General features: G+C 36.6%; 3 protein-coding genes and 2 long non-coding RNA genes across 22 annotated transcripts; 3 read left to right on the forward strand and 2 right to left on the reverse strand.

Annotated features, from left to right (window-relative positions):
- Window positions 1-47,364: 47,364 nt before the first annotated feature.
- Window positions 47,365-57,476, forward strand: RNFT1 (ring finger protein, transmembrane 1). 2 transcript variants are annotated; one of them, XM_017666934.3, is made up of 9 exons: window positions 47,365-47,537; window positions 48,322-48,769; window positions 48,963-49,039; window positions 50,124-50,224; window positions 51,608-51,761; window positions 52,379-52,537; window positions 53,144-53,209; window positions 55,900-56,001; window positions 56,619-57,476. In XM_017666934.3, exons 2-9 carry the CDS (start codon window positions 48,373-48,375, stop codon window positions 56,751-56,753), a joined length of 1,191 nt encoding a protein of 396 aa, XP_017522423.1. In that variant the 5' UTR covers window positions 47,365-47,537; window positions 48,322-48,372; the 3' UTR covers window positions 56,754-57,476. The 2 variants fall into 2 exon arrangements, with proteins under 2 accessions (XP_017522423.1, XP_017522422.1); XM_017666933.3 differs by having other exon boundaries at window positions 47,367-47,537; window positions 48,319-48,769.
- RPS6KB1 (ribosomal protein S6 kinase B1) lies at window positions 54,307-95,077 on the reverse strand. 12 transcript variants are annotated; one of them, XR_012130643.1, is made up of 16 exons: window positions 94,857-95,072; window positions 86,653-86,702; window positions 85,522-85,642; window positions 83,957-84,025; window positions 75,980-76,127; window positions 73,908-73,965; window positions 72,366-72,466; window positions 70,490-70,580; window positions 70,222-70,312; window positions 69,628-69,735; window positions 69,293-69,355; window positions 69,032-69,109; window positions 66,375-66,482; window positions 63,801-63,913; window positions 55,704-55,830; window positions 54,523-54,658 (listed from the first exon to the last, which is right to left on the reverse strand). XR_012130643.1 is itself a non-coding variant. In XM_073235315.1 (15 exons), the coding sequence occupies exons 1-15, from the start codon at window positions 94,995-94,997 to the stop codon at window positions 54,442-54,444; spliced, it is 1,557 nt and encodes a 518-aa protein (XP_073091416.1). In that variant the 5' UTR covers window positions 94,998-95,073; the 3' UTR covers window positions 54,307-54,441. The 12 variants fall into 12 exon arrangements, 9 of the variants coding, with proteins under 9 accessions (XP_073091416.1, XP_036859942.1, XP_073091418.1 ...); XM_073235315.1 differs by lacking the exon at window positions 55,704-55,830 and having other exon boundaries at window positions 54,307-54,658; window positions 94,857-95,073; XM_037004047.2 differs by lacking the exons at window positions 54,523-54,658; window positions 55,704-55,830 and adding an exon at window positions 61,922-62,835 and having other exon boundaries at window positions 94,857-95,071.
- LOC118969564 (uncharacterized) lies at window positions 60,887-67,997 on the forward strand. 2 transcript variants are annotated; one of them, XR_012130645.1, is made up of 4 exons: window positions 60,887-61,000; window positions 64,080-64,179; window positions 64,564-64,830; window positions 67,057-67,997. It is a non-coding gene; the product is annotated as an uncharacterized lncRNA (long non-coding RNA). The 2 variants fall into 2 exon arrangements; XR_005057476.1 differs by lacking the exon at window positions 60,887-61,000 and having other exon boundaries at window positions 64,043-64,179.
- A 67-nt stretch (window positions 95,078-95,144) lies between the features above and the next one.
- On the forward strand, window positions 95,145-120,962 carry TUBD1 (tubulin delta 1). Of its 5 annotated transcripts, none has more exons than XM_037004060.2 (9): window positions 95,145-95,266; window positions 96,354-96,569; window positions 98,147-98,294; window positions 99,213-99,429; window positions 100,164-100,395; window positions 103,239-103,403; window positions 110,293-110,433; window positions 111,747-111,930; window positions 120,477-120,962. In XM_037004060.2, the coding sequence occupies exons 2-9, from the start codon at window positions 96,398-96,400 to the stop codon at window positions 120,577-120,579; spliced, it is 1,362 nt and encodes a 453-aa protein (XP_036859955.2). In that variant the 5' UTR covers window positions 95,145-95,266; window positions 96,354-96,397; the 3' UTR covers window positions 120,580-120,962. The 5 variants fall into 5 exon arrangements, with proteins under 5 accessions (XP_036859955.2, XP_036859954.2, XP_036859953.2 ...); XM_037004059.2 differs by having other exon boundaries at window positions 95,251-95,386; XM_037004058.2 differs by lacking the exon at window positions 95,145-95,266 and adding an exon at window positions 95,273-95,485.
- Window positions 100,319-110,334, reverse strand: LOC118969570 (uncharacterized). The gene is made up of 3 exons (XR_005057482.2): window positions 110,201-110,334; window positions 102,286-102,357; window positions 100,319-101,337 (listed from the first exon to the last, which is right to left on the reverse strand). It is a non-coding gene; the product is annotated as an uncharacterized lncRNA (long non-coding RNA).
- Window positions 120,963-121,896: the final 934 nt, after the last annotated feature.

Below are 121,896 nucleotides of genomic sequence, written 5' to 3' on the forward strand. Positions count from 1 at the left end.
GTAAGGGAAATTCCATAATGCTATCAGCAGATTTCTCAGCAGAAACTTTGAAGGAGGGGGTGGCAGGAAATAGTTAATGTACTGAAAGAGAAGAACCTACTACCAAGAATTCTCTATCCAGCAAGGTTATCATTCAGAATTGAAGGATAGATTAGAAGTTTCCCAGATAAATGAAAGTTAAAAGAATTCACCATGATTAAACTGGCCTTGCGGTATATGTTAAAGGGACTTCTGTAGATGGAAATGCTCTTAAGCTTAAATATTTTCAACAGTGAAAATAAACCTACAGTAAAGGTAGTAGACCAATTATTTACTAATCAAGTATGAAGTTAAAACAGTAGTAAAATCAACTACACACAATATCAGTCAAAAAAATCTACACAAAAATGTAGATTATAACAAAGTATGGAAGAGAAAGAAAAGGAAAAAAGAAGTAGTTTTAGATTGTGTTCAAACTAGAGCAACCATTAACTTAATATAGACTGATATACATATTTAGGAAACTATTTATGAACCTTATGGTAACCACAAACCTAAAGCCTATTAATAGATACACACACACACAAAAAAATTTTTTAATCCAAGCACAACACTAAAGAAAACCATCAAATAACAGAAGTATAAGAAAGGAAGAAAGGAACAGAGAGGAACTACAGAAACAACCAGAAAACAATCAATAAAGTGGCAATAAATACATACCTATCAATAATTACCTTAAGGGTAAGTGGACTAAATGCACCAATCAAAAGATGTATATTGGCAGAATGGATAAAGAAACAAGACCCACCTATATGTTGCCTACAAGAGATTCATTACATACCTAAAGACACACACAGACTGAAAGTGAAGGGATGAAAAAAGATATTTCATGCAATTAAAAGGGAGAAAAAGCAGAAGTACCAGTATTTACAGCAGACAAAATAGACTTCAAAACAAAGAAAGTAACAAGAAACAAAGGACATTACTAATGATAAAGGGACCAGTCCAACAAGAGGATATAACAATTGTAAATATCTATGCACCCAATATAGGAGCACCTAAATATACAAAACAAATACTAAACGGCCTAAAGGAGAAAATAGACAGCAACAGGATCATATTAGGAGACTTGAATATCCACTTACATCAATGGACAGAAAATAAATAAGGAAAGAGAGGTACTGAACACCACCCTAGACCAGATGGACTTAACAGATATATACAGAACATTCCACCCAAAAGCAGCAAGATACACATTTTTCTCAAGTGCACATGAAACATTCTCCAGAACAGATCACTAGGGCACAAAAAGAGCCTCAATAAATTTTAAAAGATTGATATTGTATCAAGCATCTTTTCAGATAACAATGGCATGAAAGTAGAAATCAATTACATGAAGGAAAAAAAACATGAACACATGGAGGCTAAACACCATGCTTCTAAATAATCAATGGATCAATGAACAAATCAAAGAGGAAATCAAACAATACATGGAGGCAAATGAAAACAAAAATACAACAGTTCAAAATATGTGGAATGCTGCAAAAGCAGTTCTAAAAGAAAAATACAAGCAATACAGGCCTGCCTCAAGAAACAAGAACAATACCAAATAAACAGTCTAAACTCACAACTAAAGAAACTAGTAAAAGAAGACAACTGAAACCTAAAATTAGTAGGAGGGACATAATAAAGATCAGAGCAGAAATAAATAAAAGAGAATAAAACACAGAAAAAACGTGAAACCAACAGCTGATTCTTTTGAGGAGATAAACAAAATAAACCCCTAACCAGACTAATGAAGAAAAAAAGAGAGAAGTCATAAGTGAACAAATCAGAAACAAAAAGGAACAGTTGTAATTGATACCACAAAAATACAAAGAATTATTAGATAATTCTATGAAAAATTATATGCCAGTAAGTTGGAAAACCTAGACAAAAGGACAAATTCCTAGAAAAGTACAACTTTCTAAGACTGACCCAGGAAGAAACAGAGAATCTGAACATATCAATTAACAGTAATGAAATTGCATTGGTAATCAAAAAACTTCCAACAAACAAAAGTCCAGGGCCAGTTGGCTTCATTGCATTAAAAAAAATAGAAGAGGAGGGAATACTTCCAAACTCATTCTATGAGGCTGGCATCACTCTAATACCAAAACCAGACAAAAAATGCTATAGAACAGAAAATTTTAGACCAATATCCCTGATGAACATAGGCACTAAAATCTTCAACAAAATATTAGCAAACCAAATTCAAAAATACATGAAAAGGGTCATCCATCATCCCCAAATGGGATTTAGTCCAGAGATGCAACGATGATACAATATTTGTAAGTCAATTAACATGATACACCATATTAACAAAAGGAAGGATAAAAACCTTATGATCATCTCAATAGATGCTGAGAAGGCATTTGACAAATTCAACATTTACTCATGATAAAAACTCTCAACAAAATGGGTATAGAGGGTACATAACTCAATATAATAAAGGCCATATATGACAAACCCACAGCTAACATCATACTCAATGGTGAAAAGCTGAAAGCTTTTCCTCTAAGATCAGGAATAAGACAAGGATGTCCACTTCCACCACTTATTCAACATAGCACTGGAGGTCCTAGCCATGGCAATCAGACAACACAAAGAGAAAAAAGACATCCAAATTGGTAAAGAAGAAGTTAAACTGTTACTATTTGCAGATGACATATTTTACATAGAAAACCCCACAGACTCCACCAATAAACTATTAGAAGTAATAACTAGATTCAGCAAAGTTTCAAGATACAAAATTAATACACAAAAAAATCTGTTGCATTCTTATATACCAACAATGAGCTAGCAGAAAGAGAAATCAGGGAAACAATTCCATTTACAATTGCATCAAAAGAATAAAATACCTAGGAATAAACTAACCAAGAAGGTGAAAAACTTGTACTCTGAAAACTATAAGACACTCATGAAAGAAATTAAAGAAGACACAAATAAATGGATACTTATCCCATGCTCATGGATAGGAAAAATTAATATTGTCAAAATGACCATCCTGCCTGAAGCAATTTACAGATTCAATGTAATGCCTATCAAAATACCAATGGTATTTATTTTTTCAATGAACTAGAGCAAATAATCCTAAAATTCATATGGAAACACAAAAAGATCCCAAATAGCCCAAGCAATCTTGAGAAAGAACAAAGCTGGGGGTATTATGCTCCCTTACATATTCAAGCTATACTACAAAGCTACAATAATCAAAACAGAATGGTCCTGGCACAAGAAAAGACCCACAGATTATTGGAACAGAATAGAGAGCTCAGAAATAATCCCACACATATACAGTCAATTAATATATGACAAAGGAGCCATGACTATACAATGGGGAAATGATAACAGCTTCAATAAATGGTGTGGGAAAACTGGACAGCTACATGGAAGAGAATGAAACTGGATTACTAACTCTATAAACAAAAGTAAACTTGAAACAGATTAAAGACCTAAATATAAGACATGAAACCATAAAACTCTTAGAAGAAAACAGGCAAAAATTTTTGAACATAAGCATGAGCAATTTTTTTCAGGACACTACTCCCCAGGCAAGGAAAACAAAATTAAAAATGAACAAGTGAGACGGCATTAAATGAAAAAGCTTCTGTACAGCAAAGGACACCACCATCCACAGAACAAAAAGGCAACCTACAGTATGGGAGAATATATTTATAAACAATATATTTATCTGATAAGGAGTTAACATCCAAAATTTATAAAGAACTCATATGACTCAATACTAAAAAACAAATAATCCAATTAAAAAATGGGCAGAGAACCTGAAAAGACATTTTTCTGAAGAAGAAATATAGATGGTCCACAGACACATGAAAGGATGCTCCACATCACTAATCATCAGGGAAATGCAAATCAAAACCACAATGAGATATCACCTCAATGGTCAGTATCCAAAAGACAAGAAATAACAAGTGTTGCAAGGAGGTGGAGAAAAAGGAACCCTCCTACAGTGTTGGTGGGAATGTAAATTTTGATTTGAAAAGATTTATGCACCCCTATGTTTATCACTGCACTATTTACAATAGCCAAGATATGGAAGTAACCAAAGTGTCCATCAATAAATGGATTAAAAGACATATAGATACCATTCAGCCATAAAAAAGAAAGAATTCCTGCCATTTGCAACAAACTGGATGGACCTAGAGGGCATTATACTCAGTGAAAGAAGCCAGGTGGAGAAAGACAAATACCATATGATTTCACTTATTTGTGGAATCTAAAAACAAAACAAAATGAACAAAATGGTAGCAGACTCTTAGACACTGAGAAATGACTGGTGGTTACCAAGGGGGAGGTGTTGGGATGCGTGGGTGGGGGAAGAAAAAGGGGAACAAAATCTCAACCATAATGTAAGCTGGTTATGGGAATGGAAGGGCAGCATGGAGAATATAGTCAATGGTTTTATAACATCTTTCCATGTTGACAAATAGTAGCTGCGCTAGTTGGGGTGAGGACTTCATAATGTGTGTAACTGTTGAATCACTGTGTTGTACACTTGAAACCAATATAATATTGCATATCAACTATACTTCAATTAAAAAAAGAACAGCACTGTCCAACAGAAATGTAATGTGAGCCACGTGTAATTTCAGGTTTTTAGTAGCTACATTAAAAACAGAAGGAAGCAGATGAAATTAATTTAAAAATACATTTTATTTAATAAATATACTCAAAATATTACCATGGCAACATGTAATAAAAAAACTATTTTTGATGCTCTTTTTTGTACTAAGTTTAGAAAACTGGTGTATATTTTACACTTACAGCACAATTCAATTCAGAATTGCTACATTTCAGTGTTCAAGAGCTATATGTGGCTAGTGACTACTATACTGAATGACAAAGATCTAGCGGACAGTCCACAGTATATGCAAGTTACAGATTCAAATGTATGATTTCCCTCCACCCACACTGCCTTTTTTTTTTTAAAGAAAACCCATATAAGTGTACATTGGCACTTCAAATGGGGTGGAAGGATGCAATCCAAGTTGTTAAAATTGTTTTGCCAGCCAGACAATTGAGATTAGGGATTAAGGGAGACTGTATTTCTTTACACATTCTTGTATTGTTTACCTTCATATGAATGTATGTTAATTTTTAAATTATTTTTAAAAACTAATTAAAAAGCATAAAATAAAATAAAAAGGAGATGTGAAAAGCTCCTAACCAAGGTTACTTCTGGCATCAGTATGCAGGAAGAATTTTACTTAAAAAAAAATTTATTGCAGTATAATTGACATATAACATGATATTGACTTCAGCTGAACAACATAATGACTTGATATTTGTATATTTTGCCAAGTAATCACCACAATAAATCTAGTTACCATCTATCCCCATACAAAGTTAACTTTTAGGATTTACTCTCTTGACAGCGTTCAGGTATGCACTACAGTATTGTTGACTGTAGTCACCATGCTATATATTACATCCTCATGACTTACTTATTTTATAACTAGAAGTTTGCACCTTTTCACACCCTTCACCTGCTTGGCCTACCTCTCAACTCCCTCCCCTCTGGCAACCACCATTCTGTTTCTTGTACCTGTGAGTGAGTTCTGTTTTGTTCATTTCATTTTTCAGATTCTACATATAAATGAAGTCATACAGTATTTATTTCTCTATCTGACTTATTTCACTTAGCATAATTCTCTCACAGTCCATCCATGCTGTTGCAATGTAAGATTTCATTCTTTTTATGGCTGAGTAATTTTCCACTGTGTGTGTGTGTAAGTGTGTGTACACAAACATATCTTCTTTATCCATCCAGCCATCAATGAACACTTATTTCCACATCTTGGCTCTTGTAAATAATGCTACAATGAATTGCATGCATCTTTTCAAATTAGTGTTTTTGTTTTCTTTGGATAAATATTCAGAAGTGAAATGGCTGGATCATATGGCAGTTCTATTTTTAATATTTTTGAGTAACCTCCATACTGTTTTCCACATTGGCTGCACACACTTCTATTCCCACCAATAGTGCATTAGAGGTCCCTTATGAATTTTAATTTTTAATGTAGGTCTTTTTGCATGATTTTCATCTCTTAAACTCTAACCACATATTACTTCACAATTTTTAAAAGTTACTTTATATAAAATAAGTATTCATTTCAAATATTTACTTCCACATACCTTTATTAAGTATCAGCTCTGATAGGCTCAGACTCATTAAGCCACAACAATTTTTAACTTATAGAAGGTATGGAAAATATTTTTGAACATGCAGACAGTTTTGTGCTCCTTTCTTATTCCAAGGCCATTCTCCTGCTCCAAATTATTCTATCAGGGAATGCAATATAAGGGATCAGCTTGCCACTTGGAAACCTAATATTACTCAGTAAACTAAAATGTGATCATCTAATCCTCTTCCCACTTCTACAGTAACTGTCATTTTGTTGTAGGGGATAAAACATGAAGATACTAAATATCCTGAATCTTTCCTCATCAGTTTACAGGACACCTATGATACTACTTGCCCAGCAAACCTCTATTCCCATCCATACTGTTACTAACCTTACACCTTGGCCACAGTTAATTCTGGAGGTGGGCATATGACTCAAGCTAGCAGCAGAGAAGCACATCTGGGAATATGTAGATTCTGGACCCAAAGAGTTGAGCCAATCTCTCTCCACTGGCTGCTGAAGCTATAAATAAAAATTCTGGAGCTATTAACAGCTTTGTTTCTCTTTGGATGGAACAAAGAAGCAGAGACAGTCACTCTGCAGAGAGAGAAATGAAAGAAAGTTGCTCAGAAAGGAGCAGAGATGGAAAAGGGGCTCTGATGAATTTTACACCTTGGTGCTAGTTTTTCCAGAGGTTGATCTTTTTCTCTGCTCTGTCTTCAGCATTATTTTTCTCTGCAACGCCATTATCCTTCAATAAAATCTTCTTTTACAATTAAAGGCAGTTGAAATTGGGTTTTCCTTAATATATAACCAAATAATCCCAGCAAATACAAAGGAAGACAAATGTAGAATGACCCCGGTTTTTTAAACTTATTTTCCATTTCTTTCTAGCATGGTATTGTGTAACTTTAATAATTTTTATTGAATCTGAAATTTGCCTGTTCTTTTTAGAGGCACTAGTGTTTGTATATTAAACATTCATTCTTCTACTTCCCTTCCGAAGAAAAAAACTATTTGTTCAGTTATTCACTCCATTCCCCCATGTAGCGCACTAACTCAGGGAAAGATGATCCATCCTGTTGCCATGCATGGCATTTCCCTAGCAACTGTGTATTAATACCAATTATAGCATAAGGAAAGACTTTTATGCCATGGTTCAAGGAGAAGTTTTTATCTCCTACAGGACATAAACAAGGAAAATTGCTGTTTCAGCTGCTGCTGGCAGCCATCTTGCCACCACGAAGCAAGCAAGCATGAGGACAGAGCTGACAAACTGACAGCAAAGCCAAAAGAAACAAAGAAATAGAGCTAGCATCCTGATCATATAGTGCATGGATTCTCTCTGCTTCTGGAATTCTTCTTATGTAAAATAAGTAAGATAATAAATTCCCAAATTGCTTATATCACTTTGAGGTGGATTTTCTGTTATTTGCAGCCCCAAACATCCTCATTTTCATCTTAAGCATTCTGTAGTACCCATTATATATAGCAATGAGAAAAGAAGGAAGTATAAGCTATTGTCTTTCTCTGAAGAGACTTAGGATCCAATTAAAAAGGATGGATTAATAAAAAATATTATGTGATAATTTAGGTAACATGTTAAGTCCTAAATGAGTAATGTGGATAAATAGAGAAAATTTAATCCCTTCTACTGAGGTTTAATTTTTTTAACTTTAATGAAAGTTTTTCATTTATTGACAGTCTGATTCTTTCAAAAAGCTGTTTGCTCTATTTTCATGATGTCCTATTTCTTGCCTTATGGATTATTTTCCTTTCTGTCCTTGAATATTTTAAATATACTTATTTTAAGGCATGGAAATGAGAATTCATGATAGGTTCACAGAAAAATAAGCAGTGCAATTTGGCTGGAAATTTTTGCTCATCCATGCACCAGCATCACTGGCATCACCTGGGAGCTTATTACAAATGCAGAATCCTGGGCTCCACACTAACACTACCAAATCAGAACCTGCATTTTTAACAATTTTCCTGGTGGGGTTATTCATTTGCACATGAAAGTCTAAGAAATCCTGCTAAAAAGGAAGAGAAAGCAATAGATAGGGAGGTCAATAATACTCCTCTGCTTTGGTAGTTTTAAATTTTAGTCCTCTGTAGTAAATGGAAACAACTAGTCTGGATAATCTCTACTATATTTTTCTTAAAGACTGATAAAAGCATTTATTTATTAATTCAGAAAGTACTTATACATTTACAAAGCTCTCAGATGATTACCACTGCAATTATTTTTACAACAGTTACAACTCTAATGTAAACAAAGCCAGTTATCTGAACTGTGTGCTGGTACCGATAAGTGGAAATTTATTCATCAACACAAGAATGGGTAAATAAACTGTGGGGCATCCATACAATGTATACTACTCAGCAATAAAAAGAAAAACTATGAATCTCAAACAGTATGAATGAATTTCAAAAATATTATGCCAAATGAAAGAAGTCTTGCACAAGAGTACCAAATTCCACAGCAACTAAATCTATGCTGAAAAAAATCAGAACAATGATTGTTTTGGGCAAGGGTTAAGGATAAGAATTGACTGGGAAGGAGCATACATAATTTTTTGGGGTGATGAAAATATTCCATATCTTGATAATGGTTAGGGTTACATGGCATGAACATAGTTGTCAAAACCCACTGAATGCATACTCAAGATTTGTGCATTTCACTTTATATGAAAATGTTGAAAAGACAAAATCAAACCCTAGTTAGCAATTTGTATAATGAAGTGTTTAAAGGTGGAGTATACTGATGTATGCAATTTGCTTTGAAATGCAAAAATAATAAGGTGGTTTGATGGATAGATGGACTAGCTGGTTATGGCTAGGAATAACTAGTTGCATTAAAAATAAATATACCAAAATGTTACCTGTAGAATATAGATTGGGCAGGTACAGTATATGGGTATTTGCTGAACAATTCTTTCATCTTTTCTCTGTATTTGAAAATTTTCATAATAAATTGGGGAGAGAAGAAAACTGCAGTAAGACATAATATCATAGCAATTTTGTTTAAAAAATGTAAAATGTGTTGTAGAGGATATATTTGCATACGGTAGATAAAGATATGAGAGCTATACACAACTGCAGAAATTGTCAAGCTGATCTTAAAATTCATATAGAAATGTAAGGGACCCAAAATAGCCAAAACAATCTTGAAAAAGAAGAAACAATGGTGGAGGACTGACCCTTCCTGATTTCAAAACATACCACAAAGCTGCAGCAATCAGAACAGTGTGGTGCTGGTATAAGACAGATACATAGACCAATGGACTATAATTAGACCCCAAAAATAAATCTTTACATTTATGGTCACTAACCTTCAACAAAGGTACCAAGAAAATTCAGTGGGAAAGAGACAGTCTTTCAATAGACTGGATATCCACATGCAAAAATATTACTTTGGATTCCTACTATACCCCATATATAAAAATTAACTTAAAAGGGATCATAGACTTAGAGTAAGAGCTTAAACTGTTGAACTCTTAGAGAAAAAAAAGAAGTAACTTTTCATGACCTTGGATAGGGAATAGTTTTTTAGTTATGACATTAAAAGCACAAAGGCCAAAGGAAAAAATAGATAAATTACACTTCATCAAAACAAAAAACTTTAGTCTTTCAAAACATCATCAAGAAAATGAAAGACAATGTACAGAATGGGAGAAAATATTTGCAAATCATAGATCTGATACAGAACTTGTATCCAGAACATATAAGGAAATCTTAAACTCAATAATATTTTTAAAAACCCAATTATAGAGGGCGGAGCCAACATGGCAGCATGAGTAGGACAGTGGGAATGTCCTCCCCAAAACATATATATTTTTGAAAATACAACAAATACAACTAATCCTAAAAGAGAGACCAGAAGACACAGGACAACAGCCAGACTACATCCACACGTGCGACAGCCCAGTGCCTGGTGAAAGGGGTAAGATACAAGCCCCGGCCCGGCAGGACCTGAGCACACCTCCCCCCAGCTCCCGGCGGGAGGGAGAGGGAGCCCAGGACTGCTAAACACCCAGCCCCAGCCACCCGCACCAGAGCGCAGACACAGTGCATGCATGGAGGGCTGAAAACTAGGGAAATAGGGCAGCAAGATCTCTGAGAGGGTTCTGAAGCTGATGCCCCTGTGACATAAAAAGTGAGTGCTTTTTGAAAGTCTTTAAGGGACAGGGACATAACAGCTGGACAGAAACAACAAAGGTCACAGTCCAGTGGCTGGAAATTACAGGGAAAACCGGGTGCACTAACCCCCTGGGCAACAGCTCTGAGACCCCTCACAGAGGTAAACAGCCAAACAACCCCCCCACCCCACCCCCCCGTCCATTACCCCTCTGGGCGCTACGAAAGCAGACAAGCAGCCTAAGGCAGGCCCTGCCCCCTCAGAAAGGGAGTTTTCTCCATATTGGATGGGCAAGACACAAAGACCCAGTCTACACACAATTACCCAACACAAGCCACTAGGGGTCGAAGTTGTCCCAGTAAAAAAGGTCAGTAGCAAGTGAAAAGTTTGGGCCTCCCAGCTGACAGTCAATAGCACCTGTCAACATGAAAGGCAAAAAAATATGATCCAGACAAGACTAACCCAGACAGCTTCAGCATCTGCTACATCTTCCCCTGAGAAGGAACCTGGGGAGATAGATTTAGCCAGTCTTCCTGAAAAAAGAATTCAAAACAAAAGTCATAACCATGCTGATGGACTTGCAGAGAAATATGCAAGAACTAAGGAAGGAGAATACAAAAATAAATCAAGCGCTGGAAGGACTTCAAAACAGAATGGACGAGATGCAAGAGACCATTAATGGACTAGAAAACAGAGAATAGGAACGCAGAGAAGCTGATGCAGAGAGAGATACAAGGATCTCCAGGAATGAAAGAATTCTAAGAGAGCTGAGTGACCAATCAAAAAGGAACAATATATGCATTATAGGGGTACCAGAAGAAGAAGAGAGAGAAAAAGGGATAGAAAGTGACTTTGAATAAATAATTGCCAAAAACTTCCCCAAACTAGGGGAAGAAATGGCCTCTCAGACCACAGAGGTACACAGAACTCCCATGACAAGTGATCCAAGGAGGGCAACACCAAGACACATAATAATTAAAATGGCAAAGATCAAAGATAAGGACAAAGTATTAAAGGCAGCCAGAGAGAAAAAAAAGGTTACCTACAAAGGAAAACCCATCATGCTATCATCAGACTTCTCAACAGAAACCCTACAGGTCAGAAGAGAATGGCATGATATACTTAATGCAATGAAACAGAAGGGCCTCGAAACAAGACTACTGTATCCAGCACGAATATCATTTAAATATGAAGGAGGGATTAAATAATTCCCAGACAAGCAAAAGTTGAGGGAATTTGCCTCCCACAAACCACCTCTACAGGGCATCCTACAGGGACTGCTCTAGATGGGAGCACTCCTAAAAAGAGCACAGAACAGAACACTCAATGTATGAAGAAGGGAGGAGGAGGAATAAGAAGGGAGAGAAATAAATAATCATCAGACTGTGTTTATAATAGTTCAATAAGCGAGTTAACTTAGACAGTAAGGTAGTAAAGAGGCTAACCTTGAACCTTTGGTAACCACGAATTTAAAGCCTGCAATGGCAATAAGTACATATCTTTCAATAATCACCCTAAATGTAAGTGGACTGAATGAACCAGTCAAAAGACACAGAGTAATAGAATGGATAGAAAAGCAAGACCCATCTATATGCCACATACAAGAGACTCACCTCAAACCCAAAGACATGCACAGACTTAAAGTCAAGGGATGGGAAAAGATATTTCATGCAAACAACAGAGAGAAGAAAGCAGGTGTTGCAATTCTGGTATCAGACAAAACAGACTTCAAAATAAAGAAAGTAACAAAAGACAAAGAAGGACATTACATAATGATAAAGGGCTCAGTCCAACAAGAGGATATTACCATTATAAATATATATGCACCCAATACAGGAGCACCAACATACCTGAAACAAATACTAACAGAACTAAAGGAGGAAATAGAATGCAATGCATTCATTCTAGGAGACTTCAACACACCACTCACTCCAAAGGACAGATCGACCAGACGGAAAAAAAGTAAGGACACAGAGGCACTGAACAACACATTAGAACAGATGGACCTAATAGACATCTATAGAACTCTACATCCAAAGCAACAGGATACACATTCTTCTCAAGTGCACATGGAACATTCTCCAGAATAGACCACATACTAGGCCACAAAAAGAGCATCAGTAAATTCCAAAAGATTGAAATCCTACCAACCAACTTTTCAGACCACAAAGGCATAAAACTAGAAATAAACTGTACAAAGAAAGCAAAAAGGCTCACAAACACATGGAGGCCTAAGAACACGCTCCTAAATAATCAATGGATCAATGACCAAATCAAAATGGAGATCCAGCAATATATGGAAACAAACGACAACAACAATACTAAGCCCCAACTTCTGTGGGACACAGCAAAAGCAGTCTTAAGAGGAAAGTATATAGCAATCCAGGCATATTTAAAAAAGGAAGAACAATCCCAAATGAATAGTCTAATGTCACCATTATCGAAATTGGAAAAAGAAGAACAAATGAGGCCTAAGGTCAGCAGAAGGAGGGACATAATAAAGATCAGAGAAGAAATAAGTAAAATTGAGAAGAATAAAACAATAGCAAAAATCAATGAAACCAAGAGCTGGTTCTTTTAGAAAATAAACAAAATAGATAAGCCTCTAGCCAGACTTATTAAGAGGAAAAGAGAGTCAACACAAATCAACAGTATCAGAAACGAGAAAGGAAAAATAACGACAGACCCCACAGAAGTACAAAGAATTATTAGTGAGTACTATGAAAACCAATATGCTAACAAGCTTGGAAACCTAGGAGAAATGGACAACTTCCTAGAAAAATACAACCTTCGAAGACTGACCCAGAAACAGAAAATCTAAACAGACCAATTACCAGAAATGAAATTGAAGCGGTAATCAAAAAACTACCGAAGAACAAAACCCCCGGGCCAGATAGATTCACCTCAGAATTTTATCAGACATACAGGGAAGACATAATACCCATTCTCCTTAAAGTTTTCCAAAAAATAGAACAGGAGGGAATACTCCCAAACTCATTCTATGAAGCTAACATCACCCTAATATCAAAACCAGGAAAAGACCTCACCAAAAAAGAAAACTACAGACCAATATCCCTGATGAACGTAAATGCAAAAATACTCAACAAAATATTAGCAAACCGAATTCAAAAATACATCAAAAGGATCATACACCATGACCAAGTGGGATTCATCCCAGGGATGCAAGGATGGTACAACATTCGAAAGTCCATCAACATCATCCACCACATCAACAAAAAGAAAGACAAAAACCACATGATCATCTCCATAGATGTTGAAAAAGCATTTGACAAAATTCAACATCCATTCATGATAAAAACTCTCAGCAAAATGGGAATACAGGGCAAGTACCTCAACATAATAAAGGCCATCTATGATAAACCCACAGCCAACATTATACTGAACAGCGAAAAGCTGAAAGCTTTTCCTCTGAGATTGGGAAACAGGGATGCCCACTCTCCCCACTTTAACATAGTACTGGAGGTCCTAGCCATGGCAATTAGACAAAACAAAGAAATACAAGGAATCCAGATTGGTGAAGAAGAAGTTAAACTGTCACTATTTGCAGATGACATGATACTATACATAAAAAACCCTAAAGACTCCACCCCAAAACTACTAGAACTGATATTGGAATACAGCAAAGTTGCAGGATACAAAATGAACACACAGAAATCTGAGGCTTTCCTATACACTAACAATGAACCAACAGAAAGAGAAATCAGGAAAACAACTCTATTCACAATTGCATCAAAAAAAATAAAATACCTAGGAATAAACCTAACCAAAAAGTGAAAGACTTATACTCTGAAAACTACAAGTCACTCTTAAGAGAAATTAAAGGGGACACTAACAGATGAAAACTCATCCCATGCTCATGGCTAGGAAGAATTAATATCATCAAAATGGCCATCCTGCCCAAAGCAATATACAGATTTGATGCAATCCCTATGAAACTACCAGCAACATTCTTCAATGAACTGGAACAAATAATTCAAAAATTCATATGGAAACACCAAAGACCCCGAATAGCCAAAGCAATCCTGAGAAAGAAGAATAAAGTAGGGGGGATCTCACTCCTCAACTTCAAGCTCTACTATAAAGCCATAGTAATCAAGACAATTTGGTACTGGCACAAGAACAGAGCCACAGACCAATGGAAAAGACTAGAGAATCTAGACATTAACCCAGACATATATGGTCAATTAATATTTGATAAAGGAGCCATGGACATACAATGGCAAAATGACAGTCTCTTCAACAGATAGTGCTGGCAAAACTGGACAGATAGATGTAGGAGAATGAAACCGGATCATTGCCTAACCCCATATACAAAAGTAAACTCAAAATGGATCAAAGACCTGAATGTAAGTCATGAAACCATTAAACTCTTGGAAAAAAACATAGGCAAAAACCACTTAGACATAAACATGAGTGACCTCTTCTTGAACATCTCTCCCCGGGCAAGGAAAACAAAAGCAAAAATGAACAAGTGGGACTATATTAAGCTGAAAAGCTTCTGTACAGCAAAAGACACCATCAACAGAACAAAAAAGGAACCCTACAGTATGGGAGAATATATTTGAAAATGACAGGTCCGATAAATGCTTGACATCCAGAATATATAAAGAGCTCACATGCCTCAACAAACAAAAAACAAATAATCCAATTAAAAAATGGGTAGAGGAACTGAACAGACAGTTCTCTAAAAAAGAAATACAGATGGCCAACAGACACATGAAAAGATGCTCCACATCGTTAATTATCAGAGAAATGCAAATTAAAACTACAATGAGGTATCACCTCACACCAGTAAGGATGGCTGCCATCCAAAAGACAAACAACAACAAATGTTGGCGAGGCTGTGGAGAAAGGGGAACCCTCCTACACTGCTGGTGGGAATGTAAATTAGTTCAACCATTGTGGAAAGCAGTATGGAGGTACATCAAAATGCTCAAAACAGACCTACCATTTGACCCAGGAATTCCACTCCTAGGAATTTACCCTAAGAATGCAGCAATCAAGTTTGAGAAAGACAGATGCATCCCTATGTTTATCGCAGCACTTTTTACAATAGCCAAGAATTGGAAGCAACCTAAATGTCCATCAGTAGATGAATGGATAAAGAAGATGTAGTACATATACACAATGGAATACTACTCAGTCATAACGGCAAATCCTACCATTTGCAGCAACCTGGATGGAGCTAGAGGGTATTATGCTCAGCGAAATAAGCCAAGTGGAGAAAGAGAAATACCAAATGATTTCACTCATCTGTGGAGTATAAGAACAAAGGAAAAACTGAAGGAACAAAACAGCAGCAGAATCACAGAACTCAAGAATGGACTAACAAGTATCAAAGGGAAAGGGACCGGGGAGGATGGGTGGGTAGGGAGGGATAAGGGGGCGGGGAGAAGAAAGGGGGTATTAATATTAGCATGCATGGGGGGGTGGGAGAAGGGGGAGGGCTGTACAACACAGAGAAGATAAGTAGCGACTCTACAACATTTTGCTATGCTGATGGACAGTGACTGTAAAGGGGTTTATAGGGAGGACCTGATATAGGGGAGAGCATAGTAAACATAATATTCATCATGTAGGTGTAGATTAAGATAACAACAACAACAAAAAAAGCAGTTCCTGTGTGGTGACCTCCAATGAGTTCTACACAATGGTATAAAGGGCATATAAAAGTGTAGGCACCCCTATGTTTATCGCAGCACTATTTACAATAGCCAAGAATTGGAAGCAACCTAAATGTCCATCGGTAGATGAATGGATAAAGAAGATGTGGTACATATACACAATGGAATACTACTCAGACATAAGAAGTGGAAAAATCCAACCACTTGCAGCAACATGGATGGAGCTGGAGAGTATTATGCTCAGTGAAATAAGCCAAGCGGAGAAAGAGAAATACCAAATGATTTCACTCATCTGAGGAGTACAGGAACAAAGGAAAAACTGAAGGAACAAAACAGCAGCGGAATTACAGAACCCAAAAATGGACTAACAGGTACCAAAGGGAAAGGAACTGGGGAGGATGGGTGGGCAGGGAGGGATAAGGGGGGGGGAAGAAGAAGGGGGGTATTAAGATGAGCATGCATGGGGGGGAGGGAGAAAGGGGAGGGTGGGCTGCACAACACAGAGAGGACAAGTAGTGACTCTACAACATTTTGCTAAGCTGATGGACAGTAACCGTAATGTGGTTGTTAGGGGGGACCTGATATAGGGGAGAGCATAGTAAACATAGTATTCTTCATGTAAGTGTAGATCAAAAATTAAAAAAAAAAAAGAAAGAAAGAAAGAAAAGGGGGATTACTCCTTGATAGGATAAAACTATTGGTAAATCAAAGATCAATGCATGCTTTAAATATCCTTAATGTTGATCACTTAAAGGGTGTCAGATGATCAGCAATGGAGGTATTCTTTTCTGATAATATTCCTTTCTCTTAATAAAAAAAAAAAAAAAAGCAGTTACTGTGTGCTGACCTCCAATGAGTTCTGCACAGTGGTATAGAGGGCATGTGTCAAAGTGTGGGCAAAGGGTCTGTTTCTTTCTTTGCAGAAGATCAAGGCCTAACTTGGATACCCAGAAAATGAACTAAGATATGATATGAGGAGGAGCTTCCAGCATCAGCACTCTCTGGAGGACTTGTGCCGGGGGATGATCATCAAAAAGCCTCCACAGGGATCCGGACCATGCCGCGGTTGTGGCTGCATCCAGCCCACCGTCTCCTGGACTTGCCATAGGAATGAGGAGGGAGATGTCTAGGCTGGCATGTGCATACAGTGAGACAACGAATTTGACCGGATCTGTACTGCTGGAACTCAACCAGGAGTTGGGAGGGGTGCAAGTTGTAGCACTCCAAAATCTCATGACTATAGACTATCTATGGTTAAAAGAACATATGGGATGTGAACAGATACCAGAAATGGGCTGCTTTAATTTGTCTGATTTTTCTCAGACTGTTCAAGTATAGTTGGACAATATCCATCATATCATAGATAAATTTTCACAAATGCCTAGGGTGCCTAAATGGTTTTCTTGGCTTCACTGGAGATGGATGGTAATTATAGATTTGCTTTGTTTATGTCACCGTATTCCTATTATGTTAATATGTGTGTGCAAATTAGTTAGTAGTTTAAAACCTATACATACTTAAGGTACTCTACAAGAAGATATGTCAAAGAAATAATCAATCCTCCTATGTTTCCTTCCATATGCTACATATATAGCTTTTCTTCTTCCTTCCTAATTACAACCCTTAAATAGAATTCGTGCCTCGTATCGAATTTACCAAGTATCATAATTCCTCCAGGTGGTAAAGATACCTTGAGACAAGTGCTGGGCATAGAAGCCACAGGGCATAAATCTGCAAAGAAGTAAAAAGCTAACCTTTTCAAACAATATGGCTTCTCTCTCACTTACCAACTTTACATTTCCCTGTATGGCCCCGGAAGATGACTGGTTAGCCAGAGACGGGTAAGATTCCTCAAGGGAGGAACAACCTAAGACAGGCACAGTCGCAGGGGGGCCATCAGGTGAGAATTTGGGGATCAACAGAGGTGAGACTCAGAACCTCACCCCCCCTGCTTTGAGAGAAATCTTCTGCATCCGTGGATGTCTTGCTGCCCTTGTCTAGCCTGGATTAATACTTAGTCCATAGGCACACACCTGATCATCTGATCATCTACATTTGCCCTCTTACAGCACTAAACTATGTTTTCTACCTTTATCTTGCATCTATCTACCACTTCAACATTTTATTGAAAATAAAAATAATAATAATAATAGGAGAAATGTGGGATCAACATATAAATCAAGTACAAAAATCAAACGAATATTCATATTTGACCTGATTGTTTATAGGTCATATTGCATGATCAAAACCGAAAGTTTCTGTGATGAATGCCCTTGTACTGTTCACCATGTAAGAATTTATTCACTATGTAAGAATTCGTTCACCATGTAAGAACTTGTTCGTTATGCTTCAGAAGATTGGAGACTGACGAGAATTAGGCTTGAGATGGATTAATGATTGTACATTGAGCGTTGACCCTCCTATACTGAATTTTATTGTTGTTAACAACCATTTGATCAATAAATATGAGAGATGCCCTCTCAAAAAAAAAAAAAATAATAATAATAATAATATTAATAAAGGGAGAAATGTGGTATCCACATATAAATCAAGTACAAAAATCAAACGAATATTCATATTTGACCTGATTGTTTATAGGTCATAATGTGTGATCAAAACCGAAAGTTTCTGTGATGAATGCCCTTGTACTGTTCACCATGTAAGAATTTATTCACTATGTAAAAATTCATTCACCATGTAAGAACTTGTTCGTTATGCTTCAGAAGATTGGAGACTGATGAGAATTAGGCTTGAGATGGATTAATGATTGTACATTGAGCATTGACCCCCCTATACTGAATTTTATTGTTGTTAACAACCATTTGATCAATAAATATGAGAGATGCCCTCTCAAAAAATAAAAATAAATAAAATAAAGCAGCTGCTCTCTAAGATAAAAAAAAAAGTGTAGGCAAAGGGTTTGTTTGTGCCTATATAGAGGATCAAAGCCTAATTTGGCTACCCCGAAAATGAACTAAGATACGATATGAAAAAGAACTTCCAACATCACCACTCTCTGGAAGACTCATGCCAGAAGATGATCATCAAAAAACCCCAACAAAGATCCACGAGCTGCTACAGGAGTAGATGCACTCATCCCACCGGTTCCTGGACTTGCCATGGGAATGAAGAAGGAGATATCTAAGCTGGCCTGTGCATACAGTAAAACAACAAATTTGACTGGATCTACACTGTTGGAACTCAACCAAGAATTAGGAGAAGTGCAAATTGTAGTGCTCCAAAATCTTACAACTACAGACTATTTACTGTTAAAAGAACATATGGGATGTGAACAGTCCCCAGGAATGGGTTGTTTTAATTTGTCTGATTTCTCTCAGTCTGTTCAAGTTCAGTTGGACAATATCCACCATATCATAGATAAGTTTCATTAAATGCCTAAGGTGCCTAACTGGTTTTCTTGGTTTCACTGGAGATGGCTGGTAATTATAGGTATGCTTTGGTTATGTAACTGTATTCCTATTATGTTAATGTGTGTGTGCAATTTAATTAGTAGTTTAAAACCTATACATGCTGAAGTTACTATACAAGAAGATATGTCAAAGAAATAATCTTCCCATGTTTTCTTCCGCCTGCTACTTCTATAGCTTTTCTTCTTCCTTCCTAATTACAACCCTTAAGTAGAATTCGTGCCTCATATCGAATTTATCATGTACCACAATTCTTCCAAGTGGTAAAGATACCTCAAGACAAATGCTGGGCATAGAAGCCACAGGGCATAAATATCAAAGAAGTAAAATACTAACCTTTTCAAACAATAAGGCTTCTCTCTCACTTACCAACTTCACATTTCCCTGTATGGCCCCGGAAGATGACTGGTTAGCCAGAGACGGGTAAGATTCCTCAAGGGAGGAACCTAAGACAGGCAGTCGCAGGGGGGCCATCAAGTGAGAAACTGGGGATCAACAAAGGTGAGGCTTAGAACCGCCCCCCCCCCCCCATTCTGAGAGAAATCTGCTGCATCCGTGGATGTTTTATTGCCCTTGTCTAGCTTGGATTAACACATAGTCTACAGGCACACACCTGATCATCTACATTTGCTCTCTTACAACACTAAACTATGTTTTCTACCTTTATCTTGCATCTACCTACCACTTCAGCATTTTATTAAAAATAATAATAATAAAGAGAGAAATGTGGTATCCACATATAAATCAAGTATAAAAATCAAACGAATATTCATATTTGAACTGTTTATAGTTCATAATGCATGATCAAAACCAAAAGTTTCTGTGATGACTGCCCTTGTACTATTCACCATGTAACTTATTCACTATGTAAGAATTTGTTCTCCATGTAAGAACTTGTTCGTTATGCTTCAGAAGATTGGAGACTGACAAAAATTAGGCTTGGGGTGGATTAATGATTATACATGGAGCATTGAGTCAACTATACAGAATTTTATTGTTGTTAACAACCATTTGATCAAAAAAATAGGAGAGATGCCCTCAAAAAAAAAAAGAAAAAAAAGTACACACTTCCAATTGTAAAATAAATAAGTAACCGGGATGTAATGTATAGCATAAGGAATATAGTCAAAATATTGTAACAACTTGGTATGGTGATAGCTGGTACCTAGAATTATCATGTATATAAATGTTCAATCACTGTGTTGTACACCTGAAACTAATGTAATACTGTGTGTCAACTACCCTTCAATAAAAAATAATTATCTAAAAAAAAAACCCCAATTATAAAAAAGTATCTGAAAAGACATTTCCCCAAAGAAGAAAGGGACAATAAACACATGACAAAATGCTCAACATCTCTAGCCATCAGGGAAATCCAAAACAAAACCACAGTGAGACACCCACTATTATGGCCATAATAAATAGATAATAACAAGTATAGGAGAGAATATGAAGAAACTGGAACCCTCACACACTGCTGGTAGGAATGTAAAACAGTACATCTTCTTTGGAAAATAGTCTAGCAGTTCCTCAAAAGGTTAAACATAGTTTCCATATGACCCAGCAATTCATTCCACTCCTACGTGTACACTCAAGAAAAATAAAAACTTATGTCCACATAAAAACTTACACATGAATGTTAATAGCAGCATTATTACTCACAGTCAACAAGTGGGAAACAACTCAAATGTCCATCAGTTAGTGAATGGATAAACAAATGTGGCACATTCATACAATGCATAAAGTACTGATACATGCTTCAGCATAGATGAACTTTGAAAACATGCTAAGTGAAAGGAGTCAACTGCAAAAGGCCACATATTATATGATTCTATTTACATGAAATGTCCTTAACAGGCAAATCCATAGCAACAGAAAGTAGGTTGCTAGTGGCTGGGAGGATGAGAGAATGAGGAAGGAGAAGTGCCTATTAATGGGTCCTTGCTTCTTCATGGAGTGAAGAGACTGTTCTAAATTTATAATGATGACGGTTACACAATTATGTAAATATATTAAGACCCACTGAATTGTGTACTTCAAAAGGGTAAATTTTATGCTATATGAATAATACCTCAATAAAGCTCTTATTTAGAAACACACTGAGGGTTTGTAGTATGGCACCGAGGTGACTTTCAGATTTGTGCTCATAGGAAGAGGAGGAAAAACTGCAAGTGCAGTAACTGCTGCTAAAGAAACACCAGCAGTTTCTAATTTTATACTATCCTATATTTTGCTGTGACTTTCATAGCTTTCGATAATGCTATAGTAGAGACCAAGACAGAAATGCCTTTTCTATTTTATTATAACAGCTAAACTGGGAAATAAGCTCATCAATTGCTTTTTTAAAAAGGAAATGAGCTAAAAACAACACAGATGTAAGTGGAGCTTAAATAAACCTTTGCTCAGCAAGATGAATGTGTTCACAGGGGAAGGAGCATTTGATAGTAAAAATAGTTTAAAGTGTTACATTATTTCAAAAGGCATTTTGTTTCATTTATTATATACAATAATTATAAAATTATTATAAATTTTACCATCATTTTAAAACAGGTGGTAAATCTGTTGGATAGTGAAAAGAAATGACATCTTGTTTCCAGTTTCCAACTTCATCCAGTCAATCTCTTTATTCCAAGTTATTTTCTATTGTGGGAGGATATCAAATTTAAATCAAATTGAAAGTAAAAAAGCATGTGACTATGTTCATAAATTTATGTTTTAGTATTATTGTTTCATAGCTGTTTTATGAAGAATATTTCAAATTAATCTATTATTTCTGGATCTGAACAAATCAATAGTTTCTTTTCTTGAACAAACAGCTTTTTCAAGACCTATTTACAGAAAGAATCAAAAATTGTATGTAGTTACGATACAAAGATTTAAAATAAATTGTAACACTTTCATGAGAAAAGATCTGTAACTGCATTTAAGGAATGTTATTAAGTTTAATTTGTGAACATAAATAATAACTAAGATGTACAGCACTTACCATGCTGCTAGACTATTCTAAATGTAATACATAAGTGTGTATGTATGTATGGATACATACACACACATGTGTGTATATTTATGTGTGTGTTGCTCACAACTATGTAAATAAAACTTCCTCACAACCCCATTTTATTTTGGGAGAGAAGAAACTGAGACAAAGCAAGGTTAGGTAATTTGTCCAAGCTGAATCCAGGGAGTCAGGCACCACAGTCCATGTTTGAAATAATTTATGTATATATCAAGAGCTCTGAGGAGAACATTAACAGCCAACAGAGCCTTCCCTGTCCTCTTCTGAACGGCCTCTAATATAAAACATCAAGTGCTTCCTTTGGACATATGACACATCTAAATTTTATTGTAAAGTTTTTCTATAAGAAAGGAGGCAACATCTTACTACACGGATGGACAGTGACTGTAATGGGGTGTGGGGGGGCACCCGATAATATGGGTAAATGTAGTAACCACATTGTTTTTCATGTGAAACCTTCATAAGAGTGTCTATCAATAATATCTTAATTAAAAAATTGTTTAAAAAAAAGGAAGCAACAATTTTGTTTATCAACCTTCTTTGATCTATGACAAAACTCTCTAGACTTAATGAATCCAAACAACTTTTTCAATCTAAAGCACAATACTTCAGGATCAAATACAAATACTTTAAAGAAGAAACATTGGGGATTGCACTGAGGGAGGATCAGGAAGTACTGAGGAACAGGAAGCACAAGGACCAGCAGCCAGGATAAGAGCGGCTCCCCTGGAGATTTCCCTCTCACGTGTGATGCCACCCGCCACCCATTTCTCCATCCCCCTGAACAGGAATCTGAGAATGTGCCAGGGCTGCCCACGGTCTTGGCCAGGCAGGCCTTTGTACAGATAGGATCCATTTGCAATAGGGACAGATGTCTTCCATTTTATGCTACCCACTCCCTGCCCATCATCAGGGCTAAGAGAGAAGGTATTTTTCTAGATGAAGTACAGGCATCACAAACAAAAGTTGTGGAGTTGAAGAAAAAAATGCATTGAAAATAGGTTAATAAATCCTTCTTAAACACTTTCCACATGGTTAACCACTGAGTCACATGACAGAAATAAATTTTTAAACAAGAAATGTATTTACTTTAATAATCTGGATTTTTAACTAAAAAAAGCAAAGGAAGACATACTTCTTAATATTATAAAGACAATCAGCTTCTTACAACTAACTACTGAACAATTCCCAAAAGACATTTTTATTTTGAGAGAGACCAAAATTGCCTCCCTGTACCGACTCTAGAACCAGATTGCTCTGACATTTTTCGTAAAGCATTCATTTAAAACATGCCCATCTTGTGCTATCTTCATCTGATCAATAGTGAATGCCTAGAATTCTGTGTTAAGAATGAATCATTAGTGCAGTGAGGATTTAATAATATGGGATTTAAAGATATTTATTAAATATCTTTAATTAATTAATATTTAATAAAACTGTTGAACCACTGTGTTGTATACTTAAAACTAATATAAGACTGTATGTCAACAATACTTCAATTAAAAAAAAATAAGGAAACTGAGGCTGAGCTCAGGCAGAACAAGTTTGATATCAAATGTCAGTATCTGCCATAAGTGTGAGCAGATGGAGTGGCAGCACAAGTGTTATATATCTACCATCCCTGAATTAGTGGATATCGGTTTAAAAAAGTCAATTGTAGTTTATATTCAGTGCTTAAAGCAAAACTGGGAATATAATGTACATGTGCCAAAACAATAAAGACCATTTTTAATAAAAATAATACCATTTAACAAGCAACAACAAATGCTGGTGAGGATGCAGAGAAAGGAGAACCCTCCTACACTGCTAGTGGGAATGTAAATTAGTTCAACCATTGTGGAAAGCAGTATGGAGGTTCCTCAAAAAACTCAAAATAGAAATACCATTTGACCCAGGAATCCCACTCCTAGAAATTTACCTTAAGAAAACAAGATCCCAGATTCAGAAAGACACATGCACCCCTATGTTTCTCACAGCACTATTTAAGACAGCCAAGACATGGAAGCAACCTAAGGGTCCATCAGTAGATGAATGGATGAAAAAGTGGTACATATACACACTGGAATATTATTCAGCCATAAGAAGAAAACAAATCCTACCATTTGCAACAACATGGATGGAGCTAGAGGGTATTATGCTCAGTGAAATAAGCCAGGAGGAGAAAGACAAGTACCAAATTATTGCACTCATTTGTGGAGTATAACAACAGAGCAAAAACTGAAGGAGTAAAACAGCAGCATATTCTCAGAACCCAAGAATGGACTAGCGGTTGCCAAAGGGAAAGGGCTTGGGGAGGGTGGGTGGAAAGGGAGGGAGAAGGGCATTAAGGGATATTATGATCAGCACACATAATGTAGGGGGAAACATGGGGAAGGCAGTAAAGCACAGAGAAGACAAGTAGTGACTCTATAGCATCTTACTATGCTGATGGACAGTGACTGTAACGGGATATGTGGTGGGGACTTGATAATAGGGGGGAATATAGTAACCACAATGTTGCTATGTGAAACCTTCATACAATTGTATATCAATGGTATCTTAATTAAAAAAAAGAAGTGCAGGGGGCGGAGCCAGGATGGCGGCGTGAGTAGAGCAGTGGAAATCTCCTCCCAAAAACACATAGAGCTATGAAAATATACCAAAGAAAAATCTTCCTAAAATAGAGACCACAGGACACAGGACAACATCCAGACCACATCCACACCTGCAAGAACCCAGCGCCTTGCGAAGGGGGTAAGATACAAGCCCCGGCCCGGTGGGACCCGAGCGCCCCTCCCCCCGGCTCCCGGCAGGTGGAAAGAAACCGGAGCGGTTTTTTTTTGGCAAGTGCTTTTTGGAAGCCTTAAAGGGATGGGCCCCCGTTGCTAGGGAGGCAGGGTGGCGGGACCAGTGAGCAGGTGCCTGGGACCGGCGCCTGAGGACAAAGAATATCCCGCGTTTCTCCCTGCGGGACCGGCGGGCGGGTGCCTGAGACCGGCGCTTGAGGACGGAGGAAATCGCTCGTTTTTCCCCTTTTTTTTTTCTCTTTTTGGCGAGTGCTTTTTGGAAGCCTTAAAGGGACAGGGACCCCGGTGCTAGGGAGGCAGGGCGGCGGGACTGGTGAGCGGGTGCCTGGGACCGGTGCCTGAGGACAAAGAATATTGCGCGTTTTTCCCTGTGGGACTGGTGGGCGGGTGCCTGAGACCGACACCTGAGGAAGGAGGAAATCGCGCGTTTTTCCCCTTTTTTCTCTCTTTTTGGTGAGTGCTTTTCGGAAGCCTTAAAGGGACAGGGACCCCGGTGCTAGGGAGGCAGGGCGGTGGGACTGGTGAGCGGGTGACTGGGACCAGCGCCTGAGGACAAAGAATATCAAGCGTTCCTTCCCTGCGGGACCGGTGGGTGGGTGCTTTTTGGAAGCCTTGAAAGGACAGGGACCCTGGTGCTAGGGAGACAGGGCAGCAGGACCAGTGAGCGGGTGCCTGGGACCGGCACCTGAGGACAAAAAAAAAAAAAAAAAAAAAATCGCATGTTTTTTCCTTTTTTTTTTCCTTTCTGTTCCCTCTCTCATTGCTGCTGTTGTTGTTTTGGTTTGGAGAGTGCTTTTTGGAAGTCTTAAAGGGGCAGGACAGGTCACTTAGACCAGAGGCAGGGAATCTGGGGATCTTTGGGCACTCTAACCCCCTGGGCAGCAGGGAGCACAGAGGCCCCTTACGGAGATAAATATCCTCCCGGCCGCTCCCCCTCCAACGGGGCTCCACCATTTTGGAGGAACAGCCCCAGCCAGGCCAAGCCCACAGCAACAGCGGAGATAAACCCCAAAGCAACTGGGCAGGAAGCAGAAGCCCTGTCTGCGCACAGCTGCCCAGCACAAGCCACTAGAGGTCGCTATTCTCCCAGGAGAAGGCCACAAACCAACAAGAAGGGAAGCTCTTCCAGTGGTCACTTGTACCAGCTCTGCAAACTATCTCTATCACCATGAAAAGGCAAAACTACAGGCAGACAAAGATCACAGAGACAACACCTGAGAGGGAGACAGACCTAACCAGTCCTCCTGAAAAAGAATTCAAAATAAAAATCATGAACATGCTGACGGAGATGCAGAGAAAAATGCAAGAGCAATGGGATGAGATGCAGAGAAAAATGCAAGAGCAGTGGGATGAGATGCAGAGAAAAATGCAAGAGCAGTAGGATGAAGTCCGGAAGGAGATCACAGATGTCAGGAAGGAGATCACAGAAGTGAAACAATCCCTGGAAGGATTTATAAGCAGAATGGATAAGATGCAAGAGGCCATTGAAGGAATAGAAGCCAGAGAACAGGAACGTATAGAAGCTGACATAGAGAGAGATAAAAGGATCTCCAGGAATGAAACAACACTAAGAGAAATATGTGACCAATACAAAAGGAATAATATTCGTATTATAGGGATACCAGAAGAGGAAGAAAGAGGAAAAGGGATAGAAAGTCTCTTTGAAGAAATAATTGCTGAAAACTTCCCCAAACTGGGGGAGGAAATAATCGAACAGACCATGGAATTACACAGAACTCCCAACAGAAAGGATCCAAGGAGGACAACACCAAGACACATAGTAATTAAAATGGCAAGGATCAAGGACAAGGAAAGAGTTTTAAAGGCAGCTAGAGAGAAAAAGGTCACCTATAAAGGAAAACCCATCAGGCTAACATCAGACTTCTTGACAGAAACCCTACAGGCCAGAAGAGAATGGCATGATATACTTAATACAATGAAACAGAAGGGCCTTGAACCAAGGATACTGTATCCAGCACGACTATCATTTAAATATGATGGTGGGATTAAACAATTCCCAGACAAGCAAAAGCTGAGGGAATTTGCTTCCCACAAACCACCTCTACAGGGCATCCTACAGGGACTGCTCTAGATGGGAGCACCCCTAAAAAGAGCACAGAACAAAACACACAACATATGAAGAATGGAGGAGGAGGAATAAGAAGGGAGAGAAGAAAAGAATCTCCAGACAGTGTATATAACAGCTCAATAAGCGAGCTAAGTTAGGCAGTAAGATACTAAAGAAGCTAACCTTGAACCTTTGGTAACCACGAATCTAAAGCCTGCAATGGCAATAAGTACATATCTCTCAATAGTCACCCTAAATGTAAATGGACTTAATGCACCAATCAAAAGACATAGAGTAATAGAATGGATAAAAAAGCAAGACCCATCTATATGCTGCTTACAAGAAACTCACCTTAAACCCAAAGATAAGCATAGACTAAAAGTCAAGGAATGGAAAAACATATTTCAGGCAAACAACAGTGAGAAGAAATCAGGGGTTGCAGTCCTAATATCAGACAAAATAGACTTCAAAACAAGGAAAGTAACAAGAGATAAAGAAGGATACTACATAATGATAAATGGCTCAGTCCAACAAGAGGATATAACCATTCTAAATATATATGCACTCAATACAGGAGCACCAGCATATGTGAAGCAAATACTAACAGAACTAAAGACGGAAATAGACTGCAATGCATTCATTGTAGGAGACTTCAACACACCACTCACCCCAAAGGATAGATCCACCAGGCAGAAAATAAGTAAAGACACACAGGCACTGAACAACACACTAGAACAGATGGACCTAATAGACATCTATAGAACTCTACATCCAAAAGCAACAGGATATACATTCTTCTCAAGTGCACATGGAACATTCTCCAGAATAGACCACATACTAGCTCACAAAAAGAGCCTCAGTAAATTCCAAAATATTGAAATTCTACCAACCAATTTTTCAGACCACAAAGGTATGAAAGTAGAAATAAATTCTACAAAGAAAACAAAAAGGCTCACAAACACATGGAGGCTTAACAACATGCTACTAAATAATCAATGGATCAATGAACAAATCAAAATAGAGATCAAGGAATATATAGAAACAAATGACAACAACAACACTAAGCCCCAACTTCTGTGGGATGCAGCGAAAGCAGTCTTAAGAGGAAAGTATATAGCAATCCAGGCACACTTGAAGAAGGAAGAACAATCCCAAATGAATAGTCTAACATCACAATTATTAAAACTGGAAAAAGAAGAACAAATGAGGCCTAAAGTCAGCAGAAGGAGGGACATAATAAAGATCAGAGAAGAAATAAACAAAATTGAGAAGAATAAAACAATAGCAAAAATCAACGAAACCAAGAGCTGGTTCTTTGAGAAAATAAACAAAATAGATAAGCCTCTAGCCCAACTTATTAAGAGAAAAAGAGAGTCAACACAAATCAACATAATCAGAAATGAGAATGGAAAAATCACGACAGACTCCACAGAAATACAAAGAATTATTAAAGACTACTATGAAAACCTATATGCCAACAAGCTGGAAAACCTAGAAGAAATGGACAACTTCCTAGAAAAATACAACCTCCCAAGACTGACCAAGGAAGAAACACAAAAGTTAAACAAACCAATTACAAGCAAAGAAATTGAAACAGTAATCAAAAAACTACCCAAGAACAAAACCCCGGGGCCGGACGGATTTACCTCGGAATTTTATCAGACACACAGAGAAGACATAATACCCATTCTCCTTAAAGTGTTCCACAAAATAGAAGAAGAGGGAATACTCCCAAACTCATTCTATGAAGCCAACATCACCCTAATACCAAAACCAGGCAAAGACCCCACCAAAAAAGAAAATTACAGACCAATATCCCTGATGAACGTAGATGCAAAAATACTCAATAAAATATTAGCAAACAGAATTCAACAGTATATCAAAAGGATCATACACCATGACCAAGTGGGGTTCATCCCAGGGATGCAAGGATGGTACAACATTCGAAAATCCATCAACATCATCCACCACATCAACAAAAAGAAAGACAAAAACCACATGATCATCTCCATAGATGCTGAAAAAGCATTTGACAAAATTCAACATCCATTCATGATAAAAACTCTCAGCAAAATGGGAATAGAGGGCAAGTACCTCAACATAATAAAGGCCATATATGATAAACCCACAGCCAGCATTATACTGAACAGCGAGAAGCTGAAAGCATTTCCACTGAGATCGGGAACCAGACAGGGATGCCCACTCTCCCCACTGTTATTTAACATAGTACTGGAGGTCCTAGCCACGGCAATCAGACAAAACAAAGAAATACAAGGAATCCAGATTGGTAAAGAAGAAGTTAAACTGTCACTATTTGCAGATGATATGATACTGTACATAAAAAACCCTAAAGACTCCACTCCAAAACTACTAGAACTGATATCGGAATACAGCAAAGTTGCAGGATACAAAATCAACACACAGAAATCTGTAGCTTTCCTATACACTAACAACGAATCAATAGAAAGAGAAATCAGGAAAACAATTCCATTCACCATTGCATCAAAAAGAATAAAATACCTAGGAATAAACCTAACCAAGGAAGTGAAAGACTTGTACTCTGAAAACTACAAGTCACTCTTAAGAGAAATTAAAGGGGACACTAATAAATGGAAACTCATCCCATGCTCATGGCTAGGAAGAATTAATATCGTCAAAATGGCCATCCTGCCGAAAGCAATATACAGATTTGATGCAATCCCTCTCAAATTACCAGCAACATTCTTCAATGAATTGGAACAAATAATTCAAAAATTCATATGGAAACACCAAAGACCCCGAATAGCCAAAGCAATCCTGAAAAAGAAGAATAAAGTAGGGGGGATCTCACTCCCCAACTTCAAGCTCTACTACAAAGCCATAGTAATCAAGACAATTTGGTACTGGCACAAGAACAGAGCCACAGACCAGTGGAACAGATTAGAGACCCCAGAAATTAACCCAAACATATATGGTCAATTAATATTTGATAAAGGAGCCATGGACATACAATGGCAAAATGACAGTCTCTTCAACAGATGGTGCTGGCAAAACTGGACAGCTACATGTAGGAGAATGAAACTGGACCAGTGTCTAACCCCATATACAAAGGTAAACTCAAAATGGATCAAAGACCTGAATGTAAGTCATGAAACCATTAAACTCTTGGAAAAAAACATAGGCAAAAACCTCTTAGACATAAACATGAGTGATCTCTTCTTGAACATATCTCCCCAGACAAGGAAAACAACAGCAAAAATGAGCAAGTGGGACTACATTAAGCTGAAAAGCTTCTGTACAGCGAAAGACACCATCAATAGAACAAAAAGGAACCCTACAGTATGGGAGAATATATTTGAAAATGACAGATCCGATAAAGGCTTGACGTCCAGAATATATAAAGAGCTCACACACCTCAACAAACAAAAAGCAAATAACCCAATTAAAAAATGGGCAGAGGAACTGAACAGACAGTTCTCCAAAAAAGAAATACAGATGGCCAAGAGACACATGAAAAGATGCTCCACATCACTAATTATCAGAGAAATGCAAATTAAAACTACAATGAGGTATCACCTCACACCAGTAAGGATAGCTGCCATCCAAAAGACAAACAACAACAAATGTTGGCGAGGCTGTGTAGAAAGGGGAACCCTCCTACACTGCTGGTGGGAATGTAAATTAGTTCAACCATTGTGGAAAGCAGTATGGAGGTGCGTCAAAATGCTCAAAACAGACCTACCATTTGACCAAGGAATTCCACTCCTAGGAATTTACCCTAAGAACGCAGCAATCAAGTTTGAGAAAGACAGATGCACTCCTATGTTTATCGCAGCACTATTTACAATAGCCAAGAATTGGAAGCAACCTAAATGTCCATCGGTAGATGAATGGATAAAGAAGATGTGGTACATATACACAATGGAATACTACTCAGCCATAAGAAGTGGAAAAATCCAACCATTTGCAGCAACATGGATAGAGCTGGAGAGTATTATGCTCAGTGAAATAAGCCAAGCGGAGAAAGACAAATACCAAATGATTTCACTCATCTGAGGAGTATAGGAACAAAGGAAAAACTGAAGGAACAAAACAGCAGTGGAATTACAGAACCCAAAAATGGACTAACAGGTACCAAAGGGAAAGGAACTGGGGAGGATGGGTGGGCAGGGAGGGATAAGAGGGGGGAAGAAGAAGAGGGGTATTAAGATTAGCATGCATGGGGGGAGGGAGAAAGGGGAGGGTGGGCTGCACAACACAGAGAGGACAAGTAGTGACTCTACAACATTTTGCTAAGCTGATGGACAGTAACCGTAATGTGGTTGTTAGGGGGGACCTGATATAGGGGAGAGCATAGTAAACATAGTATTCTTCATGTAAGTGTAGATCAAAAATTTAAAAAAAAAAAAAAATGAAAGAAAGAAAGAAAGAAAAGGGGGATTACTCCTTAACAGGATAAAACTATTGGTAAATCAAAGATCAACGCATGCTTTAAATATCTTTAATGTTGATCACTTAAAGGGTGTCAGATGATCAGCTATGGAGGTACTTTTTTCTGATAATATTCCTTTCTCTTAATTAAAAAAAAAAAAAAAAAAAAGCAGTTATTGTGTGCTGACCTCCAACCAATGAGTTCTGCACAGTGGTATAGAGGGCATGTGTCAAAGTGTGGGCAAAGGGTCTGTTTGTTTCTATGCAGAAGATCAAGGCCTAGCTTGGATACCCAGAAAATGAACTAAGATACGATATGAGGAGGAGCTTCCAGCATCAGCACTCTCTGGGGGACTTGTGCCGGGGGATGATCATCAAAAAGCCTCCACAGGGATCCGGACAATGCTGCGGTTGTGGCTGCATCCAGCCCACTGTCTCCTGGACTTGCCATAGGAATGAGGAGGGAGATGTCTAGGCTGGCATGTGCATACAGTGAGACAACGAATTTGACCGGATCTGTACTGTTGGAACTCAACCAGGAGTTGGGAGGGGTGCAAGTTGTAGCACTCCAAAATCTCATGACTATAGACTATCTACGGTTAAAAGAACATATGGGATGTGAACACATCCCAGAAATGGGCTGCTTTAATTTGTCTGATGGTTCAAGTACAGTTGGACAATATCCATCATATCATAGATAAATTTTCACAAATGCCTAGGGTGCCTAAATGGTTTTCTTGGCTTCACTGGAGATGGATGGTAATTATAGATTTGCTTTGTTTATGTCACCGTATTCCTATTATGTTAATATGTGTGTGCAAATTAGTTAGTAGTTTAAAACCTATACATACTTAAGGTACTCTACAAGAAGATATGTCAAAGAAATAATCAATCCTCCCATGTTTCCTTCATATGCTACATCTATAGCTTTTCTTCTTCCTTCCTAATTACAATCCTTAAATAGAATTCGTGCCTCATATCGAATTTACCGAGTATCATTAATTCCTCCAGGTGGTAAAGATACCTCGAGACAAGTGCTGGGCATAGAAGCCACAGGGCATAAATGTGCAAAGAAGTAAAAAGCTAACCTTTGCAAACAATATGGCTTCTTTCTCACTTACCAACTTTACATTTCCCTGTATGGCCCCGGAAGATGACTGGTTAGCCAGAGACGGGTAAGATTCCTCAAGGGAGGAACAACCTAAGACAGGCACAGTCGCAGGGGGGCCATCAGGTGAGAATTTGGGGATCAACAGAGGTGAGGCTCAGAACCTCACCCCCCCTGCTTTGAGAGAAATCTTCTGCATCCGTGGATGTCTTGCTGCCCTTGTCTAGCCTGGATTAATACTTGGTCCATAGACACACACCTGATCATCTGATCATCTACATTTGCCCTCTTACAGCACTAAACTATGTTTTCTACCTTTATCTTGCATCTACCTACCACTTCAGCATTTTATTAAATATAAAAATAATAATAATAATAGGAGAAATGTGGGATCAACATATAAATCAAGTACAAAAATCAAACGAATATTCATATTTGACCTGATTGTTTATAGGTCATAATGAATGATCAAAACCAAAAGTTTCTGTGATGAATGCCCTTGTACTGTTCACCATGTAAGAATTTATTCACTATGCAAGAATTCGTTCACCATGTAAGAACTTGTTTGTTATGCTTCAGAAGATTGGAGACTGATGAGAATTAGGCTTGAGATGGATTAATGATTGTACATTGAGCACTGACCCCCCTATACTGAATTTTATTGTTGTTAACAACCATTTGATCAATAAATATGAGAGATGCCCTCTCAAAAAAAAAAAAAAAGAAGTGCAAACAAGATAAAACAAAATAATAATAATAATATCTCCTCAAATGAAAAATAATTGAAATTACTCTCCAAACGTTTAGGGAATGAATAACTGAGAATCAGCCACATCACATAAGGGTGAAAGAAGGAAAGAACAAGAATTTGTGTTCAAAAGAAGCAAACTGAGCCAAGATTTAAAGAAATTAAGAGATATAAGGGGTACAAGGAAAGGAAAAAAACATTCTATGATGAAAGGGAGACAGGTACAAAAGATTTAAAAAAGTAATTTTTTATCTAGAGTAAACAGTATTAAGAAAAAATATCCCAAACTTGGAAATAGGTAGAAGAGATTACTGGGCCCTTCTAATAGAATGCAGGATATAATTTAACAGATCCTCTAGGAATTATCTGATTGTGTATGGGCACGCATCTTAATTTGACTTCTATTGACTAGGCTATTTTAGAGCTTTGTGGGGTAGTGGTTAATTGTAGATAACTGATAACAAAACAATTGCAATTCCTATCAGAAAGCAATAGAGAAAATGATTCCTGTCCTTGGCAATACAAGTACAAATCCCCTGGTAGAGATTTAATTGTTTTTCATTTGGTAAGAAACATAACCCCAAATATTATGTCTCTTCCCTTGGAGGAATTTACATTTATTAGCAAATTTATTTCAGCATTCCTTTGACTATGTAAATTCTCTGTTCCTTGAATTTTTCTTTGAACCAGTCTAAATATCTTACATGTTCTTTCATGAGTTGAATAAAACATTTGAAATATTTTAGTTTTATTTTTTAATAAGGGCCATGTTTTTAACTTTTTGAAAATTATATTCTAGCAAGAGTTTGTGTAGTAAAGTAATAATAAGCTAGATAAGCAGGAAAAAAGAGTTGTAGAGGACCCAATAATAGGTTACAAGAGGACGCAAAGGTTAACAAGGTTATTTAGTTAACAAGTTATTTACTCTGTTCTAAGATGATGAAATAGTGACTGAGCATTTATTACTAAGCTTGTACATTTGTGCCTATGTGGACTATGTAGGTGTCACCTTTTCAAAAGCAATTCTGAAGCTGTAAGGTTCATAAAGAAGTAGCAACTTGCCTATAATTAATGCTAGAGAAGTGGGGAAACAAGTAGAATATAGTAATGTGGAAGCTGAAAGATTGGAAAGAAAGATTACAGTTGAAAACAATCCATAGTGTAGAATGCTGCAAAAATATCAACTAATACGAGGTCTGAAAGGCGTCCATTCATTTAATTATTCAGCAAGTATTTATTGGCTACTAGTATATGCCAAGAACTGTATTAGGCATGGGAATACAGTAATTAACAGAACCAAAATAGTCCCTACTGACATTGAGAATAGCGGAAGAGACAGACATTAAGTAGCTAATTTAAGAAATAAGTATTTAGAGATTCCAGTGCCTATCAAGCAGTAATCCACTAAAGACTGTCTCTACTGCTGATTAAAATGAAATACTCTTAGTGAAGTAAACAAACAACTACCTGAGCATTCTGAAAACTAAACAAAAGCAGTATTAGGGAGAAGAGTCAAACTTGGTAAAGGGGCCCGTACACAAGTGAATGTCTCCTGTGTGTGCATATGTTTTATGTAAAGTGGGTGCCCAGTGAAGCTGTGGTATGGTAGTACAGGCAGCTAAGACTCCTAGAGAAACACTGTCTCTGTAGACAGAGGAAGTGAGAAAACGGGTCCCTGGGTTCCAAGTGTTACGGGGGAGAACTCCTCTTTTTTCCTCTGCTTCTCTTGCTGTGGCATGGGCAACTAAAACTCCTTGAGAAACACATCATTCTAACTATTGGACAGAGGCCGGAAAGTTGAGGGGAATTCCAGAGAGAAGAGAGCTGGAGAAAGTGTTCTCCTAGTTCTGTGTAAGAATCAGCATATATCCAGGACTCATTTCTGAGGTACATGCACACAGAACACTCCAAAGCTGAAGAGCAAAGTCCCTGACAACTGAATATAAAGCAAAGCACAAGTCTGAGGCTGGGCATTGCTCTCCCGGGTAGAGTGTTTTTCTAACATCATCCAAGACCTCATAGGCATTTTAGGTTTCAAGATTATTTCATGTCCTTCAGTCATAGGAACAGCTTTAATTAATGTCTGATAGCAAGCTAGTGATTGCCCCTCAAAAGGGAATTCTCTAGACCAAAGTCCCAGTAGTCAACACTGGAAGGTGCTCACAGGCTCATGCACAAATTGAGTTCACAGGCTAAATCCCCACTCCATGCCACACCACACCTATTGCACAGAGAACTGGTTCACATCAGCTCTCCAGCTCCTACTCTGTATAGTTTGGATTCAGGTAATCTTAGTTCCCATTTAGCATGTCCAATCAATACTGTTTGAAAGACAGATTTATATGCATTTTGTGTTTTAGTACTAAGTAGATGAAATGTTCCCCATTCAGATACAATGTTCATCCCCATAATATAGTTGGGTAAGAGATGCTAGCACTTCACATAGAGCCTGTCCAACCACACCAGTTCTCTTCCAAACTTTCATCTTAATCCCATCAACCCTTACATTTCTAGCTGTAGCCTCCATTAGGACTTCTTCAATAGGTTCTGGTTTTATAATATTAACCAGAGGAAGTGTTTCCCAGTCAGACATAATATTCATTCCCAAAAAGACTCAGAAATTGAGTGTTTACATAATTTCTTTACATAAAGCCTATTTAAACATTTCAATTGTTATAATCCTATCAACTCTATTATTTGTATATTCTGTCACTCTGACTATAGTCCAAGTTAGGGCTTCATAAATAGGTTTCTGTACCATACTGCATGAGGGTCTGTTGTAAAGGGAGTTCCAGAAATTTCTCTACCCCCTGACCATTTTACCCACACAAGAACATTGGTTTTGGGAGTCAGGCCAGAAGACTCTGGCCCCTGATAAATCTTTACTTACCTTGATTAGCCTACCTAACCATCACCCCTGCCAAATTTGGGAAGGTTTCTCATCATAATTTATGCCTTTTGTCCTTTGTAAATTCCTCCAAACTGAAATAAATGGACCAGATTTGTTTGGGGCCTTTTAACGTTGGAGGACTAGCACTTCACAGTGGCTTTTAGTCAGTCCACCAGTCTGGCTGTTCCCTAGGGAATAACCTCCTATGTGTCTGGATAACCTACAGCCATCTGTGATTTGTTCAAAGGTGAGCTTCAGGGCCTGTATCAACCCAGACAAATTCCTCCACTCTGCAACACTTAAAACCAAAGTTGCTGCTCCTAATTTAGTTTGTTTTCACAGTCCACTTTTGGTAAAGGTTCTTCAGGAAGCTTGTGGTACTGCCTTACAAAATGAGACAGGTCCTTCACACTACATCCCCTGGTTTCAGCAGTTTTTGGTTTCTCAACCCTCCACATTGACTACCCTGCTAGTAACCAGAGATATTAGAGGTCATTTATGTTGTTCTGGCATATTTCTTCCCTTTGCAGGCAGCTTTGCAGATAGTGGTGGAAGCTCAGGCTGACCAAAATCTGAGCTTGGTCTAGCATCAGGGTCTGACCCAGCACTTTCTTTCATTTTAGCTATTACAGATACTAAAAACCAAGGGATTATATGGTTAGCATGTTTCTTCTTACTTTGCATTTTCTTAAGTATCCAATAAGCCAACTCCTCAGGAATCAGGTCTATCACCATTTTTAAATTCCACTGGTAATTTTTACCTTTAGTAACTGATTGCAGTATAGCTACAGTTTCATACCATGACTGAGTGGTAGCCATCCAGAGATCAGATGTTCCTTATCCCCCACCCTTTCATCTTTTCTCTTCACAAACAACATATTTACCTGAGCCAGGGGCCATTCTAGCAAATCCTATTTCTTTAATATTAACTAAAGGAAAACTGTTTCTCTACCCAGAGAACACTTCAGACATCAGATCTGTGGAACTTTTCCCACCACACCACTAATTTTCCAACTCTCTGGACACCAAGTGGGTGTTCCATAATTTAACCCAATTATATTCCAAGTAGTTAGTGTCAGATTCTACATACCTAAGGACTCAGTCCCACAAGATTGCCCTCAATTCAGATGCCAGTCAAAAGTAATGACACCTAGGGTACCAACGCTTTTGTCTAACTTGGCTACAAAGTCAGGGATTCCCATAACCACTCCTTAAGTTTGATATTTTGCTAAAATGGCTTGCAAAATTCAGGGAAACATTTACTTGTGGTTACCAGTTTCTTATAAATGACATAGTAAAGGATACAGATGATTAGGTACATAGGGTGAAGTCTAAAAGTATCCCTGTGCAGGAGCACTGCCCCAAAGAGTTGGCATACACCACATACTCTTCTGGTACGTGGATGTGTTCAGCAACCTAAAAGTTCTCCAAACCCTGTAGTTTAGGGATTTTAATGGAGGCTTCATCATATAGGCATAATCAATCATTACCTCAGTCTTCACTCTCTCTCCCTTTTCCTGAGGATGAGAGGGTAGGACTGGAAATTCCAAGCTTCTAAGCATGGGTTGGTATTTCTGGTGATGAGCCCCCATCCTAAAGGGTTTTAGGATCCAACCAAGAGTCACTTTGTTAGAACAAAAGATGCTCCTAACATCCAGGAATTTCCAAGGCGTTGATGACTTCTATGTAAGATGCTCTTATCACCCCCATAGCTCAGGAATTTATAAGGGTTTTAGGAGTTATGCTAGAAACCTAGGGCAGAAACCAAATATATATTCCTTATTATGTCACACAGTTATTAGCATTATACTCAATTAAGGTAAAAATGAGCTTAAAAAGAACAGAAATACATATGTAAGTTCTCTACAGGGAAAAAAATGATGGAAAAGAAACAAATGGAAACTTTAAAACTGAGAAATATATCTGAAATTAAAATTTTTACTAGATAAAATAACAGAATAAAGATGACAGAGGAAAGAATCAGTGAACTTGAAGATAGAGCAACAGTAATTATCTGGTCTAAAGAAGAGAGGAAAAGATGTTAAAAAGAAAATGAAGAGAGCTTCTGGACCTAAAGGACAATATCAAATTATCTAACATTCATGTCATTGGAGTTCCAGAAAGAGAGGGGTATGAGTTTCCTGTGAATGCTCTATCAAATCACCATAAACTTAGAAGCTTAAAACAATAGAAATTCATTCTCCCACAGTTCTGAAAACCAGATTCTGAAATTAAGATGTCAATAGCGGTGTATTCCCTCTAGAGGTTCTAGGGGAGAACCCACTCCTTGCCTTCTTTCAGATTCTGTTGGCTATGAGCATTCTTTGGCTTGTGGTCATCTCTTTGCTCCATTTTCACATTGCCTTCCCTGTGTCTCTGTTATCTTCTTTTCCCTCTCTCTTATAAGCACATTTGTGATAGTATTTAGGGCCCACCTGGAAAATCCAGGGTAATCCGTCACCTCCAAATCCTTAATTTAATTACATCAGCAAAGAGCTTTTCCCAAATAAGGTAGTATTTATGAGTTCCAGGACTAAGTCTTGCTATCTTTGGGTAGCCATTGCTCAATCTACTACAAGATAAAGAGTTTGATGCACACACACACAAAATTTGAAGAAATAATCCCAAATTTGGTGATAGGCATAAATTTAAATATTTGCTAAAATTCAAGAAGTTCAGTGAATCTCAAATAGGATAAACCATAGAAAACCACTCCAAAACACATCATAATAAAACTGCTAGATATACAAATGTCAAATCATTATGTTGTACACATGAAACTAATATAATGTTGTATGTCAATTATACCTCAATTAAAAATACACTGCTATAAACCCAAATAAAGAAAAAATACTGAGAGTAGCTAGAGGAAAATACTTTATTACATAAAGGGAACAATGATTTGAATGACAATGGATTTCTCATTAGAAATTTTAAAAAGTAAAAACAATGGGATATCTGTAAAATGCTGAAAGAAACTGTCTACACAGATTTTGACATCAAAATATCCTTCACTGATGAAAATAAGATAAGACATTATCAGAGAAAAAGAAAAATAAGAGAATACATGGCCAGCAGAGCTGCTCTCAGAAATCCAAAAGGAAATTTTTCAGGATGAAAGGAAATGATACCAGTGGGAAGCTTGGAACTTTAGGAATGAAAGAAAAGCAAAAGAAATATAAATATCTAAATAAATGTAAAAGACTATTTTTCTTCTCTTAAGGTCTTTAAAATATGTATGTCCATTATAAGCAAAAATTATTAACACTGCCTGATGTGGCTTTCAAGGGACATAGATGCAATAAACCTGACAATTATAAAAGAAGGAAGAAAAACAAAGGAACCTATATGGATATAAGACTTTGGTATTTTACTTTAAATGATAAAAGATAAGCTCCAAGTAGACTGTGAAAAGTAAAGGATGTATATTATAATCCTTAGAGCAATCATTAAAAAACAGCACATCTCCAGGAAGATATACAAACAAGCATATAGAAAGATGCTCAACATCACTAACCATTATGGAAATGCAAATCAAACCCACAATGATAATATGCCAATTATATCTCAATAAAGCTGGATAAAAGAAAACCACATTGAGATAGTACCTCATATCCATCAGATGACTACTATCAGAAAAAGAAAGATAGAAAGAAAGAAAAGAAGGAAGGGAAAAAGAAAACAGGTGTTGGTGAGGATATGGAGAAATCAGAACCCTTGTGCACTAGTGATGAGAATGTAAAATGGTGCAGCTGCAATGGAAAACAATATGGAAGGTCCTCAAAAAATTAAAAATTGACACAGCAAATCCACTTCTGGGTATATATTTAAAAGAACTGACAGGAGGGTCTCAAACAGATATTTGTTCATCCATATTTATAGCTCATTATTCACAATGTCCTAAAGGTGAAGGCAACCCAAGTGTTCTTCAAGAGGTGAATTGCATGAACTAAATGTGGTATATACATACAATGGAATATTATTCAGCCTTAAAAAGTAAGGAAACTCTAATATATGCTACAACTCAGAGGAATTTTGACAACAATATGCTAAGTGAAATAAGTCAGTCACAAAGACAAACACTGTATGGATCTACTTATATGAAGTATCTAGAGTAGTTATAGTCATAGAAACAAAGTAGAATAGTATTTGCCAGGGGCTGGGGGAGGGAGAATGGGGAGTTGTGCAGAATGGGTATAGAGTTTCAGATTTTTCAGATGAAAAAATTATAGAGATTGGTTGCACAACACTATGAATATACCTAACAATATACTGAACTATACACTTAAAATAGTAAAGATAGTAAATTATATGTCAGGCACATTTTACCACAATTAAAAATAAGAAGCTGAAAAATATTTATAGAGAGAATCAAAATCCTAAAAGATAAATACAATGGAATACTAAAAATATCCAAACAATCCAAAAGAAGGCAGAAAAAGTGGAACACAGAAACAGAGGTAACAAACAGAAAACAATCTAAGTCCAACCATGTCAATAATTACACCAAATGTATAAGGCCTAAACATATCAATTTAAAGCAGAAATTGTCAGACTGAATTTTTTTTAAAAGATTCAGCTAAAATAAAATAAATGCTCCGTGGACAGGTGAAGAGCGGGAGGATGGGAAAAGATATAACATGAAAACACTAAGCAAAAGAAATGGAGTTGTTAGATATATTGTCATCAGTAGACAGGGATATCACATAGTGTTAAAGGGATCGAGTCACCAAGAAGACATAAGAATCCTAATTGTGTATGTGAAACCTTCATAAGAGTCTATATCAATAATACCTTAATTAAAAAAAAAAAGAATCCTAATTGTGTATAGCCTAAAAACAGATCTTTAAAATACATGAAGTAAAAAATGAAAGAATTAAAAGGACACATGGCAAAACTCATAACTATACTAAGAGAAACACATCTCTTAGTAATGGATAGAATAAATAGAAAATAAGCAAAGACTGAGAAGATCTGCACAACACTGTCAACCAAATCAACCTAAGAAAATTGTAGAGCACTTTACCCAACAACAGAATACATATTCTTTTCAAGTGCACGTGGAATATTTATCAAGACATAAGATTACTTTAGGTCATAATAGAATTCTAAAGAACTGAAAAAATAAGAAGTATGTTCTCTGAATTTATCAGAATTAAATACAAAACAAAGAAAGTTATCTGGAAAAGTCACAAATATTTGGTAATTAAACAACACACTTCCAAATAACCCCCAGGTCAAAGAAGTCATAAGAGAAACTGGAAAATATTTTGAATTGAATTAAAATAAAAATACAACATAGAAAAATGCATGATATTCAACAAAAGCAGTGCTTAGAGAGAAATGTATAAAATTATGTGTTTATACAAAAATGAACAAATGGAACTACATCAAACTAAAAAGCTTCTGTATAGCAAAGGGCACCATCAGTAAAACAAAAAGGCATCCTACAGTATGGGAGAATACATTTATAAATGACATATCCGATAAGGGGTTAATATCCAAAATATATAAAGAACTCACACACCTCAAGACCCAGAATGCAAATAACCCGATTAAAAAATGGGCAGAGGATCTGAACACTTTTCCAAAGAAGAAATTCAGATGGCCAACAGGCACATGAAAAGATGCTCCACATGGTTAAACATTAGGGAAATGCAAATTAAAAGCACAATGAGATGTCACTTCATAACAGTTAGGATAGCCAACATCCTAAGGACAAGCAACAACAAATGCTAGCGAGGTTGTGGAGAAAGGGGAACCCTCCTACACTGCTGGTGGGAATGTAAATTAGTTCAACCATTGTGGAAAGCAATATGGAGGTTCCTCAAAAAACTAAAAATAGAAATACCATTTGACCCAGGAATTCCACTCCTAGAAATTTACCCTAAGAAAACAAGACCCCAGATTCAAAAATACATATGTTTCTTGCACCCCTATGTTTCTTGCAGCACTATTTACAACAGCCAAGACATGGAAGCACCTAAGTGTCCATCAGTAGATGAATGGATAAAAAAGTGGTACATATACACACTGGAATATTATTCGGCCATAAGAAGAAAACAAATCCTACCATTTGCAACAACATGGATGGAGCTAGAGGGTATTATGCTCAGTGAAGTAAGCCAGGCAGAGAAAGACAAGTACCAAATGATTTCCCTCATTTGTGGAGTATAACAAAGCAAAACTGAAGGAACAAAAGAGCAGCAGACCCACAGGCTCCAAGTAGGGACTGGCGGGTTACCAAGGGGAAGGGGATGGGGAAGGTGGGTGGGGAGGGAAGGAGAAAGAGATTAACAGATATTACCATCAGTACACATAATGTAGGGGGGGCACAGGGAAGGCAGTATAGCACAGAGAAGACAAATAGTGACTCTGTGGCACCTTACTACGCTGATGGACAGTGACTGCAGTGGGGTGTGGAAGGGATTTGATAATATGGGTGAATGTAATAACTACAATGTTGCTCATGTGAAACCTTTATAACATTGTATATAAATGATACCTTAATAAAAAAATTATATGCTTATAATTAGAAAAAAATCTCAAATCAATGATCTAAACTTCTACCTGTAGAAACCAGACAAGGAGTAAATTAAATCCAAAGCAAACAGAAGAAAGGAAATAAAAAGGAAAATTCAATAAAATTAAAAATAAGAAAACAAAAAAGAAAAATAATTAAAATATCAGTAAAATCTATAAACTTGTAGCCACATCTAGGGAAAAAACAAAGAAGACACAAATTACCAAGAGTAGGAATGAAAAAGTAACATCATCACAGACACTAAAGATGTTTAAAAGGTAATAAAGGAATATTACAAACAACTTTATGCCAATTCATTCATAGGCACAAATTATCAATGGTCACTCAAGAACTATATAATCTGGATAATCCTAATGAAAGAAATTAAATTTGTAGTTGTAAACCTTTCCATAAAGAAAATTCTAGACTAGATGGCTTGCCCAGCAAATTCTACCAATCACAGAGTAAGAAATAATATTAACACTAATTCTATACAGTCTTTTCTGAATACAGACAAGGAGAAACATTTCAGTTCAGGCCGGCATGATCCTGTTACCAAACCCAGAAAAAGACATGAGAAAAAAGTAATACTGACCTCCCACTGGCTCAAGAAAAAAGGCATAACTGCAAAACCTACCACACTTAACCCAGTTGGTTCTATGTCCTTACAACCTTTTCAATATCATTCTTCTTGAATCCCTTCACTGAGGATTTCAAGACCTTATTTTATTATTATTATTTCTATATCCTTATTTCTATTATTATTATCTATTATTGCTACTTGTGATAGTCTAACTGAACTGGCATTGTTGTAAGCTATTGTCATGTGAATTTTCTGGAAAACACAAATCTGGTCATGTAATTCTGCTGCTTAAAACTCAATAGCTTTACTTTGACCATTAGAATAAACTATAGAATTCTTAAACAAGAAGCACAAAAATCTTTAATTTTCTAGCCCCTACTTAACTTATTCTTCCCTCATATGCACCCTATTCTTTCACAAAAACTAAAGCCTTCAAAGAGTAATATTTCAATACCACAACTTTCCACATATTATGCAACATAATGGTTTATAGGAAATACGTATTTGATCATTCAGATGACCAAACATATATTTCTCAGATATATTTCATCTTCATCCACAGTTCCCAAAAGCACTTCAGAGCTGTAAAGTTGAAATAAGTGCCTTATTACTGACAATGACTTTTGGACCTCACCCAAGGGCAGGGACTGGTTGCCACGAGGACCAACATATGATTAGAGGGTTGGAACTTTCAGAACCCGCACCCCCACCACCTCCAGGGACAGGAGAGGGTCTGGAGGTTGAATGAGCCAATGGCCAATGACTTAGTCAATCATGACTACGTAATGAAGCCTCCAAAAAAACCCAAGAGAACAGCTTTTTGGCACTTTCAGAGAGCTTGGGGTATCAGAACACTTCCACAGGACACGGAACCAGGCCCCAAGCTCCACAAGGACAGAAAATCCTTTGGGAACTTATGTATCCTATTTATTTCCTCATCTAGCTACTGATTCATATCCTTCATGATATCTTTGAATAAACTGGTAAACATATGTGTTTCCTTGGGGTCTGTGAGCCACTGCGGAAAATTAATTGAACCTAAGGATAAGGTGGTTGTAACATCCAAACTGTAGTCAATTGGTCAGAGCTTGTTACCTAGGTAACAGCCTGGGACTTGGAAGTGATGTCTGAAGTGGGGGATGGGGACAATCTTGCAGGACTGAACCCTTAACCTGTGGAATCTGATGTTATCTCCAGGTAGATAGCGTCAGAACTGAGTTAAATTCTTGGATATCCTGCTGGTGTCTGAGAATTGTTTGGGGATGGGGGTGTGTGGGTGGGCACACTGGAATTGGGTATGAGAACTGATTTATATTGTTTCTCTCTAGAATGTTCTATTATTGCTGTGTCCTAGCAAATTTCAACTCATACTTCAAGATTCATCTAAAATACCACATATTTAATGAAGCATTTCTTGCTTGACAAAATTAAATGCTCCCCCTTCTTGCTTCCATTTCATCTCACACAACCTTCAATTACAGTGTTTATTCCAAAATATACTATAATTATTTGTTTGGAAACTTGTCTAACCACTTGTTTCACTGGGGGATGGTGATTACGTGTCTTTTTATGTCTCTCCAACATTTAGTACAATTCTTGACACTTAGTATTCATCAACTGGTTTTTTGAATTAATCAGTTAAAATAGCCATTTTCAATACTCAAGATGCCCATGGAAAGGGAATTTATCAGATAAGTCTGCCACTATCAAATCTTGTCATCAAGTCAGGACTCTTCTTCAAATGCTACTTTTCAGTCAAGTTATTTGAGTGGAATACAGTTTCAAGCATACTAGTAAATTTTCCATATGCACTAATACACCTTTATGTGTTTTGAATATGCTAAAATGAGAATTTAAACATTACATTAATGTGTATAAATGTACTAAATTTACAAATGTACCAGATGTACTAAAATTACCAATGTACTAAAACATACTGATGCCCCATTGTGGCTATCACTGGATTATGTGAGATTTTCTTTGTTTTCTAAATTCTCATACAAGTTTAAAATAAAAATATCCATGTTGTAGTTGGAATGGTACAGTATACACAAAATAGTCTCCTTAAAAAATTCACTACAGACCACAGCTTGGCCCTCAGACTTTGCTACAGACTGAATGTATATGTCCCTAAAAACATTAATACGTTGGTATCATACTCCCAATATGATGGTATTAGGAGATGGGGTGTAAATGAGATGCCTTGATAAAAGAGGTGCCTTTATAAAAAAGATTCCAAAGAGCTACCTCCACCCTTCCACTATGATAGGACACAGCAAGGAGACAACTTTAGTCTATGAACCAAGAAGCAGGTACTCACCAGACACCAAATCTGCCAGCACCTTGATTTTGGAATTCTCAGGCTCCTAAACTGTGAGAAATAAATCTGCTGTTTATAAGCCACCAAGTCTATAGTATTGTAGCGCAAACAGACTGACCCACAAACTAATTTTTGAGGAAAGAGTTACATTAACCAAGCTCAGGAAACCTATGAATGAAAAAAGCCAGTATCTCAACCAACAATAAGAAGCAGAATACTCTGTGTGTGTGTTGGGGCACGGGGGAAGGGGTGAAAAAACCACCTTTTTAATTAAGGGAAATGGCTTGGTAACAGAACTAGTCTGATTTAAGCACAGCCTCAAAGTGGGTAAATGAGATTAAACAGTGGATTCAGATGTAGCCTGATATAGGAGAAAATAAGGTACAATTTCATGGTTAAGGAGCCTCAAGGATCACACCGGCCACACTATCTTGGGCAAAGTTGTTAATGGTTTTAAATCAGGTAGCGACCAATAAAAAGACAAAGTATCACTTTTCCCACTATTCAACTCATAATGTTTATGTAAGTAAGCAAATGTATCCTCCCTAGTGAGGAAAGACAACCCTTCGTCTAAGTTAGTTCAGTCCACATGGCACGGAATGTTTAATTTCAAGAACTGTGAAAAGACTGTAAGTTATTTACTTGACGTCAATTTCTATAAATTAAAGGTGAAAAGCTTGCGGTTCAAAATGCAAAGGCCATTGGTAGTTGTGGGGTACAATGGACATGCATGCAATACATTCAGTATTTAAAATACTTTTTGGCTGGGGCGCAAGACGCAGGGTTTTTTTTCTTTCGTTTTAAGCTTTTTCTTAATAACCCTCCCATTTTAGAACAGTTTTAGATTAACCGAATTTTATAGAAAAGACAGTACAGAGTTCCCTATACCCCATACAAGACATGTCTTTAAAATCTAAGTTCCACTTCCACCTCCATCTAATCTCTTCCCCACTTCTCTTTGCTTCTGATCTCAGGTTTAGGCAGGATCTAGATCACAAACTGCAACTTCAGGACAGTAAGGAAAGCCCAGCTCAGTTAAGACTTCACCGTCAGCCACTTGGGTCAGGACTTAAACTCGCTAAACCCTAACCCTCTCGCCCCGCCCAGCCCGGCTCCGGCTCAAACGCGCCCAACTCCTCGCTGACGTGGCTCCTCCGTCTCCCATAACCGGCAAGAGCGCTAAGCAGGACCAGGGCAATGGGCAACCTTCGGAGAGGAGGAGGCTCCCGGGACCCTAAAGACCAGCTGCGGGCGGGACTAGTACAGTCCACTTCAAGCCCCTCCTCCGACGGCAGGTTCTCCAAATCAAAACTTTTTTATCTCAAAAAGCCAGATCTCCGAGGCGTGTAGCGGATTACACATGTACGTGCACCAACGTGACGGTGGATATTTGTTCCACGCAGGCGCCTTCAGGCAGTCCTGAGGCGCTGCCAGTCCCCTCCACAGGCGAACGCGCCTCGCGCCCGCTCCGCACCTGGCAGCAGTCCGCGGCTCTGCGCGTCGCGCGGGGGCGGGCCCGCGGCGGACGGGACGCGCGCGCGTGAGGACGTCGGGGAGCGGGCGCGCCGCCGCCGCCGCCGCGCTGGCCGGAGTTACCGGTAGTGGGGTTTGAGGGCGATGTCCCTCGTCGAAGGCCTCGACGCAGCTTCTCCCACCCCTCCTGCAGTCTCTGCCGGGTCCTTCGTCCACTCCTCGTCATGAGAGGTCAGGCCTGGGGAAACGGGCGGAGGAGGCGAGGGGCCGCGGCAAATGGGCTTCGGGGAGAGTAACTGAGGCACTAGGAACTCGAACATGGGGAAAACTCTGTCCTGGGGATCCCGGAAGAGTTGTTTGCGTTTACTTTTCTTACTTGCTTTTTTCTCCCTTTCTTGATCTTGCATGGAGGGAAGTGGGAAGGTTGTGTTTTCATTTACGGAAAAGACACTGAAACTACCCCGTCCAATGTTGGTTGAGAAAATAAATAGCACCCGTGGCGTCGGAGTATCGGTGAAAGCCTTAGTAAAAAGGCTGTACCGTCTTAGAGTAACAGGAAAAAAAAAACAAACCTAGGAATGAAATAGAATGACCCAGAACATGTCCTGACGTTACCCCGAGCTTTCTTCTCCAGAAATGGCAGTCTGGGATACTGGGATAAGGCTCTGCGTTTCGTCAGCTGAGGTTACGACTCATATCCCTGAAGGCTGCCCACGCTGGTCATTTAGGGCTCCTTCCCTGCCGGTGCTCTTTCCTGACGACTCCCTCCAGCCCACACACACCCCGGTGGTGGCGTTCTTAACGGGTAGACCATGGAACTATCCTTACTCAGACTGTAGTCACCTAGAAATTGCACGGTGACTCCCCAAATCTCCCAATTTTGAAAATATTTAGGTAGCATTCTTTTTGGGAATGAGGTACCTTTCCTTTAGTGAATAAAGGATTCCTAGTGAGCAATATATTGCCTGGATTTAACTGTTCATTAGAGTATTTTCTGTTCTTTGATTTTTAGCAGACAGAGCCCTGAAGCAAAGAAATCTGGATCACAGAAAAATATTCAAGGGTCATGCAAGCCAACTGTAGCCAACTGCACAGTTCTCCAGGAGCTGTAGGCAGTGAGGATACCTCAGCCTCCCAGTGTGTCCATACAAGATTGATAGAAGGTTGTCTTCATTCTGGAGATGTTCATATCCAGATAAACACCATACCTAAAGAATGTGCTGAAAATCCAAGCTCCAGAAATATGAGATCAGCTCTCCATAGCTGTACCCATGGATGTGTACATAGTCGCTTACGGAGTCACTCCCACAGCGAAGCAAGGCAGCCTGATGATACTGCCATGGAGTCTGGAGATCATGGTAGTAGTGCCTTCTCAGAATTCCAGTATCTCTTCAAGTGGTTGCAAAGGAGTCTTCCATATATTTTGATTCTGTGTGTCAAACTTGTTATGCAGCATGTAACAGGTATGGTATAATAAAACTTCGAATTCATTACTAAATTCAGTTAATTTTATTATTAGTAATAAGTCTAACACCTTTGTGTTTCAGTTACTTATTTTCTATTAGGTTTTAAAATTGTGTTTCTTTAAATTCATGTCACTGGTTAGCTCTTTCATTTTTTTTCTCTTTCAATTAACTGGAACTTATCTTCTAACAGGAATTTCTCTTGGAATTGGGCTGCTTACAACTTTTATGTATGCAAACAAAAGCATTGTAAATCAGGTTTTCCTAAGAGTAAGTATAACAAACAACTAAAAAATCATTAAGTATTTCTCTCTGTAGAATTACTCAATTTTGAGACTAAAAGGAATTTAGTTTGATAAATTTAAATAGATATATTGTACTATTAATGATACATTACATTTTGTTATCTAAATGACCTGAAATAAGTGATTTGTCCTAATGCTGAATTGTTTCACTTTATATTCCTTGCATGTTGGGTTACTCATAGAAACCTAGATAACAGTATTAAAAAAGTTTAGAAAGCACTCTTGGATCTGATTTGTCAAGTGCCCTCATGTTTTAGGAGTTAATTTGACCATACTGCGTAATGTAATCATCATTAAAAATTTTAGCTGTTGCACTATAAAAATTTTAAATAATTAAAATGTACATTGAATAAAGTGATATTGAACTATTTAAATCTCTTATTTAAAGAAAAACTAAGTTTTTACATAACAAATTATAAAAGTTCTATTCATACAAATGATTGGAAAAATAGGATTACTTCATGAAATTTCACCTTCAAGCAACTTTAAAGGTTGTGCTATGTAAAGGGTCATGCATTCTGACCTGGAAATTTATTCTAACCATAAAAATTTAATTCAGGGTTTAAAAGTAGTGAAACTTATAATTGAAGTAGTACTTAAAACCTAATTTTAAAAGTGAGATTTAAAACGAATTACCATATTAAATTCTTACTGACTTGTCTGAGAATTTAAAAAATTAGGCTTATAAACCCTGATAACTGAATTGCATTTTTAAGAATTCTGTTTTGTCAGGCAAAAAAAAAAGGGAGCTGGAGGGTAGAGTCTCTGGTTGGTTCCTTTAGTCAGCATGTAGATTTGGCTTCTTTGAAATATGTTTTTATTCTATGAAGAGACACTTTAAAAATTTGTTTAAATATGAATTGTTTTGTTCACTAAAATAGAATGTGATGATGTACAACTTAACAGATACCTATATTTTCATTAAGATTAATTAATCTATTAAAATGTTCTAGGTTTAATAAGTTAGCCATTAAAGTAAAATGGTTTAATGATACTTAAAATTCTGGCAAAATTCAAAGTAACAAATTATAAAATTGTTTATTTTTCAGGAAAGGTGCTCAAAGATTCAGTGTGCTTGGTTACTGGTATTCTTAGCAGGATCTTCTGTTCTTTTATATTACACCTTTCATTCTCAGTCACTTTATTACAGGTAATTAGAGGTCCAAGTACACAGTCACATTTTTTAATGTAATATATATATTCCATTGCACTTAGCATTTATCTTATTTGCACATAGTTATCTTTCAGTTCAATTTTTACCTGTCCATCTTTCCAAGATTGAGAGCTCTATAGCAGCTGCTCAATAAATAATTTTTGGTACTTAAAATGTTTACTTATATATTCAGTATTTATTTATTAAATGCCATTAGGTTGTTGGTCGTGGTTATTTATTTTGACAAATTGTATTTATTTAAGATGTACAACATGATGTGTGATATATGTATATACATTGTGAAATGATTACCACAATCAAGCTAATTAACATTGTCCTCACCTCCCTTACTTTTTTGTGTGTGTATGGTGAGAACATATGATCTTTGTTTTTAGAAGTAGGATTTGCTAAAGGATGATAGTTGATAAATTCCCATGTCTGATGGAAGTGTTCTGAATTTTTGGCTTTAATCAGATAATTAAAAGTCCTGGTTTCAGTCGAGTTGAAGAGATGTGGATCACTTTGGGATACAGTTTGCAGGTGGAGCCAGTACCACTCAGATTGGATTGGGTGGGTAGGAAGGGGAGAAGAATCATGGATGACACCTGGGTTTTTAGTCTAATAACTGGCTGGATGGTGATGCCATTTACTGGGCCAGAAAAGACTGGGAAAGGAATTGGTTTTGAGGGGAAAATCATTAATTTTGTTTTGAACATTAAGTTTGAGAGGCCACGTAGAACTGTTAAGAAAGTTCTACTGATAATAGATATGTGTCATGAGCTCAGAGTAGAGTTTAGGGCTATAAATTTCAATGTTATCAGTAAATAACATATAGTTGATATTTTAAAACCCTAGGATAAGTCAAGTCTACCAGGGAAAGAAGTATAGACAAGAGAAGAGGGCCCAGGAATTGGCATACCCACAATTAGTCAAAGGAACCATCGGTCACATAGAACAACTAGGAGAGTGTGGTGTCGGAAGTCTAGAAAGAAATATCAGGGACGGAAGAAGGGAAAAGAGAAGTGACCTATGGATTTAGCAAGATGGAGGGAGTTGGTGATCTTGACGAAAGCAATTCAGTGGAAATTAGGGGGTGGATTCTAATGGGACTTGGTTTAAAAATGGCAGATGTCTAGTATTAGTGAATATTTTAGATTGTAGGCTAGAAAGGCATCAACCATGATAAGCTAGAAAGACTTTTCTTTAGTCTATGAAGGGAAGACTTGAAATTCAAACATTTAAAGTGTCTTTAAGCAAAATTATCTTCCATTCACTTTACATTATCTCTAATTACACATCAAATTAAAGTAACACATAGCAAATTTAAAACCCCTATAAAAACTTGACAAGTTACTCTGGTAACTTTTTTTCTCTTGGTAGCTTAATATTTTTAAATCCAACTTTGGACAGTTCAAGCTTCTGGGAAGTACTTTGGATTGTTGGAATTACAGACTTCATTCTGAAATTCCTCTTCATGGGCTTAAAATGCCTTATTTTATTGGTGCCTTCCTTCATCATGCCTTTTAAGTTCAAGGTAAGAAACTAACATGTTTTATTGGAATGATGTTAGCAAACCACATTAATGCTATTTAGTCTTCATTTAAATTACTCCTTTTATAATTTTTCAGTTTGCTAAATAACTGAATTTTAATTATCTCAGACTGGCAACAGTTCGTTCAAAGACTTGAACCTAAATATTAATCTATTCCAATAAAATAAGAATTACATGTTTTAGACTTATATAAAAATCAGGCCCCACATCATGTATAGAAAAAATATTTAGATTTGTACTTCTCCAGATAGTTGATAATTTATAACTGACTGTATGCAGTTATTCAGTTTTTCCCATATTCAATAAAAATTTGAAATTTCTGTATTCAATAAAAACATGTTTTACTTGTAGTATACATAAAACATTTCCACTGTTACTCTTTAGAAATTTTCTGAAAACAAACCACTCAGTGACTAATAATATGAGTACCAGGTTGAGGTTGTTAGTCATAATCATTACCATTATGAAGATTAATTTTATAGTTATTTGTGTTATTGTGTCATATACGCACGATGTTCTTAGTCCAGTATGAAGTATTTGTGCTATGTATCTAAGTAGCTTGGGTAGCTATATTTGTTTTCTTCTTCCTTCCTTTTTAGGGTTACTGGTATATGTTTTTAGAAGAATTATGTCAATACTACCGAGCTTTTGTTCCTGTACCAGTTTGGTTTCGTTACCTTATAGGCTATGGAGAGTTTGGTAATGTAACTAGATGGAGTCTTGGGATATTGCTGGCTTTACTCTACCTCATATTAAAAGTAGGTAATGTTCTAAACCTTGTCCTTGTATAATTCATGTAATGATCAGATTTCACATAATACAGCTTTTCAACTGTTTCATAGTTTATATTCATATCAGTGTGAAATAATAGCAATAGCAAATTCTGTATCTACTTAGAAATGGAAATATTTATCTTTATCTTAATTCTGTGGTTCTCTGATTACTGGGGGAGTGGACCTCCACATAGCATGGATTATCTAAGATGGGAGGAGCGGTGACAAGTAGAATAGAACAATTCCCATCCCAAGCAGTAGCATCTATCATACACATAATTCTCAAATTATGAGAATGTGTGACCAGGTAAAACTGCCTTGTCTTTGAATTAGTTTGTATTTGCCTTGACCAAATTTGAATTCTAGATATTCAGATGTACTTTATTTTGGTTAAGAATTGATTGAAACCTATAAATTGCATAAAATATTCCATAATTGGACTTTAAATATATTTGGAATGAAGTGGTTAGTTGTGATATGCAATGAGCATTAAATTAATACCAGTATTTGATAGTGTGGGATTTTAGCTTTGATCTCTCGGTTTAGCAGCTAGGAGTCTTCAAATTAATGAGTTCTCTTATCTTCTTTCAGCTTTTGGACTTTTTTAGACATCTAAGAACTTTCCGACAGGCTTTGCGAATATTTTTTACACAACCAGTAAGTACTTTTTATCAGTTAAGAAAAAATACTTACCTTTCTTCCTTCATTATAAAAAATTTTTAGTACAGCAGTTTTACAAGTGTGGATTTCATAATTACATGATTTTTAAAAAAACTTTTTTAGTACTTTGGCACTTGGGCTATTATAATGATTTAGAAATTTTATTTCTATCAGTTTCTTGACTTGCCCATTGACAACCACCTGATAGCTGATGCAGTGCAATGTATTTGTTTGCTTCTTACGCCTTGAAATCACTTGACACTCTTAAGGGTTTATAAACATTTCTTAAAAATCTTTTCATGAACTTTTGTTCCTCTTCCTTTTTAAATCCACAAATGGTAGCTGTATGTTATTTCCATTAATTCCTTATTCAGCTTCTATGAAAATGCTTCAGCTGCAATTTATTGTGTATATAAAAAAAGCTCATTGCCAAAAATCATGTCCCTTAAATTTTTCTTATTTTTTTTTTTGGTTTGAATATAACGTTTAATGTTAAGATACAGCAGATTAGCAGCGTTGGTACAAAACTAAGGTTCAATTCTAGTCAATGAGTTACAGCCTAGGCACCTGGATAAAATATTGGCCCTGCCACCCAGAGTCCTCTAAGACCCTCTCCTTGGCACCAGCTAAGTTTCTAGCCCTGATGTCTGTTACTCAGAGGCTGGGGTAGAAATCTACGAGTGAATCAGAGCCTGGCTCTAGTCATCACAGCAGGTCGGAGTTTCAAGGTATGCCTGAGGAAAGTGGGGACAGAACTGGACACGGGAACCTGGGTTGCTGCATTTTCTTACTGGAAAAATTTCCCCACCAACACACAAGTTGGAGGCATGGAATTTAACAACAGAGACTCCAGTGTCAGTTGTAAATTTGATTATGCGATTCTACTGATGTTACAAATTTGCAGATAAAGGGTGTCAGGCTTGTTTGCTATTTAGTAGCCTCAAAGGTTCTTAGTACTTAGATGTAGACACCAGATTTCAGATGGATCCTCAACTTTGTAGTCTACTAAGGTACTGAAACAATTATTTGGTTGGGGGGATCTGACCGAAAAGAATGCCAGCCTAATGTATTTTTTTTTTTAAGTAAGTATTATATCCAAACTACATGGCCAGGGCACCCTTTCTCTAAGATAGTAATGTAGAAACAAGTTTTGCTGTATTCTATTCAGACTTTCTTTAGACAAGATACAATAAAATTGAGTTCAGCTTTGGTCGAGTTTATTCAGATGATTATGTAAGTATCAGCCACTTTACTATAATTAATCTAGTAAGGCTTGTGCTGAAATACTTGGATATTCTTTCTCTTTGAGGCACAGAAAGAATATCACATGCATTGATCCTTTGATTTATTCCCGAGTGTCTCATGTCCTGGACATGTATATACAGGTTCTTGAACTTTGTCAGGGAAATGGCAGTGATCATCAGGTTGTCTTCATCTGAAGGGAGTCTGCAAAATGCCAGACAAGAGTGCTATTTTAAAAGCTTGTCAGCATAAGTATCTGAAATGTTTTCTGCTAATTAACATTTTCCTAAAGGGAAATGTTCCTTCATCAAGGAACCAAGATCTCCACCATTATCCCAATTTGTTTCTACAATCTAACATTACCAGTCTCAAAAAACTTGATTTTTAATATTTTTACTAAATACTTTTCCTCTTGAGTTTGATTTTGTTAACCCTCAATATTTAGTACAAGTTTAGATCATAGCTTTAGGTTGTTGAGTCAAGTCATACTTTGCTCTCATTTCCAAAACTGAATTTGGGTGTTCCCTTTAGCCACCGTTTCCCCCATCATTTGTAATATTTTGTCACATCTAGTTAATGACTAAATTCTACAGAATCTGGTGAGGAAGTTATTGAGATGTTTAAGAGATAAGAAACTTCTTTTTTAGGACTATGGAAGAAAAGGAAATTCAAAGAACTGCATTATTAGTCAGATAGTTTTGACAGATAACTCCACCAGTGATGTTTTGCAATGTTGTGTTGCAAAATTTTACCATCCTTTCTTAGTACTAAATGCTGTGACTATTGTGATAATTAAGGATAATTAAAATTATTATTAGATTTAGAGGCAAGACACTGTTCAGTGGTCCCCAAACCTTCACACTGAATTTACCAGAAGTTTCATAGATTCCTGGGTCACATCCCAGTATGTTTGGATCTGTTGAACCAATCTGCAGTGTGGAGCACAGAAAATCTATTTTTAAAGCAGTCTTTCCAAGATGAGTTACATTTCGCCAACCAAGCTATGAATTGACTTTTTTGAACCACTGCTGTAGGTATAAGTGGACTCACTTTGGCAATATGGGATCACATTATACATGAATATAGGTTTTATAATACTTATACATGAATATAGGTTTATAATACTTATTTTTTGGATTGTTTAATCTCTTAAGCCACTTGATTTTGTGTGGAATTTGAAGCTTTATTATTTGGGAATCCAGTGAATCTAACACTCTTCCAAGATCTTATGTATTATTTAAGAGTTTACCTTGATGCATGCAGTCCATCAAGACATGGTTCTGCATTATGTGGTTCAGCTATGAAATGTCTGTATCCTTCAGAGAATTTTTTCAATTGCCTAGTTCCAGAGAGATTTAAGAAATACAGCATATCACCTGTATATTTGAAGAACAGGAAAGAAAGAAACTCATAAACAAACAGAGTTCATAACTTCTTATTTTCAGAGTTATGGAGTGGCTGCCAGCAAGAGACAGTGTTCAGATGTGGATGATACTTGTTCAATATGTCAAGCTCAATTTCAAAAGCCAATTCTTCTCAACTGTCAGGTAACTGTATTTTTAAGCAACCTAAGTATAACACTTCTTTGTGACTCACAAAAGTTACATTTCTGTTATTTTAGGAAAAAAGTACAATATTTGGCACATACTATTGATTTCTTATTTCTGATAAGGGGTTTGGTAGATCAGCTAAATCTTGTCCTTTATGTTCTAATGATTTTTATGCAGAGGACTTTATGAAGGAGAAAAATAATTCAAATGGCAGATTAGATACCAAAGTGACTGGAAACAGGCTACTTTTAATAAATGCATACTCGTTTTAGTAATAAAGCATGTCACTAGATTGTGTAAAGCCCTTTCCTATATTTTATGGCAGTTACTCTCAAAGACTTTATTAAGTCATTATTGTACTTGATTTTAAATAAGATAGCTTGTATTTTATTAAAAGTGGTTAAGTGGATAGTAGACTCAAAAGAACACTAGTGTTCCATGTGGCACTGATACTGCCCTTTGTGTTCTAGAACATCATACTGTTTGCTCATTTGTAAAATGAAGAGATCATTGCTCTCCAAAATCCCTTTTAGCTCTAAAGAGTGATTCTCTGCAATGTGATTAAAGTTAAAATGTTAGCAAATATAAAAACCTAGTTCTTAATTCCCTTACAGCATATATTTTGTGAAGAGTGCATTACGTTATGGTTCAACAGAGAGAAAACATGTCCACTGTGCAGAACTGTGATTTCAGACCATATAAACAAATGGAAAGATGGAGCCACTTCATCGCACCTCCAAATATATTAAGTTGTGTAAACTGTTAAGGCCAGAAACACTAATTGGATTTGGTTACAGTGAGTATACTATAAAGACGTCAGCATCAGTCCTCACAGCTTGAAGGAAAATGTTTCTGAATGGTTTTAGAATATTATAATACTTCAGTGTGTATCCTGATTTATCAAAAGATTAACTGAAAGAACCCTGTGTTTTAAAAAATATGTAAGTAATGTTCAACCTAATGCATATAGAAATCTATTTGACAGGTGATGGCAATGTTAAATTGTAAATGTGTTTTCTTGTTAATGTTACCAAAACAGCAAGTGGATAACTAGAATTAGTGATTTTAAAGGAACTCAGGTATTCTTCCCTGACATTATTTTCCAAAATAAGAATATTTTTCATAGTATTTTCAGATATACATTATCTGAATTTCCTTTAAAATTGACTTTTGTAATTCCCATTCTAAAAATTCGTAAAAGTTTCATAAAATTTGTATTTTTAAATGAAAGTTCTAAATGCTATATTTTACCTATGTCATATTTTTTAAAAGAAGATCAATTACTGAGGATATATTTTAATATTATATTATTCTTTGTTGTATGTTTAGCAGTTGCTGAGAATAGATGACTTAAATTCACTTTGTGGACATCTCATACAATCCTGCTGTCAGCCAGCATTCATGATCTTGCTTTTTTTATATAGTGCCAGGGACTATCTTGAATTATTAAAATAATTTACATGGATTACAAACAGCTGGCTTCACTGATGATTTGAATAGTGTGACAAGTAAGACCAACTCAAACTCTTAAAAAATAATTTCCCTTACAACTAGTCTTCTCCAGAAGTTTTGGTGTCTTATGCTTGAATCACCATTACTTGGGAGATTAAAGCTTGCACTCAGAGGAGACCAAAAGCTTCGGACAGTGTGCTCTTTGCCTCCAGATACATGTGCAGGGTGGTGGAAAAAAGAATGCAGTCACTTTCTCACCTTGAAACCTCTAAGGGGAATCAAGATCTACAACAGACATCTGAAGGGCTGGTTATATCGAAGTTTATAAGTATAAGGCCTATGCCCATTTTTTCTTTTACCATGGGTCAGTTTGCACAAGGAAAACGTAGTGGGAAAGAGAAATGGAGAGACTGAAATTTGCAGTGTTGGTAAAACAAAGGCTATTAACAGCATACAGATTAGTAAGGATAGTGCCCAACCAGCCACAGCTTAAGTTACTTTAATGCCTATAAGGCCACTGAAATGAACAAAAGAACATTAGATAGCCTCCAACTTATTGTAAGTACAATTGTTTATATTCATTCAGTGATGATCTATTTAACTCTTTTATTTATTTTGAGAACCACTGCAAATATTGCACAAGCTTACTTGGCCTTAAATCACCTTCCTGACTTTGTAGGGAGCCTACAGTTAAGTATAGAGCAGGAGATAGGTAAGGCAAATTAGGAAGAGAATTTGGGTGTGAAAGACATGCTGACTTTTTGTTAAAATCAGAACAGCACCTTACTAAATGGTTTACTTTAGCCCTATTATAATACCTACTTAGCCTATGGCTATACAGACAGCTTTGTTTCTTAATATGATTTAAAAACAAAGGTGGTCCATGTTAAACAGTGGGATTTTTCTGTTCTGTTTAATGAAGAAAGCAGTTCATTATGAATTTAAAAGGAGGAAAATACAGTAGGAAAGCTATGCCATCCACTAATAATGCTGATGAACTAATTAGAAGTATTTATAATTTCACCTCAAAAACAGAAATAGATCTTTAACCCATTTATTCTGTGAATCCAGATCACACCCTCTGAAAGACTGTTTTATGAATATTAAGAGTCACTATAATGTTTCATAAAAAAGTAAAGCCAGTTTGAGAATGTCTATAGAGAAATAATCTTGGTAAGTGTGGAGGAATTTAAATAGCTTATACAAAACACCAATCTTACACTAGATATATTGAGACATTAGTTAAAAACAGATTTGTGCATTACATTGTGCATACACATCAAATAATCAAATGCAGTTAACAAGACAAAGTCTTCCTAGTGTTTTTACATGAAGCTATTTTTTTCACATAACTTCAAAATTGAATTTTTTTTTAAGTAACCTATTCGACAGAACTTGGAAATTACAGATATGTAACATCTAATATATAAATTCAGTACTAACACTTGTTATAAATTTAAGTAGCTTCGCTTTCTCAGCAGAGAACAGTTTCTAACAACTGTCATTCCTCACATATATAAGTAGTTTATTAAATATGAGAAGCTGAACACATTTGGCATGTTAATGAAAAACATTATTGAAACCATTTGTGCACCTGATTGATATCTTGTCTTGGAATTTTAAAAAAATCACGTCTATTTTATATTCATTCAAATTTGCATTTAATTTTCTATTTACATTCATTCAATCTGAAATCAAATACTTAATACAGTAAACTAAATACAAGATGAAAAGCAGAAAAGGTGTTACCCTCATAGCACTCCTAATAAGGCAGCTGAAGAATTAATTTACTCTGATAGATACAAAGCCAACTTGGGACAGGGAAAAAATAATAGTTTAAAGAGCAAACACAGATGAACCCATCTTCCAGACGTTACTTCAGATAATCCACTAAGATAATACTTGTGCTGTAGTGGTATATTAGGAATCACACAAGAAAAGTTTTGTATCAATCAACAACAGCCCACAGGTCATGGTGTGACAAACAGCTTTATAATTGTTTTTGTTCAGCTTGCTAGTGTCTACCATTTTCAAAGTCTCAAAATCCGTTCTTCATAAATTCAACATTTCTCAAGGGAATAGTCTTTAGATATCTAGCCCTTGTAAGCCAGGAGTCATATGACTGAGTAACCAAAATAGTTAAGTCCTATATTAAATATAAAATCCAAGGCTCAGTACATTATTATTGAAGATACATCTGGTTTATAATCATTATTACTTAAAGAATGTTGAATTTATGGAGTATCATACTTACATTCTCCCCCCACATTATCTTTGATCTCAAAAAATAGTATGGAAAAATCCTTGGAGGATTCAAATTAGGTATGACCATAAAGGAGAAAAAAGTAACAATTTTCCTAAAAATCTGGTTCAACTTCAATAATTAATACTTTACACATTGTTAATCACAGCTGGTTTATAAATCTGTTTATTCTGTAATGCTACAAACCTTACAAAATCAAAATTAGTAAACTTCAGTTCTCTGATTATATTTTAATAAAAAAACAGCATGTATAAAATAAAAAAATATCTTATAATAGCTGATTTCAAAGAAAATCAAGTGTGAAAGAAAAACACAATCTCTTTTATATGCTTACCTGGAATAATCATAAAGAACCCTCTTAGAAACTCAAGACTAGTTATATTGACATCATATATTTTAAACTATGCTCAGATTTTTACAAATAAATATAGGGTAAGCCATATTGCATAGGTGTGTGCTTTCTGTCTGTGACACTAAAGTGGCACTTGACATGTTTTCACAGTCAGAGTAGGGATATCCATTTATGAAACAATTTCTCAATAAACTTGCCACAGCACAGGGAATTAATTTCATTTAATGTTAAGTTTGAAAAGCTATTTGTTTGGATTGCAGGTGTGCAATTAATGCTTTCTATGCAGAAAAGTTGCAGTATTTACCACTACTGCTGGTGGTACTATGAAAATGGTTGAACTCTGGTGTGGTTATAGCCAGCCAATCACAGTGCAAATGTTAATAGCGAACAGGACTGAGGAATATTTTGGTATAAAAATTTTACTGGAATTGGTCAGGCAGTCAACACTACAATTAGTAAACACGTTGGAAAATAAGCAGAGTAGCATGAGCCATTTACAGTCAGAAATAAAGCCTGTACATATCACCATAGGGTTCTGATTTTTCAGACATCATAAACCATTAGAGAACAAACAGCTGTACTTTAAGTACAATTTCTACCCTTATTATTGTAGCTTCAAATTTATTAGCTGCAATCAAAGTTTTCAGTACACTGCTGCAATAAGGGAAGGAGGGGGTCTAGAGGGAGTGATTTTAAAAAAAAGGCTTACTGTCCAAAGATAACTGTTATCAAATCTTTCATTTATTGCCACAATTGAAAAGATATATATGTTTCCAATCATTTTTGTCATGGTTCTGTTTTGCTTAATGTCATAGGATTTCACATCATCTCACTTGAATTGCCATTTAAATAAGCAAAGACTTGCTCTTTTCTGACTGAATTCAACATACGTAAAGAATTTTATGGCTTGGATCCTATGGCTCAAAAAGGTTTGTTGAACATAACAAGCAGCATCTATTTTAAAAAATCATAGGGTTGCAAAATATACAAATTGACTTTGCACACTCAGACTGAAGACATATGCATGATCAGCTATTATACCAGTATGCACTGAAATATATTTTTATAAAGCTCTGCAGATATTAAACCCTTTCACCAGCTAAAGTCATGGAAATGCTCTCTTTAAGGCAGGAAGTATTTAAGAAAGGTAAAGTTACCTTTATTTTTATTCTTTGAACCTGTAAATCACTTAGGAAGATTTTTGTTACGACTTCAAAAACATAGTGTCTTGTTAACATATTTTCTAAATTAAGCCACTAAGTTTTCTTATTCACTGTGGAAGACATTCATCAAAAGGCCATCAAATATTTTTACAATCAAAAAATGTAGCCCCAGTATAGGAGGAAAAAAATACCTTTTTTTCCTTTTAAAACTGTTGAGGGAAAAAAATGTAAGAAAGTAGATGGCAACAACAGTAAAAATAAGTAAAACTTAAAACCTTACCAATTTGCTGTAGAGATTAGACAGAGTAGATGATGGCAACACCCTCTTCCCCTGAATCTCCCTATCTCCCTCACTTTGCCGCCCTCGATATGCATTTTATCCTGACTCTTCCGTCCTTCTTCAGCCATGGGCTGAACACAATTCGTATCTTGAACCAAATACTGGTATAAGAACAGGTGGTGATATTTTTCCAGTGCAATGTAGGCCCAGGACAAGAATGAAATGTAGGACATACAACTTATGCCCATCCCAAGGCTTCCAGTTACGCTTAGCACATAGCTGTACTGTAAGTAGAAATGATTAAATAGATTCATTTTTTTTTCTAGTATTACAGACAGGTATTGCAGCTGGGTTACTGAAATAAACCCGGAGTCCACCCCAATCCCTCAAACAAGCCACAGCTGTGGTTAACAATGATTCATTTGCATTTTTATTACTTCACCAAGAGAAGAAACAGAAGTTGTTTGGCTTTCTTCACACCAACCAGTAATTTCGCATTTTAAAGTTTGGGATGTTTTCCATAATGAGCTGAATCAAAAATCTATTTGAAAAATATATATTTATATAAAAAAAAGATTCAGGTTGTTTGCACGTAAAACATCAATCAGTAAGTTTCTTTTGTCTTTGATTCCATGTTGCTGGAAAAGTTTGAACAAGCTTGCATGCTAATTTGTCCTTAGTTGCAAGTATTACAGGCAATTTCAGATTTTGCCTAATGAAAGGATAACGCTTCTTCGACACAATCAGAATGCAACGATGATTCAGAAGCAACATCCTACCCTTAATACTGTCAGTTTTGAGCCATCAACGTGAAAATCCTTGATTCGGTTGAGAAGATGTCACTAGGAATCAATTAACTGATGTGCCTAAGAGTTCTGCAATACTATTTTACTTAAGTTTTTTTTGCACCATTGATTTGATTTTTAAAAATCCATGTTTATTTTTCCTCTGTCCAAAGTGTTCCATGTAATGACACTGACTCTTTGAGACTGTCATTTTGAGTCTTCTTGTTTTACCTTGCAGGATGCTCACACATCCTATCCCTACTTTTTTTGCCTTAAATTCAATAAAAGCATTGCTCTGTCATAGATTCATACGCAGGTGCTCTGGTCGTTTGGAGATCATGGGAAAAGCTTGTTTTTTGTATGGCCCAGAGTTCGGCTGTCGTATTGGAAGTGGTGCTGAAGCTTCCCCACTCATTGTCACATCCATCTGCTCTATTCCACTTGTTTCCATTGGGTATTCCACAGGCGTCTGAGTATTCGTCGTGCTGGCTGAAGCACCTCTTCCCCAGAAATCCCCAGGAGAAAATTTGACTGGGCTTTAAGACAAGGAAGAGCTATCATTCATCTCAAGGATTATCTCAACAAGAATTATTTTCCTTATATTTAAAGGGAGTGGGGTAATATGACACTAATTTCATTTAATTTTGTTTTTTGTGAATTAGCACAAAGGCAAAAGTTGAGCCATCTCTATCCTAAACTAATTGTTAAGAGTTTCCTAACTTCTCCATCTATATCTATACTTGCCCCATAAAACTCTCAATGATAGTTATTTTTCTTAAAATTCATTTTACTTCCCCACTAAAACAGTTTCCTGTTGCATTTAAAATAAAATACTTCTCCAAAACTTTCCCATTCTCTTCCTCACTCACCACACTTCAGGATCGTTGACCTTTTCATTTTCAAGAAAAGCCCAAGTTTTTTCCTCCCTTAGGGTTTTTCACAGGCTGTTCGATAACACCCTTGTACTTCTATATTTTGCATGGCTGGTTCTTTCTCTTCATTCTTATATGTTGTTTCACCAGGAAGGCCTTTCTATGACCACCATGAATAAGAGCCCCCTTGCTTTTCTTTGCTTTCTACCATCATTTTTTTTTCTCATACAGTACTTGGCACTACCTGTCATTACACATTTTTTGTATTTCCTTCTTTGTTTGTGACTCTCACTAAACTGTAAGCTTCATCAGGACAAGGACAATTCCTGTGTTAATTATGTGTCCCCAGCACGCAGCACAGCCCCTGGTACACAATAAATGTTGAACGAATGGGTAAAGAGGATACTTGCCAGTGCAGGAGCTGACATTCAGAAGGGAAGGTAAACAATATAGCTATTATCATAGATTAGTAATAGACCAGTCACTTGCATTTTAAGAAGGTGTACATGCTGTGCTTATTTATGTCAAAGCGAATATGACAGATCTTTCATTTATATAACTTGGCAAAAGTTTTAAGCGATGTTCTTCTGGGTTTAAAAAAAAATAAAAGAATAACAAATTTTGAATACCTGACAGGTGTTCGTGGGCTGCCAATAAATCTTCGAGGTGATCGGATTTTTGGTTCAAAGGAAAACTTTTCTTTCACGCTTTCAAGTACAGATGGAGCCACATATGTAAAACCCTGAAAGATAGTACAGTGGACTACAGAATGGCGTTTTATCATATTCATCAAGAAAATGTGATTGCTCCGTCTGACACCCCAACACAACAATGCACACCTAAAATCACAATCTGTATAACTCTCCCATCTCCTTGATCTTGTTTTATACTTGCTATCTTCTTTTCAGCCATTTCTTGAAGCAAAGGCCTCAAGAAAACAGAATTCTACTGAGCTCCAAATGCCAGCAAACAGAATTCCACTTTACTGAAAGGAGTAGAACAAAACAGGTAAATGTAAGCTCCACATTGAAATGTTAAATACCAAAATAAGTGCAAAGAAAATTCTATAGTGTTTCTAGCTACGTGTATAGGCAGCTGAGATTATCAGCCCCCAAATAGTTTCTCATTATTAAGCAAAAGTAAACATAGAACTCTGTAATTTGGCACATGTGATCTTTCTGGTTTTACACCAATGATTGGATAGGTTTGGTATTTTCTTGATGAATAAGAGCATTGTGAAAACCCTCATGGTAGGCAATAATGCAGTTTTGTTAGTTTTAGTTCTTTCTTGGACCTTGCTATTAGGCTACTGGCTGTCATTTTTCTTGCCGTCAATTTGCATCCCTTTAATAATCAGTCCTCTACCTATCTTCCCTTTTTTTATTATTCTAGTCATCTATGAGTAAACATGAGTTACAGTAAAAAGACTCAATAAGGCTCTGAATGAAATCCTAAAGAGATTCAATTCTGCAGAGCATACACTTTGTGATGGCTACATGTGGACTTCAGAAGCCATTCCCCCATATGTTCTAGCGGACTAAAGCTATAACTATACCAAGACACCAGGCTGTGCCTTCATCATCTTTGAATTTTGCTTTAATTCTAGGATAGGAATTTAAATGTTTATTGAACTAAAGTTGCTACAACCACAATTTCCAGGTAAGTGGGATGTTACTACTTTTTTATTAGTTTTTATAGAGATCCACTTTATGTACAGAATTCTGGCTACAACCTAACAAATGAATTGTTCTTGAGTTCATTAGTTAGCCAATTTAAGTAATTATGAAAAGCTCAACAATACTTTCACTGGCAATGAAAACTTCGCTATATATCTTTTGCTACCACAACTTCGGATTTCTTTGTAGCTTGGTAAGATGTTTCTAGACAATTTCTTTGTGGAAGAGAAACACTGTCAAACTAGGTGAAACTCCATAGTGTCCAAATAAGGAAAAGTCTCTATGTCAAATCAAAGGTATAAATTACACATCAGTAGAAAATAAAATTGCACATCAGAAGATGAAAAAAGAAAGCAATGCCAGAATTAAAATGAATTATGCCTACTTCTCTAACAATCCCATGTTCACATGGGATTTTACTAAGGGGGATACAGGGACTTTGCATCATATAGACATAATAAACATGCATTCATCTTTCATTTCTTACATAATTAAAAATATTGTAAAGTTTTATTTTGCATATATGTTGTCTTAGAGCACCATATAATCATACACTTATACAATTATTACTATTCAATGTTGTTTACTCAAAACCATATTGTACTATGGTCATTTAAGACTAATACTAAGCAAACACAATTTTTACGTTCCATGATAGCTTTAGAACTTACCCTCCACCCCAAAAGATACAACACTACTGTGTTATATTGTGAGCAATATAAAAAAAGTTTGAGAATTAAGTCAGTAATAAATCCAGTGAACCCAGAAACAAATAGGGAAAAAAAACCCTCCAAATTACTTTCCCCATATTCCATTCTCCCTAAAGGCAGTCCAAAGAGGAATAATAAAGGATAATGACAAATGACAAATGAAACAAAGGATACAAAATGAGGTAGATGTTCATGTAATCCATAAGTATAGTAATAAAATAAACATAAATATATGTGATACTTAGGCAAAGTAATATACAATAGTGCTCATCAGGTAACTATAATTTTTGTTGATCAAAATCTAAAAGCTTTGCTTTTTTATCTGAGGAGACAAGGGATAAATCAATACATATCTTCTACAATGAGGATTAATTTATTTACTATTACATATGAACCAGTATATTTTGAAGTCAAATATTCACAATAGGTTAAAAATCCCCTAAAGACTTACATTAAGAGTACCAAAAATCTGTGGCTGTTTCAGGATTAAAATAGTTAGTGAGCTCCTCTCCTACTGCTATAGCTGTGTGCCTTTTGGTTGAGATGCTCAGCCAAACATCATTTTAAGTCAGTGGCCCATCCAAAAAAGGAATATACACTCCTACTCTAATTGCTAAAATGGAACATTGGATTATAAGAATAAGTTTTCTAACATCATTAAGTTATAGGGGATAACAAACAAAAAATAGCAACTCAGGTATCTATCTACATGAATTGCAAGCAATTGAATTTCTTATTGAAAACAGCTTTTATTATTGAAAAGGGCCCATCCTCATGCTTAAATTTCCCATGGCTTCATGAAAATTTTTTGACTTACCAGAAAGACCTGGTTGGCACTTTCACTGAGAGTGGAGTCATCTGGACTGTCAACAGGTGTCTGGCGTGTAAACTTTGAATCAAACTGACTCACATCCTCTTCGGATTGCTTTATAAAGAACAAAATGATCAGAAGATGATAAATAGTTTATATTATACATATCCATCAGAGTCACTACATGCATTAGAGAAGCTTCTAGATAGAACTCTTTTTGCAGGGTTTGACTGTAATAAAGTATCAGAATAGTCTTAGCAGGTAGGGATGGAAGAATAAATATAGGCAGAATACCACAAGTCAAATTATATCCTCAAATTTTAAACATATTAAAATCGATTTTAGTGCAGTTATCATTCCTATTAAAAACCTGAATATCAATCTTCCCCTCTCACAAAGCTTCAGTGTGCCTAGTTTAGCCACTGGCTAAATCCCTTTTCAGAGATAACTCCCTCAGTTGGCCTTGGCAGGTTTGCAATAGACCTGAAAACCTACTGAAGCAGAATTTGTACACAAAACATGTTTATAAGGTGTTCTCGTTAAAGCTTCTTTCCATATCTTATTTCATTTCTTGTATTTCTCAAAGAGAAAAAAAAATTATATTCTGTATGAATATACTTTCTTGTGAAAGAATATCATCACCTAAATCTAACACCAGATCTGTTTAATTTCTTTGGTACAATATCAGATTATGTGGTCATGTCACAAGAACACAGGAACCAACATGAAGAAGCACCCAGTATCAAGAAAGGAAAAAGCTGAACATCTACAAAAAGAACTGCAATGGACTGAAACACAAATATGATAAAAGGAATGAGTTCATAATTATACTAACACACACAAACACACACATTCACTGTTCAATTATGGAAGATGCTAGGGAACTAATTCGTTATTTTGAAAACAGGGAAAGAAACAAATACGTATCTTGCCTTTCCTGTATGAACTGTACCTCAGATAATCAAACAACTGATTTATAAGAGTTTCTCTTTATGGAAGAATTCCAGCTAATAAAGAATGAATAACAATATTAGAATAACACAGTTTTGCAAATCCCTAAGGAAATCCTGGATCTAGGCCAGAGTTTCTGAACCAGAACTTATGAACATTTGGGGCCTGATAATCCTTATTTCAGGGGCTATCCTGTGCATTACAGAATGGTTACCAGCATTTCTGGCCTCTGCTTCCCAGGTACCAGTAGCAGACCCTCTCCAAGTTACGACAACTTGTCTCCAGAAATTGCCAAACAGACCCTAGCCTGAGAACCACTGATGCAGGCAATGATCAATGACCATTAACATCACTAAAAGAAACAAATACACAAAATCTCCTGATCAAAATATACACCATCAAAAGTTTAATAATCTGAATCATACCAAGCATCTAAACATAACTACTAGTTTTTGGAAATACATAGGACAAATAAACATGACTGATTTGGACACCATGGGGTTAAAATCTGCAAAATCAAAATGTGAGGAACAGGACAAATGGTCCAGTGTAAGTCTTCAGAGGAGGAACTGAGAAAGGATATCTACAGATTGGAAAGAGACCCAAGAGACACAGTAACCAAACTGTACAGACCTTGACTGAATCCTTACTGAAATAAACCAACGGAAAAAATAAAAACTGGGGAAATTGTCAGTATTTTAGTTGTGATGAAAGCATGGTGGTAACATTTATGTTTAAACAAGATAACCTAATAATTTTTGAAGCTGGGCAGTTGGCACATGAGGGTTAATTATCCTCCTTACAATTATAGATGTTGACATTTTAAAGCAAGTCACCCTGTGCTCCAAGACTAAAATAGTTATCATCATTCTCCTCCTCCTCCACCTTCATCTAAGAAATCAAAAAAGAAACTCTATTTTCTTAAATTCTGAGGTGGGAAAAAGACAAGAACTAACACACTAATTTTACTCTTAAACATATTGAAATGGTTCAAATTGTGTCTCCCACAACATTTATATGTTGAAGTTCTAACTTTCAGTACCTCAGAATGGAATGAGGGTCACTGCAGATATAATTAGTTAAGATGAAGTCATACTAGAGTAGGCAGGGATGCTAATCCAATATGACTAGTGTCCTTCTAAAAGGGGAAAATTTGGACACAGACCTGCATACAAGGAGAATGCCATGTGAACATGAAGGCAGAGATCACATGATGAGCCTACAGGCCAAGGAATGCCAAAGATTGCCAGCAAACCACCAAAGCTAGGAGGGAGGCATAGAACAGAGTCTCTCACTGTGACACAATCAATTTCTGTTGTTTAAGCCACCCAATTTATTGTACTTTGTTACAGCAACTTTAGCAAACTAATAATACACATATGTTCTCTATTTTGAAGAAAAAACTTCCCAGGAAACCAAAGTTAAAATAGGGTTCAATTAGGCAAAACAAAACAAAGCAAAAAACACAAAAGTCCCAACTACTTGAAATACTTGTTATGCAACCAACTTAAAAATAGTTAATATAGTCAGTCATCAATTTCTGCTGGCAGTAGTTTGAAAAGACTGCACAGAACAAAGATTCTTAAGAGAAGAGAGGGTAGACCAAAGTTTTTTGAACTGTTAATAAACATAATGTTTCTGACTGCTCTAAGGTGTTCTTATTCTAAAAAAGTAGCAGGTCCACAAAATTATATGCTTTCACATATGCATACCAACAGAGGTTTAAAGGGAGGCTCCACCTTCCGAGCCAGCAGTTCTTCCCAGTTAATATGCCTGAAAAATGGATGAGCCTAGAAAAAAGATCAGGAAGAAAAGTCAAGGGGAATAGACTTCACTGGATTGACAAATTAACTGCCTATTTGAAGTTACCAATCACAAAATAAGCCATGCTTATAAGAACTATATAAAACTGTCACAAATACATAAAATTAGCATTATCTTCCCCTCAAACCACCACACATGCCAATCCCTACTTGAACTTCTCCAGCATCCCCAGGACCAGCTCCAAGACGAGAAGCAGCATTTCTTTTCAGCAGCTTTGGAGAGAAAAGAAACATTACTTTGTCAAATTATTTTTCTTTATAGAATTTGCTTTCTATTTTGCTTTACAAATCATGATTTATTAATTACTACTAAATACTGCCTGGGAAGAAAATCTTAAAAAAAAAATAAATTTGTAGTTTGCCTGAAAACTGTAGGCTTTTTAGTTCATTATCTGTGTATAATCCTATATTCAAAATGTATATTCAATTCTATTTAAATTCCAGTAGTTGTGGCTTAAGGCTTGATTGCCTATTAAGAACCCTACCTTTTTAAGCAGATCTCTGGCTTCTTGTGTGAGGTAGGGAGGCAAATTGAGTTTACATTTGAGGATTTTGTCAATTGTTTTCTTTCTATTCTCCCCAGTGAATGGGGGCTAAGAGTGGAAGAGAGTGAGAAAGATTAGCATATAAAAAAATCAAATTTGAAATAACAGAATTATCTATTTTCTGTATTAGTCAGTTATGCTTAAGTATAAGTAATGTACACTGTCATATGGGCTGACTGCTAAAGATTTGTAGCAATGAGACAGGGGAAATAGCAATGTCCTGGAAGGAGTTGGGTTTTCACCATTAAATGTGTGGTAATGGGTGAGCCACGTCTTCTCCATTTGTAAAATAAAGGAAGTATCTATTTCACAGGATTGCCATAGTGAGATAGATCATTTAAAAATGAAAATGTTTTTAAAAGTATATAGAGCCTATACAACTACCAGCCTAATAAAGCATTACTAGTGTTAGATATTTAAAAATTACTCCATCAGTAACAGTTTCAAAATGCTCAGGAAAATCTCTTGCTGTAGTAGTTTAATTAAGTACTCAGCACAGACCATAATACATGCAACTTTTAACTGTGCACCTACTGCTCCAGTCAGCATGTCATACATTAATGCTCCCAAACTCCACCAATCCACAGCACGATTGTGGCCACTTCTCATCAAGATTTCAGGGGCCCTACAATGAGAAAAACAATTTGCCTAAAAATTTCATCCATTTGCTTATCACCTGAATGAGAATTTTTAAATATACAGAAAAAATGCTATACGAAATTTAGCACACTAGTACTTAAACCAGGTAAAAAGTTAGCTATTACCCCCAAAACAGTTATATTTCTTTCAACATGCAGCTCACATGTATTCTATTGTTCCACAAAATGTGTGTGTGACTGTTCCATCATGAATCGATTCTTTGCATAGTCCAAAGTCTGTTAGTTTCACATGACCTACAATGAAAGATTATATAGCATGGTTATTCTGAGAATTCTAAATATGTGAAGTGTTTGAACATAACATACAAGACAATCTATCTTTCCACTTAACTTTTTCTGCCTTAAAATTGTTTTAAGATATCAAGAACTAGCAAGGTGCCATCCATAAAATGGGATGCTAACTCTTTAAGGCTAGGGCAGGTCATCTTTTGCCAATGATATAATTTGTATTTAGTAAAGAATAAATAAGGAGAGAGAAAAAAGTGAAACAGCTTGTTTTAGGAATCCTCCACCATCCTGACAAAGTCAGTCCTGGGAAAACTTCTTGATAAAGTATGGTTTAAGTACACAACCCCTAATAAAGATATTCTGCACTTTTTAAACAAAGATGTGGCACTGTACTGCAAATACACATTTATCACAGTGAACTGTGACTTGACAGTTCTTAAAATGGCCTCAGAAAGTCACCATAACAACTTAGCTTATTCTGCCAGTGCTACCAGTTGAGAAAAAGAAATGAAACTGCTACACGGAAAAGACCCAACATCCCTGATCCAGAAAGTGAAAACAACTTAACACCTTACACAAAGAAGATTTCAGTTCACTTTAGTTTTACTGAACTGTCATCAGATACGTGATAGTTCAATAATCCCAGGGACCTTACTATTCCAGGTTTATTTGAAAGAAAAGGCATGGTCTGTTGATTCAAATGTAAATGTGTACTCTACTCTGCCACACAGAAGAAGAAATATGACCCTTATTTTTACAGAGTCACCTGACACACTCAAGTTTATGGATCAAAGAAATCAACTAGTCACTTCCCATATTCTATCCTTTGCCTTAGAATTCAGACTCAGAATTCAGGTTTGGGGAGATAGGGACAGAATTGGGAGGGAAAGAGGGAAATACATAAGATTCCCATGATATACTTGCTTAAGTATAGTATTTCTCCTTAGAAAAAGAAAAAGGGGGGTAAAAACCCCACAACTTGAAATATTTATATTGGCATCAGTTATCCATACACTATTTTCTGTCTATGAATTTAAAACAGCTAACTATCCTATGCACCATTTGCAGCTAGCTAAGGATCAGCAGCTGCTGCCAGCTTCCCAATACCCTGGCTGGCTCGTTGCTCCTCTTAGGTATGAGTGAACTGCCAAGCCAAACAAGCCCAGATGACTCTCACGTAAAATGAACTGTGTGTAGTGGCATGCACTTGTATTCAAGGCTCACTTTGCTCTACCTATAGCTGTAGAAAATATTAGTCTGACTTTTATGTCTATTGTTGCAAACAGCAAGAATAAACTGATGCCTATTAAACATTTATGTCCAAGGCTACATCAAATATTTTGGTTCAATCCTAATCCTGTCTTTTTACAGCATTACTTAAATTTCATCATAAAAAATATTGCTTCTAAGTATTTTCATCATTAAAGAAAACTCAATTTATAAAGTTAAGATTTACTTTCCAATTTAGGAACAAACCAAAATTAGTGTTTGGACTGCCTTTTGGCTCACCACACTTTATGTAAGGATTTCAAAAGAATGGCAAGCTATAGAAAGTAAGCATTAAACCAGAAAAGGCAGTTGACTGGCCAGTTATCCTCAAGTCCATTTAAACTCATCAACCATAAATACCTAAATACTTAAATCTCAGCAAGTATCAGGATGCCATAAATTCTGAAAGAGTAATGTATAATAAAAAACACATAAACATGGAGCTTTGAAAATGACTATGACCTATGTGGGAGGATTTGAAGATGATTATTTACTATAGAATTGTTTACGGTATATCTCCACCTTGGTGATTAAGCATGATATTCTCCGGCTTCAGGTCTCTGTAGATGATCCCCTTTTGATGTAAATGCCCCAAAGCCATGGAGATTTCTGCCAAGTAAAAGCTGGAAACAAAAGTGGTTTAATAAAATTAAAAGAGTAATCTACTCAAAGCAGTTTATGTATGGAGTGAAATTCCTTGAAAGAAATAGGCATGCACCAAAGACCAAATTCGTGGGGTGGGGGTGGGTATGGGGGAAAGAGATGGTATAGGATGTTGCCAAAAGGCATGGAGATATTTATGTTTCACTCATTGAGTGAAACTATAAAATGTTTTGTTTCATTATTAGAACATATTGCTAAAATTGCAAGGAAATCCAGAATATGCCAAACTGTCACTGGGCATGTTTTGTTCTGTGTAGCAATTGGGCCAAAAGTCATTCCGATCAAAGCAAATTTTTCCCACCCACCACCAATTTTAAAATCCCACAGGAAATAGGAACTTTGTTATTTTCACAGATCAAGTCTTAGTTTCAAAAGATGCCTGACCCTTAGAAACCCACTTATCCCTTACTTAATAACAGCTGCATATTTATATACAGTTCATGCCCACAGTATCTGCCCTCCCTCTTGCCAGCCAGCCCACAACTACAAACTGTGTGACACTCAAATTTATCTACCTCAAAAGAATAAAGGGCTGAGTCAACCCTGTCTGGACTGGAAAAGCACAAGGCACTGCAATACTGGCTGCATAACAATGTTGCAATCCTGCAGACTACTCCAGGATGGAGAGGGTGTGTCCTAGAGGACTGAGGCAGTTTCACAGCTACCACGACCACAGACACAGCCTCCAACACAGCTCAGAGAGCCTCCTCCAAAAAAGGGCACTTCATCCCTAAGGCTCTTAAATGCAGCTTCTGTGTTAGAAAAGGCCTGAAATTAAACAATGGAATGCAGTTTGGTAATTAACGTAGAAAAAAACATTTAAGTGTCTTCTATTCAATTAATGTGTAGGATAAACTGATTTGTTACCCAATAATGTCATCTCACAAAAGGATGTGCATATTTTTAATTTGAAGCAGATGCCATCTTAAGAAATAAGAGGGTAGATCCCATCCTGGCCATAGAGTCAATCCACAGATGATGTGTGCAGGCTTATCATCTCCCTAAGACTGCACCTTGGGAACTGGAAAGTCCAAAAAAAAAAGAGGAGATGAGTTCTGATACTTTCCATTGTTCCACACATAAAGTTTCCCTGGAAAACCACACTCACCCACAGCAAATGCAGGCAGCTTACCAATTCAAGGAAAGAAAGCCCCAGTGAGAAGGGTTCTGTTAGGAACTGGCACGAAGAACGTTCCACCCAAGGCCTGGGGGCAAAGGAATGATGTGACCTCCAAAAGTTGCCCAGTCCCAAAGCTGCTTCTCCCCCACGAAGTCCTAAGTGACTGGCTCCAGAGCAATTTATTGAATTATCTGGCTGCCCAGAGTGAGAATAGGGCTTTGCTTTTAATTATATGAATCATTCATTACCTGAATCCATGCAACCACAAAAATTTCACTTACCAGGCTGTGTCTTCCATAAAAATTCCCTCTCTTTCTAACTGCATAAATAATTCTCCTCCTGTAAAGAAATGGAGAAGTCCTTAGAAAAAAAACAATCTATTTCCAAGCCATTTCTAATGGGAGGTTTGTGTTTTCCTTTTAAGTATAATTAAGAGACACTAGCTCCTAAAAAAATATATATAGATACTAAAAATTAATAGGTTTAAAACTGTCCTCAGGATTCTACTTTTAGCAGTGTTTTCTTTCTTGTGTGAAATATGTAAGTTTTACAATTCTAGTTTTACATTAATAAACTTAAAAATATTTTTTAAATTCCAGACCTGAGGTAAAAAAATCTGAACTAAGGCTTCTTTAACATTCTATCCATAAGTAGAAAAATGTTAGTACACAATTAAACCACCCTTGCAAATTAGTGAATGTCCATATTCCATATTTTCAGAACTCTTAAACTAGATGAACCTGGCAGTGGCCTTGTAAAAAGCATGGCATGATTTGATTACGGAAGTAAGTAATGATAATGAAAGGTTATAATTCACTGAACAATCTTAGAATCAATGAGTCCATGCTGATGTTAATCAATGAACAGATAAATTAATTTTAAATGGGGGAGAAGGGAAAGTTCTTCATTACAGTAGAATGTCAAATAATAAGTGAATGAGGCATGATGGAGTAAGAAAAATCACTTGGCAACCATCATAGTTGTTTCAGGCAAGAATCAGTGGATGCTAAAACTGTATGTGAAAGCTGATGAGGGACAAGATATTTAAATAATGTCAAAGTATCTCCTCAAGACACTTACTAATAACAAAGGGAAAACTTCACTGGGGTAAAACTGGCAGACATCACCATATACATGTGATCAAAGTTAACATCAATCATAATGAAACAAAGATATAAACATTATGTACCTCCTGATCTGATAGACACAGAAAGACACAACGTCACTTCCATGGTCCTCCCAAAAATGCATAACCTGAATCTAATCCTAAGGAAACATCAGATAAGTCTAAACTGATTCATTCTACAAAATAACTGGCCTGTACTCCTCAAAACACATCAATGTCATGAAAGACAAAGACTGAAGACTAGTCCAGATTAAAGGACTCCAAGGAAAGATATTACTGATGTTAATTTCCTATTTTTGGTAATTTTATGACAGTTATGTAAGATAGTGTCATCGACTAGAAAATATTTAGGGATAAAGGGAAATCATGTTTGCAACACTCTCTTAAACAGTTCAGAAAAAAATTATGTGTATGTATATACATACACACACACATATGTACATACAGAGAGGGAGAGAGAGGAAGATGAAACAATTGTGGTAAAACAATAACACTTGGGGAATCTAGGTGAAGGGTACATATGAATTCTTCATACTATTCTTTTTTGTACAAATCTCAAATTATGTGAAAATAAAGTTGTATAATAAAAATAGTCACAAAAAAGCTACTGAATTTTATAGCTTTCTATTCCATGTTGTAGGCTATGATAAAGTCTATTTTTCAGAAAACTCAAGTGTGTTTGCTGGGAATAGATAACCTATAATCTAGAAATGATATGGGGAGCAGCAAGTTCCTAAGAGGCAGTAAGACCCAGAAAATGTAGATATCTAATGTAAACTGCATAATCTATCAATAAGGCTATATTAAACCAAAAACTCTTCTGTTTAGAGATACAATTCTAAAAAAAATACTGAATATCTTAAACAATTCTCTCAGTAAGTTTTCCATTTCAGTTTAGATAGAAATATTTTAATGGTTTATTTGAATTTTAGTATCTTACCCAAGTGCAGTCAGTTTGATGGGTTTGTTATCAGCTAAGTAATTGATTACAAAAGGATTAAGATAAAATTTGACAGATGGGGAAAAAACTTAACCTTTAAAGTTTCCTTCCTATTTGTCTGCAAAAAGAAACATTTGGTCATATCTGAATTCCTTATGTCAATATATCTGTCAATTTTAAGAACTATTTGATCACATTAGGAAAAAGGCATTTTCCACTGGAAAATCATGTTTGGACCCAGTTTCTGGAGAAAATGCAAATAATTTCACCAAACTGTGTGTACTGACCACTGAGATACTCAAGGATGAGGTAGAGTTTTCCACCGGTCTGAAAGGCATAAATTAAATCCACAATGAAGGGATGCTTTACTTCCTCCAGAATATTCCGCTCTGCTTTTGTATGAGCTGTATCTTTAGCATTTCTTACTATCATTGCCTAAAGGAAAAGAGATGATCTATAAGAACAAAATAGTAGACATTTTTATTCTATAGTAGCTGGAAAATCTATTTTGTGCTTTCCCTGCCAATATTAAACTATTAATCATAGTTCCCCTTAGAGACTTAGATAGAAATAATGGAAGATATTCAATCCTTATAGATATCTGCACTGTCTGGATTTCTCTGTAGTGAACATGTAAATGAAACCTAAAGATACTTTTTTTTTAAGTGTAAACAGATCAAGCTTATTCATATATTCACTAACGGTTTACTTTGTTCTAGGCTCTGTTAGAAGAAAGCAAACTAACAGAAGTCTTCAGCCCATAGGAGTCCAAATCTCAGGGAAGAGAGGGATGTCTCTTAAGGAGGTAAGCACACAGTGCTATCAGAGAACAAGGGAACTGCATTTGACCTGGTAAGAAGTCTTCCTGGAGGTGGCGGTATCTAAGCTGTATTATGAAAAGTTCTTATGATGAAATGTGGAGAGTAAGAAAAGGCATTCTCAGAGCAGAAGAGGCTTGACAGGACATGTCGAGGAAATCTGTAAGTAGTTTAATATGGTTAGATGTAGTTAAAGATTACACTGGAATCTTACTACGCTGATGGACAGTGACTGTGAAGGAGTATGTGGGGGGGACTTGGTGAAGGGGGGAGCCTAGTAAACATAATGTTCTTCATGTAATTGTAGATTAATGATACCAAAATAAAAAAAAAAAGATTACGCTGGAAATGCAGGTAGGCGCCAGGAAATGGAAGGCCTGGGCATCTAGGCAAAGGTGTTTGAATCTTAGAGTAGAGACAGAGGAGAAATGCTGAGGTAAAGGAAATGAATAACCCTTGGCTTTAAGAAAGACAGTTCTAGTAGCAGCAGTAAAGGAGTTTTAGGGAAGAAATCAGACCAGTTAGGAGGCTAGTATATAGTAAACTAAGCAAAAAGTAAGACCTAAAACTAAGAAAATAAAGGCGGTGGTGGGGAGGAAAGGAAGAAAGGGTAAATAAAGTACATCATTAGTACTTGATGACTACCTACATATAAGAAATGAAGATAACTGTGGTTTCTGCTTAAGTAATGTGATAGATAATGATGTTATTCAATAATGCAATGAAGTGAAGAAAAAAGCTCTGGAAAAATGATGCATTGTTTTGGACATGTTAAGTCTAAGTCCTAGGACTAAATTCCAGTTGGAATATTATTCATAAAAGCGAAACATCAGAAACAACCTAAATGCCCATGCATAGGATATTGCTGAAAACGTATGGACTATCTACACAATGTGTAGAACAGCTATAAAAGGAATATGGAACGACACTATGAAAACACAGTGCAAAAGAGCACATATGGCACCGCAGTATACACAGTATGCTACTTCTGTTTAAAAAGGGATGTACTAAGAATATAGATATGTATCTGCTTATACCCGCAATAATGAACACAACTAAGATCAACCAAAAGCTAATGACAGTGGAAATGTAGGAAAGGGAATGGGGCTTTTGAATATATATTCTGAGTAAAACCTCAATGGTTTTACCACTAATTTTTTTCTTACCTAAATCAAATATTATTGTGATTATAAAGTAGAGATTTTGAATTCTGAACAATGTTAATGGTTTATACATTCCAAAAATGAAATTTTAGCAACAAGGAGGGGGAAGGGAAACAAAATTGAATATACTTATACTTAATTGATATATTTACCATAGGAGAAATACATATACTTAATTGATAATTTTACCATAGGAGAAAAAAGATATTTAAAGAATTTTACACTGCACCCTCTTAGTTGCATATATGTGAGCATAAGAAAAATTGCGGAAAAATCTTATACCACACTTAGTAGATTTGTAGCTGCTAATAGCATTGGTATTATAATTCTCAACCCATTATGCATATATTGTAAAACTGAGCAAATAAGTAATGTACTGCTATCATTACCAGACTTCTCACTGTGGAAAAACAGAGATGCAAATACAGACTGAAAGAAGAACCCTATGGAATTGGCTTGGAATTTGGGATAGCAATATGAAGCCACAATTGCAAATACAACAAAAACTTCCTAGCTCCATCCACTGAAAGGGCCAGAACAATGACATTTTAGTAGCAAGATCTTGCTTTTTCTACAAAAAGAAACCAGGGTTCCTTGGAGAAACAGATGGTTCTAGGGGAGGGTCAGGGAAAGGACAGGGTAAACTCAGAGTACTCTATTGTACCACAAAGGAAGGAAGTACTCAAAAAACCGACAGAGACATGTTAAAAGGACACAGAGCTATCTTAATAGAGTTCTCTCTAGCAGAAATTGGGACAATTTGAGGACCAAAATGAAAAAAATGGATAACGCATTAGAAAAAAGTCCATACTGACTCTTAAAAAATTAAGTTTAAAAAGAAAGTATGAAAAATTCTTTACAGAAGGACAATATAGAAAAAAGTGATAAACACAGAAAAGTCTCCATTTTATAATTACTGTACTAATAATTGATTTGACAAGAAACAACACGATAAAACCACTGGGTAACTGATATTCACACATAGATATTTATTAATTACTAAGAGAAAAAGTGTTTGTATAGTGGAGAGTCTGATGGACACCATTTCAACCAAGTGAGCAAACCCAATCTTGCTCAATAATGGGATGGATGGACATAAGATGCCTCCTGAGCCCATGCACTGAAGACACAATACTCCTGCAAAATACTTCTGCAAAAAGTATTTAACTTAAACGTATAATGTGTTTTCGTGCAGAAACAATGAAACATATCAAATTAAGAGATACTGTGAAAAACGACTGGCCGGGACTCTTCAAAAAAACGTCTATGCCATAACATATATACATATGTAGAGGGGGAGGATGGAGAGACAGAGGGCAAAGAAAATACAGCAAACTAAACTGGTGATCACTGCACTGTTCTTTCAACTCTTTGAAATTTGAAAATTTTCAGATATGTTATCTTTTAAGTGCTTGGGAAGCTTGATTTCTTTTTAAATAAGTAATTTTGAGAAAGTCTGAGAAGCATGAGACTAACTGATAAGATGAAAAATTAGTAAAGCAGAATCACAGAAGTCAAGGGTGGAGTGTTTCAAAATGCTGTGGTCAATAGCTTCAACAGAGAGATAATTAACGGATGGGTTCAGTAAGGGGCACTGGATTCGGCAATTAAGAGATTGGTGGTGACTTATGAGACAAGAGTTTCATTGAAATAGTAGAGTCAATAAGTTAAAATACAGTGACTATAAAACATGACTTTTCAAGAAACTCAGCTATGGAAAGCAAAGAGGGTAGGAAGCTACAGGGAGACCCTAAATGTAGGAAGGATTTGTTTTGCTAAATATGGCAAAGATATGAATACATTTAAAAGAGAAAGATGTCAGGATAGAGGACAGAAAAAAAAGAAAGAAGTGATAGAAAAATAACCCTGAACAGGCAGAAGAGGTGAAATCCAAACATAAAAAGAGGGCTTAGCCATGGAAAGGAGGAAGAACACATCTCCCACTAAGACTAGAGAGAAGTAAGTAAAGCCAGGTGAAAATGAAGATTAATATGGTACTAGGGTAGGAATTAGAACAGGAAGTTGAAGGGAATCACATGTGACAGCCTCAAATAGAAAGAGAGACTGTCTGCTGAAAGAGGCAGAGGGACCGATAACAAAGGCTCTAATAGTTACAGAGAATGAAGTAGTTCTCTGGAGACAGGTAGAAAAACGTCTGGTAAGTACTCAGGATCCAAATAAATTGGGGACTCCAAATTCGTCCCAGCCACAATCTACAAGTTTCTGCCAGTAATGCTCAGTAGCTGAGATACAGGAAGAAAGAAGCATTAACAACGAAATTGATTAAGATGAGGACTTACTGAACTTAAGGTCAATCGGGCTAGGAAGTGACTGAAACGGCAGATTATGCGGATTAGGCTGGATTCAGAATAAACAGATATAAGAAGGGGGCTAAGAATGTCAGAAAAAAATCCATAAAGATCAAAGGACTAAAGGGCTTAGAGCCAAAACAAGGCATTGTGGGAATAAAGTGAGAAAGTTACTATTCTATTATAGACCAGTATTTCAGAGGTGGTGAATACAGGCATGGGGGGCAGTGGTGGCTGATGAATAGAGGTGAAAGCTGACAGAGTTGAGATCATCAAGGAATTAGAAGGTTAGGCTATAGACTACTTATTCAATACAACGACAATTCAACCAGAGTAACAAGACTTGCAAATAGGGGAAAAAAGATTAAAAACGGTGAGAGTGGAATAGGCTTAAACTTCAAAGTAGAAAGGGTTTTGTCCACAGGATGGAAGAGTAATTGTAAGCATAAGTTTATCAGTTCTTCCCTTGACTTGTACAGTAAGCAAAGTGACAAGCAGAGATTATGCTGGTCTCTAACGCTAAACCTTAGTATCTAGCACAATGACTGGCATATTGCAAGTTCTCAAATGGTTCAATAAAAGAAGGAATGGAAGAACTATGACCAATCTGTGAGCCATACACCTCTGGCCAAAGGTTCTAAAATTTAGTGTGGGCTGAACAAATGCCATGTAACAGTATTACATTTAACAGTATTCTGCTTCCAGAGTACATTTCTGTTGCAACTGGCAGGATAGAGAGGTAGGTGAGAGGTAGGTGAGTCTTTTCATCAACATTCCACCATGAGCAAATACCAAAACGGGTCAATTCCTGTATGGAGTAAAGAATCCCAGGAAAACTGATAAATCCAGATAGAAGGTCCAGATACAAATAACTCATTTAAGACAAGGAGACACCTAGTTCTACTCTGATTTCATCTTTGAGGTTGGAAAGAGGTATAATCTTACCAAATTTTGAGGTCAGGAGGATTAGTAGTCTAGCTTCCAGAGTAATAAAATAAGAAACTCAAAGGGAGCATACAGTCATGCTATATAGGGACTTAGAAATTAAAACCCTGCACTTAAACTCTAGTAGCCTCTCCACTTTCATTATTTTTGCTGGGAGTGTGTTTCCAGAGACAGCAAGGAAAGAATGAGATAGTATCTGATTCTCTGTCCCAGCTTGAAGAAAGAAAAACCCTAAGAGTGAGAAAGAGTGGTGACTAAGCAAACGGAGAGGCAAGCAAGTTACATCTTATAACCTTGGTGCCAAAAGGAGGCCTGACATTTAGTAGGAATTAAGTTTATGGATCTCCCAATATACCATGCCCACTAACAGTGGGGGAAAAAACCTCAAAATCCTCTCCTTTTCATTAAAGATATCAGCACCAAAAACAAGCTTCATTCAAGATAGAATTATGACTAATTATGGTCACCCCTGATTATCAGACATAAATAATCATATCAAAAACATATCAAAAGGAATGGATTACCCTAAGAATCTTTGACAGGTACTTCTTTCAACATTTCTAGAACAAGCATTATTATACTGTCTCCAACTCTATACCTGTTTCATAGATTAAAAATATCATTGGTCTCAAATGATTCTAATGGGAAAGCCAGATAGCAGATTAATCCCGACTTACTGTTACAGAAATTAATGTTCAGAATATCTAAATGGCTTCTTTAAGACAATCACCAGTAAAGTTGTGGCCACAGTACTTGTTCCTTAGCTTTTAAATTAAGAAGTCACTTGTACTACTTATGTTAAAATCACGAATATAAACCAAAATACTACAAACTGTCATTTTTTCAAGTAATTTTGATTGTCTTTTAATATAGTTTTCTAACAAAACTTGCTTCAAGACCACTTTTTTCAGAAATTAATCCCAAATCGAAAGAACAAGAAACCAAATGCACATAATCCGTCTTCAATAAAACTAGGAAATGTGTAACTCCACACCTCAAAAGGTGATGACAGAATTGGGATAAAGCAATGGTACATGACTTAGTGGAGTAGAATACAATCAAACCTAAATGCCTGCAAAGAGGAATAACTGAAAAAATTTGTTTCCATTTATAGAATCCTAGCAGGGTTAAAAAATTAGAGGCAAAACTAAAAAGAGAGAAAAGGAAAAAATTAGTCATTAGGGATTACAGAAAGCAGAAGGTAGAGGACTGAAAAACTGGGAGAGTAACTGCAGCCTGCATAAAGAACAGACAGACCAAAAAGGTTCCCGTCCCCACACCAAACAGCTTGGGAACTACCAATTGGAGAAATGTACTCTCCCGAAAAAAAGTGAAGGACCAGATACAGAGTGAAGTGCTAAACTTAAAGACTTGACTTTAGTAAAAGTCCACATGTTGAAAGGTGAGGTCTCCATCTCCTTTCTCTCATCCAGCTCCAGAATGCTTTTCACAGGTGAAAGAACAGAGGGTCTTCCTCAGCACCAAATGATCCATACCAGAAAAAAGACCTACAGACACTGCTATTTCCAAGTCTTAATTACCAGCTAATCCCATGACTGCCCTACAAAGAAGTCTACATACATAGAACTTCTGAAAAGGTTTTCAGAGTTCCACTCTTAAATATGACCAACTAATGAAGGACACCAGACATCTACAGAAAGCCTTTGATATGGAAGAAACCAAAAAAAAAAAAAAAAAGAAAAATAGGAACTTGGAAAACAGACACAATGCATGGAAAAAAGAACATTTCAAAGAATTATAATTAAAACACTCACAGGAATAAGAGAAGATACTATACTCATAAGAAAGGTTGCTATAAAAAGAAAAAACACCAGAAAGAGCTCTGGGGAACTACAAATAGGATAGCTAAAAAGAAAATCAGTAAAAGGACTAGAAAATAATTTTTAGAAAAAATTTCAGAAAGTAAACAAAAAGACAAAGAAATGAACAAATGGAAAAGATAAGAAAAATAGATGGCCCAGTGCAGGAGGTCCAACATCCAACTGAAATTCTAAGAAGAGAATACAGTAGAAAGGAAAATTATCAGAGACCATACAAGAAAATTTCCTAGAGCTGAAGGAACAAAACTTTTAAGATTAAAAGAGTGAAAATAAATAAAATAATAAGAATCAAAGTAAGACACATCATGGTAAAAATTTACAACATCAGAAATAAAAAGAAAATCTTTAATATCTTCAAAGGAAAATAAATCTATAAAGGATTGGGAGTCAGAATGGCAAGGGACTTCTCAACAGAAATACTCAACTCTAGATGAAAATGGAGTAAAATCCTGAAAATGATTTTCAACTTTAAAATCATACCAAACAATCAAGTAAGTATAAAAGTATAATATGGAAATTTGCAAATATGCAGTATTTTCAAAAACATTTACTCTCATGTACTCTTTCTCAGGAAGCCAGTAGTAGATAGTCACTAAAACAAGGGAATGATATGGATTCCAGGAGACAAAGGATCCAACATTGAAGGGGCCAACAGGATTCCAAGGATTGTGGCGAAGGGAAGTCCAGTAATGAGAGCTATGCGTAGAGAGCTTCCAGCACAGATGGGAACAGGGAGACAGAAGGTTCCTATGGGATGTGTCTAGGAAAGTAAATGGAACTATAGATTATTTAATAAGTATGACCATAGAACATTGGCCTGAAAGGTGTTTTACAGAGTTGTTGGAAGAGGATGAGAAAGGAGGGAGTAAAAAAGAGTAAAATAAGAAGTCAATACACAATTCTAAAACTGCTGAAGGAAGCAGTAGCAGAATATGCTTATTACTTAGAAATATGGAAAGCTGAACAAAAGGCTAAAAGAGTTATCTGGCAGGATATTTGAAAAAGCTCTCCTTTTCTCCCTCACAACACAGAAATAAAACAGGAGTAACAATAATGAAACATATCCCACATTCTAAGAAGACTTAAAATTGTGTTAGAAATAATTTTTTGACTGAGAATTTCAGGCCAAAATGTAGATTTTATAGCAATTAAGAATATAATAATGGGGGGAAGGAGGAAAGGAATCACCTTTTTAAGCACCTTCATGGCAAATATTTTCCCAGTATTTGCTCCTGTTACTTTTCGCACTTGAAAAACCTGTATAAAAAATAAAAGTGTGTCTGTTATTACAAGGTAAACTATGCTAGTAACTCTGCCTTAATTCCTACTTATAAAAAACAAATGCTACAGAAGCTTATATTCTTTTTTTCCCCACCTTTTTAAGACCTTTAATTACATGTATTCTACAAACCAACTTTTCTTCAAATATAAATATTTGCCCACATTTTGTTATTTTCTTTGAAATGTTTGGTTATAAAACCAACCTCTCACTTCAAAAAAAAAAATCAAATACTGTATTTGAGCAGCTTTTACAAATGGACTAATTACAGTAGCTTATATTCTTATAAAAACTATTTACACAAAGAACTGCAAAAATGATGAAATAAAGAGCAGACTATACTATAAAGATTTAGTAGTGAAATCTGCCACACAACATGGGACTTTTCTGTTTGGTCTGCTGACATCTGCTGGCAAAGTTGGGCAATGACTGTCTAATGATCACTCCATGTTACTTTATACATAAAATCCAAGTTTACTTAGAAAAAATTATAATTAGGGTTCCTAGGAACATAACACCAAACTTAAAAATTACAAAATATTTCATAAATTTCTTTGAAGGATGCCACTATTCTTGCTTCACATAAAACAGTTTAATAATAGACAGACATTATCATTTACCTGTCCCTTAAAATGACTAGCTATATAAAACACTTCCATGCAGCAGCTAAAATATGTGACTCAAAGTACATGTGTTACACATTCAAGATGATTGGAACACATTAGATGAGTCCTTATCCTGCAAATAAACTACAAATGTCATCTATGCAAAAATTAACACTATGTAATAGCATAAATACTTTAAGTTAATCCTAAATATTAAATGTATTACTAAATACATATACTTTGTTGGTAACTAGGGATAGATAGCTATTCAAATTCTATTTTTTGATACAGAATGGCTAGGTATAAATTTTCTTGGGAAGAACACACAAAGGTGAAGTCTTAAATTAAAAAGCCTTAGGCAAAACTATGAACCTAAAAAGGTCTCTTCACCTTCTTTTCCCCTCTTTTATTCTTCAGCTTCCCTAACTCCATTGCTCCAGATACTACAGGTCAAAGAAAACCAATTCAGCTTAAGGTCTCAGTAGCAGTTAACAATTTAATATGCCATGCCTCTTGAGAGTAAGGAGTCGTTTGTTTGTTTTTTAAGAGAATACCTAGAGAGGGTACCATTTAACCAAAGAAAGGAGTGAGTCCTCTAATAATAGACTGCCTGGCACAGTTGCCTATTTATTTATTCAACAAATATCGACAGAGTGTCTAGTAAGTGACAGGCTTTTATGTGTATGGTGATAGAAAGGGGAGAACTTCTGTACACCACTCAAATAATACCAGATAAGTGATCAGACCCTTTGCTGATAGCTAGAAAACAAAGACTGAAGAAGACTCCTGGATCCCCTGGGTTTTAACCAGCGTATAAAAATTAATCTACCCAAGACAGATAAAGGTCTCATTTAAAAAATTCTTCCTACCTTTCCATAGCCCCCTTTACCAAGTACCCGAAGTAGCTCAAAACATTCTGGTCTGATTTTTTCTGGCCCTCTGTTCACACTAGTTTCTGAAATTTCAAATTTTTCACAATGTTCCATGCCACTGGGGAGAAAAGCAAAAACCAAAAGTAAATTCACAAAGTTAAATTACCTTCAGCATATTGTTAGAAAGAGGAGAGAGATGTAATCCAGTTAAGGAAAAGGAAAAAAATATATGATAGCAAATTTACTATCTATGATGTAAGCAAACTAATGAGTCACTGACATGGTAGATCAAGATCTACCATGCAGCTTGATATTTGTTTGCTTATCTGCTTATTTAAAAAATATGCTATCAATTATTCATTTTCATAAGCATTAAGCATCCCCAAACTAAGATAAACTTGAACAAGTATTATTAAGTTGACAAAGGAAAACGTCTTCTAGTTATTCAAATTTACTTCATTCAAAATACATAAGGTTAGGTATTATCCAACCTCATTTGGCAACTTCAGAAAATCTGGGAGTTTTCTAAAAGCAACCAATTAGTTCAAGTTTTTATGCTACAAAAATTCTTGCTAATAAATGTATCCATGCATCTTCTCATAGTTTGATTTAAAGATGCCAATAAGGATGGCAATTTTGTCTGTCATATAAATGCTTTCTATATGAGTAATCTCAGTCTCCCCTAACCCAAGGCTTTTTCCATAAGGGTGGGTACAGGGCAGATCAGTCACCATACTCATCCAATGGAGCTTGACTAAAATGACTTAAGACTTCACTAATCTCTGTTTGAATGATGTTTTATAAGCAGAACAAGAAACTAACTTCAGGGGGCACTTCTAAAAGTTTTATTTTTCAGTAAGGTTGTTCTCTACATTAAATAAAAATTCTTAACCCACTCAGACTCATATTCACTATACTTTGAATTCGAATATTTTTTTTGAAAATCCATATATGCTTTAAAAATCCTGGATATGTTATTAGTGGTGCCAAACTTAATAAACCAGAGCTATATATATGACTACATATTTGAGAACAGGTTATTAGAATCACATGATAACTATGAACTGGAGCTGATATAATCCACTTGCAGGAAAGACAGCACAAAGAAATCTTTTCATATATACTTACAGTTCATATGGTCCAACTCCCCCATGGTCCATGCTTTCATTTAACTGACCCTGAAAAATACATTAAAATTTTAAAAATAAATAATCTCATAAACATGAAAAATTTGAAGCTTCACCTCACTACTGAAGGAGAATGAAATAAACCAGCTTTAAAATTCTCAAAGCTTTAATAACATGCATATGTGGTGATAAGCAAAATAAGTTAAGCAAAGAATGCTATGGAAATTTCAATTTTAGTTTTATATGACAACAACTAAGCTGTAGATACTACTTGTTAATGATCTACAAACAAAACCAGGTGAGTTTTTCTTTAAAAAATTACATTTATTCAAAAAATATATTTTGTGTTATGAAATTATAGCATCAATTCTAAGTATGAGTTACTAAATAAAATGATTTCTACAAAGTGCTATTCTGATATGCTTCTGATATGTAAGACTAACACAGTGCTCTAAGCCTTATCTAACTACAACCTAACTAAGCCACAACCAGATACTATAGTATACAAGGTGGCTGATCAAAGCAAAATAATTAAGCAAATTGTTAGAAATCATGCTGGCCATACATTTATTCTGACCACAGTACAAATGGGTGACAAAATTTAATTAATTAACCTCTGTACACTAACAATGAACATCAAAACTGAAATTAACAACTCCCTTCACAAGAGAATCAATAAGAATAAAATACTTAGGAAAAAAATTAATAGAAGTACAAGACTTGTACACTTGACACCTATAAATCCTATAAAACATCACTGAAAGAAATTAAAGGCCTAAAAACATCAAAAGACATAACATGTTCATACATCAGACAACTTAATATTTTAAGATGGCAATACTAACCAAATTGGTCTACAGATTTAACTCAATCCTACCAAAATCCCAGATTCCTTTGTTGCAGAAATTGACATGCTAATCCAAGGTGTATACAGAAATGCAAGGGAACCAGAATACCCAAAACAATATTGAAAAAGGAGGACAAAACTGGAGGACTTCCTGATTTCAAAATGTACTACAAAGCAACAGCAATCAAGGCATAAGGATAGACATAGATTAATAAAATATAAGTGAAAGCCCAGAAATAAACATGTTTATAGTCAACGAATTTCAGACAAAGATGCCAAGGAAATTCAAGAGGAAAGATGCAGTCTTTCAATAAATGGTGCTGGGACAACTGGATACCCACATGCAAAAAAAGATTTACTATGGATCCCTATTTCACACCATCCACAAAAATTAATTCAAAATGGATTACAAAACTAAAGCAAGAGTTAAACCTGTAAAACTCTTTAAAAAACCTGGAAGGGAATAAATCTTCATGCTCTTAGGGTAGACAATGATTTTTTAAGACAAGTCAGTGGTACAAATGGTTAAGGAAAAAATTGATAAACTGGACTTACTCAAAATTTAAAACTTGCACTTAAAAAGACACTACCATGAACTACAGCAAATAATCCTAAAATTCATATGGAACCACAAAGACCCTGAAAAGCCAAAGCAACCTGAGAAAGAAGAATAAAGCTGGAGGTATTATGCTCCCTGACTTCAAGCTATACCACAAAGCCACAGTAATCAAAACAATTTGGTACTGGCATAAGAACAGACCCATAGATCAATGAAACAGAATAGAGAGCCCAGATATAAACCCACGCATATATGGCCAATGTATGATTAAGGAACCATACACATACAATGGGGAAAAGACAGTCTCTTCAATAACTGGTGTTGGGAAAACTAGGCAGCTACATGCAAGAGAACAAAACTGGATTACTAACACCATACACAAAAGTAAACCTGAAATGGATTAAAGACCTAAATGTAGATATGAAACCATAAAACTCTTAGAAGAAAACAGGCAAAATCTCCTGAACATAAGTGTGAGCAATTTTTTTCTGGACACATTTCCCCAGGCAAGGGAAATAAAATAAAAAATCAACAAATGGACTACATCAAACTAAACTTCTGTACAGCAAAGGACACCATCAGCAGAACAATAATGCATCCTACAGTATGGGAGAATATATTTGTGAACAACTCATCTAATAAAGGGTTAACAACCAAAATATATAAAGACCTCATACACCTCAACACCCAAAAAACAGATAACCCAATTAAAAACCAGGCAGAGGACCTGAACAGACATTTCTCCTAAGAAGAAATACAAATGGCCAACGAGCACCTAAAAAGATGCTCCACATCGCTAATCATCAGGGAAATGCAAGTCAAAACTATAGTACATTATCACCTCACACCAGTTAAAATGGCCACTATCCAAAAGACAGTAAATAACAAGTATTAGCGAAGATGTGGAAAAATGGGAACCCTCCTACACTGTTGGTGGGAATGCAAATTGGTGCAGCCACTGTGGAAAGCAGTATTGGAGGTTCCTCCAAAAAATAAAAATAGAAATACTATTTGATCCAGTAATTTCACTTCTGGGAATTTACCCGAAGAAAACAAAATCCCTGATTCAAAAAGATATATGTACCCCTATGTTTACTGCCTCATTATTTACAATAGCCAAGATATGGAAGCAACCAAAGTGTCCTTCAATAGATAAATGGATAAAGATGTGGTACATATATGCAGTGGAATATTATTCAGCTATAAAAAAGAAAGAAATCTTGCCATTTGGGACAACATGGATGGACCTAGAGGGTTTTATGCTAAGTGAAATAAGCCAGGTGGAGAAAGACAAATTGCACTTACATGTGCAATCTAAAAACAAAACAAAACAAAATGAACAAAATAGACTCACAGACAATGAGAAGTACTGGTGGTTACCATAGGGGTGGGGTTGGAGTGGGTGGGTGGGGACGGGGATAAAAGGGCACAAAAATTCTCAATCATAATATAAGTTGGTCATGGGGATGGCAGTACAGCATGAAGAATATAGCCAATGATTCTGTAACATCTTTCTATGTTGACAGATAGTAATTGCACTAGTTGGAGTGAGGATTTAATAATACGAGTTACTGTTGAATCAGTGGGTTGTATACTTGAAACCAATATGATTGTATATCAACTATACTACAATAAAAAGTTTTAATAAAAAATTAAAAAGACATTATCAAAAAATGAAAAGAAAACCCACAGAATAAGGATATATAAGAACTTCTACAACTGAATAATTAAAAAAATAAATAATCCAATATTTTTAAAAATGGGATAAGCTCTAAATAGGTATTTCTCAGACGCACAAATGGGCAATAAGCACATGAAAATATGGTCAATATCATTAGCCATTTGGAAAATGCAAACCAAAACTACACTGAGATCCCACTTCATAACCACTACGATGGCTATAATTAAAAAGAGAGAAAAATAACGAGTTTGGTAAGAATGTGGAGAAATTGGGAACCTCATACACTGCTGGTGGGGATGTAAAATGGTACAACCACTTTGGAAAACACTTTGGCAGTTTCTTCAAAAATTAAACAGACTTACCATATACTCCAGCAAATCTACTTCTAGGTATCTACTCAAGAGAAATGAAAAATATATGTTCTACAAAGACTTGGACAGAAATGTTCATAGCAGCATTATTCACAATAGTAAAAAAATGGGAACAACGCAAGTAAACATTAACTGGTAAAATGATAAATAAAATGTGGTTAATCCATACAATGGGATACCATTTGGCCATAAACAGGAGTGAAGTACTGATAGAAACTACAACATTGATGATCCTCAAAAACATCATGTTAAGTGAAAGAAGCCACACACAAAGGCCATACTATACTATTACATTTATATGGGATGTCCAGAAAAGACAAGTGTACAGAGATGGGAAGTAGACTAGTGGTTGCCTAGGGCTGGGGTGGCAATGAGGAGTAGCTGTAAATGGGCCCAGTGTTTCTTTGCAGGGTAATAGAAATGTTCTAAAACTAAATTGTGATAGTTGTACAACTTTATAAATACACTAAAAGTCACTGAATTTTAAAATAATAAAAAATTGGTAGCAAAAGTTCAGTTATTTATAAAATACAGCTTTAAAATTAGTATTCTTGAATAGTCTGATTATAAACTCTCAACTTATACAAATGGATATCACTAAATTTAAAAAAAGGCTCTAAAAATTGGCAGTTTTAAAGTTTTTATTGAACATTTTGGAATAATTCAAAAAATATTTAAATGAACACATCTTTCTTCAAAGGTACTAGTACACAGTCAAGCTACACAAAGAAAACTGATAGTATTCTTACACAATGGATGCTCAAATGCCCAAAAAAAACCCACTTTTTAGTCATAACTTGCTTACGGAGTGAACAGGTCAGGATGAAGTCTAAGCCACTAAGGGATGTATGTTTCATTAGACTGAGACAAATGGATGGGACAGTATCAAGTGGAAAAAATTCTTGCCTTTCAACTTGATACAGTTTCTTTTTTGTGCTGGGTAGGGTTTGGGGTGGTTATAGCTGAAGTGTTTTTTTGTCTGCTGCTTCATATGATGACGACTTCCCTTTAAAGACAAAAGACTAATTTCTCTCAAAGATGATAAACTAATGCTATTTAATTGTTTTTCTTTCATGTTAGTTTTACTTAATTCTAAATTAAAGACCACATAGTAGTTAACACTGAACTATGACTTTGAAGCCACCTAGAAAGATATGCCCAGTGGCTGTTTCATTTCCGGAGCTGGCCAGGCCTGTATTACCACCTGCATCTGTGCTTATAACTTCCTACCGTTACCTTCTGGAGCAGAAGCATTTGAGGCACAATTGCTACTCAGTGTTACTTTAAAAACGTCTCACACCAGAAGCATCAAGCCAACACTATGTAAGACATACCAACAACTCTTTCATAGGAAACTGAATTCAGATTTTTTTCTGCTGCATTAAGCTTTGTAACCCATCCAATGATGTTTTTGTTTGTCACTATGATTGACAAAGTGAAATCCTGCTCCTTAAGGTACTATTCAAAATACACTGTTTGAAACTAGCCCAGTAAAATGACCATTGCAAAACTTCAAAATTGTATATAAATTCAAGTTAATGTGCCTAAAGTCCCAATGAAAGAGAGTATGTTTTATACATATTTAAAGGAATTGTTACAGAATGGGTGAAATATCTTTAATCAGGGTATTAATTAAATCATTTATCCACTTGCCTGGCTGTTCACAGATATTTCCTTATAAAATAAGGTTTGGTAATTCAGATGAATTGGGGAAAAGGGGTAAACCTTGCCCAAAATCTTGGGCTATTTAAAAATGCCTTATGGTACGTATCCATTATAATGCAAGATAAGCATTGATAAAAAGATGTTTTTCTAAAATTTTTCATAACCATGAATATTTGAATAATAGTATCTATATAGCACTTTGTTTCTCAAAGCACTGAAAAATTTTAAACTTCTTGCTCAATAAAAATCTAATATCCCAACCAGAAACTCATGCAGTAAACCTCTGTGACTATGTCAAATTTTGAATCAGTAGAATAACAAACTTAATTGCATTATAATTTTCTATTAGTCTTTTAACCTTGTGTCTCCACAGAAAGCAGAGGATTCCAACACTTTCATAATCTAACAAAAATCTCAAAAGGACAACTTTCTTAGTTTCAACTCGCTGTCCCCAAATTATACCACCACTAGTGAAACAAACAAACAAACAAGAACCAAACCCAACCTCCCAAAAAAACTCTCTTGCCATTGACATAGATGAGGGTAAACTTGAATGCTTGGTTCCTTGGCAATGAGTAACACTGACAAGCTATATTTCCATGAACTAGATAGCTGCTTAATATGCCAGAATATTTTGAGTACAGTACTTTATATACTTTATCTCATATAATTCATTTTATAGAGAAAAAAGTGTTAACAAGATTAAACAGTTTATGCTAGGTCACACAGTCAGTGAGCATGGCTGGAGGGATCTGAATTCAATTTGACACACCACACAGAGGTACATTATGAACACGACTAGTAAATGAAATGAATAACCTGTGCAATGATGCTTGCTGAATTGAGTCAGAAGGCACTACCACTAGTTATCTATGTGGTCTTGGGCAATCATCTTTCTGGGCCTATGCCTCAGTTTCCTTACTATAAAAAAGTGAGATTACTCTGATATGTACCAATGTTTAAAAAGTTTATGTACTGAAGGTTATAAATTCACAAATAGCTGAAATATTAATTCTATTATTGTAAGTTCACAAGAGCCAGATTTTCCAAGAATCTGAACTTCTCTCATTTTTCAAAATTTTTATATTTTATTCTAGAGAAACCTGGATGTCCCTGATTCTCCTTGAGTGGCCAACCCAATCGCACTCCAACTCTTTTTACTTGTCTACCTCGAGGCAGGCACCTCTTGGTACAACACAACTCAAAAGAAACATTTTCAACTCCAGAAGCACTGCTAAATAAGATATATTTGGCTGAAGGTTCTTCCTCAAAATCTTCCTTAACACCTTTGCTCTTTCCCCAAAGTTCCTCTTCCCAGAATAATAAGCACATTTCTTTCTCTTCGTTACTTACACCTATTTCTCTGTTCTCTTCCACACCCTCTCAAAATCCTATTTGCTTGTACCCAGAAAAACAAATGTCTAGTTGTTGGCCAAAACATATCCCAACAAGTCCCAGTTCATGACAGTATCTTAACACAGTATTTTACTTCCAAACCCTTTCACTACTGATAAACCCATGGTCTAGAAATCCTACCAGTTCAACTGATGCAGATTTACAAAGCACCCTTTCCTACCCAGTTTTCCCCCCTGCCCTTCTTCAAACCACTACCATATGGAGCCCATATAACTGATGAGAGTATGTTATATGTAATGAAAGCAATCCCATATTTGTTTCAAATTTTATTTAGTGTATCACATGTTCCATTAAGAGGTTAACTGGGAATTCCATACACAAATATATTTAAATGTATACATCCCAATATCCACCTTCCAAACTGTATGAATTTGATTTATACTCATTTGATTATGCAAAGAACAGTATTATTTTAGCCCACTTAGTTTCTTAAAGTATTCGAAGTTCTTTGTATATAGCTTCTCAATCTTTTGTCAACAAGCAGGGCACAAATTATTGGCCAGAGGAGGAAAATCGGGTGAGGGAAAGGGAAGCCCCTTAAGTAGGTAAAGCAAACATCTGACAATCAGTCATTAACCAACCTACTCATCTAGACAAGATAATTTAGAATCTAAATTACCATTAGGTTATCCTTGATGACAATTTGCCCAGAATAAGTGACTTAGCATGACAACATCATTTTTGAACTTCAGATGCAATCTGTGATTTTTCAGTCTTGAAAAAAGAATGGTATCCCATATAACAAACTACTAAGACAGCAAAGGTAAAAACCAAGCTATGCATTAGGAAAAACAGTTCTAAATTTAGTGTTCTAAATTACAGCAAGGAAAGCCCTCACACCACCATTCACAAGTCTCAGTTCAAGCAATTTATTTTTGGCAAGCCAAATCACAGCTGTCAATGCTGGTTTTTTTCCACCCCAAAATTACACAAATTTGAAAAATGTAGACATCTTCAACTGGGGGGAAAGTCAGTTACAAATGCCGTGTGTCGTTATAAAATGATTTTTTTAAGTCACACGGAAGGGGTTTAAAAAAAAAAAAAGCAAACAAACAAACCCTGGAAGATGCAGCAGAGCCCCCTTGCTCCCGAATTAAAACTCCTGGTGGCTGTAACAGCAGCGGCAGCGCTACTCCCGACAGAAGTTTTCAGCTGTCACTTCTAACAGCTGAGCGCTTCCTAGGAGAGAAGCGACAGGCCGAGAAGAGAGGTGGTTGTGGGAGGTCAGAAGGTTTAATACTTGAAATTTTATCCTCGAAGGGAAACCCTTCCCGCTTCACCTGCACTTACGGGACACCCAGCAAGCGCAGTCCCCCTCCCCCAGCACACGCACGCTTACAGCACTCGCACCCACACTTAAGTCCAACAGCTCGAGGAATCCACCACGCGCCCTTTCTCGATCCCTCCACGAACAGACTGCTCCAGGCTGCGCTGACCTCGGGCTCAGGGGCGCTACCTGCACCTGCGAGCCCCTAAGCGGCCTCACACCTAAGGGCCAGGACCGCCCCGCCCGCTCCCCTGCCTCGGGCCGCGCGGCGCCTGAGCTTCTCCGGGAGACTACTCGCGCCACGAAGGGTCTCCGCGCTCTCAGACGCGCGGGGCTTCCACGGCCCACGCCAGCGCCCTGGCCCTGTCACCTCGGGCCCCCCGGGACCCCGGGCCTCACCCCCTCCTCCAGCTCATCCTCAGAGCCCGCGTCCTCTGGCTGGTCCAGATCTATGTCAAACACTCCTGCCATGTCCTCAGCTTCCCTGTCTCGGAAGTCCGGCGCTGGGTAAAAGCCGTCCCGCCTCCGTCGTCGCCTCATGGACCCGGACCTGCCGCAGCCACCGCCGCCGATGCCGCCATCACCGGCTGCCTGGGCTCAGTGCGTCTGCGCCTGGGCCGTAGACTGGCTCCTCAAGTTCAGCGCTGGAGCCTGCGCACAGGGTTCTGTGAAGCCGAACTGTGGGCAATGAACATGCGTAGAAATAATGCCAGGCGCCAAGTACTGGCAGAAACATGCGCAGAGCCACAGACGAAGCCTCTCTAGGAAGCCAGACCGTGCGAGTTTTCAGCTAAAGCGTTAAATGGACCGTGAGCATGCGTACCATGTCTTAAATTGATAAAATTGAACATGCCTGATTAACCATTCTGAACAGGGAAAAAAGTCCATAACAAAACTCTTCGTTTGTAGGACATGCGCATTCGTTCTCCGTAGGTTTCGTTTGGTGTTGAAAGTGAGCATGCGTGTACTGAGACGTTTGGCTCTCTGAAGTTTGAATAGGACAGAAGTCGCGCGTCCTGGGGCTGTCAGTGAGTGGGGTTAATGGGGAGCTTTTGAGGTTGGTGGGGAAAGGGAGAGGCTTTGCTTTGCTATTTACTAGTTCACTATCCTTGCGGAAGTCACGTAACCTTTCAAAGCCTCAATTTCCTTATCTGTAAAATGAGAATAGTGATACCTATTTTTTCAGGTTTGTTTGAAAATTATAAGTACAGTCTGGATCACGAACCACTCTTCTTTATAGTGCTGCATAGACCTGGTGTGACGTCTTTACCAAAAATTGTTTCTTTTTATTGTTAAAAATAGTGAAGACTTGCTCTAATACTTCATCTTCCTTGCTGTCCTGCCTGAGCTAAATACAAAGTCTTTCTTAAAGTGTTATTGTAGTTACCAGACCAGAAAGGTGATTGGTGGAGACAGTAGTCATTATTTAGAAGAAAGAAAATTAATGTTAATGAAGTGTACCATTGTTGAGCTAACTTCTGTGTTTTATGTATCCCTGTGGTCTGAAATGTGTACTGTGAATTCCCTCAACCAGCATTCATTTCATTTTAAATGCATGTTTAGGAAAATTAAGATTACAAATCAGATTTTGTAAACTATGGAGCTGTGTATGAATGGATTTGTGTACAGTAAATCCCAAATCCCAAAAGCATATAAAGAGAACAACTGCCTTGAATGATTGGCTTCTTAGACAACATAGCTATTTCATCTATAAGACTATATATATATACATATATATGGTGCTATACATATACTATATATACATGTATGTATACATACACATATATAGCACTTTAAAATTATACTTTTTACTGATGTATATTAACACATATGGCATTTTATCCCTTATGTATTGGTAATGTGGTAGTTCTCAAAGCCTATATTTTTCTGTTACAGGTTGCTCACTTTCTTAAAGGAATAGGCCGTATTTGTGTCTCAGCATGTCAATAGTAACAATGCAGCTTGGTCAGTGTGGCAATCAGATTGGTTTTGAAGTGTTTGATGCTCTATTTAGTGACTCACACTGTCCCCAGGGACTCTGCTCTAAAAGAGAGAATGAGGCATACCAAGCATCTTGCAAAGAAAGATTCTTCAATGAGGAGGAAAATGGAGGTATGTGTGGTCCACAGTCCTATTCTTTTCTCTGACATAACCGGTCTCTTCAAAGCAAGGCCCTCCTCCACCCGGTGTCTACACCCAATCCCTTCCTATCTTACTGGGAATGACTTGTCTCTCAGCCCTTTGTTTCTACATTAATAACTTTTGCCTCTCCAGTGGCATCTTTCTCTCTGCATGTGAGCGTGCTTAGAACTCATCAATCTAAAACCAAACAAACAAAATAAAATTTGTCTCTTGACTGTAGCTTTTTTCTTCCATATCTCTTTGCCTTCTCATCTAAGTTTTCAAAGGAAAACACTCTTTAACCAACTGTAATCCTGTTTCTCCTCTATAACACCGCTGAAGCTGCTCTAAGAAAAGTTCCCAGTGATCTCCTAATTATCAGATCCAATGGCTGCTCTTCTTTTTTTAATTGGCTTAACTTCTCTACCAAATTTTATAACATTAACTATAAAACTCCCTTCTTGAAATGCCTTCTCCTTAGTCTCTGAATTTTTCTTCTCCAGTGGTTGCATCTCAGGCTTTTCTCTGTCCTCATTTGTATAGTTCTCTCTGGGCAGTTTCAGTTACTCTCCTAATTTGGTATGTCTTTTACACTAGTGATTCTAAAATGGCTAGCCTAGCCTCTCTTGCAGACTGCAGACTGATTAGTGGACATCTTCACCCATATCTCCCACATGTTCCCCAAATTCAGCATATCCATACCCAAACACATTCATTATCTTTCCTTTAAAACTTGGGCACTTACTGCCCACATACCATCAGACATCAAGATTTGCTTAATTTATCTCTTATGTATCTCTTGAAACTTCTCCCCTTTCCATCTGCACTCTTATCACCTTAATGCCACTTCATTGTCTGGCTTTTGTCCTCTCTCACCTGGATTGTTTCAAGAAGACACTTCTTCTGAGTTTCCCTGCATAAACTCTCGTGTCTATCACATCTATCCTCCACATTGCTGTATTTAAAAATACGTCTGACTGTTCCTCCCCTGCTTGAGCATTTGCAGTGGTTTCACATTGCCTAAAAGATAAATTTTAAGCTTCTAAGCATTGCATGTAAGGACTTCCAAGATCTGAGCCCTGCCTGCTTTCCATCCTCAGCCATCACTTTTTTCACCCCCTCTTTCTCCACCTTCTGCTTCAACGATCCTGAGCTGCTTGCTATGCTCATAGTATTTTGTACCTCTTGTCTTGGGTTGTATCACATCATACTGTGATTAAGTATTGATGTTTTATCTCTCCCACTAGTCCTTCTAGAGCTTGATTGATGTGGTCTTCATCTCTGTATTCCCAGTACAGTATACAGCACATTGTAAGCACACAACAGATGCTTGTAGACCTGACAAGTCTACAAGTGGTCATTTTAGCCCATACTGATTCATCCTGCTTAATAGAACGCTACACATTATGAACCATCTGTATATATCTGCTGCTACCCACCTCGATTTCGAAGCAGTATTATAGACCTTTCTATCCTCAACCGTTGGATTTTTTAACCTTTAGGCCCATAATTAACCCAAATAAGATATACAAAATATTTTTCTTTTGATTTTTTTTTTCCCTTTGTAGTGTCAATTGCCCGGGCTGTACTTGTTGACATGGAACCTAAAGTTATTAATCAAACAGTCACAAAGGCTGCCCAGTCTGGCCGATGGAAATATGGCCAGCATTCATGCTTCTGTCAAAAACAAGGTTCTGGAAACAACTGGGCATATGGGTAAGAATAATTCTCCAATGATTTTCAGTTTAGATACAGCTACATAGTTGATTAATAGGCAGTGTAGTTAAAACCACACAGTTGATATACCAAGTGCATAATCTTGAAACTACTTTTCTAAAATTTAGATTGTGACTTCACCCAGGAGAAACTGTCATTCTATCTCATGTATGTCTGTGCTTCAGGTCTAGGTAATGATGGAACCAAGGATCTCTTGTAGCTGACTATTCTACTTCACTGTCGTTCTGCCACCTAACTTATTATCGATACATTATCTTTAAGTGGCAGGTATTCCAGCTAACAGGAGAATATGACAAAGCAGTATTATTTCCTGGGGTTCTTGGGAAAAATTCAATGTCTAGGGCTCAATCCAGAAGCTATTTTAGTTGGTTTGGGATGAAGCCCAGATGTTGAGATTTAACATACAGCAAAGTTTGAGAACCACTGCTTTAGGGGTATTGTCTTGAATATTGAATATTATGTTGTGCCACAAACTTGCAGAACTACCTTTTAATTGAAGTTCCCAGCTAAAAGAATGGCTTATAAAAGAGAATTTTGTGTACCCAGTAAATTCACTACTAGCAGTCCTATCCACCTGTTATATATATTTAATTTGTATATTTAAAATGTTATCAATCAGGGACAGTGCTTGTAATGGGGTATGTGGTGGGGACTTGATAATGGGAGGAATCTAGTAACTGCAATGTTGCTCATGTGATTGTATATTAATGATACCAAAATAAAAAATAATAATAATAAAAATTACAAAAAAAAATGTCAATCAGGATAGCTGTACCTTTCATGAGAGTTAGTTCACTTCCATAGATTTAAAAAGCCTTCTCTATCCTTTATCTTTCTTTCTGTATTGCATGTCTCTGGTTTAAATTGAAAGGTGTTTTTTTCATTCCTATTGCATAGTTACTCTGTTCATGGACCCAGGCATAAAGAATCTATAATGGACCTAATCCAGAAGGAAGTGGAGAAATGTGACTCTTTGAGTGGCTTTTTCATCATAATGAGTATGGCTGGGGGCACAGGATCAGGACTAGGAGCCTTCATTACACAGAATTTACAAGATCAGTACTCAGACTCTTTGAAAATGAATCATATTATATGGCCTTATGGAACTGGTGAGGTATGAACATATTGAAAATTCTGTATTGTATTTTTTGCAGCTGAAATAAATGTAGTTAACAGATTGACCTTACAACTTTCTTTGGAAATGTTAACTGCATCAGAAATGATTACACGGTATGGTATTTTCATGAACAATTCATTTAACTTTGCTTAAACTTTTCCAAATGAATGAGGTATCCTTATTTTTAAAGATTCCAAAGACAGTTGTGCATCTTTTCTGAGAAACCCATTCCTGTGGTAGTCCCTCTGGCTAAAGTATGTGAAGCAGGGACCTTGACATCACATTGGAGTTCATTGTGCATTGCCAGCCTTCAGTGAATTTTCATTTCTTTCCATTGTGAGGAAATTCCTATATAGGACAATTCCCTGTTGATGAGCCTCATAGGAGAAATATTAAAAATGGAGGTGAGATAAGTTACTATAGGAAATGATATAGGAAGAAGGTGTGATAGTAATAGTCACCATTTTTTGAGCCCATACTATATACAGGGCATTGTTCTAAAAATACTTGCATTCTGTCATTAAGTTTCACAACTCTAGGCCAGTGTAATTATTATGCCCATTTTTCAAGTATGGAAACTGAGGCAGAGAGATACTAAATAACTTGTCTAGGATCATAGAGCTAGAGCATGACAGAGCCAGGATTTGAATACAGGCAGGATGCCCTTTGAATTTACCCTCTTAACTGCTATTCTTTCCTTATTTTTTTATGTCTGACCTTTTTCTCTACAGGTTATTGTTCAGAACTACAACTCCATTTTGACTCTTTCTCACTTGTACCGATCTTCAGATGCCCTCCTTGTTCATGAGAATGATGCTGTTCATAAGATCTGTGCAAAACTGATGGATATCAAGCATATCTCCTTTAAAGATATAAATCAGGTCCTTGCACATCAGCTGGGAAATGTGTTCCAGCCTACTTATTCTTTAGAAGGCTCATGTCACTACAGAAGAAATCCATTAGGTATTTGTTCTCCTGTATGTTATTTGTATGAAAGTCTTACCTTCTGAAAGCCTCAAAGGCAGTCTTCTCTGGCTCCTCCCCTCTGCCTGCAGATATACTCATGTCTCTCTCATCTCAAAAACCTTCCTAAGGAGGTGCTTAGCTCTCTGAACAGTCCTATTGAAAAGTTTTGATCGTTTACTAAATTTCTCAAGAGTAGAGGATACTCACTGACTCCATTCTTCAGGATCCTTCCCTTTTTTTTTTTTACAACAACGTCAAGATATAACTGACATACCATACAATTCACTAATTCAAAGTGTACAATTCCGTGGATTTTTTGCAAGCATATTCACAAAGTTGTACAACCATCCTGTCATCACCTCATAAAGAAACCCACCGTTATTTTTAAACAAATAATTACACCAAGAATATGTAATTATAAAGTGAGTTAAATACTCTGAAGGAAAGGAGTGCAGTTCCAAGAGAATATGTCACAAATGAACCAGACTTAGGCCAAAGAGGCATTTCTTGCCTCAAGGAAATAATACTTGAGGCAAGAGCTGGATGAGGACTTGGAGTTGACTAAGCAAAGGGAGGGAGAAAGGAATAACATGTGCAGCGGGAATAGAGTGTGCAAAGGCCCTGTGGCAGACGGAAGCATGGCACATCAAGAACAGAGAGAAATCCAGTGTTACTGGAGTGTAGAGAATGCTGTAAGGGATGACTGAAATCTAAGGCTAGGGTAGTGAGCAGGGGCAGACCTGGCAGATCCTTGTAAGCCATTTAAAGGCTTTCCTCAACTTAAGAACTGGGGAAAGCCAATGATGGATTTTAAGCAGGTTGGTGACTTTTACTTCTGAAAAGATCCACTGGGCTGCTTGTGGAGAGCTGATTGGAGGTTGAGCCTGCAGCTGGTCTGCGCATTCCCTGGAGAGACTGTAATGGCTTGAACTCACTGAACTGCACAAGAAAATAAAGGCAATTAGTTAGACAGGAGCTCCCTTGACTCCCACCACAATGTGACAAACCTTTCTGTGCTGGGCCCACATTTGCATTTCACTTTATGTCATAGTGGGAGAAGTGTCCCACTCCTGTCAAAGGCCAGCCTCTTGCTGAGGTCCTGGCTCCCATTCCCTCCCTCTTCTCAGGAACTTAATTCTATCCCCCCATGTCATTAACTATGCTTCTTTCCTGGATTATACGACTACTCACGGCATCTCTCACACTGAAAAAAATCCTCCCTTGACATCATGTCTTGTGATTGCTGTTATTCTCTGTTATTCATTAGAACTGTCATCCTCAAAGGGGTGTCTGTCCTTGTTGTCCTCATTTCCTCACCATCTGTTCACTCTTCAACCCACTCTGATCTAGTTTTGTCCCCCATCACTTTTCTGACATTGGTTTTTACAAGTCACAAGCATATCCACATTGCCACATTCCATGGACCCTCCGCTGCACTCATGTCCGTCAGCCTCTCAGGAGAATTTGGCATGGCTGATCCCTTGTCTTCCCAGTCTCTTCTTTGTCTTCTTGACAGCCCCTCTCTTGACTGCCCTCCTATCTCAGTGACTACTCCTCTCTTTTTCCTTTATTCTATTTTGGCTCCTCCTCCTTTTCCCAAGTTCTAAATGCTGGTCTTAGACTCTCTCCCCAGGTGACTGGCTCAGTTCCATGGCTTTAAATGCCATTTGTAAATTTGTGTTCTACAACCTGCCAGTTTATCTCCAACTCTGCCAATTCCCTAAGCTCTAGATTTCTACATGCAGCAGCCTTCCTGACATCTATGTGTACATATTTCATGGACATCCCAGGCATAATGTGTCTAAAAAAGATTTTTTAGGCCCCACCTCCTAATACTATTACCTTTGGGGGTTAAGATTTCTATGTATGAATCTGGGGGACACAAACCTTCAGTCCACTGCAGGATCTTACTTAACAAGGTTCCAGAATGGTTAAGTTGAGAGTAGGTGAACAGGAAGCCTAGAGGGAAAAGCAGATTGTGATAATGAATAATTCATGCATTAGTGCTCAAGAAGTATTTGTTGACTTCTGTTTGTTTATTTGTATTATGCAATAGAATTCAGCTCTAGGTATTTTACAGAAAAGGATTATGTTTAGAGGAAACTCACTAGCCATAAAATCAATTTGTTCAGCATTTTGTAGATGTTTGTGTCAAAATTTGTATTTTTCATTAGGACATAGGATACAAGTTTGCACTAACAGTTGTTATTAAACATACATTTCATGTTATGGTAATATATTCTCTCTGCTCTAGGTATTTTCTAAAAATATATAAAACAGCTCTGAATGCAAAACAAATGAGCCTTTCTCCTCAATTCTATTTCATTACAAATACAAGTTTCTAAAGATAAGCATATTCCTGTCTTCAGAAATTGCTAATCCTGTCTTCTTTCCTAATAGAGTTTGGTTTTAACAGGTTCTGATTATCCTTTAACCAGATAAAATAAATAAGAAATCTAGGAAAATTTCCCAAGAAATATTTAACAAACACAGAATGACAAATGAAATCATATTAGCTCCCATGCTTACTTTGTTTTCCTAGGGTTAAACTTAAAATTTCATTCACATTTCTAGTTACTTAGCTTCTAAACTCTTGTTTCCTTTTTGGAAAAGCATGTTTTCTCACTCATGCTAAGAATAGGTGCCAGAATGAAGCAAATATGTGTTCTGGAATAGGCATTGTCTCTGAAATTCTATTTATGTCTTAAAATATAAGCAATTCTGGCTTGGGAAGAGAAAACACATTTGGCCCACAAAACCATCAAGTCATGATTATGTATGTGCCAAGAGAAACAATGTGGAATTTAAAAATTTGGTTCATTTTTTTTTTTTCTTTACAGGAGACTTAATGGAGCATTTAGTTCCCCATCCTGAATTCAAGATGCTGGGTGTTCGTAACATTCCTCAACTGTCTGAGAACTCACTGGCATATAGCTCATTTACTTGGGCTGGCCTCCTCAAGCATTTGAGACAGATGCTCATTTGTAATGCAAAAATGGAAGAAGGTAAAGGGTATTTTAAAAATATGCAGCCCCCAAGCTGGGAAAAATGCCTGTACTGGAGTTCTCAAAGTTGACTTGGGCCAGTTGAAATAATGGTGCCTTCTTCTAGCCAGGGAGGCTCCTGCAAAAACTCACCAAGACATTTATTAATTCACCAAGAAGATTTATTAATCACTTCTCAGTTTTATTTCCCCCAAAAAATTTCAGATGAGTGTGACATTTATTTTTATTTTATTTTTATCAAAAGTAATATATGAACATAGCTTAAAAAAATCAAGTAGTCAAAACTCATTTAAGTGTATACTTGAATCCATACATTGCATTGTATGTAAATTATATCTCAGTTTTTTTAAAAAGTCAATTATTTGTCCAGTATGAATTTATGATGAGGAAAAGAGCAGCTCCCTATCCTGTACTTCCATGCTGCCCACCTGAAACTACTTTCAATGGTTTTAGCTGTTTCTTCTGGAATTTTCCTCTGTATTTCTAAATACCTTGCTTATACTGTATTTACTTTCTAGGTTTAGATATAACCAATTGCCTTCCTAATGTGAAATAGAAAATTGAATCTTCTTATATCCCCTCTACACATACACACACCTCTATTTCCTTCCTTCCTCCCAGTATAGTTATAATATACTTTTGGGTCAGATCAGTTTTCAGTGTTGGTATTATTTTTGCTATGTAAATATTATTCACAGTTCAGCCATGTATATATACACAGATTATATACTTATTCTGTATGCCTATCACTAATCTATCTGTACAGTTTTCCATAAAAATGAATCCATTCTCAACATGTTCAAGCCCATCAGATCATCTATTACTCTCATTATCTGCTGGAGAGGTCCCTTTAGGAGGCTTTCATCCTGCTGCTCTGTCTGTGCTGGCTGCTCTCTAGGCTTGATAAGCAGCCAGTGCTGGCATCTCTGCTTCCTTCTGTGTTCTGTCCCTCATGTCCTAGATTTCAGAATCTTCCTCTTTCTTGGTTTATTCCCCCATGTTTATAGACCATACCCTCCAGGAGCTTCCTAAGGAAGAGTACAGGGTAGGTAAAAAGTTTAGGGCTGCAGATGTCTCTATTTTGCCCTTACATTTGCTTGATAGGTTAGCCAGGTATAGGATTTGAGATTGAGACCATTTTTACTTAGTATTTTGAAGGCACTACTCTATTATCTTCCAGCTTTCAGTGTTGTTGAGAAGTCCCACATCAATCTGATTCCTATTCCTGTTTTGTTCTCTCTTGAATCTTACAGGATTTTCCTCCTTGTCTCTAGCATTCTGGCATTCCTTAGGGTGGATCTTTCACTTATCTCAGTACAATGTAAACTTTATGAGGGCAGGGATTTGTATCTGTTTTGTTTACTGCTCTATCTTCAGAGCCTGGAACAGTGGCCCAGCGGGGTGTTTCTGAGGCCAGAGCCTTCCTGGTTTGGCCTTTCTTTGGTAGAAACCTTCCTCTTGGATGGAGGGGGTCACTCCACCTTCTGCAGGGAGTGGGCAAGGGCCTGGGGCTCTTATGCTTCTCATAGAGATTTTTAATTAATTGTCCTGTGTTCCTCTTTTAGAAGTGCCTGGCCTACTTCCAGGACATCCACTGTGGGCAGAAGCTTCAGATTTTCCCTGGTTGCTAAGTCATGTTCACTTGCTTTCCATCTTCCAAAATTTTGTTGCCATTATCTTCTTTCCCATTCCCTATTTTCTTGTTTATGCCTTTAAAAAAATCCTGCATTGTGTTGTTAGTGAGATTTGGGGAGAGAGTAGCATAAACTGATAGTTCAGTCTGTCGTATTTAACTGAAAATCACTACTGTGTATTATTTTAGTAGTGTATATTTTACTACAAATGATGATAACAGGATTCAATACTATGAAAGTGGATTTTCTCTACATGTACTTATAACACCTTTTGGATTTTAGAGTATAGTGCATGAAGCCTGGAGATAAGTAGACAGTTCACATCTTAAAGTAATGCTTCCTGAATGTTTTGGCCACAGTACCTGTTTTTCTAGCAATACTTGTTAACATCTCAAGGAACACAGTGTTCCTCCAGGTACTTTAAGACATGCTGCTCTGAATTTTCTTAGGTCAATAAACCATAGTTTGCTTAGTCATTTTCCCATGCAGGCTTTTAGGACATCAACATTGTTCATAGTTACAGATAGACCTTTGACTGAATGTTTTGATATATATATATATATATATGAATATATGAATAAATATATTTATGTCACTAGCCAGGTTGAAGGGTATAGTTTTAAAGTTATTCATATGTTATCAAACTGCTCTGTAGGAAGACTGACCCCATTAATATTGCCATCAGCAGTGTCCCTGCTTCCACATGCCCTAGCAGCAGGAGGAAGGAGTGATCCAAGGGGGAGCCAGGCAGGCGTTACAATGTAGTTTATGACCTATCTTTGGAAATCATACACCATCATTTCTACACCATCCTTTTGGTTATTAAGGCCAGTCCTATCCTGTGAGGGAAGGGACCACACAAAGGCCTGAACACCAGGAGGCAAGGATATGGCGGTTCATCTTGGAGGCTGGCTACCACTCTCTGACCCTCTGTCCCCTAGTGAGTCTTGTCCTCCCATATATGGGATGTACTTAACCCCTCCCAAGGCCCCCAAAGGTTATATTCCATTAGCACATCAGCCTAACATCCAGAATCTTGCCATCTAAAAACAGGTGCAGGTGTGGATTTATATACTCGGATTTCTTGCATGTAGCCCTTGAATACAGCCCCCCACCCAGCAGACCATGGGTGGACAGGCATAGGATAACTGGAACCCACACTCTTTCGAAAAGGGGTAAATGGAAGGCACACGGGAGTCATTGATCCATAACAATTCAGCAGGGCACATGTTGGCATGATTAAAATGTAAAGCCTAGGAATAATTTTCCATGGCTTTTGGCTTGGCCCTATGAACCAAGCTAAATTAGTTTTACTTAATTATTTATTTTTAAGTTTTATTTAAAACACTATTTCAAAATTTTATTAGGTGATTTTATTTTTGCTAGTTTGGATTAATTTATTCATGTGAGAACTAGAGTTAGAATTCTAAGGGTGTACAAAAATAGACTTAAAAAAATAAAACAGGCATCACATTATATGTATTCTTGGTTCTTTGTTCTATAGCCCTTTTTTCAGCATAACAATATTTTGTGGCCCTTTCCAGTTCAGTACATTTAGGCATGCCTTGTTCTTTTCGATAGCTATGTAGTTTTCTACTATGTATGTGCCATGATTTGTTAGAAGCACACAAAGAGTCAAGTCATTCTACAAAACTACTTGTTAAAAACAGTCCATAACTTTCCTCCATTTTCTCTTTTCAGAGGCAAACATTTTTTTCAAAACTCTTTTGCTGGTTCTTTTACTGTTTTTATCTATTTATTGCCATTTTTTTCCCCCAATTATTTAGGCATTACCTATGGACTCCCCACTGTAGGTTTTTCCCCCACAGTGTAAGCCCTACATACACCCTTCTTTCTCCTCATCCTTCCAATGTGGTAATGTCGTCTTTGGGTTAAAGCCATATTCAGCTTCACATTATCATGATTGAGTAAATGCTATTCACAATTGGCTGTATAGTATCCTGGGATTATGTTTTCTTTCCTGTAAAATTTTTTTATTTTCTTTGCAGTTAATAATTGCCTTGTTTTCTTGTTTGCTTGGTTTTTTTCTATGTACCTACCAATTATTCTATTCTAAGTTGAAAGAGTGTTTCTCTTAAATATTTTTCTTGATATGTTCAAATATTCTTATCAGTTTCATTTCTTCAAGAAATTTCTCCTAAAGCCTTCTGCCCTGCTTCAGTCTGGATTTTTGTGCCCTCTACAGCCAGTGTACATTTGTCATCCTGGATATTCTCTTTGCCTGTCTCTTGTGTTAAATGTGGGGCTCAAAGGGCTGAGACAAAGCTCCAGGGGTCTGGGGGAAGGAGAGGGAGGGGTCACGGTTTTCCTGGTTTTGCCATATGCTCCCCGCCCTTGACTCTGCCTGGTGTTCTCTAGACCAGAGACCCTCCTATCAAATCCTCTCCAGAAAAAAATACGTAGTTTTCTGCTGAGGTAGGGAAGAGGCATTCATCATGGTAAACAGACAAGTTTAGCGACATTCCTTAAGCAGGAGTCAAAGGTAAACGTGCTCTACGTGATTGCAAAGCCAGTTGAAAAGCCAATGACTGTGCTTCATGGGTTCCTTTAAGAAATGCTGCCTGTTGCTGTTCTGGAGGCAGAGAGGACAATAATGTGTGAAAAAACAGGAGCATCATTAATGCTGAGTCAAAAAGTGATGAAGTCCGTTATGCTTCAGAAGATTGGAGACTGTTGAGAATTAGGCTTGGGGTTGATTAATGATTGTGCATTGAGTCCCCTATACAGAATTTTATTGTTGTTAACCATTTGATCAACACATATGAGAGATGCCCTCTCAAAAAAAAAAAAAAGAAGTGATGAAGTCAGTGACTGAGAAAACATTTTAGGAAAACCTTAACCAATTAATTTTGTTATATATATGTTTTTATGTTTGCTCAAGAATGATATGATTTTCTAAGATTTAAACCTAATTTACTCTAGAACTCTTTCAATAAATATAAAATTTAATAATCTAAGTGAATATTTTGACAATTGACATTTTTTTTCTTATAATCAATGATGTTTCAGATGGAAAGAAATATGGATTTATACCTCTTTTTTGTTACATGGATTGCAGACATTTTTTGCACATCATTTTTGTCTATATGGTGTTTTTTATCATATGGAAGTTTTATATTTTTATGTGACTAAACCTATAAATCATCTTTTATAGACATTTGGGCCTTGCCTACCCCAAATATATATAAATGTTCTTTGATAAAAATATATTATTTCCCACAATTTTGTATAATTTTGTATTTAATATTTTGTATTGATATAAATATATTTATATTATTTAAATATTATATTTGTATTATATTACTATAAATATGTTTATATTATAAATGTTATATGGAGTATATATTTGTATGTAATGTAAATATTTTCCATTTAATTTTTAAATTTAAACTCATCTGGGATAATGCCCTTTTTGTTATTTCTTTTCCCATGTTAAATTTTATTTGCCCAATTTTTCCTTTTTCGTTTTTGAACATCAGCTTTTCAAGGGCTCAACTTTGGATTGGCTTTGTTTCTTTTTCTTTTTAGAAACTTTTAGGTAGATGTGACTACTACTTTTTATTTCTGAGTATTACAGAGTGATGAGATCTAACAGTTACAACTTTGACAGCATGTGGTAAATTTTTGAATAGTTTTACTGAGATACAATTTACATGCTGTATACTTCACTTATTACAAGACTACAATTCAGTTAGTTTTTTAGTGAATTTACAAAGTTGTGCAACCATTATCATAATCCACTCCAAAAAATTCCTGTGTCCATTTGCAGTCAATCCCCATTTTTATTCATAGCCCTAAACCACCACCGATGTGCTTTCTGTCTGTGTAGATTTGCCTATTTTGGACATTTTCTATAAATGAAATTTTACAATATGTAGTCTTTTGTGTCTGACTTCTTTCACTTAACATAATGTTTTTGAGGTTCACCCATGTTATAGTATGTATCTGTAGTTCAGTCCTTTGTATTGCTAAATAGTATTCCATGAATGGATATAGCATATTTTATCCTTATGCTCAGCAGTATATGGACATTTAGATTATTTTCACATTGTGGCTATTAAGAATAATGCTATGTGAATGTTTGTATACAAGTCTTTGTGTGGATATCTCTCAGGTATATACCTAGGGGTGGCACTGCTGAGTCAACGGATAAGTCTATATTTTAAACATTTTTAAAAACTGCTAACCTCTTTTCCAAGGTTACTGCACTATTCTACACTCCCACAAGCAATTTAAAAGGGTTTCAGTTTTTCCACATCCTTGATCAACAGCTGATAGTTCTGATTATAGCCATTCTAATAGATGCAAAGTGGTGTCTCCTTGTGGTTTCACTTTGCATTTTCCCAATGACCGTGATGTTGAGTATCTTGTCAGTGCTTATTAGCCATTTGTTTATCTTCTTTGGTGAAATTCTATTCAGACATCTTTCCAATTTTTAAATTGGCTCGTGTGTCCTATTAAGCTCTGCATGCTAATTTTTAATTTTGTTTATTTCTATTTTTGCTGAACATCAGTGTTACTGCACAATGAATTTTATCCCTACCCACTGTATAATTTGAGTGTTTTCTTAGTATTTCCATACAACTAAGTAATTTCCAATCCTATTTTTGTTTTGTTTCTACATCTCTTAACATTTTTGTATGTATTTTGTTTGTTCATAAAGGTATATAAGTGGAGTTCACCCTTTTTATGTGTATAGTTCTATGAATTTTGACAAACTTACACAGTACGTGACCACCACTATAGCTGAGATAAAGTATTTCCATCATTCCAAAAAGTTCCCTCATACCCCTTTGTAGGCAGTCTCTTGCCTTCATCCCAACCCCTAGCAACTACTGATCTGAATTCTGTTTCTACAGTTTTTCCTTTTCCAAAGCATCCTATAAATGGAATCACACGGTATGTAATTTTTTGAGTCAAGCTTGTGTTCACTTAGCATAATGCTTTGTAGATTTATCCATGCTGTTACATGGATCAGTAGTTTCCTTTTATTGCTGGATAGAATTCCATCATATGCACCTACCACCATCTTTTAATATTTGATGAATACTTTACTCTTTTCTCAGGATTGAATACTTTGAATCTTTAGATCAACCAGAGATGAATTTTTAAGCTTTTAACAGAAAAAAACCTTTTACTTACCAAATAAAAATTTATGTCAAGTACGTTAATACATTTTTCTCATCTTGTTCAAGGCCATTTATAAAATCTCTTCCTTTTTTAAATTTTGGTAGGTATCGATTGGCAGGTGCGGCCACCCTCATCAGGACTTCCTACTGTTGGTAAAATGTCTCTCAATAAGGAGCTTCGTTTTAATACTTCCATTGCTAACTTGGTTATCCTTCGTGGGAAAGATGTGCACAGTGCAGATCTGGGTAAGCAGAAGTTAAGGTGAAAATTAAGATGTACATTTTGTACACATGCATGGTACACATAGTAAAAAAAAAAAAAAAGGAAATCCCTGAAATTCTTCTTAAAGAAAGGAAAATATTAACTATGTGCTTTAAAGCAAAATGTAATCAATGTGTCAATTAGTATGTGACTGGACACCAAAGTAGAAATGGTTTAAACAAATACAAGTTTAACTCTTTCTTCCTGAATCTGTCTGTTCTCACCTTGGGGCTTCCTCCTTATGGTCCAAGACATCTGTTTGAGCTTCAGCCATCAAATCAAAGGAATGAGCAAAGGCAGGAAGGCCTACTTGTTCTAAGGTCACATACCACACTTGTGCTTTTATCCCTTAGACTGGGACTGAGTCATGTGCCACACGTGGCTGCAAGGGGGGCCGTGAGCACTGCTAAAATTCAGGGGCTCTGTTACTCTAGCAGAGGGGAGAACAGGTAATGGGGCACAGCTTGTGGTCTCTGTGACAGTCATTTTGTTAAAAAAATTTCAGGAAGTTGAAAGAGCAGTACTTTTATTAGCTTTTTATTTCTGTGGCAAGTATCTAGGTTTCTATTATCTGTACTTGATTTCAGCCATATGAAATTGGCTTCTTCTAGCTGTGATATAAAGAAAACCAAACAACCTAGTCCCTGTAATTCCCTTAGATAAAAAACACTAGTAATAATTAAGAAGAGGTCATTTCAAGTGAATCAGATGGTATAGTTTCTTACATGTTCTTCATTTTAGACTTAAGGAGAATAAAAAGATATATAAAGTAATCTAACTTCCAAAATTTATGGAGAGCAAATGGCACAGGTGCAGAGAGGTGTACCTGCAGAGATATTCATTGCAATATCTTTCACACTAACAAAAATGTGGAAACAATCTAAATGCCCAACAATAGGAAATGTGTTAAATAAAATAGGGTATATTCATATAAGGAGACTTTAAATATGAGTGATATTTATTGACATGGAAAAGAGGCTCACAACATTAGTAAATGAAAACTGAAGGTTACAGAAAAGCATGTGTGTAAAATTACATTCACAAGAGGGTCAGTAAAATGGCTGGTGGCATTTCAGCTGTTCAGTTGACTTTTAAATTTCTTAATACTTTCCTGAATGGTGTGAACTGTTACTTTTTCTTTATACAAAGGTGGATCATTTATCCAAAAGCAATACAAAGCTAGTTTTAAAAGGTAAAACAAAAGATTTCTGGTGAAATAGAAAATAAAATATACATTTATTTGTTCCCAGAACTAATAATTTATGATGTAAACAACATTTCTGTCTTTTTACTATAGGGGGATTTAAAGATCCAGCCCTGTATACTTCCTGGTTAGAACCTGTGAATGCTTTCAGTGTATGGAAAACCCAGCGAGCCTTTAGCAAATATGAGAAGTCTGCAGCATTGGTCAGCAATAGCCAGTTCTTAGTAAAACCACTTGATATGGTTGTGGGCAAAGCATGGAATATGTTTGCTTCAAAGTAAGTAAAAAATAAATCTCTATAGCTTTCTAATCTTAGGTAGATAATGTTAAAACACAAGGCAGTAGCCAGAGTATCTTTGTATGGGCTGCTATAACAAAAATAGCATAGACTGGGTGGCTAATAAACAACAGAAATTTATTGCTCACAGTTCTGGAGGCTGGGAAGTCCAAAATTAAGGTGCTGGCTGATTCAATGCCTGGTGAAGACTCAGTTTGTGGTTAATAGATGGTGTCTTTTTGCTGCACCCTCAAATGGCAGATAGGACAAAGGAGCTTTCATGGGCCTCTTTTATTATTTTCCCCCCTTTAATTCTGTTAGTATTTGTTTTACATATTTGGGTTCTCCTATGTTGGGTACATAGATGTTTTTAATGGACTGATCCCTTTATCATTATGTAATGTCTTTGTTTTTTTGTTACTTTCTTTGTTTTGAAATCTATTTTGTCAGATATGAGTACTGCTGCTCCTGCTTTTTTCTCCCTACTATTTGTGTGAAATATCTTTTCCATCCCTTCACTTTTAGTCTGTGTACTTTGGGTCTGAAATGAGCCTCTTGAAGGCAACATATAGATAGTCTTGTTTCTTTATCCATTCTGCCACTCTGTCTTTTGATTTGTGCACAGTACACTTACATTTAAGATAATTATTGATAGGTGTGTGCTTTATTGCCATCTTAATTGTTTTCTGGTTGTTTCTGTAGCTCCTCTCTGTTCCTTTCTTCCTCTCTTATACTCTTATCTTGTTATTTGATGGTTTCTTTAGTGTTGTGATTGGATTCCTCTTTTTTAATTTTTTGTGTATCTATTATAGGCTTTAGGTTTGTGGTTACCATAAGGTTCAAGGATGGCTTCCTGACTCTATAAAAGTCTATATTTAGTTGGTGATTACTCTGTTTCAAACACATTCTAAAACTACTTTTTTTTCTTCTTCCTCCTCCACACTTTATGTATTAGATGTCATAATCTGCAGTTTTTGTGTATCTTTGAGTGATTTTCTGTATAGTTGGTTATACTATTTTGTTTTGACTTTGTATTTTCTTGATAGCTAATTGGTCTACTATTTTACTTTGGGTTTATTTTCACTGTTGAAAACTATTTAGGCTTAGGAACATGTCCATCTACAGCAGTCCCTTTAACATATCCTGTAATGCTGGTTTAGTGGTTATAAATTCCTTGATTCCTTGATAGTGGAGTCAAGGAATTCTTTAATCTCTGCTTCAAATTTGAATGATGATCTTGGTGGGTAGAGGATTCTTTGTTGAAGGTCCTTTTGTTTCAGTACATTAAATATTTCATGCCACTCTTTCTGGCTTGTAAAGTTTTTGCTGAGAAGTCTGCTGATAGCCTGATGGGGTTTCCCTTGTAAGTAATCTTTTCTCTCTCTCTGACTGTTCTCAATACTCTCCTTACCCTTAATCTTTGCCATTTTAATTATTATATGTCTTGATCTTATCATCCTGGGGCTCCTTTTTGTTAAGGGCTCTCTGAGTTTCTATAACCTGAGTCTATTTCTTTGCCCAGATTGATGAAGTTTTCAACAGTTATTTCCTAATACAGACTTTCTATCCCATTATTTCTCTCTTCTCCTTCTGATACCCATATTATGCAAATATTGTTTCATTTGGATTGGTCATACAGCTCTCTTTTCATTCTTTCATTACTAGAAATTATTTTTTCCATCTTTTCCTCAGCTTTGTTGTGTTCCTGTTCTCTATTTTCCATCTCATTGTCTCCTCTACTTGCAGCAATCTATTATTCATTCCCTCCATTGTATATTTTATTCAGTTACTGTATTTTTCAGCTCTAAGTGGCTCTTTTTCAGCTCTTGTATCTCTGTTGAAGTCCTCCCTAAGATCTTCAATACTTTTCTGCAGATAGGTGAGCATATTTATACTTCTACTTTGAAATCTTTATTAAGAAGATTGGTAATATCTCTATTTTATTTAGCCCTCTTTCTGGTGTCTTATCCTATAGCTTTGTTTGGAACAAATTCTTCTGCCTGTTAATTTTGTCAGGGTTTCTGTGTTACTTCCTTTTTATTAGATGGATCTGCTATACTTCCTGGTCTAGAGAGTAATGCCTTTATGAAGAAGACATTCTGTGGGGCCCAGAAGCTCAAGACTGTATTGTCCAGTGCCTGGTTCTCCTTTGCAATGGAGCCCCAGTTGCTAATGGTGGGCAGTGGACATGGCTGCCTTTCTGTCTGTCTGCTGGCAGTGGCCTCAGTCCACTGTGGCTAGCAATTTGCTTTATCCCACCCTTTGTGATCAGAGCCGTGGCTTCTTTTGGGATCATTGTGGGCAGGGCCGCCTTCTTCCTGCCCTACAGCAATGGCAGGGATGCCCTCCAGCAAAGGAGGGGTGGTTTTGAGGCTCTGAGGCAGGGAGGGGTGTAGCCAGTCACATTGCAGCAGTGAGTCCTGCCGTGACCCCATAGTGGAGTCAAGGGATACAGCACTGGGCTTCAATGCCTGCAGGGAGAAAGGAGCTCTTGAAACTGGCTCCTGCAGGCACCTCCCCAGTTGGGATGAGATAGGGCTGAGAGCCTCCTTCTGCCTGTTAGTCAGCAAAGTCTGATGCTGCTGGGCCAAGGGGGCTGACATGTGGGTGGGTGCATGCAGGAAAGCACCTTGGGGCTGAGCCATTAGCAAGGGGGTTGGAGCATCTGGGGCTCCTGAGATGTTGGGTGAAGGGAGGGCTGGGGACATATCATCCACCTGCCCTTTCTCCTGCAGAGAGAGCTCTGTCCAACCCTCACCCCTCTGGCACCTCTCCCACTGCTGCCAAGTCTTTCAAATGGCTGCCTCTGCTTTGGGTCTCAGTGGAACCAGCAGAGCATTGCCTGTCTTCCACAAGCAGCTGGAGTTTCAGACTCCCAGAGTGCTCCAACTGTCCCTGATGTCCAGCCCTGCCAATCACTGGAACTTGATGCATGTGGACTCAATCTCCGGGGCCAGGTGTGCAGAGTTCCTGGACACCTATCCCCTTCCTGCTCTGTTCCTCTTCCTCCCATATGTGCACTGGGATGGGGGAAGAGCTTGGGTCCTGCTTGGTTGTGATTCTGCCACTTTCCCCTTTTCTGTGTGGTCTCTCTTCTTCCCCAGGTGTAGGTGGTCTGTTCTGCAGTCTTTAGGTGGTTTTCAGGTTGAGTTGTGATTTGCTGTAGTTGCTTCCTTGGTGTTTGTGGGCGGAGGTTTCCACCTTTCCTTCTTACTCTGCCATCTTTTTCCATCTCTTGATGGGCCTCTTTTATGAGGGCACTAATCCTGTTCATGAAAGCTCCACCCTTATGACCTACCTAATCACCACCCACATGCCTCTCACCTCTGAATACCCTCACCTTGGGGGTTGGGATTACAATATATGAATTTTGGGAGAACACATTCCATTTACAGCATGGAGTAAGCATGGCTATTTGTACATATGAAACTTTGGGGATGTTACTTTAGGCTTCATTTCTCCATCTGCACAGTGGGTCCAAACTGAGAGGATATATGGTGAGAACTAAATGAGATAATTATGTAAAAGAACCTAGTATACTGCCTGATTAGTAAATGCTCAATAATTGTTCAATATTATTATTGTTGTTGACTAATGAGTAGTTTCTTTGCTTTTTTAATTAAAATATACTTTCAGGTATACAACATAGTGATTCGATATTTATATACATTACTAAATGCTCTCACCACAATGCAGTTACCATCTATCAACATGCAGCTACAACAATATTATGGGCTGTATTTCCTATGTTCTACTTTCATCTCCATGAGTCATTTATTTTATAATTGGATATTTGTACCTCTTTATCTCTTTCACCTATTTCACTTACCCTCACACCCTACCCAAGAGCAACCACCAGTATGTTCTCTGTGTCTATGAGTCTGTTTTGTTTGTTCATTTGTTTTGTTTTTTAGATTCCACATATAAGTGATATCATATAGTATTTGTCTTTTTGTGACTTATTTCACTTACTCCATCCATGTTGTTGCAAAATGGCAAGATTTCATTTTTTTAATTAAAGTATCATTGATATACATTCCTATGAAGGTTTCACAAGAAAAACAATTTGACTGCTACATTCACCCGTATTATCGGATCCCCTCCCCCATACCCCATTGCTGTCACTGCCCATCAGTGTAGTAAAATGCCACAGAGTCACTACTTTTCTTCTCTGTACTACTCTGTCTTCCCTATGATCCCCCCATACCATGTGACCTAATCATAATATCCCTCAATCACCTTCTCCCTTTCTCCCCACCCACACTTCCCCACCCCTCCCCTTTGGTAACTGCTAGTCCCTTCTTGGAGTCTGTGAGTCTGCTATTTTGTTCCTTCACTTTTTGCTTTGTTGTTATACTCCACAAATGAGGGAAATCATTTGGTATTTGTCTTTCTCTGACTGGCTTATTTCTCTGAGCATAATAACCTCTAGCTCCATCTATGTTATTGCAAATGGCAGGATTTGTTTCCTTCTTATGGCTGAATAGTATTTCATTGTGTACATATACCACATCTTCTTTATCCATTCATCTACTGATGGACACTTAAGTTGCTTCCATTTCTTGGCTATTGTAAAAAGTGCTGTGATAAACATAGGGATGCATATGTCTTTTTGAATCTGATAACTTGTATTCTTTGGGTAAATTCCAAGGAGTGGGATTCCCAGGTCAAATGGTATTTCTATTTTTAGTTTTTTGAGGAACTTCCATATTGCTTTCCACAATGGTTGAACTAGCTTACATTCCCACTAGCAGTGTAGGAGGGTTCCCCTTTCTCTGTATCCTTGCCAGCATTTGTTGTTCCTAGTCTTTTCAATGCTGGCCATCCTTACTGGTGTGAGGTGATATCTCATGGTGGTTTTAATGTGCATTTTCCTGATGATTAGTGATGTGGAACATCTTTTCATATGTCTGTTGGCCATCTGAATTTCTTCTTTGGAGAAGTGTGTGTTCATATCCTCTGCCCATTTTTTAATCGGGTTATTTGCTTTTTGGTTGTTGAAGCATGTGAACTTTTTATATATTTTGGATGTCAACCCCTTGTTGGATGTCATTTACAAATATATTCTCCCATACTGTAGGATGCCTTTTTGTTGTACTGATGGTGTCCTTTGCTGTACAGAAGCTTTTTAGCTTGATGTAGTCCCATTTGTTCATTTTTTACTTTTGTTTCCCTTGCCTGAGGAGATGTGTTCAGAAAAAAGTTGCTCATGTTTACATTCAAGAGATTTTTGCCCATGTTTTCTTCTAAGAGTTTTATGGTTTCACGACTTACATTCAAGTCTTTGATCCATTTTGAGTTTACTTTTGTGTATGGGGTTAGACAGTAATCCAGTTTCAATCTCTTGCATTTAGCTGTCCAGTTTTGCCAACACCAGTTGTTGAAGAGGCTATCATTTCCCCATTGTATGTCCATGGCTCCTTTATTGTATATGAATTAACCATATATGGTTGGGTTTATATCTGGGCTCTCTATTCTGTTCCACTGGTCTATGGGTCTGTTCTTGTGCCAGTACCAAATTGTCTTGATTACCGTGGCTCTGTAGTAGAGCTTGAAGACAGGGATATAATGCCCCCATCTTTATTCTTCCTTCTCAGGATTGCTTTGGCTATTCGGGGTCTTTTGTGGTTTCCATATGAATTTTAGAACTATTTGTTCCAGTTCATTGAAGAATGCTGTCAGTATTTTGATAGGGATTGCATTGAATCTGTAGATTGCTTTAGGCAGGATGGCCATCTTGACAATATTAATTCTTCCTATCCATGAGCATGGGATGTATTTCCATTTATTGGTATCTTCTTTAATTTCTCTCATGAGTGTCTTGTAGTTTTCAGAGTATAGGTCTTTCACTTCCTTGGTTAGGTTTATTCCTAGGTATTTTATTCTTTTTGATGCAATTATGAATGAAATTTTTTTCCTGGTTTCTCTTTCTGCTAGTTCATCATGAGTGTATGGGAATGCAACATATTTCTGTGTATTAATTTTGTGTCCTGCAACTTTGCTGAATTCCAGTATTAGATCTAGTAGTTTTAGAGTGGATTCTTTAGGGTTTTTTTATGTACAATGTCATGTCATCTATGAACAGTGACAGTTTAACTTCTTCCTTACCAATCTGGATGCCTTTTATTTCTTTGTGTTGTCTGATTGCCATGGGTAGGACCTCCAGTACTATGTTGAGTAAAAGTGGGGAGAAGATTTCATTCTTTTTTAAGGGTGATATTGCATTATGCCACATCTTCTCTATCTATCCTTCTATTGATGAACATTTTATGTTGCTTCCATATCTTGGCTATTGTAAAAAAGCTGTGATTAACATAGGAGTATAAATATCTATTTGAATTAGTGATTTTGCTTTCTTTGGGTAAATTTCCATAAGTGTAATTACTAGGTCATATGATATTTCTATTTTTAGGTTTTTAAGAAACCTCCATACCATTTTCCATAGTGGATGCACCAATTTACATTTCCACCAGCAGTGTACAAGGATTTCCTATTCTCCACATCCTTGCCAACATGTGTTATTTCTTGTCTTATTGATGCTAGCTGTTCCAACTAACAGGGTGTCTCATGTGGTTTTGATTTGCATTTTCCTAATGATTAGTAATGTTCAGCCGTTTTCATGTGCCTATTGGACATCTGTATGTCTTCTTTGGAAAAATGTCAGTCCAGGTCCTCTGCATATTTTTTAATCAAATTGTCTTTTTGGTGTTGAATTGTATGAGTTCTTCATATATTTTGGGTATTAGCCCCTTACTGAATATATCATTTGTTAATGTCTTCTCCCTGTCAGTAGTTTGTTTGCCTTTTCATTTTGTTGATGGCTTCCTTTGCTATGAAGAAGGTTCTGATGTAGTCCCACTGGTTATTTTTGCTTTTTCTCCCCTTGCCTGGGGAGATATATCCAGAAAAAAATTGCTAAGGCCAATGTCTAAGTGTTTACTACCTATGTTTCCATCTAGGAATTTTATGATTTCAGGTCTTATATTTAGGTCTTTAATTCATTTTTAGTTTATTTTTGTGTTTGGTGTAAGATAGTCATCAAGTTTCATTCTTTTGCATATAGCTGTTCAATTTTCCCAACATCATTCATTGAAGAGTCTTTTCCTCATGTTATATTCCTGCCTCCTTTGTCATATATTACTTGACCATGTAAGTGTGGATTTATTTCTCGGCTCTATTCTATTCCATTGATCTGTATGTCTATTTTTGTAACAGTACCACACAGTTTTGGTTCCTATAGCTTTGTAGTATAGTTTGAAACCAGGAAGAATGATACATTGTTTTGTTCTTTCTCAAGATTGCTTTGGCTATTTGGGGTCTTTTGTGGTCCCATACAAGTATTAGGATTATCTGCAACTTTTGTGAAAAATGCCACTGGTATTTTGATAGGGATTGCATTGAATCTGTATATTGCTTTGGCTGGTGTGACCATTTTGTATTAATTCTCTATCCATGGATGGAATACGTTTCCATTTGTTTGTGTCTTCTTCAGTTTATTTCATCAGTGTCTTATATCAGGGTACAGATCTTTCCTCTCCTTGGTTAGAGTTACTACAGGGTATTTTATTCTTTTTAATAAACTGTAAATGGGATTGTTTCCTTAACTTTTCTTTCTGCTGGTTTTTTGTGTATATGAATGCAACAGATTTCTGAATACTGGTTTTGTGTCTTTCAACTTGGCTGAACTTATTAATTTTAATAGTTTTTTGGTGGCTAAACAAGTAGTTTCTAAATGAAAGTAGAAATAAGCCGGGGACAAAAGGATAGTTTTTGAAAATAAGACTCAGAAGAATGTGCTGATCTTACTCAGTAGGAAATATTGCAAATTCAACTCCACTTGATACTAAGAAATGTCTACTTGATACTAAGAAAAGTGTTATCAGGTTTCCTGAACCCTGCCACAATTAATCTCAAAGCAAAATTCTGCAAATGATTGGACATGCCTCTGCTTTGATTTGCTAGAATTCTCAAGGACCCCCTGCATCCTGGCCCTAAACTCCCATTCCTTAGGGCTGTGAATTCTGTCCTTTTCTGGTATCATTCTCTTCCCACAGTCATTACATTGTAGCAGCCATTATTACATCAAGTTAATTCAGGTCTGCTTTGATATTCTTTTCAACATTTCTCTTACCTCCGAACATTTTGGCAGGTACAGGGCACTAAGAGAGGGGGTGGGTATTGGGAGGCTTCACTTCCTTCCTAGAACTGGATTAATGTATTTCTAGTTTCAAGCCTTAGATAAAACTTCTCAGACACTTTTTAGAGTTTATATTAAACCCAGTAATGTCTATAGGATGTTGAATAAATGTTTTCCTAGTGCTTCTTACTATTACTGTCTTAGACACTAAAAAGACAGGGGGCTTCACATAAAGTTTGAAAGTTTTCAGATCTTTGGAATAAACATTGAAGTAAATTACGACTTTCAAAAGATTCTGCCCTCTTCAACTGTTCATGAGCTTGGTGAGGTCTATGTATTGCTTGATTTATTTAAGAGTTACTCATTTGCCTGACAGTTTTTATTTTACATTTTCTGTTTCTTTCACCAGAGCCTATATTCATCAATACACAAAGTTTGGAATTGAAGAAGAGGACTTTTTGGACAGTTTCACATTGTTAGAACAAGTTGTTGCCAGTTATTGCAACCTCTGATCTTGGAAAAGGGAAAAAGAACCTTATATCATCTTTGAACTAAAATATTTTTAGTACTACCCTCTCTGTTAGGCTTTCAAATTCCTATCTGTTAAAGTAACAAAGTTAAATGCCGTTTCCTTTGGCATACCCCACAGAAAGGAGAAAGGCCTTTTACATGGAGAACAACATGTTTTCAGAGAAAACATCTACCTGGAATTTTCACTTGAAAGAAAAAATATTGGTGCTTCTATAAAGAAATGTGGGTACACTTAGCTGAAAATTTGGAACTCTGGAACTATCCAAAAAAAGGCATATTCTGTTTTGTCTCCATGTCCCTAAGTCTTCCATCTTTTTTTCCCAAAAGGAATCATTAAATGTGAACTAAACTTTCACAGCACAAATTTAAGCCTAGAAATTGCAATTGTTGTTTGTATTCATCTTTGAAGTGAACGATTCGAACCACAAGAGGGAGCTATTGTCAAATGTTATAGTGTGAACATCTATTCAAATTTTTTACTCTATAAAAGGGTAAAGTTTTCCACTTTAAGCAGCTATTTAAAAAGAAATGTCAGGATTTTGTTAAATATGTATATCATGCTTAAATACAAAGTAAGTAAGCAAATGTTAGCTTTGTCTTATATTTTCTGGGCATCAGAAAACTGGTTTATCTTTTAGATCTTAGAATGCCAAAGTAGAATTGATTTTATTCAGCTAGTGCTTTAAAATTCCCTAAGATTTTTAGCTGGTGTGGAAGATGCTTACGTGCTTTCCAGTGCAAGGGGTAAGAGCTTCACCAAAATTTCACTTGAGAAAATTATCTCCAAGGAAATACAGTGCTTGATGACATTGATAAATACAAGATGTGGGTTTCACTCAGGACAAAACACACTTGAAAATTGGCAAATGCGTTTAATGGGAACGTGCATTTGAATAGAAGACGTCACATGCACTGTATTAACAAATGTAAAATGGGAAACAAATAGGAACATTTGCCCTTTCTGCCAAATCTACTAGTGGTGACTTACTTTCATGTGGAAAAATGACAGTTCACAGCTTCACTGGTTTCTTCCTTTTCTTTCCATATGGAAATGATTACCTTTTTGCTGTTTTTCTTATCAACTGTTGCTATGATTTAAAATGCTGAGCCATATCTTATTTCTAAGGAATGTAAAAAAGTGGTCTGTTGAGCTACTACAAGGCACACCCCACTGCTGCATTTTGTTAACCCAAGTATACTTGAAAAATAACTAGATCATGATTTTTAGAAAATAAAGTTAAAAGTGATTGTTTAACACTGAAGAGATCCGAAGACTGAAAACAATTTTCCAAACTGAA

Source organism: Manis javanica, chromosome 4 (genome assembly GCF_040802235.1).
Source record: "Manis javanica isolate MJ-LG chromosome 4, MJ_LKY, whole genome shotgun sequence".
Lineage (NCBI taxonomy): Eukaryota > Metazoa > Chordata > Mammalia > Pholidota > Manidae > Manis > Manis javanica.

What these genes read in the sequence shown, in the direction of transcription:
- RNFT1 (XM_017666934.3), top strand. Translation starts at nt 48,373, where the DNA reads ATGCAAGCCAACTGTAGCCAACTGCACAGTTCTCCAGGAGCTGTAGGC. An exon ending in TGTTATGCAGCATGTAACAG is followed by an intron (nt 48,770 to 48,962) that starts GTATGGTATAAT and finishes ATCTTCTAACAG; the next exon opens with GAATTTCTCTTGGAATTGGG. An exon ending in TACTCTACCTCATATTAAAA is followed by an intron (nt 52,538 to 53,143) that starts GTAGGTAATGTT and finishes ATCTTCTTTCAG; the next exon opens with CTTTTGGACTTTTTTAGACA.
- RPS6KB1 (XM_037004047.2), bottom strand. Translation starts at nt 94,997, where the DNA reads ATGAGGCGACGACGGAGGCGGGACGGCTTTTACCCAGCGCCGGACTTC. An exon ending in TATCATGCTTAATCACCAAG is followed by an intron (nt 70,581 to 72,365) that starts GTGGAGATATAC and finishes CTTTCATTGTAG; the next exon opens with GTCATGTGAAACTAACAGAC. An exon ending in GGGATGCTGGAGAAGTTCAA is followed by an intron (nt 69,110 to 69,292) that starts GTAGGGATTGGC and finishes TCTTTTTTCTAG; the next exon opens with GCTCATCCATTTTTCAGGCA.
- TUBD1 (XM_037004060.2), top strand. Translation starts at nt 96,398, where the DNA reads ATGTCAATAGTAACAATGCAGCTTGGTCAGTGTGGCAATCAGATTGGT. An exon ending in GGAAACAACTGGGCATATGG is followed by an intron (nt 98,295 to 99,212) that starts GTAAGAATAATT and finishes CCTATTGCATAG; the next exon opens with TTACTCTGTTCATGGACCCA. An exon ending in GGCCTTATGGAACTGGTGAG is followed by an intron (nt 99,430 to 100,163) that starts GTATGAACATAT and finishes TTTTCTCTACAG; the next exon opens with GTTATTGTTCAGAACTACAA.